Source organism: Patella vulgata, chromosome 2 (genome assembly GCF_932274485.2).
Source record: "Patella vulgata chromosome 2, xgPatVulg1.2, whole genome shotgun sequence".
In the NCBI taxonomy this organism is placed as follows: Eukaryota; Metazoa; Mollusca; class Gastropoda; family Patellidae; genus Patella; species Patella vulgata.
In genome coordinates, this window is record NC_065880.2 from 18,421,168 (window position 1) to 18,544,173 (window position 123,006).

General features: G+C 35.2%; 10 protein-coding genes across 13 annotated transcripts in view; 4 read left to right on the top strand and 6 right to left on the bottom strand.

The window, feature by feature from the left end:
* Positions 1–4,686, bottom strand: part of LOC126812513 (ATP-dependent RNA helicase DDX18) — a 9,195-nt gene extending 4,509 nt beyond the window's left edge. Inside the window, exons 1-7 of the mRNA XM_050538935.2 lie at positions 4,562–4,686; positions 3,691–3,768; positions 3,359–3,439; positions 2,760–2,925; positions 1,645–1,945; positions 1,154–1,268; positions 413–552 (exon numbers count right to left, since the gene is read on the bottom strand). Of these exons, the coding sequence (XP_050394892.1) occupies positions 413–552; positions 1,154–1,268; positions 1,645–1,945; positions 2,760–2,925; positions 3,359–3,439; positions 3,691–3,768; positions 4,562–4,580 (900 nt within the window). The 5' untranslated portion in view covers positions 4,581–4,686. The remainder of the gene's footprint in view (positions 1–412; positions 553–1,153; positions 1,269–1,644; positions 1,946–2,759; positions 2,926–3,358; positions 3,440–3,690; positions 3,769–4,561) is intronic.
* LOC126812511 (uncharacterized) lies at positions 3,265–13,899 on the top strand. 3 transcript variants are annotated; one of them, XM_056099021.1, is made up of 12 exons: positions 3,265–3,336; positions 6,075–6,381; positions 6,710–6,869; positions 7,027–7,197; positions 8,267–8,358; positions 8,686–8,909; positions 9,914–10,170; positions 10,310–10,541; positions 10,668–10,757; positions 11,423–11,637; positions 13,027–13,405; positions 13,770–13,899. In XM_056099021.1, the coding sequence occupies exons 2-12, from the start codon at positions 6,092–6,094 to the stop codon at positions 13,883–13,885; spliced, it is 2,226 nt and encodes a 741-aa protein (XP_055954996.1). In that variant the 5' UTR covers positions 3,265–3,336; positions 6,075–6,091; the 3' UTR covers positions 13,886–13,899. The 3 variants fall into 3 exon arrangements, with proteins under 3 accessions (XP_055954996.1, XP_055954997.1, XP_050394891.1); XM_056099022.1 differs by lacking the exon at positions 3,265–3,336 and adding an exon at positions 4,841–4,863; XM_050538934.1 differs by lacking the exon at positions 3,265–3,336 and adding an exon at positions 4,906–5,055.
* Positions 13,900–18,343: 4,444 nt separating this feature from the next.
* LOC126812514 (uncharacterized) lies at positions 18,344–21,633 on the top strand. Its single transcript, XM_056098925.1, has 7 exons — positions 18,344–18,454; positions 18,834–19,090; positions 19,285–19,513; positions 19,911–20,000; positions 20,538–20,752; positions 20,891–21,269; positions 21,489–21,633. The coding sequence occupies exons 2-7, from the start codon at positions 18,884–18,886 to the stop codon at positions 21,602–21,604; spliced, it is 1,236 nt and encodes a 411-aa protein (XP_055954900.1). The 5' UTR covers positions 18,344–18,454; positions 18,834–18,883; the 3' UTR covers positions 21,605–21,633.
* A 1,465-nt stretch (positions 21,634–23,098) lies between these two features.
* On the top strand, positions 23,099–30,007 carry LOC130010852 (uncharacterized). The gene is made up of 11 exons (XM_056098967.1): positions 23,099–23,103; positions 23,891–24,050; positions 24,730–24,900; positions 25,213–25,304; positions 25,642–25,868; positions 26,187–26,443; positions 26,611–26,839; positions 27,609–27,698; positions 28,812–29,026; positions 29,165–29,543; positions 29,852–30,007. The coding sequence occupies exons 1-11, from the start codon at positions 23,099–23,101 to the stop codon at positions 29,965–29,967; spliced, it is 1,941 nt and encodes a 646-aa protein (XP_055954942.1). The 3' UTR covers positions 29,968–30,007.
* An 876-nt stretch (positions 30,008–30,883) lies between these two features.
* Positions 30,884–42,813, bottom strand: LOC126812515 (procathepsin L). Of its 2 annotated transcripts, none has more exons than XM_050538937.2 (10): positions 42,676–42,813; positions 37,919–38,133; positions 37,512–37,651; positions 34,857–35,009; positions 34,546–34,578; positions 33,962–34,153; positions 33,489–33,657; positions 32,770–32,875; positions 31,916–32,021; positions 30,884–31,536 (listed from the first exon to the last, which is right to left on the bottom strand). In XM_050538937.2, the coding sequence occupies exons 2-9, from the start codon at positions 38,103–38,105 to the stop codon at positions 31,922–31,924; spliced, it is 1,080 nt and encodes a 359-aa protein (XP_050394894.1). In that variant the 5' UTR covers positions 38,106–38,133; positions 42,676–42,813; the 3' UTR covers positions 30,884–31,536; positions 31,916–31,921. The 2 variants fall into 2 exon arrangements, with proteins under 2 accessions (XP_050394894.1, XP_050394897.1); XM_050538940.2 differs by lacking the exon at positions 42,676–42,813 and adding an exon at positions 39,232–39,384.
* A 7,249-nt stretch (positions 42,814–50,062) lies between these two features.
* Positions 50,063–57,757, bottom strand: LOC126812209 (universal stress protein in QAH/OAS sulfhydrylase 3'region). The gene is made up of 4 exons (XM_050538463.2): positions 57,546–57,757; positions 54,962–55,048; positions 50,815–50,909; positions 50,063–50,547 (listed from the first exon to the last, which is right to left on the bottom strand). The coding sequence occupies exons 1-4, from the start codon at positions 57,610–57,612 to the stop codon at positions 50,344–50,346; spliced, it is 453 nt and encodes a 150-aa protein (XP_050394420.1). The 5' UTR covers positions 57,613–57,757; the 3' UTR covers positions 50,063–50,343.
* A 14,530-nt stretch (positions 57,758–72,287) lies between these two features.
* Positions 72,288–75,024, bottom strand: LOC126812208 (parkin coregulated gene protein). Its single transcript, XM_050538462.2, has 5 exons — positions 74,749–75,024; positions 74,202–74,336; positions 73,840–74,011; positions 73,357–73,506; positions 72,288–73,147 (listed from the first exon to the last, which is right to left on the bottom strand). The coding sequence occupies exons 1-5, from the start codon at positions 74,863–74,865 to the stop codon at positions 72,987–72,989; spliced, it is 735 nt and encodes a 244-aa protein (XP_050394419.1). The 5' UTR covers positions 74,866–75,024; the 3' UTR covers positions 72,288–72,986.
* Positions 75,025–75,074: 50 nt separating this feature from the next.
* Positions 75,075–84,739, top strand: LOC126812207 (28S ribosomal protein S15, mitochondrial). The gene is made up of 7 exons (XM_050538461.2): positions 75,075–75,295; positions 78,959–79,045; positions 79,619–79,694; positions 80,510–80,558; positions 81,249–81,333; positions 83,534–83,592; positions 84,224–84,739. Exons 1-7 carry the CDS (start codon positions 75,169–75,171, stop codon positions 84,644–84,646), a joined length of 906 nt encoding a protein of 301 aa, XP_050394418.1. The 5' UTR covers positions 75,075–75,168; the 3' UTR covers positions 84,647–84,739.
* A 4,339-nt stretch (positions 84,740–89,078) lies between these two features.
* On the bottom strand, positions 89,079–106,780 carry LOC126812202 (M-phase phosphoprotein 8). The gene is made up of 15 exons (XM_050538456.2): positions 106,617–106,780; positions 105,209–105,370; positions 102,556–103,185; positions 100,680–101,130; positions 100,481–100,542; positions 98,257–98,299; positions 97,738–97,869; positions 97,325–97,422; positions 96,789–96,875; positions 95,945–96,099; positions 95,427–95,578; positions 94,769–94,896; positions 94,562–94,648; positions 92,452–93,948; positions 89,079–92,412 (listed from the first exon to the last, which is right to left on the bottom strand). Exons 1-14 carry the CDS (start codon positions 106,764–106,766, stop codon positions 93,901–93,903), a joined length of 2,385 nt encoding a protein of 794 aa, XP_050394413.1. The 5' UTR covers positions 106,767–106,780; the 3' UTR covers positions 89,079–92,412; positions 92,452–93,900.
* Positions 106,781–115,833: 9,053 nt separating this feature from the next.
* LOC126809677 (beta,beta-carotene 15,15'-dioxygenase-like) lies at positions 115,834–117,673 on the bottom strand. The gene is made up of 2 exons (XM_056098969.1): positions 116,486–117,673; positions 115,834–115,845 (listed from the first exon to the last, which is right to left on the bottom strand). Exons 1-2 carry the CDS (start codon positions 117,671–117,673, stop codon positions 115,834–115,836), a joined length of 1,200 nt encoding a protein of 399 aa, XP_055954944.1.
* Positions 117,674–123,006: the final 5,333 nt, after the last annotated feature.

Below are 123,006 nucleotides of genomic sequence, written 5' to 3' on the forward strand. Positions count from 1 at the left end.
CAATGCTGATTGGTTAATCAAATGTCTGACGTCATAGGGTCATAAGTCGGTCTTTTGACCCCTGACGTGACCTATCGCTATAACTTGTCAGATCTTCATGTAGTGTAGGCCATTGAAAGTATAAAAAACGAAGTGAAATATAGATCTGTATTTAAATCAGATTGTCATAGACACAACCTATCATCAAAGCTTGTTCATTAATGAATATTCATACGAATACCGAATACTAATTAATGAAGTTATTGTCATGCTTTCCAGTGATCTGAGCTAGAGAGTAACATCCACTGTCGACCAGTTTGCAAATTATTATCAATACAATTGTGCTTTATTTTACTAAAAATATTTAAACTTTTGGTGTATATTGCTGTCCATATATATCATTATAAGTCAATATATATGTGTTATTATTTACCTGTTGTAATCCAGCTACTGTAGCTGATTTCTTCTCATCATCAACACCAACATATACCGGTTTCTCTTTCAATGATATCCGTGCTAAATCTTCAGTTTTAGTTGTTGGTGTAGCAGAAAATAATGCTGTCTGTCTTTTCTCTGTTGATAGAAAATTAATTCTATGGGCACTGTTTGATATGTGCATAAAGCAGATTTTACTTTGAAATGATGCACTATATACATACAACACTTATTGTTATTATTATAATTCTACAATAGTGAGAGATATGGGGTTTAACGTCCACTTGACACAAACTAGGTCATTTTGGGACTAACGCATGGTTCAATTTTATTTCAATAATTCGCTTGCGTGTAGGTCATTTTGGGACTAACGCATGGTTCAATTTTATTTCAATAATTCGCTTGCGTGTAGGGGTTTTTGGCAGTGGGAGGAAACTGGACGCCCCAGAGAAAACCTTCGAGGTTGGACAGACGACCCTACTCCTCGTCATGTACAACCGGGGAATTGAAACCATGCCAGTTGACTCAATGACAGACCTCATAATACAACATGTATGTGCTAACCATTCGGCCATCCAACCCCCCTCTACAATAGTCATCAAAGATCCTTATTCTCCAAAATTTCTTTTTTTAATCCAAATATTTATACAGTAATGAAATTAATTTACAAAATACTGTTCAAAATATATTGATCTTATATTTGATAGAACTCAGTTAATGGTGAAAATATTCAACTTACTAGGTAATATAGCAACAATTTGTTTTAATTGAACTTCGAAACCCATATCTAATAATCTATCAGCTTCATCTATTACTAACATCTTTAGATTAGTAAACACAAAGCCTTCTGTATTCTGAAATTTATAAATAAAATAAATATATAAACAGGATTTGACTACCATATACCTTGTTGGTCATGTGTAGGCATTTAATTTTCCCTTCCCTCATCATCCTGAGGATCAAAGATGTCCAGCCTTCACCATATGTCCCCTTTAAAAAGCCTAACAATTACTGACTGCACGTTTGAGCTGAAGGCTGAATGTCAGCTCATCATGTCTTTAATTCCGATCCCTTTTCTTACATTCCAGTCTAACCAACAGGTAAATAGTCCATGGCAAATTACATCCCAATATAACAGTAATTTAAGATGAACATAACCTAATTTGTCCTTTTCAGTGGTTATGTGTATGAGGAGAACTATGTGTATGAGGAGATGAGGAGACTGCTTACCCTTAAATGATCTAACAATCTGCCTGGTGTTGCTACGATGATATTTAATCCTGACCGAACACTTTTAGCATCTGCATCTTTTTTTGTCCCCCCTATAACAAGTCCATGTGTTAAACTGTGATATTTAAGTAATTTTGATAAAACTTCACCACTTTGTATAGCTAATTCTCTAGTAGGTGATAATACTATACACCCTGTACCATGTTCTGGTTTAAATTTATGGTGACATAACAGTTCTATAGCCGGTATTAAAAACGCTAATGTTTTCCCACTTCCAGTTTTAGCTGCTCCATTCACATCACTAAAAAAAATATTAATGAATTTTAAAAATTAGATATTTTGTGTGAGCTTTAAAAACACAGAGGCTCTGGCGAATCTGAAGTGTATGAGGGGTGGAGTTTAGAGATTCCTCCAAAGACCAATCATCTATGTTCGTATGCATTTCTTTCTTTGTTGGAGAACCAAATTGACATAAGAAATTTCCGTTCCACTGTAAAAAAATTGTAGAAAGGTGTATCCTTGGCCAAGAAAACAAAATGGCCAACAAATAATTACAGTAATGTATTGTCATTATACAGTAAAACCAGCGGAAATGAAATGAAGTTTAACGTCCTACTGTTCTGCTCCGACTGGGCTAAAGAAGGCGGGCATATGCCATAGAGTGTGTTATGAGGAAAATTTTGTCTCGGCAGCGGCACTACGGCCTACTCTTATATCGAATTCCACCTGCCAAGGGATCTTTTACGTGCATGCCAATGTATACACGGGACCTCAGTTTTTCATACTATCCGAACAACAAGACAGCTGTCCTTGTCAGGCCCTCCGTCTTGCACCACTTGACAAGGGGAAACCACGCCAGAAATAAAACCAGCAGATTCGTCAGTATAGTAAATAATCACTTGATGGTATGGCTGTATGTACAAATGAATTTCACATTCAGTTTGAACTAAAAGTGTAACAGAAATTACATTTGTTTCCCTAAGTCAAATCCACTATAACGTGAGAAAAATAAGAGTCATTAGAACAATAGACACAATCTCAGAAAGGACTGATTTATAATATTTGATATCAACATATAAAATTTGTCTGTATGATCTAGAAAGTAATAGTTTTACCTTCCTAATAAGAGATGGGGTATAGATTTAGCTTGTATATCTGTTAAATGTATAAAACCCAAGTCTTTAATTGCCATTAATGTTTCTGGTGCTATTTTATCTGATAACATATTAAATGTTATATCTGCTAATATACTACTCGCTTCACCACTGCATTCACCAGTTTCTGAAAACAGTACAGAATCATTACAATTAAAGCTATAACGTGATTAGAAAGGTGGAGAAAGGTCTAGAGTTATCGGCATTGGAATGATTGAATAAAATGTGGTTCAACATCCATCTTGTCTGCACCAACAAGGCTAACAATGACGGAAAAGTGTGGTGTATTTTGATTTGAGGGAAATTTGTCTTTGACAGCGATGCTACAGCCTACTCTTATTTGATTTGCAACTAAAAGGATATCTTAAACTGTTCATGACACCACTGGTTTTTTTTATACAATCTGACAATAATAGATGCTCTCCCTTGTCAGGCTCTCTGTACTGCACCACTGACAAAGAAAAAGAAAATCAACTCAGGACCTACTCCCTAGCCTAAAGTGGATGGACAAACAACTGAGTGTAGGTGTATAGATGTGGTATGATCAACTATACTAATACCTTGTACATTTTTACTTTTAAATTCATCACTATCAGAATCATCATCCATTGATACAAGTTTTGGTTGTTTAGCTTCCATCTCTAAAAATATAGGACAACACTATTTACATAAATCATGAAAGACATACATGACTACAACTAAACATATCCAAAAAGCTCTTTTACTAAATATAATAACCTAATTAGAAAAGAGGTAAGTAATCTTCAGAATATTGAGAAAAAAAAACTGTGACAAAAATCATTGATAATTACCATACCATATTTCTTATGTACTTGAGCAGTGGGCATGGGTACATCATTTGCAGAAGAGCTATATGTGTGGTCATGCTTACCCATTAATCCTTGTCTTTTTTCCTTATTTCTTCTTTTACGATTCTTATTTTTAATACTTTTTTGTTGTCTTTTAAAATCTGCAACAGAAAATGATAACTGTTTAAGATTATTGACTTTCGATAGACTTCCACCCAAGCTATTTGAAATTAAGATAAAATACGAGGGCCGGCTGAAAAGTTTGAAAGACCTGTACAAAGTCGATGTTTTCCATTTATTTTTGCCAACTATGTTCAAAGATCTGGATGCCAGTCAGTAATGAAATTTTTTTCAGCCACCTTAAAAAAGTCATTCACAGCCGACATGATGTCATCATTACCAGGCAAATGGCACGCTACTAGATGTTGACCAATCTGGAAAATATCTGTCCATGTTTATACCCACGATTCTAACCCTAACCCTTCAGAATAGTTTTATATATATAGCCACAATCCACCGTTGTTACAGCTTCAATTTGTACGTTTGACATGTAATTTATAAAGCTAACATGAACCCTAACCCTAACCCTAGAGAAAATTATTTTCCAGATCGTACAATGATCTAGTATTATTCAGGCAAATGACGACCAGCTGCCGAGAGCTGGTTCTTATTTTATTTTTGGAAACAGATCTCATCAATGGTTACAAATCTGACACGTTTTTAATCTGGAATCATGGCAAGAGCTTTGGCCCCCATCTTACAGAAACTTTTTTCATTCCTCAATAATTCGCTTGCGCGTAGGGGTCTTTAGCAGTGGGAGGACCCGGAGGTGACCCACAAGGTTCCAGGATAACAGACAGAGTCCGATAAGAATCTAAATCCGTTACTAAACTAACTATAATCAACCCATTTACTGGTTTGCGTCATATATCAATATAATTTACTACTTCTCACCACTGTTATCCGAAGACATGTTTAAGACTTTAATTATCACATGATAATGTTGAGTAAAAACATTCAGAAATTTTTGTTTACGCCAAGCTGCATGTTGAAAGTCAATAAATTAAAAGTATTACTTCCGATATTTAAAAAAATCCATTTGAATTATGCCCCCTTGTAGCTTCGTTCAACATGCCTCTGCATGTTCACAGGGGCTTGATACAGCTCAGAGCTAAATGTACTTTTTATCGGGCACACTCGAACAAATCTTTTATAGGTCTAAATTGGCACGACAAACAAACCCGCTTACGTACCAGGTAGACAGAGACACATGCAATGACATGGCCTATTAATACGGAGGCATCAGACCCCTATGTTTTTAGTGAACTCGACGGAGGACAACGTTTGATATTATTGAATATAGCCTATAGGCCATTGGTATAAATATGGTTTTGCTGTAGGCACAGTAGCCTACTACTTACACATATTCCATTCCAAAGAGACTTGAGGTTAAATGTTGCTTAATACACATGTTTATTTCATCTATGTCTTGACAAATAATAGGAAACTATATTTATTGTTAGGGGCGTATAGCCTATCCGATGACATGTTGATTGTTGAATTAAGATTGAGTAGCCTTTATATGATTGCGGCCCCATTGTATCCATGTATAATCTTCTTACAACATACAAAACTAAGTAAAAATTTCAGGTGAAATTAAAGTATATGCCCCCGTAATCAAACAAGGAGCCCATGTGAACATTTCGACACCGAGGCATTGGTTCGATCTGGCTTAGCTTGGAGGTTTTTGTTTTTCTAAATCTCACAATAATCTTTAATTTTATTTAACTCGCCATAACTTAATTAACCATTCATAAGGATATACCGTACATCACATAGTAAGAATTATGAATTGATATCCTGTAGGCTTTGGTGAATATTTTATTTGGAGCAACATTCTGTTTAACCTAGAACCACATATTTATAAAAGCCTACAAAACAGCCATATCGACCTAATTACAAAGGTCAACAAATTGCCAGTGTAGCACACGTAGTAAAGAATTGTTTTAGCAACTGCATCTAATTTATGAACTTTCTATTCTTGGAACACCTTTGCACAGGTGGCACTCACATGACCCAGCTTCCCCCTCCATCCTCTTTCCGGGCCACACATTTAAATTAGTAGGACTATTTTGGATTTCTGTTCAGGTTGCATATCTTCTCTATAAATATTTTTTCAATTGTTCCATGATTTTCCATCATTACTTTGGCCCGTGTCTTGGTTTACGTGTCTCCTACATTTACAAAATTAGCATTTGAAAGCCATTTAACATATCGTTAACGAATGAGATTTGTAACCTTCAGAGATTACACTATATCGATAAAAATTGGGTCGATTTTATTAATAAGATAAAATCATTTACCAACCACAAAACATGAAGAAATCTGATAAGATTGTGAAGGTTATTATCTCTTCCAAATTATATGAATATAACTTTATCTGTTATCTTATGTCTGCATTCTGTAGCCGGTGTTTGTGCTAGGATGAAGGTCTGTTTGGTTGTGTTTGTGGTGTCCCTAGCTTTAGGCTATGGGTTTCCGGACTTCCCCTTCTATAACGTATCTTTAACGTGGGAAGAAAGGGTTGATGATTTAGTTAGTAGATTGACGATACCTGAAATGATGGGCCAAATGTCAAAGGGAACAGGCGGGACTGATGCGATCCCTAGACTTGGTATTCAACCCTATGAATGGTGGACGGAATGCCTGAGAGGAGATGTACAAGGTGGCGGAACTGGTTATGCTGAAGCGCTTGGTCTGGCTGCAGCCTTCAGGTAAGAAAAACTGTCATGCTTCCTCCTTATGAAGTTTGATTTTTTTCCTTGCCGCTTTTGAACAGCGAATAAAAAGTAGGATAGATTCCAAACCTAATGGCTGCTCTGGATGTCATCAATGTCGCGTGGTTGGGATAAAAATCTTTATTCACTGTGCCCACACACCACTTCATCTTTGCAAAGATCCAAAAGAACCTTAGGATTTTCAAACACAGATACGCCATTAGGAAAATGACGTTGAAAACGTTTCCTTAATACACTTATCAGTGTTAAACATCTATCAAAATCATTTCCAATACATTTTTTTATGTTTCATCTATTACCTCAGTACCCAGTTAATATATGATGTAGCTAGAGCAACAGCTATAGAGGTTAGAGCTCAGAATACTATCTTCAGTCAGGAAGGAAAATATGGTCTCGGTACCGGACTTAGCTGTTTCTCTCCTGTGATCAACATAATGAGAGATTCGCGATGGGGTCGAAACGAAGTAAGTAATTATTTTGTCTCCGGCAGAAAAGATTCATTGATTTGATTTAATATTTTACCCGAACAACAAAGTTAAGCACCAAAAATAGTTGCGCCGGCTGCTTTAAAGATATCAATGTCGTTGTTGTTTTTTTCAAATAAACATTTTTAATGTACAGGAAACCTATGGAGAAGATCCTTATTTTAGTGGTGAATATGCTGCAGCTTTTGTACAAGGTCTACAAGGTGACCACCCACGATATCTTTTAACCAGTGCTGGATGTAAACATTTTGATGCGTATGCTGGTCCAGAGTCCATTCCTGTATCTAGATTCGGATTTGATGCCGAGGTAATTGATTCAAACAATGTCGCTCAGGAAATTTTAAGCAAATTAAATTAGAACACCCGCATTAGCCCTAATGTGTAAATAGACTGGAAAAGGTTACACCCTGAATATAGTTTAAATTTGCACCTACGGAATAAAACACCGTGGTTTGCGTCACTGTCTTTGTCGAAGACATGTTCTTTAATCATGCTTTATCTTTTGAATAGTTTTGATGATAAAAATATGATCTGTAGCAAGATGGATGATTATCAGAAGCTGATGTGTTTGTTGAGTATTTTGAATTAAAAGTTTCGATTGCAGGTAGATTGAGAGTAGGCGTACGAGCCAAGGGGGCAGGGGAAGGAAGCTCCTAACACGGTAAACTATGCCGTCTGTAAACGGGAATTTTTTCGGGCATTTAAATTCTGTCGTATGCGTATGTGATAGTCGACCTTACATCACGTTGTTATTAGATTATGGATCCTGTGCAAGAATTGGCACCCTTGAATGATATATGTATTGGCTGTGACATGTTAGCAGCTGTGTTTTATATGGACCATGTAATTAGCAGCTGATGTCTACCAGGGTATACGTGCACACGTACCACTATGACATATTGGTACATTGTAGTGTTTCTTAATAATTAAAGAGGATCTACACCGATTAACAAACCCCGTTCCATCACAGCAAGCTATTTTAAGTCAGTAGACGTATACGATTGATAACGACTTTTCACAAGAATCAATCAACAGATGCACATATGACGCACCAAGGATCAAAGTCGTAGAATTGTTAGAATTCGTGTACAAACGTTCTGATTCGTCAAACATTGGTTTTAGTATATACGATATATTCTCTTGGAGAACAGGATTTCCCTCGGATCATCTTTACATTAAAAAAAAATCGAGGGGATAATTAGCTCGGCGTGGAATGATGTTAATCTCAAATTCAGTTGCTTTCTATTCGTAAAACGGGTAAAACCTTACACACGTAAATACAAAAGTTCTGCTGCTTCCATATAAAAGAATACACACCGAGATTCCACTCAAAGCTATATCTATCCCATCGTTAAGGTCTTTTTCTCTACCTATAGGTTTCAATAAGAGATTGGAGAACAACGTTTTTACCAGCTTTTAGATCCTGTGTTAAAGCAGGAACTTATAATATTATGTGTAGTTACAACAGGTAATACTGCATTTATTAACATTCATCATATTTTATAATATCAGACCCCAAAATAATACCCGTGGTTATGTTTACTTGGCCCCCAAAATATGGTCATTGAGAAAAAAAAGTCTTTGGCTTAAAAATATAAGGTTGGTAGTGAAGCTATCTTTGTTGTTGCTGGTGCAATTTTCTTCTTGATGTTTCAAATTCTTCAAATTTTAGCCAATACATATCCAAATGGGATTTCTTCCATTACTAGAATTGCTATTAGACTACTATGTCGCGTTGTATATATGGAACTTGATTTTGAATAACCGTTATTACTATATGTTTTCATGTTGACAGAATTAATGGTATACCAGCCTGTGCTAACAAGGAATTGTTGATTGATATATTAAGAGAAGAATGGGGATTCAAGGGTTACGTTATAAGTGACGACGGAGCCATTGAAAACATCATAACCCATCACCACTATCTGAATAATAGTGTCGACACAGTAGCTGCCTGTATCAATGCTGGTTGTAATATTGAATTAGGACCACACGGCAACAATGTATACGATTCAATGGGTAGGTTCCTATCTAATTAAACATACATTATGCTAAGAGCTAAATCTGCCCAATGCAGGCGTTTCTTTAGGCCTGAAATGTTATCTAAATTATTTAATTAATTAGACATGAATTAACTTATCCAGACCATAATCTGCGATATTTACTGGATTAGAACCCGGTCTGCTGCTTCTGATTAAATCAAAAAATGGATAATAGAGACAATGTTTTTTTTTATCGTACCTACTTTAGTAATAATGATCGAGGCTAGGCCCAAAATTCAATCGCTAAACACTCGGTTCAGGCTGGATCAATTTGACTGACATTTTCAGCAAATTCCCATTACATTATCTAGTTTTTAACTATTATAGTTAGACCTGTAGTGTAAGCATAAAAAGAAACGAACGTATTGTTTAGATTTAAAAGACTCGACAAGCCCGTTATTGCTAAAAATACAGTAGCTGTGCTAGAACTTAATTTGATAGTGGCTACTGGGGCCATTATCACCTGGTAAGGAACAGTGGTCCGACATCTGGATTGGACGAAAATTGAGGTCCCGTGTATACATTGTCGTGAAATAAGAGAAGACATATGTAGATGTAAATTGAAGAATAATAAACGTTACGCCGATACTGAGAGTTATTCTGCAGTCTATATATCGGGTGGCCCAGAACAAAACCCAAATCGGGTGGAATAACCCAGAAGATAATGTACCTGTCCTATATCATTAACATTCCGTACAATATGGATGTACCACACCTTAAGTCCAAATTGCAGGTCCACGGGTCAAATAGTGTTAACGTAGTACGAGTTCTAGAGAATAATATCAAATCATGTTTTGCCAGACACAATCACTTTTTGAATAGTGCACTCGTTTTTTTTCTGGGCCACCTGATATAATCTGTTCAAGGTTAGCAAGCACACTTATCTTCAATAATACTGATTAAAGAACCTGCTAATGTAAGGCAATATTAAATAATAAATCACGAACCCTTAATATTTGGTTTAATGAAAATTATATTTAGGTGATGCTATATCCCAAGGAAAGATTCTGGAATCAAGAGTACGAGAATTAATGAAACCTGTTTGGTATACGAGAATGAGATTAGGTGAATTTGATCCACCAGAAATGAATCCTTACAAGCAGTTGAATGCATCATCAGTTGTACAGAGTCCAGAACACAGACAACTCGCTATACAAACAGCTATGAAAACCTTAGTTCTTCTGAAGAACGACAATAACTTTCTACCCGTAGGAACAGCATTCACTGATAAATTGGCAGTAAGTCGATGATAAACCACAAAACTACTTAAATGAAAATATTACTTTACTCATATGACCCGTGGCTAAATTCTGAAACTAATTGTGCGATTTTGTTTAATTGTGTGATTAATCTGAGTTTTCTCTCCGTTCGTTTTAGATTGTTGGTCCGGCAGCGAACAATACAGCTGTTCAGACGGGTAATTACTCCCCCAGAGTGGATCCTCGTTATACCACTACACCCTTGCAGAACCTCACTAGATTAGGTAAAAATGGCGATGTGCGGTTTAGTGATGGATGTAATGGTGATACCAGTTGTACTAATTATGACCAAGCTGGTATTATTAAAGCTGTGACTGGTGCCGATTTCGTCATTGTCTGCTTAGGTTTAGGTAAGAATAGAAACTTTTTATCCTCTAGATTAGGTACCAATATGTACCATTGCGGATTATTAATTAATTATTATTAAGCAGTGTCTGTTTTAAACCAATAACCTAATTTTTTTATCCTTGACTTAGGTAATGCAATAGAAAAAGAAGGTCATGATAGAGCTACAATAGATTTACCTGGAAAACAATTACAACTTTTACAAGATGCTGTTAATAATAGTAAGTTAATCATATTTTATACGCCCACATTTCAATGTCGTCACCCAGTCACCCTGTCCGTCTGTCCCGCGGTCCGCCCGCCAACAGTTGGCTTTTGAACGCGATAGATGCTACAGTTTTTATCATATTGTAGCCATGAGAGGACAAACCCTGTCGGTATCCAGCATTCCGTACCTTGTCAATCTGGAGTTAGCCCCCCCCCCCTCACCGCCGAATAAGTTGGGAACGCGATAGTTTTTAAACGGATCATTTTAAAAGTTATTATGAAGTATTGTGGCCATTACAGGACGAACCCTATCCATATTCAGTATTCTGCGGCTTTCAGTCCCAGAGTTATCCCCTTTTTGCCCAAATATATTAACATTGCTTCTATCTTTATAGATACTTACACTTGCGGAATCAAACATGTTCTAATGAAATCCCTTTTAAATTGTGTTATTGGATTGATTGGTGGAATAATTTGTTAATTTATAACTTTTTAAGGTCCAGCTAATTGTCCTGTTCTTCTTGTGCTTTCTACTAGCTGTGACCTTTCACCAGCAGGAACTGTCGTTTGCCAAACTGTAACCCTATTTTACATCACTGTCGTGATCAACTAGTGTTGATTTGGCAATTGTCTTAAAATATCTTTGGTGTGCATTTATATGTAAATGTTTTCTTTTAAGGTCCAGCTAATAGCCCTGTTCTTCTCATCTTATTTAATGCTGGACCTGTTGATATAACATGGGCTGATAGTAATCCTAGAGTTGTAGCTATTGTAGAAGCTTTTTATCCTTCACAAGCTACAGGATCAGCTTTATTCAATCTTCTTACAATGACTGGTCCCGATTCTGTTCCTGCTGCTAGACTACCGTTTACATGGCCCATGCATGAAAGTCAGGTAAGGATTCGCGAACTCAGGTAAGGCTTCATCGAAAGCCTATCATACATTAAAGATAAGTCAATTTGAACCCCCAAACCCATTAGTGCTTCTAACAGCAAGGGGAAAATGATGCACCTCGGATGCTTATTAAAGATACATATACCCATTGCGAGTCTTTCATTAGGCTTCAAACGTTATAGAAATTATCAATTAGACCTTTATTTACATAACAAACCCCAAATCAACTCTGTAGACCCTCGGATGGCTTGGATACAGCTTCGATTTAAACAATCGTCTATTTAATAATTAAATCATTAAATGGCTGACCTGGCTAACATTTATCGTTAATCACTGACATCACTACTGGAGACAAAAGATGAAAGGACTGACAATCGAGGGTACCGTAGGCATTGAGAATGTTAGTTTGTTACTTGATAATCGAAAATATGTGGGCGGAGTCGCGTCTGTCAATTAAACGACCGGCAATTCTCGGAGACAGTGCGGAGACAGTTGATGCCAATTTCTAGTTCAAACTTCTAAGAGTGATAATTTCGTTCAGAATAAAGTAATTTGACTGAAATTTTCAATATTTTCTTTTTTTGTCATCTATTTTTGAACTGTTATATCAAGAATGGCCAATTCTTTATTAAAATCTTCACTAATGTATCTTTAAGTCCGTAAAACATAGTATTTAATACTGTTGTATAGTTGATATCATAATCAATTTGTAACCTATTAACCTAATAATTCAATAGGTTATAGAGATATCAATTATACAACAGCATACATTACCAGGAGCAAAACGCGTGCCTCTACTTAAACATATTTGGGTGTGTGTGTGTGTGTGTGTGTGGTGGCGGGGGGGGGGGGCAAATGGTTACCGCGTCGCGTCGGATCAGAAGGTCTGCCATTGAGTCAAGTGGTGTGGTGTCAATTCCCCGCTTGTACATGACAAGGAGTAGGGTCGCCTTCCAACCTGGGTTTTCTCCGGGTCCTCCGACTTTCTCCCACTGCCAAATACCCCTTAGCATAAGCAAATTATTAAAATAGAATTAAACATATGTTAGTCTGGAAATGACCTAGTTTGTGTCGTGTGGACGTTAAACTCCATTTCTCCCTCTAACGCATATTTTTTGGACTATGGTTTCAGATTGAAGTTACCAGCCCATATGTTTAAAAATATCAAGTGCAGCACTGTTTTTCATATAATGAAAGTGATATCTGGGGTTTCCTAATAATTAAATATATGTTTCTTTCCGAATAGAGCAAGGTATTATTTTGACAAGATATTCATCACATTTCACTGAATGTTTGGATTCCAAATAAGCATATTGAATTGGGTATGCCTGTCTTCGTTGGCCCGGATGGTGCAGAAAAGTAGGACGTTAAATTTCATTTCACTTTCAGTTGCCACCAATGATGAACTATTCTATGGAAGGCCGAACATACCGCTACCTCAACTATGATCCACTTTATCCCTATGGTTACGGATTATCTTATACAAACTTTACTTATTCTAATCTACAATTTAGTCAGTCAGTGTTAGCAGGTAATGATGTAGAGGGAACAGTAGATATTTATAATAATGGTAAAATATCAGCTGATGAGGTTATTCAAGTTTATATCAACTGGCAAAATAGTCCAGAACCAACACCTAAACTACAATTAGTGGATTTTAAGAGACAACATATTATAGCTCAGAATAAAATAAGAGTAACATTTAGAGTTAAAGGTGAAAGTATGGCTGTGTGGATGGAAGATAACAGTGGATGGATGGTTTATCCAGGTATGTAAATCCATAGTATAAAGACTAGATTTTTAACCAAGGAATTAGTTGACTCAAAACCATTTATTATAACGTCTTCAGGAGTTTTGAATTGGTCCCGCCTATTTAAGTTAATGCGCCAATAATGTTCGGCACCATTATCCCCGAGGTATGTGCTTAGAGAGACAGCCAGAATTGTACGATGGAGGATGTATATCCTTGATTATTGAAAATAATTGCCAGTCTCCTTTAGACCAAATTTAAAATATACAATAGATACATAATATTTTTGTCCGACTTTAGAATATACGCTAGTTATAGAATGCACAAGATAGTGTTTTGTCTAGCTGACCCAAAGCTACGATATATCATATTTGTGTTTCAGGACAATATGGATTATTTGTTGGTGGTCAACAACCCAATCAGAAGAAATCTGTTGGTTCAAATGTTTTATCAGGAAACTTCAGTGTTACAGAAACTAAATTTTTAGGAAAATATTAAATAATTTTAAAATATTGTTAAATTTCTTGGCTTAACTATTTATAATAATCATCTCCCCATAAAACGGATTTCTCGAACCCACAGAGGTAAAATTTTGAATTTGTTTTAAAAAAAAACACAGTAAAAAGGATGTTAAGGAGGTGAATATATTAACTTAGATAGTTCACTGAAAGAACGTTTTGCCCTCGTGTTTAAGCTGGAAATGTATCAAGGTTTAAAACAGACCATTAAATCTATTACAGAGAAAATGTTGATGTCATTCAGTTGTGGTGATTGATTCGTTTTCTATTGATGAGCATTTGTCACATAATTACGTATGTAAAGGCCCGGGGTCCCTACTTTCAGGAATATGAATATCGTAATTGGTAATATGTTACCTGCAAATCGTAGAAAAGAACGGACAAGAGCGCCTTTTTTTGTTAATAGCACCCGGAATCCCGACTATGAAAGATATGCTATAGATCAAATCCAAAATTTAAATGATTTCATAGAAGAGCTTATGTTCCTGAAGCAACAATCGCGAGTTTTACAACATCTAGACGTTGCTAGACTGGTCTGCAATTCCCGCTCTTATTGGTACGTTATCTCCCTTTAACGCAGACACGTGAACGATAGCGTCCAATCAGAGTTTGTGACACAAACACCCTCAAATCAAACATAGCGACATTGAAGAACCTTGAACTTTGCGACTTGATTATCACAGGTAGACATTTTATCTGGAAAGTAAGAGACTTGGTATTCTGATAGGCCCCCAGGTGGGTCAGTGGCCAATCGAAATTCGTGCCGAAGTATGCAGGGTATTACGTGAAGAGCTTGATAAGATGTACGGAGTTAAAGCGATATCAAGCCTTCTTTTGCCTTTCTCCCTTTTTATTTCGTATATCAACATGATAACTGGACAAATTAAAAAGCTCTCTGTTGGGCTACATTTTTTTAAAACGAAATTAATATATTTTTTTTCAAATTATGTATAAAACCGGACGATTTGCAGACGTATCTGTCACCAACAGACATCGTAAATAAAATGCCATATAGAATTCAAGGCCCATATATTAGATGCCTTTTTCAATTCTTGTTTACAGAATCCATATTTCGCTAATTCTCTGCATTTTCGAACATATTTTACAATTCAAAAATTGAATAAATCTCTCACCCCAGAATAAAACGGATATTAAAGACCAGAACTCCCCCCCCCCCCGGCTGAGCAGACCCATTTGAATTCTTAGTAAGTCATAATGTAACGTCCCCAAAAGTTAGCCTCTCTGGCAAGATCGAGCTGAGTGGGTGGAGAGAGACAGAAAGACTTATTTTTGTGCTTATGTATCAGTTCTTGACATATTGAAGGTCATATTGAATCCGTGGACAAGTCCACCTTTAAACACAACGTGAAGCAATAGATTGGCGACCGTGACGAAGGATGTTGATAACTATCCTTTTTCGTGCCGTTTAGCCCGCGCGCGCTTTTTAGACACATGGTAATATTGCATGTATGTTTTGTTTTTTCGTGACCAATAGTGCTATACATATTCGTCCTGTACGGTGTTACACTATAAACGAATGTCAGTGCACGTGGCAATCCGTTTTACGGTCGTGTACAAGTGGTTATTTGAAATATTCATGGTTTCATTACAGAACCGAAACTCAGGATGTTCTACTATGTTCATAGGTTTTCTATAATTTTGTATGAACGTGCTAATAGTTCGATTATCATTAGAAAAAAATTGCTACGACAGTTGGTCACAGAGTTATTGTCTCTTACGCTGGCGCTCCTGAGCTGATTCGACCTGATGCCACCTTTCTAACAAAGAATGACATAAGCGTGATATTTACGAATTTCACTAATTGAACAAATCATCCCCGAACATTTTTTACACAAGCCCTTTTTGTAAAAGATAGTACAAGACTACCAATTTGAAAGTCATTTAACATTTCTCCAAATTACAATATATCAATAAAAATGTGCTCGGTTTTATAAATATATGTAAGTCAATTTAAAACAATAAGATCACAATCTTCCTCTAATCGCAAAACGTAAAGAAAATTGATAAGAAAATATTTAGTTCACTATCAGTTTGTGTTAGGATGAAGGTTTATTTGGTTGTGCTTGTGGTGTACTTAGCGTTATGCTATGGGTTTCCGGATTTCCCGTTTTATAACGTATCTTTAACATGGGAAGAACGAGTTGACGATTTAGTTAGTAGATTGACGATACCTGAAATGATGGGTCAACTGTCAAAAGGGGAAGGTGGAACTGATCCTATCCCTAGGCTTGGTATTAAACCATATGAGTTGTGGACAGAATGTCTGAGAGGACAGGCTCGTGGAACTGGCTATGCCGAAGCTCTCGGTCTGGCAGCAGCTTTCAGGTAACACAGGGTATCTAGTCTTTCTTTCCTTATTGATTTACTTAGTTATTCCAGCACTGTTTCGTCAAATGCAAATACGAGTGGATACTGTTTGTTAATGGACAGGCGAAGCCACGGTGGCTAGCTAGCCTGGAGGTCGCGGATTCGATCCCGGTGTGGACCGAGAAAGTTCATCGTTTTTTCCGTCGTGGTTTCCCCTTGTTAGTGGCGCAGGACGGGGGACCTGGCAAGGAGAGCTGTCTAGTCGTTCGGATTGATCGAAAAACCGAGGTCCCGTGTACACATTGGCGTACACGTAAACCCGTTAAATCTCCCCATCCCCAATTAACCGTGTCATTATTCATTACAGCTTGTTTATCTCTATATTTTTATTCAGCACCCAGTTAATCTATGATGTAGCTAGAGCAACAGCTATAGAGGTTAGAGCTCAGAATACAATCTACAGCCAGAAACAAGATTATGGTATCGGTACCGGACTTAGCTGTTTCTCTCCTGTGATCAACATAATGAGAGATTCAAGATGGGGTCGAAACGAAGTTAGTATAGTAAATACCATACCGTATTCTGTCTATTAAATTTCGCCTCTTAATAGTCCTAGAATTGAATTAGATCGAACCAAACAAGTATATAAAAACATCAGCTTTCCTTTATCCGGTGTTGCCGTGTTCATTCCTTTCCAATGGCACCATTTTACCCCTAGTCGGAATGCCCGGATAATTGTTATTGAATATAAAGTACTACTTCAATCTGAAGTTCTTTTTATAACTCTGTGAATAATTTTGTTATACTTCGCGAAATTTTATTCTAATGAAATATTTAGTCCAAGAGAAAGCAAATGATGCTTTTGTGAAATAATTAATTAGCTTAGCATATCATAGATTTATATTATATACACATTAACACGATTTCAATGCACAGGAAACCTATGGAGAAGATCCTTATTTTAGTGGTGAATATGCTGCAGCTTTTGTACAAGGTCTACAAGGTGACCACCCACGATATCTTTTAGCCAGCGCTGGATGTAAACATTTTGATGCGTATGCTGGTCCAGAGACCATTCCTGTATCCAGATTTGGATTTGATGCTGAGGTAATTTATTCATACACTCAGTAAACCTCATGTAAAGTATATTAGAACAGGGTTACACACCGAATATAGTTTAAATATTGCACCTACAGCACCCAATACCGTGGACACCAACCTGGTCCAGAATCAATTCATGTTTCCAGATTTAGATTTGATTCCGAGGTAAGGTATTTGCAAACTAATTAATAAAGGATTTCATTCCGGTTAATTTTCTCGTTTTTGTGGAGAAAATTGCCAACATCATTACAAAGCATGATAATTGTTTATTTGATTTAGACTGATATTTATACACTATAATCTGCCCTTGGGACAGTCCTGAAATAATGATTCCAGAAATCCAAAACCTTTAACCTTTAGCTTAACTTCATATCCCATCATGCAACCTAGAAGAGTGTATTTCTGTTACATCATGTCATTTTCTTTACCTTTAGGTTTCAATAAGGGACTGGAGAACAACGTTTTTACCAGCTTTTAGAAAGTGTGTTAAAGCAGGAACTTATACTCTCATGTGTAGTTACAACAGGTATCACCTTTCATTTCTTGTGTACTTTCTCCTAATATTTCCGCGTGCGCTGTGTATCATAAGGTTTGTCATTGAGTCAACTGTCGTGGTTTCGATTTCCCGGTTGTACGTGATAAGGAGTAGGGTCGCCTGTCAAGCCTCGTGAGTTTTCTCTCGGTCCTCCGGTTTCCACCCATTGCTAAACACCTCTACGCGCAAGCGAATTATTGAAATGAAATTGAACCATATGTTAGTCCCATATGTTGTGTCGAGTGGACGTTAAACCCCATTTCTTCCTCTCTCTCTAATACTTCCGACTCTTACTTTTCGGCCATATAATCAGTCTGTCTTAAATGTCATTCATTTGCAATCATTGTTATCCTTTCAGAATAAATGGTATACCAGCTTGTGCTAACAAGGAGTTGTTGACAGATATATTAAGAGAAGAATGGGGGTTCGAAGGTTATGTTATAAGTGATTATGGAGCTATTGAAAACATCATAACTCAACATCACTATCTGAATAATAGTGTCGACACAGTAGCTGCCTGTATCAATGCTGGTTGTAATGTTGAACTAGGATTTCCAACGGTGAAAAAAGTCTACGAATCATTAGGTAGGTTCGCCATATTGTTATCAAAAAGTGTATGTACCAAGGTTATAGCCCTGTTAAGGATCCGTCTGATATTCATCATGGGATATGGAAAGCCCAGATTTAGCATTCAAAATACAGACTTTTCCACGGCCATTGGTACCGTTTCCAATGAATATGGAGTACTTGGGTCTGTACTTTGTCATAAATCCAGGATTTGTCATAAATCCAGGATTTGTCATAAATCCAGGATTTGTCATAAATCCCCACTGAATACCATTAATGAAACATGACCTTTAACGCCAGGTTTATGGATGAAATATATATAGACAAACAAAGCACCCCGTGGTCACCTATTACGGCTTATAATTTAACTCGTTTTAGACTGTAAATATATATTTAGGTGCAGCTATATCCGAAGGAAAGATTCTGGAATCAAGAGTACGAGAATTGATGAAACCTGTTTGGTATACCAGAATGAGATTAGGTGAATTTGATCCACCAGAAATGAATCCTTACAAACAGTTAAATGCATCATCAGTTGTACAGAGTCCAGAACACAGACAACTCGCTATACAAACAGCTATGAAAACATTAGTCCTTCTGAAGAACGACAACAAATTTCTACCAGTAGGAACCTCCATATTTGATACAGTAGCAGTAAGTCTTTAGACAACTCTTCAAGCACCTTAATTGAAATTATACTCTGCGTATAATTATATTATTGCTAGGTACATTCCTTTGTGATCAGTCTGCACCATATAGAATATGAATTGTCTTGCTGATTTGAACAAACTTTATACATATTGCTTGTCCCTGATACTGGTTATAAAAAGCATCCTTATGTATTTTAGATTGTTGGTCCTGTAGCAAATAACACGGTCGTTCAGACTGGCAATTACTCCCCAAAGGTAAATCCTCGCTACACCACCACACCCTTACAGAACCTCTCTAGATTAGCAGTAGGAAAAGTACAGTTTAGTGATGGCTGTAATGGTGATACAAAGTGTACTAATTACGATCAAGCTGGTATTATTAAAGCTGTTACAGGTGCTGATTTCGTCATTGTCTGCTTAGGTTTAGGTAAGAATAAAAAACATTTTGTCCTCAGACCGACGATTACCGATAACATAAGTTCCAAGTATGCAGACTTCGCAAGCCGAATAACCATTAGCTTTACCTCCTTGTGTTGTGTTGTCGTGCCACCAGACTGTTCCATTTTTGTGGTGTTGCATTATACTTACGTCTAAATGTGTATTAGACTGACCTGAACCGACCTTTCAGTTTAGCCGATGCAGACTTGGTTATGTTAAAGTAGTCAAACCTGCAGATAGCCTGGACCAATTAAAAATGTCAATTTGAACCAACATTATGAATACAAATCTAATTTTTTTTATCCTTGAAATCATATAGCAATTGTCATACTTTGTATGTCATATACTCAGTACCTATACTTTTGTTTTTATAACATATTCATCAGGTAATGCAATAGAAAAAGAAGGTAACGATAGAGCTACAATAGATTTACCCGAAAATCAATTACAACTTCTACAAGACGCTGTTAATAATAGTAAGTTAATCCTAGTTTACAATTCTAGTTTACAAGATACAGTTAATAGTGGTAAGATAATCCTATTTTACAAGATGCTTTTAATAACAGCAAGTTAATTCTAGTTTACAAGACGCTGTTAATAACAGTAAGTTAATTCTATATTACAAGATGCTATTCACAATAGTAGGTTAATCCTACTTTACAAGATGCTATTCACAATAGTAGGTTGTACAATAGTAATTTGAGCCTGTAAAGTGATATCTATTTTACAAGATGTTTTGTGTACCCTGTATTGTATAAATAAAATAAAACCAAGTACGAACAATCCAAACCATTAGACAAAATTCGAAGTCCTAAAAAAACGTTATACAGTCTAACTCTTGCGCTTTCTACAGGCTGTGATCTTTTACTAAAAGGAACTGTCGTTTTCCAAACTTTAACCATATTTTACACCACCACCATGATCAACTAGTATCAATTTGATAATTTTATATTCAAAAAAAGTATATAATAACATATTTGGTATGCATTTATATGTAAATGTTTCCTTTTAAGGTCCAGCTAATAGTCCTGTTCTTCTCATCTTATTTAATGCTGGACCTGTTGATATAACATGGGCTGATAGTAATCCTAGAGTTGTAGCTATTGTAGAAGCTTTTTATCCTTCACAAGCTACAGGATCAGCTTTATTCAATCTTCTTACAATGACTGGTCCTGATTCTGTTCCTGCTGCTAGACTACCGTTTACATGGCCCATGCATGAAAGTCAGGTAATATACATCCTTTCAGAAAAGTACGGGGTTTTGCTTTGAAATTTGAGTTACGTTATGAAGAAAAGGTTCGGATCATCACAGCGAAACTTTGGTTTCAAATCAAACATCTAATACCATTCTTGTCATAACTTTCAGTTGCCACCAATGGTAAACTATTCTATGGAAGGCCGAACATATCGCTACCTCAACTACGATCCACTTTATCCCTATGGTTATGGTTTATCTTATACAAGTTTTACCTATTCTAATCTACAATTTAGTCAGTCAATATTAGCAGGCAATGATGTAGAGGGATCAGTAGATGTTTATAATAATGGTCAAATATCAGCTGATGAGGTTATTCAAGTTTATATCAACTGGCAAAATAGTCCAGAACCAACACCTAAACTACAATTAGTGGATTTTAAGAGACAATATATTATAGCTCAGAATAAAATAAGAGTAACATTTAGAGTTAAAGGTGAAAGTATGGCTGTGTGGATGGAAGATAACAGTGGATGGATGGTATACCCAGGTATGTATTGTTGCAGCTATGAAACTATAGCCTGCTCATTTGGCCTTCTCACTGACAAATTATTTTAGAATTATTAATTAACGCCAATTTTTGTGCAAAATGGGTTATCTTCTTGTTTCATCATCTTCTTTTGGTCGTCCAAAATCATCAATTTAGTTAATATTAAACATTTATCCGGTTGCTGATGCTTGGCTAAACTATGTTATATTTGTGTTTCAGGACAATATGGATTATTTGTTGGTGGTCAACAACCCAATCAGAAGAAATCTATTGGTTCCAATGTTTTATCAGGAAACTTCAGTGTTACAGAAACTAAATTTTTAGGAAAATATTAAATGATTTTAAAACATTCTTAAATTTCTACTTACTATTATCTCTCCTTGAAACAGATTTTTCGAACCCACAGAGGTTTGTTAAAAAAACACAGTAAAAAAGTGTGTTATGCAGGTGAATATATTAACTTAGTTCGTTTTGCCCATTCAGATATCAACCTCGTGTTTAAACTGGAAATGTATCGAGATTTAAAACAGGCCACTAAATCTATTACAGAGAAAATGTTAATGGTCTTGCAGCTGTTGTGATTGATACGATTTGCATTAGCTTAGTAAATTCGCACACATTTCTATTACAAATACAAACATGAACCGTTTCGTAGGAGTTACTGCACTTGATGAGCAGTTTTCACTTAGGGGATTCTAGAGTGAACTGTCCGGAATTGAATTCTATCAAACCCAAAATAGTGACAATCGAGTGAAAATGGGGATTTGGGGCTAGAACGAATGTGCCGACTGCATGATTAAGTATCTCAACCAACCATGACAGCTGAATTATATTTATTATGTTTGATTACGTCACGATTCTACTCAGACCACCTCCGTTGTCGGGACTGACAGAACTGTGACAGGACTGAATTCCACGCCACTCGATTACAATTCTGTCAATTCAAAACGTTCCGGACTGACAATCGAGCATCCCCATAATTACAGGCCTCTATTTACAGAAATATGAATTTCGTAATTGGGAATATGTTTACTGCAAATCGTAGAAAAGAATCGACATGAGCGTTTTTTGTTAATAGATCCAGAACTTCTGCAAAAACGATATGTTATAGATATTTATATTCTACACATCAAATCCATCTACCTTTTGCCCTTTCTATGTCTTATGATATAAATGATGACAATGGCCATATTATGAATCTGGATATTTTAAACACCGATTAACAGTCTTCTCTAGCTATATCCTAGAATTCCACACATGGATTCGTTGGTGAAATTTTGTCATTAAATAATTATAAATATTGTGAATACTTAGAATTCATTTATCCTGATGATTTGTTGGTTACGAATACCACTGATAGTGACAGTTGCTTATCTTATTTGGATGTTTGACTCAAATTTGACCTACTGGTCTATAAACGCGTGCAGTGCAATCCGATTAGGTACAAGTGATAATTTGAAATATTCATGGTTTCATTAGCCAACCTCTATTCGGGATGCCCTACTAAGTTTATATGTTCTATAATTGTTCGATTATTTATCATCAAGACAAATTGGGTACGACAGTTTATTAAAGATTTATTGTCACTTACTAGGACGTTCCTCATATTCTTGGAGTAATGGCCAGAGAAAACTCTCTCTAGTGAGATTATGTCTAATCAAACGAAACACAGTGAGGAGTATGACGCTCTTGGTAATCGTACAAATCATAAAGGGACCATTTTTACTCTTATGTAAAAGAGAGTAAGGGGCTACCTATTTGAAGGCCATTTAGCATTTCTTTAACATGTGGACATGTAGCCTTCCCCAGATTGTAATATATCAATAATAATGGGGTCAGTTTTATAAATATATGTAGATCAATTAAACAAAATAAGATAAAAAAAAATTTTCCTCTAATCTCTAAACTTAAAGAAAATTGATAAAGGAACGTTTAGTTCACTATCAGTTTGTGTTAGGATGAAGGTCTGTTTGGTTGTACTTGTGGTGTCCCTAGCGTTATGCTATGGGTTTCCGGATTTCCCCTTCTATAACGTGTCTTTAACATGGGAAGAAAGGGTTGATGATTTAGTTAGTAGATTGACGATACCTGAAATGATGGGTCAAATGTCAAAGGGAACAGGCGGGACTGATGCGATCCCTAGACTTGGTATTAAACCCTATGAATGGTGGACGGAATGTCTGAGAGGAGATGTACAAGGTGGTGGAACTGGTTATGCTGAAGCGCTTGGTCTGGCTGCAGCCTTCAGGTAAACACGTTGCCGTGCGTTATTTTGTTTACCTATTCATTCCAGCAACGTTTCATCAAGTGCCAATAGGAGTACGTAGTGTTCGATTAGACCAATTCTAGAATTGACGTCCCCTGCGTGTGCACTCGGTTAGGGTTCTGGAGACCTTTAAGGCGGGGGATCCATTTTTAATAATAAGGAACCTGAAAACGTAGAGGATTCCAAGAAAGTTTGATTTTGAAACGATGGTACATGGGAATGTGGCTATCCATGCCTATTGATGGCACCAACAAGAAAAATCAAACGTTATAAAAATAACCTCCAAAAACAGCCCACTGCAAATTAGCCGTGTCTTTATTTTTTATAATGTGTCTATCTCTATATTTTTAATCAGCACCCAGTTAATCTATGATGTAGCTAGAGCAACAGCTATAGAGGTTAGAGCTCAGAATACAATCTACAGCCAGAAGCAAGATTATGGTCTCGGTACCGGACTTAGCTGTTTCTCTCCTGTAATTAACATAATGAGAGATTCAAGATGGGGTCGAAACGAAGTTAGTAAATACCATTACTATATTCTGTTCGTTAAGTTTCGCTTCGAAATAGTCCTAACATTGAATTAGATCGAACCAAGCGGGTATATATAGCATACGCTTTCAGAGTTGTTTGTGTGTGATGCCTTTCCGATTGCACCATTTTACCCCTAGTCGGAATTGTTACTTATTATAAAGTGCTGCTTCAAACTGAATTTTTAATTATAAAGTACTATAATTGTCGCTGAAGTTCTTGTTATCCCTAGTCAGAATTTCCGAATAATTGTTATTGATTATAAAGTACTACTTCAATCTGAAGTTCTTCTTATAACTCTGTGAACAATTATGCTATACTTCGCGAAATTAGTCAACCCCTACCCGGGATGCCCTACTACGTTTATATGTGCTATAATTGTTCGATTATTTATCAAGAAAAATTGGGTACGGCAGTTTGTTACAGAGTTATTGTCACTTAATATGACGTTCCTCATATACTTGAAGCAGTGACCAGAGAAAACTCTCTCTAGTGAGATTATGTCTAATCAAACAAACACTGCGAGGAATGTGACGCTCTTAGAATAAAATATTTAGTACAAGTGACAATAATTGGTGCCTTTGTGTCGTCCACAGATCCTTTGGGTATGCGGAAATGATGAATTGGCTTAGAATATCATATTTTATACACAATTTCAATGCACAGGAAACCTATGGAGAAGATCCTTATTTTAGTGGTGAATATGCTGCAGCTTTTGTACAAGGTCTACAAGGTGACCACCCACGATATCTTTTAACCAGTGCTGGATGTAAACATTTTGATGCGTATGCTGGTCCAGAGTCCATTCCTGTATCTAGATTTGGTTTTGATGCCGAGGTAATTTATTTAAACAATTCCGCTCAATAAACCTTATGCAAATTATATTAGAACATCTGCACTCGTCCTAATATGTAAAAACCTATAGGTATATAAAACCTTAGGTATATAAAAGGTTACAGCCTGGGGTTGATTTTTGAGGGCAACATTGTCATCTTCATTACAAAGCATGATAATTGTTTATATATACATGTATAATATGCCGCTGTAAATACAATTCATTCCCTAAAAACGTCTTTAGGTTAGCTTCAAATCACATCATGAAGCCTAGAAGAGGTTTGATATATTTTAAGTAGATTTCTCTACCTTTAGGTTTCAATAAGAGATTGGAGAACAACGTTTTTACCAGCTTTTAGATCCTGTGTTAAAGCAGGAACTTATAATATTATGTGTAGTTACAACAGGTAATACTGTATTTATTAACATTAATCATGATTTATAATATTACATTTCTTTGCTGGTGTAGTTTTCTTCTTGAGAGCTATTCCATAATCAGTTATAGTGTCATGTTGTATTTTAAGTCTTTGGCTTAAAAATATAAGGTTGGTAGTGAAGCTATCTTTGTTGTTGCTGGTGCAATTTTCTTCTTGATGTTTCAAATTCTTCAAAGTTTAGTCAATACATATTATCCAAATGGGATTTCTTCCATTACTAGAATTGCTATTAGACTACTATGTCGCGTTGTATATATGGAACTTGATTTTGAATAACCATTATTACCGTATTTTGTCATGTTAACAGAATAAATGGTATACCAGCCTGTGCTAACAAGGAGTTGTTGATAGATATATTAAGAGAAGAATGGGGGTTCGAAGGTTATGTTATAAGTGATTATGGAGCTATTGAAAATATCATAACTCAACACCACTATCTGAATAATAGTGTCGACACAGTAGCTGCCTGTATCAATGCTGGCTGTAATATTGAACTTGGGTCGCCAAAGGTGAAAAGAGTCTACGAATCTTTGGGTAGGTTCACCTAGTCGTTATTTTAAAAAAAAATGTATTTAACAAGGTTATAGTTCCATTAAGCATCCATCTGATATCTGCTATTGTCGCCATCATCGGAAATGGAAAGCGTAATTTTAACAATGGCTACCTCTACCTGGAAGAGGGATGCATTCCAAGATTTAACATTAAAAATATAGACCTTTTCACGGCCATTAGTATCATTGCCACTGCCGTTTATGAAGGATTTGTCATAAATTTTCACCGTGAATCGTTGCTGAATTATTCAACGCCAAGGCCCATAAATGCTAGATATTGTTGAACTCGTTTTCAATTTAGGTGACGCTGTATCCGAAGGAAAGATTCTGGAATCAAGAGTACGAGAATTAATGAAACCTGTTTGGTATACCAGAATGAGATTAGGTGAATTTGATCCACCAGAAATGAATCCTTACAAGCAATTGAATGCATCGTCAGTTGTACAGAGTCCAGAACACAGACAACTCGCTATACAAACAGCTATGAAAACTTTAGTCCTTCTGAAGAACGACAACAAATTTCTACCAATAGGAACATCAAGATATGATACAGTAGCAGTAAGTCATTAGGCAACTATTCAAACAAAGTAAATTGAAATTGTGGAATTAATAATTAAATTATTGTCTGCTACCTTTTTTTGTTATCAGTCTGAGCTATATAAAATATGAATTTTCTTGCCGATTGTCTCTGAAACTATTTATAAAAGACGTCCTTGTCTCTTTAGATTGTTGGTCCTGCAGCAAATAACACGGTCGTTCAGACTGGTAATTACTCCCCTAAAGTGAATCCTCGTTATACCACTACACCCTTACAGAACCTCTCTAGATTAGCATTAGGAAAAGTACAGTTTAGTTCTGGGTGTAATGGTGATACAAAGTGTACTAATTACGATCAAGCTGGTATTATTAAAGCTGTAACAGGTGCTGATTTCGTCATCGTCTGCTTAGGTTTAGGTAAGAATAATAAACACTGTATCCTCTGACCGAAGATTACAGCTAACATAAGTTCCGAGTAGTCGGACGTCATAATTGGAATTATCATTTGCTTTACCTCCTTGTGCTATGTTCTCTTCCCATCGGACTGTTTCCTTTTTTGTGTAGTTGAATAATAGTTAGTCTAAATGCTTGTTAAACTGATCTGAACTGACCTCTCATTTTAGCCAATGCAAACTTGGTTTTGTTAGCCTGGATCGATACAAAATGTCAATTTGAACCAAATATACATCTAATTTTAATTACGTTAGCAGTCTGATTAAAACACAGATCCTATTTCGTTTCGTTTTTTTATAGTTCAAACTTTCCTTTATTCGTCTTTGCTACACTAGGATCTGGAAGAGTGGCTATATAAGCCGCGTTCTTGATGGTTTGAGGGATTAGCCAATAAAACAGTCTATTACGGCAAGTATTTGGCGTGAGGTGCACGGAACTGTGGGTAACCCACTAGAAACATCAACGCTGATTGGGTAATCAAATGTCTGACGCCATAGGGTCAACAGCCGCTCGTGTGACCCCTTACGCGACCTCCCACTACATCTGGTCAGATCTTCATGTAGTGTAGGCCATCGAAAGTATAAAAAACGAAACGAAATATAGATCTGTATTTTAATCAGATTGGTTAATATTTTGTATTTCCCACATATTGAAAACTTGTTTTATCCATGAAAACTTATTACTATTGTTATACTTTGTACCTATACTTTTGTTTTGATAATGTACAAATCAGGTAATGCAATAGAACAAGAAGGTAATGATAGAGCTACAATAGATCTACCTGGAAAACAATTACAGCTTTTACAAGATGCTGTTAATAATAGTAAGTTAATCATATAATTTTTACAAAATGTAGTTAATAACAGTAAGTTAATCCTATTTTACAAGATGCAGTAATATTAAATTAGTAGTGAGTTAATCCTATTGTACAAGATGCTTTTAATAATAGTATGTCGTACCAATAGTAGCTTGAGTCTGTTTCACAAGATCCTGTTATATTTACAAGATGGTTTTGATAATTGTTAAATAAAAGATCCATTCCTATTTACATAATCATATATCAAACTATTTTGTTACTATAAGTACCTAGCGGTAGGCGAAATAGATTATAGGGTGTATCCTGTATTGCATACACTAAAGGCGAGTAACATTGATTGGACGCTTACGAGATTAGCGGTGCGCCCAACCAATGTCACTTGCTTTTATGGGCGACTCGGAAATCATGTCGTTATATATGAGGCACCCCCCCCCCCAATGGTAAGGCGCCTCATAATGAATCACACGATTAACACCACAACTTGATTGATGGCGCGCCCTTAACGGCGTGATCTTTGGGGTGACTTATCCCGAAGGCACGCCGATAATGACATGATTGGTTGGGCGCCTACGACTTCACCAATGGGGCGCCCAAAACGGCATGATTGGTGGGGCGCCTCATCCCAAAGGGGCGCCCATAATGCCGAGATTGGTGGGCCGCCAACGACGAAATCGTGGGTGCCCATAATATAATTGGAGTGAGATTGGTTAGGTGCCCGCCAATGAATTGGACGCCCAGAACGGCGTGATAATCTTCAAAATTCAAACAAGTCGCACCCTAACCCGATTCCGAACTTGCTAAAGTCGTATTCCTTCCTTCAAATTTTTATAATGTTCATATCAAAATATTATATTACTCCAATGTCACAAATTCAGCTTCAAAATTGCAATTTTCCGTAATTCTCATAGTTCCTCTCTTCTGGTGCAAAGCTAGTTTACACGGCGAGTGTAATGAGACCTACGTTCAGAGCAGAACTAGTTCAAACCCTATTTTCCAAAATTTTATGGGAGGAGAGCCCCCTAGACCCTCTTCCGAAGGGAGGCGCGTCCACTGCCATGATTAACTAGTGTTGATTAGGTAAATCTCTGTTGTGTATATATGTAAATGTTTCCTTTTAAGGTCCAGCTAATAGTCCTGTTCTTCTCATCTTATTTAATGCTGGACCTGTTGATATAACATGGGCTGATAGTAATCCTAGAGTTGTAGCTATTGTAGAAGCTTTTTATCCTTCACAAGCTACAGGATCAGCTTTATTCAATCTTCTTACAATGACTGGTCCTGATTCTGTTCCTGCTGCTAGACTACCGTTTACATGGCCCATGCATGAAAGTCAGGTAATATACATCCTCTCAGAAAAGTACGGGGTTTTGCTTTGAAATCTGAGTTACGTTATAAAGAAAAGGTTCAGATCATCACAGCGAAACTTTGGTTTCAAATCAAACATCTAATACCATTCTTGTCATAACTTTCAGTTGCCACCAATGGTAAACTATTCTATGGAAGGCCGAACATATCGCTACCTCAACTACGATCCACTTTATCCTTATGGTTACGGATTATCTTATACAAACTTTACTTATTCTAATCTACAATTTAGTCAGTCAATATTAGCAGGCAATGATGTAGAGGGATCAGTAGATGTTTATAATAATGGTCAAATATCAGCTGATGAGGTTATTCAAGTATATATCAACTGGCAAAATAGTCCAGAACCAACACCTAAACTACAATTAGTGGATTTTAAGAGACAATATATTATAGCTCAGAATAAAATAAGAGTAACATTTAGAGTTAAAGGTGAAAGTATGGCTGTGTGGATGGAAGATAACAGTGGATGGATGGTATACCCAGGTATGTATTGTTGCAGCTATGAAACTATAGCCTGCTCATTTGGCCTTCTCACTGACAGATTATTTTAGAATTATTAATTAACGCCAATTTTTGTGCAAAATGGGTTATCTTCTTGTTTCATCATCTTCTTTTGGTCGTCCCAAATCTTCAGTTTAGTTAATGTTAGATTTTTCCAGCTTTACTTTGAATCGTTTTTATCAGAAATAGGCTATTTGAGATTTTGCATTTGTTAAAGAGAATATTTTTACTTTTTATTACTTTTTAAAGAGGTTAAACATGGACTAAACTATGTTATATTTGTGTTTCAGGACAATATGGATTATTTGTTGGTGGTCAACAACCCAATCAGAAGAAATCTGTTGGTTCCAATGTTTTATCAGGAAACTTTAGTGTTACAGAAACTAAATTTTTAGGAAAATTTTAAATATATAATTTTATATTTTATATGTACAATACAAAATTTTATAGGTATGTTTTGCCTTTGTTTTTGTTAAATACAGTTTGGTGTTCCACCTTATTCTTCAACCAATATCTGTGATGATTAACCCCCACGATATGTTCCGAATGTCTTTTTTGATTCAAATAAACTCATAAATGAGACTTGATTTATGCATATTTCTATTTGAAAATATTTTTAGAAGATGCCAACCTGAAACTACAATTAAGCATAATTCTACGGGAATTATACATCGAAGCGTTAAAAAATTTTGCTACGCCCGACATTTTAAGAGAGAGAAATGAGGTTTAACATCCACTCGACACAAACTAGGGCATTTCGGGATTAACATATGGTTTAATTTAATCTCAATAATTCGCTTACGCGTAGGGGTCTTTAGCAGTGCGAGGAAACCACAGAAAAAACACAAAATTGGACAGGCGACCCTACTCCTTGTCACATACAACCAGTTGACTAAATGACAGACCTTATGATGCAGTGTGCACACGCTAACCGCTAACCATTCGACCATCAAACATGCCCCCCCCCCAACATTTTGAAATGGGAGGTGTGAAAATGTGGGCATATAAAAATGAGTTTATTTTTAAGAGAGAGTGAAATGGGGTTTAACATCCACTTGACACAAACTAACACATGGTTCAATCTTATTTCAAAAATTCACATGTGCACAGGGGTCGTTAGGGGTTGAAATCTGAGAAAACCAACGAGGGTGGACTGGCAACCCTACTCCTTGTCACATACAAGCGGGGAATCAAAACCATGCTACTTGATTTAATGACAGACCTTGTGATTTCACGCACTAACCATTCGCCTCCCCCCCCCAATATTTTTAAGATGTTACATACATTAATAAAGAAATTAAGTTTGCCAGGTTAAATAAAGATTTTATGTAGTAAAAATATTTTATTATTCACAAATTCATCAAATAAAAACATATAAACAAGATTCATCATATGAGATTAACATTACATGCATTAAATTAAGGATTTTTTACATATCACTGCAATTCACTTAGTCCCCAGTTACAAAATTGTCCTTTAAAGTAATAAGAACATATAAACAAGATTCATGATATGCAAATGATATTACTTACATTAAGTTACATCTTTAATGAAAGAAAAATATGCATCACTGCAATTCAAAATTGTATTCCTTAGAAATAATAATATAATAAGAAAAGTGCATCATTTTGTAACTATTTTTCTATCATATCATTTTTATCATGTTTGGGTATCAACAAGATTTTGACAATTGTTTAGTCAAAACATTGATTTTCCCCTAAAGAACACTGGGCACAACAAATTTTAATTCAAAACCTTTAACATATGTACAAATTTGGGGCTGCCAAGCTTAGGAAGTCTTTCTAAAAGTAACATTGTTCTGAATCTAGTTTTACATATTAAAATAGAAATATATGCCTTGAAATCTATTTATAACATGGGAATTTATACAATTGATGAAAAAAAAAAACCTATAAAATTTTGAAATGATGTGACACACTAAAATGCAAAACTGAATGACAACAGTAGGCTTTATCTGGAAAATAAAAATAAAATGTTATCAGAAATGTTACGATGTATGGTGTTAGAGCCAATAATAGCTTGTATACAGATCACATTCAAAACCTTGTACAAAATAACATACTAGAAAAAGATAGGTTGCCAGGCAATGAAATATACCCCTCACAGCAGCTAAGTCGTCCAGACAGCCAAATGCATATTTTTTCTCTTGTAAGTAATGGAAACATTTACAACACACAAAAGTCTGATTACGAGTAATACCCCATTAAGTAATTATCAGAAATCATTAGAATTTTTTTGATTGATTGTCTCATAACCTTAAACAATCTATATTAATATGGATATATTTGAAAATGATTAAATGACTATTTCAATTTGAATATTTGTTTACTTACTAAGAATTATACTAGAGGGTAGCTAGCTTGTGTTGCTACACCACATTGATTATCTTTATTTCTGGACATCAAGACGTAACCATCTTTACCCCATGTCTCTCCCCAGCTGTATTAAAATAATAAGTCACAAATTATAGCGTGTTTATCTTCTAATCATTTGTCATATGAAGCACTGTAGTACTTTTTTGAAGAAATACAATGATCAGTTTCCCTGTGCGACTGACTATACATCCTAGAATTTTCTACTGGATATTCATGTCTATATGCTTGTTGTAAGTTGTAGTGATAAGTGATTATCTAGTCATTCATACAATTTAACAAACAAATTTTGTAATGACCTTTTTTTAAACCCTTTTAACTGCATAGGGCGTTATATAACGTCCTGGACAACTGCCACTCACCGTGTGTAGGACGTAATATAACGCCCTGGAGGTATTTTCCCCAACCTATTCTTCGAACATACGATCGCAGCATGTGTAGGACGTTATATTACGTCTGGTCGAGGAAATCTAATTGAAGGGAGACAACTCTATTTACCGTTAGTTTTAATATGGTTTCAGACTACTATAGTTTGTATTCAGGAATACAAAGGTCCAAAAATGACGTTTTTCGTCAAATTAATTACACAATAGGGGGTAGTTAACGTTTTACAAAGTACACAGTTAAAGGGTTAAGTATATCTAGCATTCACCTTTGAATTGTTGAATATTGAGATTTGAAATTTTTCACAGACAAAGTAAATAAGCTATTTCATCAAATTTGACATTTGATTTCCATACTTAAACTGACTTAATCTAAAAAAAAAGAAAAAATCTATAAAAAAAAGAAAAGGTTATTATTGTGCTTATAAATACCTGTTTTTAACAATCCAGTAATCACTTCCATCTAATGTACCATATCCAACGATTAATACACCATGATCCAACTGTGTACTACTACATTCAGGTTCATCATAAACACCTACAGTAATAAATATCAAATTTATTATTTCTAAAACAATAACTATAGTTGCACAAAGAAAAGAAAACAATCAAAATACATTTTTATTTGAAAAAAAATATTGCACTGGTAGGAAATAAAACACAGGTTTTACTTATAAACAAAATATTATTAAACAATTTTTTAAAAAAACAACGAAACACAAGTTTTACACCCTGCTTTAAATTCAAATGACATATTTAAATGAAGACTACACCATTACATTAATGTTTTTATATTTCTACTGAACATACAGTTTGCTTGGTCATGTTTATGAACAGAAAATCATTCATGCATAAAGCTTAGTTATGCAAATAAAGAACTTCTCTATAGTAACAATAAACCCTTCCTCAAAATGGGCTAATTTTTACCCCTGACAAAAGTAGAATCATTATCACTTTGTTCATCTAACAATGTTTTAAAAATCAATAGCAATCATTGTCTACTGAAAATGGACATATTTAATAATTTTTGGACCAAGTTAAGGAAATTATATATTTAACCTTTTTCCTTGATGTTGTATTAAATGTAACAGTGACTTATGCAATCAATTCAAAGCTTGATCACTATAGTGACAATGTACAAAAATACAAACCTCCTTTGTAAAGTTGGAATGACTGATGACTAGCATCAATAGCTATAGAAATGGGACCAACAGTGGCAACAGCTTCTTTTAAAGCACTTTCAGAACCACTAGTTACATCAACACAACCAGTACAATCAGCTACAACATCAGCTTTTTTAAAATTACATTTATATTCGACCTAAAAACATAAATTATCATAATGAATAAATTTGTAATTTTAAATGCACATGCTTGTAACCAGAAACAAATGTTAAAGCATTTGTCTTATCTAATATAATAGAGAGATATAACATGTGGTCAAATTCTATTTCAATAATTCTCTTGTGTGCAGGGGGTCTTTAGCAGTTGGAAGCTGGAGGATTCAGAGAAAACAAACATTAGGCAGGCGACCATACTCCAGGTCTTTTGAGATTGTGGGATCAAAACCAAGAAAATTAGCTCAATAAAAAGTCAATTTATTAAGAATATCTAATACAAATTACCTTGGCTTCATATGGATATTCAGATTCTGAATCAATTCCTCCAACAGATTTAACATATAAAAAGGCATTATCCATTAAACCACCATTACATCCTTCATTACCAAATTTAGCTGAACAATCAACCAACTGTTGTTCACTTAATGATACCAACTGTTTAGTTTTACGGAATGTCTGACCTTCTAGAGAACCAGTCTGTAAACATACAAATAAACCGTATAAACATATCCTTAAAAAGTTCATTTGACACACCCTACAGACACATTAATAGCCATGTCCTCAATGATATCTGTTCTTCCTGTTGTATGACTCAATTTGTTTCAATGGTGGTGGTGGGGGGGAAATCAGTTGCTCTCGATCAATGATTGCAAAGACAGCTTTTCCTAGGATTCCTGTATTGCATTCAGATATATTTGTAGATTTATGCATGTAGGTTTATGCATGTTAGCATACTACTGCAATATAACTTTATATCTGATATCAATTTGGAAAGATGCTAGTAAGTGCAAATAGGCTTCAAATAAAATTAATATTGTTTATAAAACACTCTGAAACTTTCATTAGTGAAATTAATATACTGTACTTACGGTACTGAATGACCAGCATGAACCACATTGACCCTGTAAAAAAGAAAAATATTTCAACTGCAATGTGCTATTCAATTGTAAATTTTTATAAGGAAACATGTCATAAATATAGTGCTGTTATCATTCATTGACGCATCCCTTATCATTCATTGACGCATCCATGAACAGCCGAAGATGCTATTATTAGCATTAATTATCAGCTTTCTTGCTTAAAATCAATCATTGTATTGAAATAATTGTATAGAACAAAATATTCAAAAGTTCACATAAAATTCAACACCATACAAAAACTATTTTAACTAAAAACCAACCTGATTTTTGACTGGAGTAACATAACCTTCCTTTCTCCAATCAACTTCACTTGGTGCAGAAACATGAGCAGATGTCAAAAATGTAGAACAACCAGATTCTGTTCCATTGATTCGTGCTTTAAACCCGTTTAATTTTTTATATTCTTCAAATTCCTGCAAGGTTCAAATATAAAACTCATATTCTTTATAAAGAATAATTCATAGCGTACTAACAAATCACAAAACAGACTAATTATAATTATATCAGTATCTTAAAGATACATTATGGGAGATTCGATAACGAGTTGGCAGTTCTCACTATAATAGTTAACAAGCCAACAGTGAGGCTGATGTCCCCCGCCGAAATAGGAAAATAATTAGAGGACACATATAAAAATCAAATTGCGTATCGCTCTGCTTACCCTGAGCAGAAAATGCTCATTATCAAACTTAGTCAAGGTATTACTGTAATGAAACTATACACCAAGTTTCATCAATCTCACTTAATTAGAACTAAAGTTATCGTGTCCCAAAGCATCAACCAATCAAATTGCTTATCTCTGCTAACCCTAAGCGGAAAATGCTCATCTTCGAACTCCATCAAGGCATTGACCTAATCAACACATACACCAAGTTTGAACATTCTAGCTCAATTAGGAAGAGAGTTATCGTGCCCCAAAGTATCAACCAATCAAATTGCTTATCTTTGCTTACCCTAAGCGGAAAATGCTCATCTTCGAACTCCATCAAGGCATTGACCTAATAAACACATACACCAAGTTTGAACATTCTAGCTCAATTAAAAGTTATCGTGTCCCAAAGCATCAACCAATCAAATTGCTTATCTCTGCTTACCCTAAGCGGAAAATGCTCATCTTCGATCTCCATCGAGGCATTGACCTAATCAACACATACACCAAGTTTGAACATTCTAGCCCAATTAGGAAGAGAGTTATTGTGTCCCAAAGCATCAACCAATCAAATTGCTTATCTCTGCTTACCCTAAGCGGAAAATGCTCATCTTCGAACTCCATCAAGGCATTGACCTAATAAACACATACACCAAGTTTGAACATTCTAGCTCAATTAGGAAGAGAGTTATTGTGTCCCAAAAAGTGTGACGGACAGACAGACGGACGGACAGACAGACAGACGGACGAACCCATTTTAATAGTCCCCTGCTTTCTTCGAAAGGCGGGGGACAACCAGCGGCTGCCAGGCAGGGTACGCCCACATTTTCGAGAGATGGATAGAGAACAAGCTAAAATTACAATTCGATATATGCAAATATCGAAAGGAACCGAGATCTTCAGGTTATAAACTTACATTTCAAGTTTCAACAAAATCGGATAAAAATTGTGACCTCTATATGGTCCACAACCTTGATATACCATATTTTTTACACTATTTGAGAACGAGGGGCGGCCATTTTGTCTGTCAGTTTTGGGCCGTTTTTCATGAAATTCTAAGTCAGCCGTTCTTAGGGTGTAATGGTGATATAATAATACGTTTTTTAAATCGGATAAAAATTATGACCTCTATAGGGTACACAAGCTAAAATCGCGATTTTTTGTACAATCAGGGGCCACAATTCAGGAAGTTACGTTCCGAAATACGCCAATATCGAAAGGAACCGAGATCTTTGGGTTATAAACTTACACTTCAAGTTTCAACAAAATCTGATAAAAATTGTGACCTCTATAGGGTCCACAACCTTGATATACCATATTTTTACGCAATTTGAGAACGAGGGACAGCCATTTTGTCTGTCAGTTTTGGGCCGATTTTCATGAAATTCGAACTCAGCCGTCCTCAGGGTGTAACGGTGATGTAATAATAATTTTTTTTAAATCGAATAAAAATTATGACCTTTATAGGATCCACAAGCTAAAAATGTGATTTTTTGTACAATCAGGGGCTATAATTCAGGAAGTTACGTTCCGATATGCGCGAATATCGAAAGGAACCGAGACCTTTGGGCTATAGGCATACATTTCAAGTTTAAACCAAAAAGAATAAAAATTATGACCTCTACAGTGTTCACAAGCTAAAAACATAATTTTTCGTACAATCAAGGGCCATAAACCATGAAGTTACCGTCCGATACATGCCAATATCGAAAAGAACCGAGATCTTAGGGTGATAAACCTATATTTCAAGATTCATTGAAATCGGATTAGAATTGTGACCTGTAGACTGTTCACAAACAATTGTGGACGGACGAAGTGACAACGACAATATACGTCCACATGAAAATGTAGGCGTATAAAAACTAGATAATGTAAAGACAATTTGCTGAAAATTTCATTCAAATTGATCCAATGTGAACCGAGAACTAAGCGATTGAAATTTCCACCTAGCCTCGATCATCATTACTAAAGTCTGTACAATAAACAGCATAGTCTCGATTATTCATTTAATCGTTAAATCGTAAAGGAAAATTATGCTGTAAATCGGCTCATAATCCACTTAAGATCGCAGGCTAGCAATGCCGTCCAGAGTTGATTATGGTCTGGATAGGTTAATCAATGTCTAATTAATAATTTAGATAACATTTCCGGCCTAAAGAAAGACCTGCAATGGACAGATTTAGCTCTTTCATAATGTATGTTTAAAGAAGTCAAATAAAAAATATATTTTATTTTACAGATGAACAGAATTGGCTTTAATACTTACAAGATCAGCATATTCATTGACGCCCAAGTAGTAAGACTTTTTGCCATCATGATACAGCTGATTGTGTAATTCAATCTTTTTTACATTTTCCATAAAAATATTGAATCTTTTAGGTTCTTCAGTAGCATCATATTGCTTTTCTACACAAAAAAAAATAAATAAATAAATCTACGCTATGGAAAGCATATTTAACTTTTTGATATCAATATTCCACTGGAAATAGGTAAGTAAATTGATTATTTTCCATGCACAGCTAGCTAACAAAATATTTACAAATAATATGAGCAGAAAAATTAACAAAACAAATAAATTAGATGAAGTGTTTTAAATTCACCTAGTTATTTATCTAGATGTCAAGATCTACAAGATCATATTACAATAGATATTTCTTAATGAAATTTACTTACTGTGAACCAGTTTGAAATCATTCCAACTACCATCATATGGATGGTAACTGGTAGGTGCTACTGCGTCTTTAACTTCTTTAACTTGACCATGAATTAAATTAACTGGTTCGATCTTCATCCATTCGACACTGGTTGGTACTGCTAGAACTGATGCTACACACAACACTAAAATACCACCGAACAACATTTTAACTTCTTAGGATATCTTCTTTCTACTAAAAACAAGAAAATTCAAATAATTAAAGAATATCAATGGGGCTGAATTTATAGATAATAATATTATGTGTCATTTTCAGGTCAACTTGGGAATATTTTAAGATTATATTTTTTACTAGTAAGGGCTATATTGCTAGCCTTATCAACAGGTGATAAAGCACAATTTTCTTTAGGAGTGACAAGGCATTTGACAGGCACCCCAAATGTTTTATTTATAACAATGATTTTATTTATTCATGTTGTAGATGTTTGTGCCAAATTTATCTATCTACCATACTGACACATACAAATTGCATTATGTGAGTTTACACTAGCCCTTAATACACAGAAAGATCGGTTGCCAGGCAACAAAACATACACCCACGGCACCTAAGCTGTCCAAGCAGTTAACAAGGGTTGTCGCATATTTTTTTCTTTTGTAAGTACAATGTAATGAAAACATTTACAACACATGAAAATCTGATTATGGTTCGCATCCGATTAAGTAATTATCTGAAATCATTAGAATTTGTTTCGATTGTTTGTCTCATGACCTTAAACACTGTGTATAAATTTAAATTAACTTTAGCCTCTAGAGCACCTACAAGATATTTCAAAGATATCAAGTGTCATAACTTTGGCAGTAATAATTGGAAATCGTTAAAAAGCAATAGGCTTGAACTTCATCTCAGTGTATAAATTTAAAAGTCAATCGTATTTTAACTTTAGCCTCTAGGACCATGACTCCGGCAGTAATTATCAGAAATTGTTAAAATGCAGTAGGATTCTTATCTCATGACCTTAAACACTGTATATAAATTTAAAGTCAATCGGATATTAACTTTAGCCTCTAGAGCTTCTACGAGATTTTTCAAAGAGGTCAAGGACCATAACTCTGGCAGTGATTGTCGGAAATTGTTTAAAGTCAATAGGCTTCTTCATCTCAGAACCTTAAACACTGTGTATAAATTTAAAGTCAATCGGACGACGGGAGTGACAATATATGACCACATTTCAAAATGGGCATATAAAAACCAACAAACATATCTCACATCATTAATATAATCATTAACTGTATACAGACTTATAAATTCAAACATAAAACTAAATAAACTTACTAAAATATTAACTTGAACAAGGAACACCTTTACACCGTTATACTTCATTAACTATTAAACTATATCTCTCACTACACACATTTTATATAACAGGATACTTGGAAATCACATGACACTATTAGTAATGTGACCTGAATATCCGTAACACAAACATCACATGACTGATCTACATTCAAACTAAGACGACATACACTCATACACATATCATAGATTTCCTCTTATAAAGTTTACAGATTGGTTTTTCCACTTGACAAGGAAGAATTAGATGATTAATATTTATAACAATGTTGGAATTGCAAACTGATATCAAATTTCCTCATTTCAAAAAGAGAATTTCCTCATTTCAAAAGGAAAATTTCACCTAACAAAAGAGATTCAAATTACAAATTCTTATTAAAACTTTTACCAATGTAATAAAAATTCTTATCAAAACTGTTATTAATCAGATTAAAATTAAAGACACAGGGACACAAACTAGGTGATTTGGAGACTAACATTATTATGGTACAATTTTATTTCAATAACTTGCTTGTGTGTAGGAGTCCTTAGCAGAGTGAGGAAACCACACATACAAGGATCAACCCACTCCACTTGATTCTATGACAGGCTGTATGATCTAATCTGCACATGTTCATTATGTCCATGTAGCAAAGTAAATTGAATTTGTACAAAACATTTCCCAATTGCAAAGATATGACTCATTCTGTAAAAATTACCTAAATGTAAAGCCTTGCAGCATGTATATACTATTAGATAACACTGACCCAAGACACATGTATATCACCAACCTGTCACGGTTCATTTCACAAATACACAGAACGTGCACACCATACATTAATTTGGGTTATCCAAGCTTTAGCAGCTAAGGATAATAGACTAAGACTGTTAAAGGTGCATTACATAAGAGCTAAATCTGCATATTGCAGATCTTTATTGTAGCTTCAAATGTTTTATAAACTATTATTTAGAAATTTATTCACATGACAAGCCTATATCCATCTTTCTAGATCATAAGATGGCCAAGATTCAAATGGATAAAAAAAACCCTAAGATTAAAACTAAGAATTTAATGAGACGTAGACTCAATTGTCAAACATTCAAACACCCATCACTTCGCTCAGAATAAAGAAATTTGAATGAAATTTCAATAGAATCATATCATTATCTATATTTGAATTATTATCTAAATCTAACATAAGGCATTTTTAACAAAATAACCTTTTCAACAGAAAGTTAATTTTTTCAATAATCGTACAAAATGTAATATCATGCAGATTTTTAGAAAAAATAAAGCGGGTTAAAAATTAACAAATTGAGCTTCATCCTTTTGACTTTTAGATCAATAATTTAGAATAACTGGTCTAGTCACATGATAAACTTACTTTCATATAAAAGGTCAGGTCAGGTGCCTTAATGACAAATCACATGATTTTACACTGAATAGAAACTGTGTTACATGTACACAGATGTCTACCCAAAGTAAAATGAGTTTACATGTAATTATGATGAGACAAATATCCAGCTTTATTTACTATTAGTGATTATGAAACTAAGATGGCATTTTGAGGGTTTGACCACAGATTAAAATAACACGGATGGATCTTTTTTGTCTTTCATCTGTCATAATAGTAGCCAAAGAAAAGACAGGTCAACCCACCTTAAGTTACTTTACATACCGGGCAATCCTGGCCCTAGTTCCTTTATGAACTGTCTCTGATCAGACAATGTCTGCTGACAATACCTATCCGTCCCTATATAGCTGCAATATGAAAATACCACTTTTCTCCACCTCTGTTCTATGGCTATTTTGGAATCCTTACCGACTATTTTTCACTGTGATTCTTCTTTGTTCACCTAAAGGAACCATTTCTTGCCACAGCTGACACACATTTATAAGAATTCAACACTATTTTCAAGTAGAATTTTGCGATTAAAAACACACAAAATACATTTGAACTGATCAGCCATTACGAGACTCGAACATGCGCAGACCGCATGTTTATTAAATCACTAAATTCTACTTGAAAATATTGTTGAATCATTATAAATTTGTGTCAGTTATGGTGAGAAATGGTTTCTTTTTGCGAAAAATAAAGAATCAGGGTGAAAAATAGAAGTAAATGGTTCCAAAATAGCCGGAGAATAGGTGGGGAGGAGTGGTATTTCATAGGTACATGTAGCCTACTGTCAGCGGACATCATCCGATCAAAGACAGTGCCTACTGGAACTAACCTGGCACACTTGTTATGCAAAGAAATTTTGAATAAAAATAACACAACCAATAAATTATGCAGAGTCACAGACTCAGTTTTTAATACAAGGAGAAAGACGAAGACTTACTCGGGGCCCTTTACATGTATGTGCAGTCTATAGGAGAGACCCAGGAGAGAGTCTGGGGATACCTCTGATGATTGAGTAATACCAGGCATTCATGTTTTGTCAGAGCTCATACAAGTAGGTTTTTGTCCAGTCTATATGATTGTGCTGGAGATCATTGACATTCTCAACAAACTTTTACAACCAAATACCTTCAATATTGTTCATGAATTTCTTTAGGTTTGTATTTGTTCAATCAAGGTGAATCAACTGTTTGTGTAACTCAAGAAAGCCATAGACAAACATTAATAGTTAATGTTAAAGGTCTATTGCAGTTCTTCTTAAAATAGAATAGCAATTTCCCATGTTAGGACTGTTCTGACTACAATATATAATGTAGCAAGTTTATACATTATTGTTACCGTATTGAACAAGACTGCATTCTGTTGTCCCTGCTACCCATTGTCCTCTCTCATTCCTTTTGTTCCAGGACAGGAGATTTTGGTGTAATTTTCTTACAGGAAAAATAAGTTATGAAATGAGTTTTAGCTTACTGGTTGCAATAAATAATATAACAAGACCTATCTTCTTATCCATTTGTTCAGTGTGACTCTTATTGTCAATAAAATCAGCCTAAATTACACATTATGGCAGTAAGTTTATAATTATATACATGTATGTGACGTTTACTGCATCTGGTGATTCTGGTATACATGGGGCTCATTTGTGTGATAGTGTGGATTCTGATTACAAAATTTCATCCATTTTTCCTGTTGATAATCTCGCCAAAATTTTGTAAACAAAAATTGAATGTGTTTACTTTCCTTTCAAGGTTGAGTTTGGTGATGTGTATTACTATGAACCTTATTATAGTAGTCCATGGTATTACACCCCTTCTTCTGAAATCAAGGTCATTTTAGAATGGTAGCAATATATATCAATACATGTACTAAGACTAAAATATTGGATATCACGTCTTCGTCTCTTCTTGTAGAAAGTTTTGATATTTGAAGTAGGGCCTATGGCTATTGGCCCCTGCTGAAGCAATACCTTGATTGATATGCTAAAATTGAATGTGAAAAAACCAACACAAAATTACATTTGAATGTCTCAATATTTTGAACTAACCTCAACGGCAATGTATTACCAAAACTTCTTCTTTTTCCAACGTCTTCCCTCTTTGAAATGGCTAAACAATGGCTTATTTATTCTAGTCATATGACTACAACCATCACATGACAAATGACGTCATCCTAAGTTATTTAACTAGAGTTATCTCCCGTTCATTGTAGTTTACTTAATATCCACTGCCGTAGAATTACCTTTTACTTTAGTCTTTTGGGCTTGGTCGATATTTTGATTTCGCTTTTCCTAGCCTATTTAATTAAATGTTCATACTTACTTGTGAAAACTAACACCCTTTAAAGATAGTCATTATTGTAACGACTGTTACTGTTAGCCAGAGCCTCGTCTAAGGATTTGGTCGTGCGGCGAGCACGCGAACACCGCGGGTGAGAGCCCGCGCGGGGGGTCTGGGGATAAAATTTTGAAAATTGACTCCCTTAGACTCGATTTCTGAGCACTTTAAAAAAAAGTTTCGTCGATTTGATACACTATTAGTTTTGGTATCTTGTTAAACCATTGATTGATTAATAATAGGCTTACCCTGTAAAATCGAGATCAAAACACTGCTGCGGCTGACCCGCAGACAGAAATACACCCATAAAACAATCAGAAAGACGATTTTGTAAACCTACACACCATGATATAGTATTGGCACATGGGAAAAACTTTGTCAGCGATTTTCAAAACGTATATATGTATGTTGCCGCCCAGTCTTCAACTTTTGGGCTCAGTAGGCGGCACAGTTTGGCCAGTGCGCGGCGGTGGCACCGCCTAGTCACCATGTTAAACGAGGCTCTGCTGTTAGCAAAACCGTGGGTAAGACGCTGTCTCCCTAGCCCGGAGGTCGGGTGTTCGATCCCTGCATTGGCCAAGAAAGTTCATCCAGATTTTCCGGCGTGGTTTCCCCTTGCCAGCTGTCTAGTCGTTCGGATGGCACGAAAAACCGAGGTCCCGTGTACATATTGGCGTGCACGTAAAGGATCCCTTGGCAGTTGGAATTCGATATAAGGGTGTATGCCCGTCTTCATTAGCCCAGTTTAGGAGCAGAACAGTAGGACGTTAAACCCCATTTCATTTCATTTCATTTGTTAGCCAAACGTCATCAGTCATTTGAAATGGATTTTACGTACGACCATAGAAATATACTATGACTATCTCTACCTTTTTTACAGAGATTTAAAAAAAAAAAACTTGACTGTCTTTTACATTAATTGATAATCGTAGAATCGTTTGATAGAGGGAACGGCCTGGTAGTGTAAAGATTAAAGAATACCGCGATCCTTTAGAATTTAGCTAAACCTTTGGATGCGATTTAAAAACTTCCCTGATGAGTCATAGCACAGTTGCACACTGCATGGTGTAATATACCAGTCTTCATAAGTCCGATTAATTGGAGCAGAAAAACAGGTTGTCAAGTTCAACTTTTATTGGAGCCAATATTTGGCTGTGTGGGGCACCTACCACTACACCAGAGGAAAGCAGGCCCGACTAGCCCCCTCCTCCCCAATAATTTGGCCACAAGTAATTTCAATTTAATTACTCAAATTTACTATACTGACAGGTCATGTTAACCTGACAATACGCATACCTAACTCATGACATTATATTGTTTATAAATCTGCCTATCAAAATATGACTATTTTATTCTCTATACAGTTGCATTTTAACATTTATTGTATTTTAATCTGATTTTAACTTAATTATTATCTGGTCTGTAAACAAATTAACAAATTCAATTTTCCAGACAAAATGTATTTACCCAAATATTCTGCGAATATTTCCACCCCCCCCCCCAAAAAAAATTCTTCCACCAGATTTCTTTTGTTCTTCCACCAATATTTTTCTCCACCAGATTACTTTTTTTCCACCAGATTTTTTCCTGTTTGTTCAGGTTTCCTACTTCCAAAGTTGCTGCTTACCCTAAAGGTCGAAACTGAGGTACGACACCAAATAGACAAATAGAATTTGTCTCTAGCTGTCATTGCTTCTGCTTCAGGTTGTGTATTTACTTCTTACTGTTTTCCTAAGACGTTTGTCTTCTCGGTAGTTATAACAATGCAACAGTTCATTTTTAAGTTTTATATATCATAGCTGCTTACATATGGATACAAGCATAGTATAGCTTACAATAATAAAGTCATTCTCAAACACTAGCCAGGCAGGCGGGGCTGGTCTTCGAGCTCGGAGGCCCCATAATGGACCATTATTGACACCTCTTCATCGCCGTAACCGACTTGTGTGGGCCACAAGACACATAAGATTTACTCAAAGACAGTGGAATTCGGTTGTCTTTAGTGACGAATCTCGATTCACTTTGAGATTTGCCGATGGCAGGGTCCGAGTGTACCGCAGACGAGGTGAACGTTACGCTCAATATGCGTCAGAGAAGTTGACCGATTTGGTGGCGGCAGAGTCATGGTTTGGGGTTCTCCTCTTGTTGTTGTCCAGTACAGGGATCAGATTTTGCAACCTGTTCTTCTTCCGTTTATGCAGAGACATGGGCCTGGACTAACGTTTCAACAAGACAATGCTCGACCCCATACAGCAATTATTACCCAGTATTTTTTAACAAATGCCGGTATCCAAGTCCTGGATTGGCCGTCGCTTAGCCCCGACCTTAATCCTATTGAACACATCTGGGACGAACTGGGTCGACGTGTTCGTCAGCAAGTGAATCCACCACTGACGTTGCAGGACCTTCAACATGCTCTTGCTGAGCAGTGGCGACGTCTTCCTCGGGTAGTGTTTACTAATGTTCTGAGATCCATGAGAAGACGTTGTGTGGCAGTACGAGACGCTAGAGGAGGCCACAACCGTTACTAAACACTTTATTTCGATCGTCTCCAAGTCTGTGAATTTCATTTTGGGGGGTACTGTGACATCACAAATGTTATCAATGTCAAGGACTTTCGGCGTGAGACGTATTCTTGCTTTCTGTTGATGTCAAGGTCGTCTGTGCACAACATAACACTAAAATAGTTGCCTTAAACCAAATATTAAAAATCTAGTCCCAAAAATCCTGAGTGTCAAGTTTTTAAATTGGCTGAGTATATTAATTAATGAAATATAATGCCACCATTAATTTCAAGAGCGAAAATTCTACAATATTAATACAATACTCGTTCAGGGTGGATCAATTTGACTGAAATATTCAGCAAATTTCCTTTACATTATCTAGTTTTTAACTATTATAGTGAGAACTACCAGCTCTTTAATCTCCCATTATCTGGGTGGTCCACAGATAATGGGGAATCGCCACCCCAGATGTGACCAAGTTTTTCTAGACCTGTTTGGGGGGTTGGGATGGCCTAGTGGTCTAGAGTGTCACGCTTCGAGTTTGACCTCTAGCTGGCCACCTCCCTTTACATTATCTAGTTTTTAACTATTATAGCGAGAACTACCAGCTCTTTAATCTCCCATTATCTGGGTGGTCCACAGATAATGGGTAATCGCCACCCGAGATGTGACCAAGTTTTTCTAGACCCGTTTGGGGGGTTGGGATGGCCTAGTGGTCTAGAGTGTCACGCTTCGATCTCTAGCTGGCCGGCTTGCGGTTGTGGTTTCGATCCCTGGTGTGTGTGTATCTGGCTTGGAGATATGGGCGCTTTCTCAACCTCGTTGGTTTGCTCCGGTTTCCTCCCACAGGAAAGACCACTGCGCGTGCACCAAGATAATGAAAACAAGCCAACAGTGAGGCTGATGTCCCCCCGAAATCTTCAAATAAATAGATGACACATGTTAATTAATCGCACATCTATTTTTTTCAAAAGTATCAAGCAATCAAACTGATAATCAACTATACACTAAAGGCGTTTTTATCGACCACTGATTGGCCAAAGTGATTTGCATTCAATCAAATTTTCATCTTTAACGTCAATCTAATTCAAATTGGTTACCCTAATCCAACAAATTTATCGACACCGATTTCCGAAACGATTACATCAAATTGCCAAAATATAGAGAAATGTTGTATTTACCTTGTCTCAAAATTTCAGCTCAAAATATTGAGTCGTTTGGACATGAAAGTCAAAAATGCTTATCCGGACACGTAACCCTTTTAAGATTTTGGGTCAATTTTTTCGTTGGGCGACCTGATAATCGATTCTCGTTTCTTTAGAGGTCTATACAGTGAATGACCCAAGTGCTGTACTTCATAACGAAGGGTAAATTTCACCTACACATTATTTTTATAAAATAAAAGTCTGGTTTTATCCAGACACCATATAATACAGTTTGGACACTGGTTTCCATTTCCAGATGAAGACTGGTGGGTTTAAGTTGTTTGAAAACGTATGAAAAATATGGAGTTAGTTGCTCGGCTCTTAGGTAGAGGATTTTAAGGGATTTTAACACAAAATGAAACATTTTTATTCTCCAAAATATTATCAGGTTTGGCCCTTTAAACATACTACCTCAATTAGAAGCAGAGTTGTTATGTTCCAAAGGCTTGACCAATCAAAATGCTTATTGCTCCGTAGCCTAAGCAGAAAATTCTCATCATCGAACTTAATCAAGGTATTGATGTAATGAAACTATACACCAAGTTTCATCACTCTTACTTAATTAGAACTAAAGTAATTGTGTCCCAAAGCATCAACCAATCAAATTACTTATCTCTGCTTACCCTAAGCAGACCAGCGGCTGCCAGGCAGGATGCGCCCACATTTTCGAGAGATGGATAGAAAACAAGCTAAAACGAAAGGGATTTTTCCTACAATCAAGGGCCATAATTCAGGAAATTACAATTCGATATGCGCAAATATCAAAAGGACCGAGATCTTTGGGTTATAAAATTACATTCAAGTTTCAACAAAATCGGATAAAAATTGTGACCTCTATTGGGTCCACAACCTTGATATACCATATTTTTACGCAATTTGAGAACGAGGGGCGGCAATTTTGTCTGTCAGTTTTGGGCCGATTTTCACGAAATTCGAACTCAGCTGTCCTTAGGGTGTAATGGTGATATAATAATACGTTTTTTTAAATCGGGTAAAAATCATGACCTCTATAGGGTCCACAAGCTAAAAATGCAATTTTTCGTACAATCAGGGGCCATAATTCAGGAATTTACGTTCCGATATGCGCGAATAACGAAAGGAACCGAGATCTTTGGGTTATAAACTTACATTTCAAGTTTCAACAAAATCGGATAAAAATTGTGACCTCTATAGGGTCCACAACCTTGATATACCATATTTTTACGCCATTTTGTCTGTCAGTTTTGGGCCGATTTTCACGAAATTCGAACTCAGTCGTCCTTAGGGTGTAACGGTGATATAATAATACTGTTTTTTTAAATCGGATAAAAATTATGACCTCTATAGAGTCCACAAGCTTAATACGCGATTTTTCGTACAATCAGGGGCCATAATTCGGGAAGTTACGTTCCGATATGCACGAATATCGAAAGGAACCGAGATCTTTGGGTTATAAGCATACATTTCAAGTTTAAACCAAATTGGATAAAAATTGTGACCTCTACAGTGTTCACAAGCTAAAAACGTGATTTTTCGTGCAATCAGGGGCCATAATCCATGAAGTTACGGTCTGATACATGCCAATATCGAAAGGAATCGAGATCTTAGGGTGACAAACCTATATTTCAAGTTTCATTGAAATCGGATAAAAATTGTGACCTGTAGACTGTTCACAAACAATTGTGGACGGACGGACGGAGGTCCGGAAGGACAGACAGGGGCGACGACAATATACGTTCACATGAAAATGTGGCCATATAAAAATGCTCATCTTCGCAATCCATCAAGGCATTGACCTCATAAGCACCTACACCAACTTTGTACATTGTAGCTCATTAGATGGAGAGTTATTGTGTTCCAAAGTCTCAGCCAATCAAATTGCTTATTGCTCTGCTTACCCTAAGTAGAAAATGCTCATCATCGAACTTAGTCAGGGTATTGATGTAATGAAACTATACACCAAGTTTCATCACTGTCACTTAATTGGAACTAAAGTTATCGTGTCCCAAAGCATCAACCAATCAAATTGGTTATCTCTACTTACTCTAAGCAGAAAATGCTCATCTTCACACTCCATCAAGGCATTGACCTAAAAAACACCTACCCCAAGTTTGAACATTCTAGCTCAATTAGAAATGAAATGGGGGTTTAACGTCCTACTGTTCTGCTCCTAAACTGGGCTAATGAAGACGGTAACTCAAATAGGAGAGTTATTGTGTTCCAAAGTCTCGGCCAATCAAATTGCATATCGCTCTGCTTACCCTAAGCAGAAAATGCTCATTATCATGAGGCAAATAAATGACCATTTCAATTCAAACAAATGCTTTTTCGTATGTACAAAACATAGCCATTCCAGGGCACGGGGGATACAAATGCTCATTATCGAACATGTCAAGGTATTGATGTAATGAAACTATACACCAAGTTTCATCACTCTCACTTAATTAGAACTAAAGTTATTGTGTCCCAATAAGCAGAAAATACTCATCTTCGAACTCCATCAAGGCATTGACCTAATAAACACCTACACCAAGTTTGAACATTCTAGGTCAATTAGAAGGAGAGTTATTGTGTCCCAAAAAGTGTGACGGACAGACAGACAGACAGACGGACGAACCCATTTTAAAAGTCCCCTGCTTTCTTCGAAAGGCGGGGGACAATAAAAAAATGACAACTTGTCTGCGATATCACTTTCGATGGAAGCGAACGTTAAACACTAAGAACATAGACCAGTTTTTTGCATAGATTCTGAATCTGTGTGGTGATCAGGCGTTTAAGGGGGCGTTTTCGAGATATGGGGGGTCCAAAGTCTACAATTGGGGGGAAATGTGATATGTTGACATAAAAGATGGTCATATTATATATAAATAAAACAAATTTCTAGGACTGTCCATCTCTAAATAGGTGTATATAATGCTCTGGTCAACTGTTATGATTCGTGGGGTGTGGGATTGCAGGCATAGGCGTACAAGCTGGGGGGGGGGGGGGGCAGGGGGCGGCCGCCCCCCCATTTTGGGCACCAAATGCTGGGAAAATTTGGGCACACAATTGTATTTTGTAAAAGTTGTATAAAAAAAAGATATTGTGTTCTTGAATGTGTCCAATTTACAGCGAATTTATTATTATTATGTAACATACTAAGAACCTAACTACATTTTTTGGGCACCAACCACCACCGCCCCCCCAGTCAAAAATTTCCCCGTACGCCTATGATTGCAGGTGTGCGTGTGTGCAAGAGCTGTTGATCAGCCATTAAGAAGATATTTATCCAACTCATATTATGAACTTTGATTTTGAATCTTCTGATGAAGACTAATAATAAACTAATATCTAAACATGTCTCTGATTTACTGTGTATTTGATTTACACATTTCCAGATCTCTTGAAAAGTACCATTATAAAAAAGTTGTTTCCTTACTAATTTTTATTAAAATTAAAACATTTATTAAAATTTAAACATATATTAAACACTTAAAGTTATGCTAATAAAAGGTTTAAAATAATATAAATATTTGGTGCACAATAATGAAGATAATTGGTCAATAAATGAACTATATTATGATAATTCAAAGTGTGATGTAACATGTGTAAATATGCAATATACTAAATCCATTATAGATCAATAAAAGTGTATATATACGAGTATATATGGTGGATCTGCCTTAACCTAAGAATAACATCACAACTCAATTTAGTGTTTAGGTTTATGAACAATCATAACAGGGATATGTGAATGATGAAGGACACTATCACTAACACTTCCTACCAAGGTACGTCGTATGGTTCCCATGCCCCTGGAACCCATAACAATCAAATCTGCTTTATTAGTTTTTGCAGCTTTTACAATAATATCCCATGGCTCATTACCCTCTTCAATAAGAAATTCCACAGAAGTCTGAAAAAAAAAAGATTTGACTTACAGAATTTTATAATTAATGGAAAGAAAAAAAATATGTGAATAAGGTGTTAATGAAAAAGTTTGGTTTTTTTCTGTTTTTTTTTTTAAGATGTCGGTTGTCATGCAGAACAAAATGGAAGAAATGAATTCTAACAATTTCCCTTTAATTTACTGAAGTTTCATAGTCTGTAAATGAAACTACATTTGTAAGTAAGTTTTGAAATATTAACAATAAGATGTTTGTGTTTCTACTGATATACTTACCAGACCAGAAGTAGTCGCAAGTTTTGTATATGTTTCTTGTAATTGTTTTGCTTTATATTGTGATTCTTTCCACAGTTCTTCTAATCTGTGAGGACCTAAAAGATACATAATGGGAGATTAGATAAAGAGCTGGCACTTCTCACTATAATAGTTACAAACTAGATAATGTAAAGGGAATTTGCTGAAAATTTCTGTCAAACTGATCCACCCTGAAGCGAGTATTTAGCAATTGAATTTTCGGCCTAGCCTCGATCATCATTACTAAAGTTGGTACGGTACAGTTTCGAGTATCCATTTCATGATTAAATCAAGAATGAAAGTGGAGCAGCAAACATCGCAGGCTAGCTTTGACACCGAGAGTTGATTATGGTCTGGATAAGTTAATTAATTTCTAATTAATAATTTAGATAACATTTCAGGCGTAAAGAAAGACCTGCAATAGGTAGATTTAGCTCTTGCATGATGTATGTTTAAAAGATAGGTTGCCAGGCAACGTAACATACGCCCACAGCAGCTATATCGTCCGGGCAGTCTCTTGTTGGGCAGTCAACAAGAGACGTCACATATTTTTACTTTTTTCGTCACATATTTTTACTTTTTTCGGTTAGCCCCATGCTAACTTTTAACGCAGTGTATATTTTGCCGGTTCTTTATTCGGCAGTGTATATTTTGCCGGTTCTTTATTCGGTTCTTTATTCTTTATTCGGTTAGCCCCATGCTAACTTTTAACGCAGTGTATATTTTGCCGGTTCTTTACTTTATTTACCCTTTACTTTATTTACCTGTCACTTACCCTTTACTTTATTTACCTGTCACGTTGAGTTCGTGGGCTATTTTACCATCTAACATTAACCTAAACCTAACCCTAACACTAAACCACCAGACAGTTCTATTCGTCCTTTGTCTAACATTGCTTCTTTCTCCGTTTCTTATAAGGAAGCAAATAGCCATACTTAATTTCTGATGGTAGAAACTGGAGAATTATTCTTAAAAGAAAATAAGATAATAAATGTAAATTGTAGAAAAGCATTTAGAATATTATTCTATTTCGGTCGAGGGCGCATTTCTGCGGATTTTGGTCTTAATTTAAGTACTTAGACTGTCAGTGGTTTATGTTTTTCCCGTAAAATCGTGCTTCTGCACCGAACTTGAAAGACGAGTTGTTTTTAATGTTCCAAAATGGTGGAATATATCAGGAATCGACAACTGCGCATGTCGAACGGAAGTACGGCTAAATAGTAAATAAAGTAATTAACCGTCGGACGGCAAAATATACACTTCGAACTTTTAATATATACGAAACTTTTAACATCATTGATTTAGCTGTTCAAGTCATAAAGATTCATTGAAAATCAATATACTTGTTCGTCTCAAGACCTTAAACACTGAGTATTCATTTAAAGTCAATCGGATATTATCTTTAACCTCTAGAGCATCCACAAGATTTTTCAAAGTGATCAAGGGCCATAACTTTGGCAGTAAATATCGGAAATCGCTGAAAATCAATAGGCTTCTTCCTCTCATGACCTTAAACACTGTGAATAAATTTAAAGTCAATTGGATATTGACTTTAGCCTATAGAGCGTCCACAAGCAATTGTGGACGACAGACCGCCGGACGGACGGGGGCGACAACAATATACGACCACATTTCAATGTGGGTGTAAAAAAAAGGAAACATCTGAATTACTAATCAAGTTTATTTATTAGCCTTAAATCTGTCAGTTTTTCACCTTGAATGGAAATGAAATGAAATGGGGTTTAACGTCCTACTGTTTTGCTCCTAAACTGGGCTAATGAAGACAGGCATACACCATACATTTGTGCTATGAGGGAAATTTTGCCCGGGCAGCGGCGCTACGGCCTACTCTTCTATCGAATTCCAACTGCCAAGGGATCTTTTACGTGCACGCCAATTTGTACACCCGACCTCGGTTTTTCGTCCCATCCGAATGACTAGACAGCTGTCCTTGTCAGGCCCTCCGTCCTGCATCACTGACAAGGGGAAACCACGGCAGAAAATCTGGATGAACTTACTCAGTCAATGCATGATTTTAATTGGAGGATGTGAATTTAAGTCAGTGATTTCGTCACAGGTTTTGAGGGTTTTTCATCAAATTTTCTGGAATTATTTAGTTTTACACAGATTTATTGCTCCTGTCTCCTAAATCTTGTAAATGCTTTACTAGTCAATGTTGGAGATTTTTAAGAGGGAAACTTGTGGGATTGCTTGGCTACTTCTAAAGAAGAACCCTAGTAAGATGGAAGTAAACATATCTGTTTTTACTGGGATGTAGAGCATTGCAAGGACAATTCAAAGGCATACACGGATTATTGGTTGGTCTAATTTGAATACCTGCATTGATCTGATGTCTTAGATAAAACCATGTACAGGTATTGGACGCAAACACAAATGTTGAAAAACAACAATAGTTCATGTCATATTCAGGGTTACACCATAGAGTGAAAGTGAGAATGGATGGACTCAGTCTTAAACAAAGAAATGAAATGGGGTTTAACGTCCTACTGTTCTGCTCCTATACTTGCTAATGAAGATGGGCATACGTCATACAGTGTGCTATTAAGGAAATTTTGCCCGGGCACCAGCACTTTGGCTTACCCTTATATCGAAAACCAACTGCCAAGGCTTCTTTTACGTGCACACCAATGTATACACAGGACCTCGTTTTTTTGTCACATCCGAACTACTAGACCGCTGTGCTTGTCAGGCCCGCACTACTGCACCACGGACAAGAGGAAACCACATCTGAAAATCCTGATGAACTTTCTCTGCCAATGCAGGGATCCAAACGCGACCTCCAGGCTAGCGAGCCAGAAGTTTTTAGCATTTGCCTGTACTTACATCTAGATGGAAGGTTGTAATTCAGAGAGAATAACAGTATACTATTTAGGTTACAATATTTTTGACTATAAATATGCTTTACTTACTTACACTACGAATTAAGGTACTTTTTTGTTTTAATGACTGCCTCATATTTATTCTATTGTAATATTTGAAATTGCAAAATACGTATTTTAGTACCATAGTTAAAAGCAGGTATTTTCCATAACATTTCAGTTAACGTAACTTTATCTGTAATGAGTATTTACCAGATCTCAAGAGGATGTTTACAATACACTTATTATTACTAGTTCAATACCCTCACAAACAGTTTCTTAGCTTAAATAAAAGATAACAAGTATAAGTAGGTTACTACACAATTTAGGACATGCTGTTGAATATTTGCCTGTTAGTTTCAGATATGTGAACCTTCTTAACTAACACACAATGTACATTACCACAAAAATGAATAAAATTTTATTTAAAGAGGATTTTATTTTTTATCTAAATTTGTATTTATTTATAATTATTAATGATATCTATGGTGAGATCTAGCTATATTTACAATAAACTACGGCCTCCTAGACTGCACGCACTAGCCGAATCAATCGGCAAAGAATTGCAGCAGAATGAGATTCGGCAAAATGAGTGGACTCACTGGGTGAATCCTTCGCCTGATTCACCACTCTACTGCATCACCTTTCATGTCACATATTAAACATGGCAGCGACCATGTCTTCAAACAATTATGTGACTTCTCGCTATGAGTCGTGATTGGCTAATGAATTCTACAATCGGGCGAATGCTTAGGCAAAGCGGACACACTAATGGGTACACTAGGCAAATTTTGGCGTTGATAGATTTTGCCAAATCATTCGGCTAGTGTGTCCACCACTTTAAAATACAAATTTGAAATGATAGGGAGTAGTGTATACAGAAGACTGTCAGTAGCTTTAAAATTTGTTTACATATATCTTTGGTATGTATACATACAATAAATATATTATCATCATAGACATAGTAAAATGATCTATTTAAATAATTCAGTATTAACCTTTTAACATTCACGTGAATTAACATCTTATATAATGTATTCAAATTGAAAAGTACGGTAACCGATTTACAACTGCACCTTCAACTTTTATTTTTGTGCCAGCTGACTGAGTAGCAGAGATAAGTAATTTTGATTATGGACTTGTCGCATGAATAAATTTATATAACATTTATAGCTACATGTATGAAAAATAGGCAGAGTTAGCTGTTGTATAATGCATCATAAAGACAAATATAACTGAGAAATACTTACTCATCATTCGAGCCATATCACCCCAGTATTCAGGAACATGGATAAATATAACTTTATTGCCTTGCTTGTGTATTCTTTCTAAATACCCTAAAAAAAATATTAAATAACACAACTAAAACTATATTTTTTTCCCTTTTATTGTTGTTATAAAAAGGAATGAGCTCGAATTGCAATTCATGGTGGGGTTGCAAATTTAACAAGAAAACTAAATTTGAAACTAAATAGACTAATATACATGTATATTAATGCAAGTAGAACTTAAATATGCTGTTGATATTTTTGAAGAGTTTTTCAGTGATATGTGAATCATCTTCATTTATATTCCAGAAATCTGTTAAATTTAGAGAACAATTTGAAATAAAGTGTCAAGCATTGTTTAAAGATACATTATGTTAGATAAAGAGCTAGCCATTCTTGCTATAATAGTTCAAATATAGATAATGTAAAATAAATAATTTGAAAATTACATTCAAATTACTCTATTGCAAGCAAAGATATTAGCCTTTGAAGGTTTTCAAGACGTGTGCAATAATTTCAACCACCGTACTGGTTGTTCGAAGCTAAGTCTCGCTCCTCCCTTTTAAGCTTAAATCAAAATATGGCTGAACTGTCCTAATCGATTTAATATTGGAGAAATCCGATGCCATCAAGAGTTGGTTATGGCCTGAATAAGTTAATTAATGTCTAATTAATAATTTAGAAAACATTTCAGAAAGACCTGCAATAGGCAGATTTAGCTCTTGCATAATGTATGTTAATAACACCACAGTGTATTGCAATACCGGTAAATGTACATTGATTCAACAATATATTGTGCCAGCACTATATTAAACTGTTGCCATTTTGAGACTAACATGTTAATTTCTATGCGTCCACATTTCTACTGTAGAAGCATTTTGTGTCCGTCCATCCATTCACATTTTGTTTGTGGACACTCTACAGGCCACAATTTTTATATGATTTTAACAAAACTTGAAACATAGGTTTATATCCCAAAGATCTTGATTCCTTTCGATATTGGCATGTATCGGATGTTAACGTCATGGATTATGGCTCCTGATTGCACGAAAAATCATGTTTTTAGCTTGTGGACATTCTAGGTCACAATTTTTATCAGATTTTGATGAAACTTAAAGTATATTTTTTATATGGATCCCAAAGATTTTGGTTCCTTTCTATATTCACGCATATCAAACTGTATCCTCCTGGATTATGGTCCCTGATTGAACAAAAAATTGTGTTTTAAGCTTGTGGATCCTCGAGCGGTCATAATTTTTTATCAGATTTGAAGAAAACATTTAAATATATCAGTGTTACACTATAAAGAAACTGAGTTCAAATTTTGAGAAAATCGGACCGAACTTCCCGACAAAATGGCCGCTCCCTTCAAGAAGTCACAATTTCTTTTATCTGATTTTGATGAAACTGGAAATATATGTCTTCAACACCCATGGTCCCCCCTTACCAGATTTCAGCAACTGGGATTTACACTTACCAAGTCACCTGGTACTAGGGGGTGTGATATCTGGAGACAAGTAATTTCAATTCAACTTTTACGCCGAGTTATAGTCAAGCCAAATTTAAAATCCCAAATTTTTTATGCAGATTTAGCCAATTCAAATTTGTTGAGACCCTCCATCTCACATGTTTGTTCCCAAAAAGCGGAATTACATTGCCCGAGAAAAGGATGACGCTTCACCGAATGAGGGGGAAGGGGAACCTACACCTGTGAAACCTGGTAAAACTTAATCCCATTAGTGTAGACCCGGTTTCAGAATAGTATGAAATTTTATTACAACCACGCAATGTGAGTAATCAGTCTGAAGAGTCAAATGAAAATGGGTATACGGTGGTCGAATGGTTTAATGCATTTCCTTTAGATCATAAGGTCTGCAATTGCATCAAGTGGCATGGTTTTGATTCCAAGCTTATATGTGACAAGTAGGGTCACCCGTCCAACCTTCTGGGTTTTCTGTGGGTATTCCGGTTTCTTCCCACAGCCGAAGACCCCTACGCAAGCGAATTATTGAAATAAAATTAAAGCATATGTTAGTCCCAAAATGACCTATATGTGTGAACTGATATAAACCCGATCTCTCTCTCACAAATGAAATTAGTTACTCATAAAACATGTTATCTATCAATGCTTGCATATCCATCATTTTATTTCCTTCGACTTTTAGAAATAAAAAAAAAAATAAAAAATTCACATCAGACTGGATATTTTATATTGCCGAGATTCCTGATAAAATATTTAATTCAATATCATGCAGTACCTACATTATAAATTATATTGCTCTGTATAAATAATACTTTACAATTTATTGACAATGTTCATTGTAATATTGTGTGCTTTACCATACTCCTGTATAACCATGAAGTTCCGTAATAAAGCATTATTATAAAATTATAAAGTAGTAATTGTTATGTACTAAGTAATTCCACAATGGAATTTGATTGATTATATTATGAATGAATTATGCGGGAACGGCATAAATGTACATGTGGATGGAATGTAATGGATGGACACACGTCACTAGAGCCAGTACACTAATAATAATATTAATGATCAACTTATACTTACAATGTACACAATAATCAGAATTTTCACTTGGATCTACTGCGATGAGAACTGTAGATGTTTGTGCCATAATGCGTGACTCGAAAACTTACAGAAAATATGCAATACCAAAACACCGCAAGGGCTAGTCGGAAAGAAACTCTTCAGGTTGTTGTCGGTAGTCTACAAATCGGCCCTGTAAAAGTGTTTACGCTTTGACGATGTGTGACCTTCACATTCATGTGGTGATTGGGGACCAATGAGGGGTAACTAGAAAACATTTGAAATGCTGTTGTGTTTTGTATGACCTTGAATATGATCCCGAAGGGCGAAGATAGGAAAATTTTATTCGGTAAAGATTGTATATTAGAAGTCAGGGCCTACGGAAAACGGACGGCAGTTTCTGATTTACAAATTAGGACCTTATCAATTACATATATTATAAGACCTACTTATAGACCAAGAGCCAGTGACGAAAAAACTGCCTCATAAGTAATAGAAGGTTTGACCATATTAATTGGCAGCTATTGATAGGGCAAATGCATCCAGTCTTACAAGGTTCCAGTGGGGCATTTGGCTGGGAAGGGCAGATAAAAAGGGCCAAAAAGGGCTAAAATTTGCCTCATAAGTAATAGGATCAGAATTAGTTCTAAAATGTTGCCATACAATGTATGAATATAAAAAATATAAATCTGACCGGAAAAAGTGGGGCCATGCCCTTTTCTGACTGGCTTAAAAAGTGCCGACGGGGGCCAAAATTTGCCTCATAAGTAATATAGTTGAAATTGGTGCCAAATGTTAGCTATGTATGAGCCGATTCTAAAAATATCAAATCTGACTGGTTTCAGTGGGGCACGTCCCTAATCTGACCACTTAAAATCTGCCCGATCTGCCACGCCCACAAAAAAGGTCCAAATTTGCATCATAAGTAATACGATCAGAAATAGTTTTGAAATGTTGTGGTGCTATATCTGAATATTAAAATGCAAAATCTGACCGGAAAAAATGGGGCTACGCCCCTTTCTGACTGCCCTAAAAAGTGTGGACGGGGGCCCAAAAATGCCTCATAAGTAATAAGATTGAAATTGGTGCCAAATGTTAGTTAATTGTGAGATTCTTCCAAAAATATCAAATCTGACTGGTTTCATTGGGGCAAACCCCTAATCTGACCACTTAAATGTGCCTAATCTGCCACGCCCACAAATAGGGTCAAAATTTGCCTCATAAGTAATATGACTGAAACTGGTGTCAAATGTTAGCTGTGTATTAGTCGGTTCTAAAAATATAAAATCTGACTAGTATCAGTGGGGCATATCCCTAATCTGACTACTTAAATATCACAACCCACCACACCAGCAAGGTGAATACACATTTTGTTATCACTTAAAAGTTAAATCTACGAACTGAAATATGATTCAAATTTGTGTCAAATGTCTGTGAGTAGGTTCTGTTTGACTAATAAACCTTTCAGAACTTTCTATATCTGGCCTAATGTACACTTGTTAAATGATATAATCCATATGTGCAACAAACAAACTTTTCTATTGTAGGAATATCTTCGTCATTCATATATTGGTGGCATCCAAAGTTGGAAAATTATTCTTGGGACTCTGAATTGCCCTAAGGACCTTTATTGGACAAAACTGCCCCATTCTGAAGAATGCAGCAGTGTAGTCACAGTCAGTGAACCAGTGAAAAGCTGGTACATCACTGCGTAATGATGGAACTAATTGTCTCAATATATCTCAAATTATTTTGCGACTGTATTCCAATCACTATCCGCACATTTCCAACACAAGGATTTCCAAGTAAATTGATCATAACATATGTTGCTATGGAACGGACAATATTATGTTTGGGCAGGTTTGTCGCAGCTATATGAAAAAGCATTCTTGAATCTGCGTCTTCGTGCATACATGTCAATGTAGAATCCTTGTTACACTAAAGAGACCCGTTTACATTTGTAAAAAATAACACTCCATCCAGAGTTACATACAATGGCAAATAGTCAGTACTCATTCAATTGTTACCTATGTACCGCACAAGAGATTTTTGAATCCTGATGTAATTTGATGATGGCAGTCTCATGTTTGGACCTGAAGTGGTGTATTCTTGGTCTAGATCTAAAGAACCAGCACGTCTATCTCTCTCTATGTCCTTTATCGATGTTTTTTAATTTCTGTCAAATACAGCATGGATCTCTTGACTCGACACACTTAAAATATTTTAACCAAAATATAATGAGAAATTGCACCAAATGTTGCTGTGAGGTCTCCAAGTAAATGAAGAAAAACCATTCCATCTATCACTGTACAGTCAATGCATTTAGGCTCACGAGACTATTCTGCTTTCAAGGGCCTCCAAAAGTAAAGATGTTTGAGTTGATATCATGATTTCATATGGCATTGTGTGAGCGGATAAGATATAGTAATCATCAGGTCTAATTTATTTTCGATAAAGCAATCTACTCTTTATATCATTCTCCATTTTCAACTGTAGCCTACATCTTGCCGTTCTTTTTCGTTTGTTTTAGGTACCGTTAGATGCAATTGGGTTTGGTTTTGACCGTTTTATGGGTTTATCAAATCAGGAGGGGTCTGCAATAACTTCTGAAATCAATTTGTCACGAGACATGTTACCATTTTCAAAAACGTTTAAAAGGAAATCTGTTGATTAATGTTAATTAATATATCCTGTTGCGCATTATTCTTGAATGGATAAGACATGTTTACAATTCTTTCAGTAATTTCGATGCGATGTGCTGTTTTCTTCTGAATATGAGCTTGTCTCAATTCAGAAGTTACATCTTTAGGTCTGGAAATGTCTAAATGTTCAAACTCCAACTATAGTTGCCCTCATATAATTTATTGAGATATGGACCATCTCTGTCTAGCTGCTATGGAATTTCTATGATGATACTAATACCTGAAAAACAATTAGCAGCATCTGCATTAACTGTCTGTTCTACGTATGGGAAGGACACCTCTTTGGAATTTGTCAGATCTTCCAGGATGTGTTGCAACCAGAGAATCCATCTGGCATAGTTTGGCTGATATAAACTGAAGAATAAACTTGACATTTCAAAGCGGCAGTATGTAAATAAGTTGTTACCAACATCAATACCTTGTGAAAAAAGGTAAAATATTCGAATTGGCTGTTTTCCCATGTTCACTGGCCAGTGTCTTTTGTGCATAATCAATTATTTCATTCATTTCTTTGGAAACATTGAAGCTGTTGAAGAATTTGGTTCACAAAACTGTCTGAAATGTAATACCTCCAAAGATAAAGCTAGCAAAGGGTGGATGCGTTTACATCGATTATAGTGGGTACCTGCTAAAAATCAAGTAAGAGAACCATCAGCTATTATCCCAGCTTCCCTCAATTACGAATGGTCCTTCAGATTCTCCAATATGCTTCCCAACAGTTTTGAAATATGTCTTTGATAATAATAATAATCTATTTATAAAGCACTGAATATCCAACAAACTGGTTGTTCAAAAGCACTATCTACCATTATGAAGAGGTTGTAAAATAAAGGACTTTCTGCAGTCTGAATTGTATATGCCATCTTTGCAATAGCCAAGTCATATATCACTATCATGTTTTCCTAACCAAACTCGTCACCATTCTGTTGGAATCTCTTCATTGTTTCCAAAACAAAATCGAGGGAGGTTGGAGTTTGATTGATTTAAGGACGATAACATATTTGTTGTTGAGGAAGGTTATTTTTTACCACAAGTGAATTCCATCCTACCCACATTTGTGTATTAGTAGTTTCTAATGCATGTGATATCATCCATGTGACATCCAAAATCTTGCCATCTGCACAACTACTAGGAATAATAGATCTTCTGTGATAAATCCACTGTTAGTCATACTAAGCTTCTTCCTATATGGTTCCAGATTTAAAAGGATTGGAGTAAATGACCATCTTGTCCGACAAACAGGAAGCTGGTTATAATTGTCAGTTGTTTCAGTACAGGTAACCAAATAACCAATGATATCTGTGGAACCATACCCTGTTCTTCCTGTGAACTGTATGTTAATTCGTCTCCAGTTCTTCAATGCCGTTGTAACTAATACAGTGTCCATAACGATTTAAAATTAAAATATCAATTACTTTTCTTCGGCTTCCTGTTATACTCTTCATCGCCATTACAAGAGTCAAATGTTTGGACGGTTTAATTTTGCCACACAAAACATTGTACATGGCATCTTTGGACCGAGCAACTAACTCTATATACATGATACGTTTTCATCTTAAACCCGTCGTTTATTATATAAAAACAGGAACAACATGTTTGGTTTGGCTGAACCCCACCCCCAACCCTTTTGAAAAATCATGTATCCAACCTTGTGAACAGCCTCGTTCTGGTCAAAATACCTCGTTCCAAAAACATAGCAATTAAAAAAAAAAATACGTTTTGGAACTCCAGACAAACGTGGCATTTTGTTTTTACCACGTTACAACGTGGCAAAATTGTGGCAAAAATTTTATTAGCACGTTTTTGCCACGTTTGGACGAAAATGCCGAACGAGGCATTTTGAGGTTTATAGTGCTATGTCACAAATCTTTGCATTTATCGATGATTTTCTGAGAACACCTCTTTAATGGCCTCCTCAACATTCATTCTATTGTTATAAATGACATTTCCTTTAGTATTTGATGATAATAATGTCAATTTCTCTGATTCAAAGTAATTCACTATCTTCCTTTCAAAATTGAAAATAGTAAAATCACCAAATATATTATTATCTTTGCTGCTATCCTCCGAAAACAGATTTGCAATGTACTGATTATACAGTTCTTTTGTTGAGTATACGTTTTCTTCTTCAATAATAGATTCTTGTAAAAAAAAGATAATGCCATGAAATAATGTAATATTATATTTAAAGGAGATAAATCGCTATTCTTTGGCACCTGGAAATGGACACAAATGGGTCACATCACTTATAATAATGTAATATGAATGTATATAAACTGATTTACATTCAATCGTTTTTGTTTTACTGTAATTTCTAATCACTTATGTTAGGCGAAATAAGCGACGAGTCCGAATTGAATGGCAGTCTTTGGCATCTGGTTATTCCAGTCTACGCTGGTAGTATTCTCCTACATGGGATATGGTTAGCCTCGTTCATCACGTCGCTTCATACAAATGTTGGATATCAGAAACCCAACTTTTCAAGGGTAAGATATCAACATCAATGTTGATTTAAATTGACCATTAATGTAGTGCAATGTAGAAAACTGGGGATGATATTGAGTTCAAGAATGATACCACTTGGAGGTCAGTCGTGCTGTATTGAATTTCCACTATGTTGTTGAAAACTGCAAATTAATAGTGGGGGCGTCAAACTATTCAGCATGAGTATTCAACCTTTGGGTGGGTAGTGACAATTAAGTGGTCAGATTAGGAGTTTGCCCCACAGAAACCCATCAGATTTTATATTTTTAGAACCGACTAATACATAGTTAACATTTGGCACCAGTTTCAGTCATATTACTTATGAGGCAAATTTTTACCCGATTTGTGGGTGTGGCAGATTAGGCACATTTAAGTGGTCAGATTAGGGGTTTGCCCCAATGAAACCAGTCAGATTTGATATTTTTAGAACAGTCTCATAATTAGCTAACATTTGGCACCAATTTCAATCTTATTACTTATGGGGCATTTTTGGGCCCCCGTCCACACTTTTTAGGGCAGTCAGAAAGGGGCGTGGCCCCATTTTTTCCGGTCAGATTTTGCATTTTAAGATTCAGATATAGCAATACAATATTTCAAAACTATTTCTGATCGTATTATGATGCAAATTTGGACCTTTTTTGTGGGCGTGGCAGATCGTGCAGATTTTAAGTGGTCAGATTAGGGACGTGCCCCACTGAAACCAGTCAGATTTGATATTTTTAGAATCGGCTCATACATAGCTAACATTTGGCACCAATTTCAACTATATTACTTATGAGGCAAATTTTGGCCCCCGTCGGCATTTTTTAAGCCAGTCAGAAAAGGGCATGGCCCCACTTTTTCCGGTCAGATTTATATTTTTTATATTCATACATTGTATGGCAACATTTTAGAACTAATTCTGAACCTATTACTTATGAGGCAAATTTTAGCCCTTTTTGGCCCTTTTTATCTGCCCCTCCCATCCAAATGCCCCACTGGAACCTCGTAAGACTGGGTGTTTTGAATTTGCCCTATCAATAGCTGCCAATCAATATGGTCAAACCTTCTATTACTTATGAGGCAGTTTTTTCGTCACTGGCTCTTGGACTATTAGTAGTGCTCAATTTACCGGGAACAAGCGAAAAACATATACCGTGGCTAAAATATGCTACAAATCGACCCTAGTTTACTTATGCAAAATCAGCGTTCGGCGTGCCCCGGTTAGAAATGATAACACTGTTATAGGTTGCCAGGTAAAGAAACATACACCCACATCAGCTAAATCATCCGCGCAGTCAACAAGAGCATATTTTGTCTTTTGTCGGTAATGAAACAGTTATAATAGCCTACACTAAAATTTGATTATGCAATTATCAGAAAATCATTAGAATTTGTTTGGCTTCTAGTTCTGCCCCATGCTAATAGGCCTATACAAAACATTTAATATCATGATCATGGATTTACTTGTTCAAGTTATCAAAAATCAATATATTTGTTCGTAAACTCTGTATCAATCTAAAATAAATCGAAAGATGACTTTGGCCTGTACAGCATCCGCAAGATTTTTCAAAGTAAACAAGGGCCATAACTCTGCCAGCAATTATTGGAAATCCTTGATAATATATAGGTGTCTTCATCTGACATCTCATGACCGTACACACGGTGTATAAATTCAAAATCAATAGGATGATAACTTTGGTCTCTTGAGTATCCACAAGATTTTTAAAAGGTGATCAAGGGCCATAACTCTGGCAGTCGGAAATCGTGGAAAATCAATAGGTTTCTTCAGGCTGATGACAGTTAACACTATCTTTAGGCTCTAGAGCATCCACAAGATATTTCAAAGTGATCAAGGGCCATAACTCCGGCAGTGATTATCGGAAAACGGTGAAAATCAATGGACTTCTTCGTCGCATGACCGTAAACACTGTATAAATTTAAAGTCAACCAGATATTAACTTTAGCCTACAGAGCGTCGACAAGATTTTTCAAAGTGATCAAAGTGCCATAACTCTGGCAGTAATTATCGGAAGGAAATCATTGAAATTAAATGGATTTCTTTGGCTCGTGACCTTAAACACCGTGAATAAATTTAAAATCAGTTGGAGATCAACTTACTTTAGTCTGTAGAGCGTCCACAAGCAATGTGTGGACCTCGGTTTTTTTTCCGTCCCATCCGAACGACTAGATAGCTGTCCTTGTCGGGCCCTCTGTCCTGCACCACTGACAAGGGGAAACCACGGCGGAAAACCGATGAACTTTCTCGGCCAATCCATAGGGATCACACTTAAAACAAACACATACGAAAAACGGTTTTTGCAAGATTTCGTTTTGATGTAGATAAGGGCCTGATTTTAGCCAAATATATTAGTTGCTCATAATAAAGACCCCGTCTTCATTAGCCCAGTCTGTACAGAAAAGTAGAATGTTAAATCCCATTCAGTTTATTTGCAGCCAAAACGGGTTTTATTTTATTATATTTATCCCATCACTGAATAGCGCCAATAAGCCGTGATACGCTTCAAGTATTTTGAACAAGTACTGTTGTTAGCTTCAACCTGCTTTGAACTTTTGACATGTGAAAATTAGTGTTCTTCATTGAAGTGGAAGTGATTTCAGTGCTTATATTAGTTATATTACCATCTGAAAATAAGTGGGCTGCTAAAATGACATATCTTAAAATATTAATGTCTATTTTTTTCACACATAAACATTATGAAAAATAAATAATGATAAATGAAATAATCTTATATAGCGCTGTGACCTCCAGTATGTAATACTGCTCTGTGGCTCTTCACATAATTGTTACAAATTTTTTTTTAGATTAATATAGGGATAAAATTATCAGAGTCTATATAAAAGTCTAAACTAAATCGATGGTTACAAGAAATTAGAAATTAATATAGGGATAAAATTATCATATAATACATATAAAACTATAAACTAATTCTAAGTTACAAACGATATGCAAGTTTGGAATGTTTTTTTTTTATCTAGATTTAAAAACAGATACCAAGGCTTTCTTTTACGTCATAAGGCAGTTCGTTCTATTCACAAGGACAGACGAACTTATAACGCTCGTTCACCTAAACCAATTCTGATCGTGGGGCAGATGAATTCAGATGATCTGAGCTTTCGGGAAGGGTTGTATGCATGTATGCATGTATATGTTCCGTGGGACAGGCTGGTGAATTGAGATTGTTGAGGCAGTTAAAAGTGAACATATTTATCTTGAAGGTCAAGATTTCTAACGACAGTTGTAGCCTGAACTGTAGTACCACCAACTAAAATTGAATTCGTTTCATTTTCGCGATTTCTTTCGATGAACATGCATTCTGTTTTGTCTTTATTTAACTTGAGAAAATTTTGTTTCATCCACTGACTTATGTCTCGGATACAGGATTGGGTGTAAGGTTATGATCACCGGAATCAATTTCAATATACAGTATACGTACAATTGGGTGTCATCAGCATACATTTGATGTTGAAGACCATAATTGCTAATGATATGTCCAATCGGTATTGTACAAGACATAAAAAGTATAGGGCCTAATACCCATCCTTATGGAACACCAAACTTTTAGGTTGGGATTTTTAGCAGTTGGTGATGGTTCCCCCTCCCGCCTTTTGAAATGAAATCCGACTGAAAGTCCTAACTTTCTGCTCCAACTGGGCTAATAGAAAAGGGCATTTATACGCCATGTAGTGTGCTAGAGGAGAAAATTCCGCCTCAGATTGATTTCCAACTGCCAAGTCTTAGTGTGGGCCTAGGTTTTTGGCTCACCCAAACGACTAGACACTTTTTCTAGCCATATCCTCCTACAAGCACCAGTGATATTATAAATAAGACTGAAAATTTTCTCAGCTGGATCTAATCTCGCAGTACGTGAGACGGTGCTATAATTTTGTGTAGTGAGCCACCCTGGTCCATCCATCTTTTTCTGAACGAGCCAGAAAATAAACAGGCATTTCATTACAATTGTTGTTCGAAGTAAACCGTATATTGAACCATAGTTATTTTAGTAACGGTGTCTGATAGAGGCTAGCTTCTATCAGACACTGTTGCTAAAGTACTAATTGAACCATAACTCTGTAATGGTTTGTCACCTTTATTGTTACGGTAATTTGACCCGTTAAAAATCTACCAAGTTTTTATTGTGTGAAAAACCAAAGGGTCGCTGAATTCTGCAGGAATATGGTGATCCATTCAATTTCAATAAACGCGTCCAGTATAATTTAGTAAACAGAATGTCGGGGTGGGGGTGGTATACCGCGGCTACAACACTTTGTGAGGCGAGTAGCTACCCCTCGGGCAATCAATTTTTTCTTTCAGGGGAAAAAATATGTATGTTGTCTTCTTTTCGGAAAAATAAAGTGCACGAAATCTGATGACTTGATAATAAAACACTTTAATATACAGGTCACATAATTATGACCTGTACATTGCAGTTCAATTACTAAATGCCGTTGAAACAGTTTAACAAAACACTAATTTTACTTGCTTGAGTACGGGAATTTGTACTGGACCACCCTGGAGCAATGGCCCGAAATAATCCCTCTCTAAGCCGAAACGCGGATTTTTGGCATACTGTATCTATTTATATACAACTGCTGGTAGTTTTTTTCTTTAAAATGCATACAAGATATATCTCATATCAACCTGTCATGACGTCATCATAGGATGATATATCAATCTCTTTATATCAACCCCTGATAACGTTGATGAAATATTACGAAGAACACAGAAATAACTTTTTTTTTATTTCTTTTGACAATTACAAATGTTTGATACAGTTGGTTGCATTCAGCACCGAAACAGGTGTACGTATTGATACATTTAGATTGGACTCTTAATTTCGTATTTTTTTGCATCAGCTGCATTGCTGGAACTCGACCCTCTTTCATGTAGCAAATCACCTTTGTTCTTGTGTATACACTGACACCTGAAAGATATGCACACAGTAATTATAGGTTACAAAAGTTTATCAAAAATAGAGGAAAAAATCCAATTTAACCTCGATAATTCGATATGTACAAAATAACTATAGGCTTATAAACATATCTGAAGGAAAATTTCAACTTATCCGCAACACTTCGAGTATCCATGTCCAAAATTATTTCTCCACACACTCCAAGACTTGAAAGTATTTATAGCCCAACAGCCCCCTTAACACAGCCCGTTAAATCCTTCTCTGAAGATACTGAAAATCGGAACATATTGAATTTTTCTTTTCAAAATTTTCTGAAATTTTTTGACTAGCAAGTAGTAGATCCTCGTCGGAATTTCGGAATTTGCATTCACATCTATTTCGCCTTCAATCTGTCGGCTAACAGGGATTAATTTTTCATCCGATTGCGTATTACTATCCATTTTATTTTTGCTTTCAATGCAAATGAACCTATGGAGACTCTAAAATGTCGAGAAAGTATTTTGAAAGAAACCTGCTCGTAAATTCACGTTATTAAGTTCGGTAATTTTCATTATTTGGCGGAAATTATCGGGACATTATCCAATCATTGTTGACTTCAAATGGAAAGGTCTATTTAGTTTAAGGACGATTAAAACTGTGATGTTGTATATGTCGGATATAAACCTTCTCACCCTCGGATTGATATAGGAACACGCGAAGCCCGCGTGTTCTTTATCATATCGGATAGGTTAATATCCTGTACTTACACGCCTTTAGGATGTTATTTCCTTTGATCTCAATGTATGTTATGAAAGTATCAACCTGTTGTGACGTCATAAGAGGGTGATATCTGATCAATTACTGATCAGATATCACCCTCTGATGACGTCACAATAAGTTTATATCACTCTTCAATGAAAAATGAAATGAAATGGGATTTAACGTCCTACTGTTATTATTATTATTATTATTATTATTATTACAGCATATTTATAGTGCACCCTTTCATATAACATGTTCAGGGGCACTTTACAAAGTGACAATGTAAATCACACATAAACAACAAGATTATGGGCATGTTAACGATTTTATACAGAGTCAGTTAAAAGCCTGATTAAATAAATGTGTTTTAAGTTGTTTTTTAAAAGAATATAGAGATGTACAACATCTTAAACTAAATGGTAGATTATTCCATAAAACAGGTGCTTGATAACTAAAAGAGCGCTGACCATAAGAGACTAGTTGAACAGTTTTTGGCTTTAAAAGTAGTTTATCTGATGTACGCCAATGTGTACACGGGACCTCGGTCTTTCGTCCATCCCAACGACTAGGCAACTGTCCTTGTCAGCTAGGCCCTCCATCCTGCATCACTGACAAGGGAAAACCACGCCGGAAAATCTGAATGATCTTTCTCGGCCAATGCAGGGATCGAACACCCGACCTCCAGGCTAGCGAGCCAGCGTGTTACCCGCTTAGGCACGTGATCCCGTTTTATTCACATGTACAATGTTGTCACGCGATTCGGACGACGAACTTTACCAGGCCCACGATATATGTTACTTAGTTTCTTTATCTGACCATCAAGTACTTATCTAAAACTCTCAAATTTAGGATTTTGTAGTATTATCCACGTCAGTTTTATTCGCAATCCCTAAACGTGAAACTATTCCCATAACTAAATACGGTGGGAAATATTAATTATATTTTGCTTACTTGCTAGACGAATCTAGACATCAAAAAAATAAGATCTTAAATATACATGTATGTGCCAACGCACACAGGATTTTTTGCTCAGTATCGTGTTTATTATTATGCCGCGACACTGATCAACTATATATTAAACGAGTTCACTCACAGTCCACTGATCTCTGCGTAAGGTATTTATGGGCACGGCATTGTTGGCACATTTACTGACGTCTTTTTGTCACTCGAAATTGAAAAGCGTTTTATAATATTTATCTTCCTCACAATCCGAAATATCTAAGTACGATGCACTCGTTAAATATTTTCTGCATAAATTCTGCACTTTGACTAGTTTTTTAAATAATTCTTTGTCCGAATCATTTAGCAACATTGTACAAAATGAATGCCAGTTTCTGAACACGTGGGTAATGCACGTGTAACTTACGACTTAATTGTTTTCTTAATTTTGTCATATCAGTCGCAGGACCGATATAGGCTAAACCATTGTCTTATAGGGGTGGGGTGGGTGGTCGAATGGTTAGGGATCTTTAGCGGTGGGGGGGGGGAGAACCGGAGGACCCGGAGAAAACCCACGGGGTTATGGACAGGTGACCCTACTCCTTGTCACGTACAACCGGGGATTCGAAACCACGCCAGTTGACTCAATGACAGACCTTATGATACAGCGCGCACGTGCTACCCCCGCCCCCCGGCCCCCTAAAATGGATTACACTTTAAAACATTTAAAATCATTGTAATAAACAGTGTCAAGCGCCGGTGTTTGCAACTGTCAAATTTTCCCAAATTTCCCCTGGTTGGCCTCTCAAAAGATAATTTCGATATTTAGACCTATATTCCCCTACCTTCAAAATCAGGAATCCAGGTGGGCATAATATACTGAAATTTTGGTTATAAAAACACATAAATAAGAATATATTGGACTAGCTACGAGAATGTAACTAAAAACGCTGAGATATACTGATGTGCTTGTTCGAAACACAGAGGGTTGAGAGATAAAGGCTTGTTATCAAATATTGGACCATTTTCAAGCATTTGCCGCCGTCTATAATTTTCAAAATGTATGGCCAATATATATATATACGGGAATTTGTTCGGGCGTTTTTTGGTTTTTTTCTCCTAAACTGCACAGGACCCGTACGGCTATGGTGGGGGAATCATTATCCAAAATAGGGAAGAAGTTTGGTCCTCTTACCCCGAGTAAAAATTATCTGCTATATGTTGTACATTGTCAAATTCATCTGCTATATTTGTATTTTTAGGGTTGAATATTGCAAAAACAATAACTGTTGACCCAAAACCCAAGGGTCACCGTCAAGTTTACAACTATCGCAGATGTTTGGGTGTTGCTACTCATCTAATAATTAATTGCAGATATTGTTATATTAAGATTGCGACCACGGTCTAGTACTATAAAAACCAGTTAAAAATAAATGGACACAGCTCACCAAATATTTCTACGCCGTCGAATGTAGGGCAAAAGTTATTTTTAGTCTTTCTCTCCCTTTCCCTTTTTCCCCCTTTTGCATGGCGATTTTTGTTGACTTTTTGGTGTAGAATCGATACAAGGTTGGTTAGGTTGAAATGTAGGGTCCAAAATTGCATGTTTTTTTGTCTCTACTTCCAGCTTGTGTATCTCAAGTTTTCCATGGTGAACCTCATACGTGCTTTTGGGCAAGAGGTTGCCACATGTTGCTCCATCTGTGGTAGAAAGCGTTCTACCCAACGAAAATTTGGGAAAAAGTTAGAGCCGGTCTAAGAGACGAGAATTAACATTAAAGTCAATGGGCAAATGTTTAGTGATCTGTGGCCAAATGGCACATTTTGTTGTCAGTTTAAATAGAGTTGTCTCTCTTTCTACAAAACGGCAATGACTCTTTGCATAATTTTGTTATCATTTGATCAGCCTTTTTGTCACACTATATATGTTGAATATAATGGATATTAATTTAGAAATTCTAACAGTTTAAATCCCTGTATTTGCAATATTATTGAATAAGGCCCTTTGTTTATCTCTACAAACCAAACGTTAGTTCGGTAGCCAAGGGATTAAAATATAGGCTAAGAGTTTTCAAACTTTGTATTTGAATATGTGGAGGTTTGTAAGAAGATTCATTTAATTTGTAGATGACCGATTATGTATGTTTTAACGGGCCTCCCTAATTTGCTCAATTAAAAGACTAGAAGTTGTTTGGTTTTACACACATTGGGATGATCTCTACACAGTGTTTACAGTCATCAGACGAAGAATCCTATTGATTTTCAACAATTTCCAGTAAGTACTGCCCGAGTTATGGCCCTTGATCACTTTGAAAAAATCTTGTGAACACTCTAGAGGCTAAAGTTGATATCCGATTGACTTCAAATTTATACACGGTGTTTAAGAATTGATTTTCAACGATTTCCAAAAATCAATGCCAGAGTTATGTCCCTTGATCACTGAAAATTCTTGTGGACTCTTTAGAGGCTGAGGTTTATATCTGATCTACTTTAAAGTTATAGTGTTTCAACAGTTTTTGATGATTACTGCCAGAGTTCTGGCTCTTAATTGATCCCTTAATATCTTGTAGTGCTAGATATAGGTCATGAGACAATCGAATCAAATTCTTATTGGGTTGTTACCCAAATGTAAGTGTTGTAAATGTTTTCATTACCGTACTGACAAAAGAAAAAAAAAATATGCGCCAACCCTTTTTGACTGCCCAGAAAACATAGCTGCTGTGGGCATGTTTTGTTGCCTGGCAACCTATCTTTTAACTCTTATCAATTAAATAATCATCCTTTGATGTTGGTGTGCCATTATTTGAATACACATCTTATTTGAAGTTGTTCAATGGTCTTGAGCAAGACATTGTGTAATCTATTGATACAACACTCGGACAAAACTTTCTCGTGCAGTAAAATATTTTATTTAATGTCACACTCTCGACCACTAAACCACACTTAATAACACTATTGCTGCTAAATGACTACAAATTCAAAAATCATTTCAAATATTTTATTTGAATAAATATTTCTGTGACATACACATATGTACAAAACATTATACAATGTACTGGGACTGTTTCTAATATCTTAAAGAAGAAAATGATTGATAGATCTAAGTTCAAACCATAAAGTAGAAGTTCTGCAAAGAAAATTACTCTAAAAGATGGCAATTCTATGATATATAGACAAATGACGAGAATTTGAAAAAAAAAATGACAGACCGTGCAACTTGGAGAAAGAACATTATAACCAAAATTTAGCTTAAGAAATGCATATTTAATCGATACTATAATAATTGGAAACTACCCCCTAAACTGACAGAAATACAGTTTCCTGGAAATATTTTGACTGAATTTACTTACTTTATATTCAAATAATATAATAAATATCACAGATAAAAATTGACAAAAATATACAAATAAAATAGGTTAAATATATCCAAACAAAATTTTTTATCTTAAAAACAATTGATAAAATATGAACTGATACAATTCTGGAATTGAGCGGAACAGTTAATGCTGTTAATACAAAGTGTAATGCTGTTGTTTTTTTTTAACACAATTGTCTTTCTTTTTCACTTTTTATTTAAATTTTATAAATGCACAATTCACTTGTACACTATTGCCTTTTTTCTATAAATATAAGAATGCTGGGTGGCATTAATTCTGGGTGAAAGTGTTTATATTTTAAATAATTTAATTGAGCATGCAGGATTCATATGTTGGAACCATGTATTTGATATTTATGAAGGCATCCTCTCCCCCATGTCTTTCAAAAGCTTCTAATGTTTCTTGAATCAAATCTCCAACATTTTCACGTTTTTGCTGACTATAATCGATTCCATCTCCAGAATTTACTGAAAGAACACAATAAAATAGTTTAAACTCTTTCCCCTCATTCAATATAGCCTGTTACACAATAAAATAGTTTAGTCTAAAATATTTCCCCTCATTCTATCTAGCCAAAAGATATAAATTCAATTAAGGTAATACATTCTACCGACTGACGACCTTAATGTACAAAATACAATATCAAAAGGTAATTAAACAAGAAGTAAATACTTACAATTTTTATTTTTGAATATGTTCATTACAGGTAGAATTTGTCTATAATATGGAACTAGAGCTTCACCAACCATATCTGCTGACACTACCAAATGTTGAAGAACTTTCAATGTAGTGCATAACACTTTATGATTCCTCGTATTCAGTGCGTCTAAGAAATAAATGAACATGATTATATAAGTATATGTGAACTTTCAGGTGTTTGAAAACAGTTGTGATACGGTTTAGCATGATTGAATTGATTGTTCAGTAAAATCTGAACTTACAGGTGTTTGAAAACAGTTGTGATACAGTTTAGCATGATTGAATTGATTGTTCAGTAAAATCTAAAGTGTTCACTAACAAACGTCTAACAATAATATTGTAGAGAATTTGACCAATGTGTAGCGTTGGCGTGAAACTCTTCAACAAAAGAGCATTATTTTCTATTTAATATCCATGATCAAATGATGGAAAAACTAAAATACATAACAATATAACTTACTTTTGATTGGGATAATGAGCTGTGGGATGACTGGTAGAATCTTGGAACCCCCATGTTCTAACATATCATGTACACCTTGCCGAGCAAAAAATTCATAGGGATGGACTGTTTCACATAAACCATCAAAGAAAAGAGGAAGATAATGATGATAGTCAAGCTTTTCAATTTCAACCTGAAAAATAAAATTTCCCATTTAATAATATGACAAATTTTGAAAACAACTGATATTCTTTATGAGTTGATTAAATGCCACATCCTCATTTTGATGGAAGTTAAGTATTCGCTAATGACTGTCAGTAACTTTTAAAAATTGCTTAGCACATTGAAATTGACATGATGCCCACTTATCTATTCATTCTCACCTTCCATGCAATTTTATTTCCTTTTGTGTCGTGTTCTAATGCAATTGGGAAATCACCACGTTCATAAAACTTTCGGAAATTTGTTGGTTTGGTTGGCCTTTCTCTGAATGCACCAGCTGCTTTTGGACCAGGGACCTGTAATAAAAGAAGTAATGTTACTGTTAGATTTATTTGTCTTGTTTTAACAATGGAATGGCTGTTCTCCGTCAGATCCATAGGAATAGGACCATGTCCATGGGTGTTATCCAATGCCCTAAAATATTGGCTGACACCCAAATAACACTATAAGGTAGATCTGCTTGATCAATTATGATTGCATCAGGGCTTATGACTATCGACTATATTATAAAAATAGCCATGTTAGGCCTACTTAGCGGACAATAATTGTGTTATTAATTTATTGACAATTTCAGAACATCCAAAGATCAAATTAATTCCATTTACATTAATAACGTCGACGTAGAATCAATCTGAAGACGTTGGGAAATGAGGTTTGGTAGGATCAGCCTATATAATTTTAGTATAAATAAAGACAAACAATTCTTACCAATTCTTGGCGTTTTTCATACGTGTTGCACAACAGCGAAAATGGAATTTGCTCTGTGTTTGATTTCTGTTTTGGTTTACAAATCCCAGTGGTAACGGGTTGGAGTCCTTTCATCATTTTTTTAAAGTTTACTGTTCTTTTCTCCGATGGTTTACAATGCACTGTGTCAAGCTAGATGCCTTACTGTGGCTCTAATTGAACGGAGGGAGTTTTTCTATGATTTTCCACAGCAAACATGGAGTACTCATAAACAAGTATCCAAGCAACGATAAACAAAAATGCCCGGATGAACACATTTTCGCGTCATCGTATCCATAACTACATTTCCGCTTCCGCTAGTAAATCTCCCCACAATGCAATTTACCATCATGGAGGACTTTGCCGGAAGTTAAATGTGAAAACTTTTCTAGTATCTGAAAAATGTCTTTGAGACATTTAAAGCAGCTCTCGAAGTCACTCATTCTTACACATATTGGCCCAAAACCGTTAGCAACACCAAAAAGGAGTAACATTGTCCTAAACATCGGACAAAATCTTTCTTATCCCAGTATGTATTTTAGTGTTAATTATGTAACAGCCTAAACAGGCATTGCGAAGCTGATGACACTGACGAGATAGGCGGGGGGGGGGTTGGATGGCTGAATGGTTAGCGTGCGCGCGCTGTATCATAAAGTCTGTAATTGAGTCGACTGGCGTGGTTTCGAATCCCCGGTTGTACGTGGCAAGGAGTTGGGTCGCCTGTCCAACCTCGTGGGTTTTCTCCGGGTCCCCGGTTTCCTCCCACTACTAAAGACCCCTACGCGCAAGCAAATTATGTAAATAAAATTAAACCAAATGTTAGTCCCGAAATGACCTAGTTTGTGTCGACTGGACGTTAAACCCCATTTCTCTCTCTCTCTCTGACGATAGGCTAATTACTTTAGGCCTATAGTTCCTTTGCCTTTAGGAACTGTCTCTGATCGGACGATGTCCGCTGACAGTTCCTATCGCTTTCTAGAAATGGTTTCACTACTGATGTCTTACGTCTTACTCCAGCCACAGTAGTGGACCGTCCTAAGGCCTTCCTTTGCGCAAGTTTTATAGTCATTTGACTCAAAATAGTTACTCACTTACTGGCCTATGGCTATATAACTCCCTTAATTTCCAATTACACCCACCCCAAACTGTACTGTACATAGCTTAACATATAATAAACCAATTCTCATTGAAATAAAGGTGAAACCTTACCGCATAATTATATGATCTGATTTAACCCAACTGCTATGCGAAATTTTGTTCAGTTAAAATAACTGCCGTACCAGAATCAAGTGAAATTATATCACTCGAAAATACCGAAAAACTGTTCGGTATGATAAAATTAAGATTTCTGTGTTCCACTCTTCACTTTTTGTAACATAATCACTTATTTCCATGCAAACTATGATGATATGTGTTGAAAAATTTGCAACTGAACCTAATTTTACTTGCGTAAATAGTCGAATAGTGTATCAATTGCAGCCGTAGATAAGAATTATCTCGGCTAAAAATTGCATCTATCTATATAGCTGCAATATGAAAATATGGTAAAATACCGCTCTTCAAGTAGAATTTAGCGATTAAATAAATATGCGGTGTTCCCATGTTCGAGTCTCCTAATGGCTGATCAGGTCATACATATTTTCTGTATGTTTTTAATCGTAAAATTCTGCTTGGCAAACAAAAAAGAATCAGGGCGAAAAATAGTCGGTAATGATTCCAAAATAGCCTTAATTAAACCAAAGGTGGGGATGAGTGGTATTTTCATATTGCAGCTATGTAGAAAGCAATAGGAACTGTCAGCGGACATCTTCCGATCAGAGACAGTTCCTAAAGGATTGTTAAATATTAAACCTTCATAATTAAGTTGCTCAAGTGATACAAATAATGTTAAATGATTTCGTTTTTCCGAATTGATTTAAATTTAGATCTAAACTGTATGATTAATTTCATTGACGTCAAATATATGTGACATCATTGATTAGACGTGTCATGCGCCTGGACAGTTTATCACAGTGTATCTGGTTCTCGTCTGAATTTTTTTTTTTTAATCAACAGTCTGTGGGTGACAGTTTTACTTATTCTCCTGTATTACGGTACTGTAAAAGAGCTTTGCTCAAGCACTGCTAAAGACACCTAAGCGCAAGCAAATTATTGAAATGAAATTAAACCATACATGTTAGTCCCGAAATGACCTACATGTAGTTTGTGTCGAGTGGAAGTTAAACCCCATTTTTCTCTCACATCAGTAGCTAATATGTAAAAGGCATTGCCTTAGCAGAGTGAAGCTGATGTGATTGTTATCAAATGTTAAATAACTTTGTTTTTGTCCCCCGCCTTTCGAAGAAAGCAGGGGACTATTAAAATGGGTTCGTCTGTCTGTCCGTCCGTCCGTCCGTCCGTCCGTCCGTCCGTCCGTCTGTCTGTCTGTCTGTCTGTCTGTCTGTCTGTCTGTCCGTCTGTCTGTCCGTCACACTTTTTGGGACACAATAACTCTCTTCCTAATTGAGCTAGAATGTTCAAACTTGGTGTATGTGTTTATTAGGTCAATGCCTTGATGGAGTTCGAAGATGAGCATTTTCCGCTTAGGGTAAGCAGAGATAAGCAATTTGATTGGTTGATGCTTTGGGACACGATAACTCTCTTCCTAATTGGGCTAGAATGTTCAAACTTGGTGTATGTGTTGATTAGGTCAATGCCTTGATGGAGTTCGAAGATGAGCATTTTCCGCTTAGGGTAAGCAGAGATAAGCAATTTGATTGGTTGATGCTTTGGGACACGATAACTTTTAATTGAGCTAGAATGTTCAAACTTGGTGTATGTGTTTATTAGGTCAATGCCTTGATGGAGTTCGAAGATGAGCATTTTCCGCTTAGGGTAAGCAGAGATAAGCAATTTGATTGGTTGATACTTTGGGGCACGATAACTCTCTTCCTAATTGAGCTAGAATGTTCAAACTTGGTGTATGTGTTGATTAGGTCAATGCCTTGATGGAGTTCGAAGATGAGCATTTTCCGCTTAGGGTAAGCAGAGATAAGCAATTTGATTGGTTGATGCTTTGGGACACGATAACTTTAGTTCTAATTAAGTGAGATTGATGAAACTTGGTGTATAGTTTCATTACAGTAATACCTTGACTAAGTTTGATAATGAGCATTTTCTGCTCAGGGTAAGCAGAGCGATACGCAATTTGATTTTTATATGTGTCCTCTAATTATTTTCCTATGTCGGCGGGGACATCAGCCTCACTGTTGGCTTGTTCCAAATTGATTTTAATCTATATCTAAATTGTATGATTAATTTTGTTTTCAAAAAAAAAAAAAGAACAAAAACGTGTGAGAATTTTTTCATTGACATCAAAAATATGTGACGTCTTTGATTTAGACGCATCATAGAAATATTTCTATGAGACACATAATCTCGTTTGAGCGAGATTAGGTAAGCTGACATGCGCATTGCCAGTTTCGCCAGTGTATCCGGTTCCGTTCTGAATTTTTTTCAAGCCAACAGTCTGTGAGTGACAGTTTTAGTTTGCTCAAGCAAATACCACATGTCAGGGTGGAGCACGAACATACCCGTATACGTACACACAGACATCTTTTGATTTTATTTATTTTGATTAAAGATCTCAACAAGTGTGACATCTCCCACCAGCCATTTTGTTTTTGTGAGTACAAAAGTATGTAGAATTGATAACTTTGGCCATGGGAGCTTTTCAAAGAAAGGAGAAGTGGTATAATGTGTTCTAGAAAAAAATAAGCCATCAATAAAAAGATACTATTTCTTAGAAGTCGAAAACTGTCAATACACAGTCATGTTTGATTATTTATAAGTAAATATGACATAAATTGTTAATCTTATTATTTAGTTGCAGTGTTAATACCTTCATTACCTTAGGTCCTTATTATAAGTTTAGAGGTTTCTACATACTAGTAATTACATTAGTAAAAACATGTTAAGCTTACATGAAAAACATCATGGCATTATTATCCCCAGATTAATCCCTATAAAAAAAACTGGGCCACAATTTATATTAAATATAGATTAACCCTTTCCGATGAGGTCAATGCTAAGATCCATTTATGAAAAAATAGGTCAAAGATATTTATGTACATGTACATGACAAAGGAAGAAATAAAATATCTTTTCATTTTTAACACAAAATTCCAATTTACAAAATGATTTTCTTTTTTAGATACACCATGTCTCATACCAAACAGAACTAAATCAACAACAGGTGGATCATCTGTTAAAAGAAAGCCACTAAGTTTTGATTATTCAGGTATATTTTAGAAACTTTTTTAAAGAGTTTATTTACATGTATGTCCAAAAATGACCTACTGATAGATGAGAAGATCTTGAAGAGGAGCCACATTTAAAGAGACATAAAGAACTTACTATAAAAAAATAAAGGGAATTAATTAAATTTCATATATCATATTCAAAATAACCTTTGACCTGGCTAATTACTGAACCAGAAACTAATCATTACATGTGAAGAGGAAAACAGTTAACATCAGAAACTTGTACATATAAACAGTAACCAGGCTAGACATTGTATGTAAACAGCTAATATCAGAAGCTAGACATTACATTATGCTATTGTAAACATCTAACATCAAAATATACATTATGTTATCGTAAATATCTAAGATAAATTACATGCCAAAAACTAACCTTGAATGCTAGACATTGCATGTAAACAGCTAACATCAGAAGCTAGACATTACATGCAGACAACTATTACTCTACATTACATTATGTTATTGTAAACAGATAACATCAGAAAGTAGACATTATAAATTAAAGTGAATTGAAGATGAAATACTTGAATGTTTTGATGTATATTTTGTAGGTGATTTAGTTACAAGATCTTCTCTACAAGAATCTGATACATTAAATATATTCAAAGATGTCACTGAATTAGAAAAGTATGTAGACATTTAATGAATTCAGTATTATGAAATGCAATTGAATGGGGTTTAATGTCCTACTTTTCTGCACCTACATGTACTGGGTTAATAAGGACGTGCATATGCCATACAGTGTGCTATGAGTGAAATTTTGCCTGGACAGCGGCACTGCGGCCTACTCTTATATCGAATTCCAACTGTCAAGGGTTATTTTACTTGCACTCCAGTTGCCAATGTGTACACAGGACCTCAGTATTTCATCCTATCCAAATGACTAGACACTGTCCATACCAGGCCCTTTGTCCTGCACCACAGACAAGGGTAAACTATGCCGCAATATCCTGAGGAACTTTCTCGGCCAACAACGGAAACAAACAAGAGACCTCCTGGATAGCGAGCCAGTGTCTTACTCACTGAACCACTACTTCAGTATTAGGATTCTGAAAGTGGAATTGTATTTTAATAGTCAAAGTAAAATATTGCAAGGTTTGTCATCAATGCAAGTCCCATGCCTGTAGGGTTGCCAGATATCTCTCGGTTTCTTTTGAAAAAAATATACCATATCTAAACCTTGAAATAAACCCCATTTCCAATGATTGTATCGATTGTAAACGAAAAACAAAGAAAGTTGAGGTTGGTTTTATGAAAAGCATGCATAAAAATGAAATAAAGTATGGAAGACTTTCTCATTGAAATTCTTTGTAGAACAAATATTCTTTTAATCTAGGAGGTTATTAGCAATAATGTGAAATGTCAAATGATAGATCTGAGAGTTGGATACTTTAAACAAAAAATTAAAATAATATTGTGTTTTGTATTATTTTTTTTTCCAGTGCTCCTGAAAATGTGAAGAGAATATGTAGTATAGAAATGGCATCAGGGGTAAATATACTAGAATACTTAGTGTTTGGTTTAGAATACTAATTAGTAACACTATCTGTACAATGTAACTATTAAAGACTTGCAAATCTGCATCCATATATCAGAAATTATTGAAACTTTTAGTTGTGAATGAGAAGACAGCAGTTAGCAGATTATGCATAGGGGTCAAAGCAGGGATCTCGTTTCAATCATGTTTGACAGTCAGGACTGAGTGGTATTGAAATTGACCAGGTGGAGAACCGACCTGTTAGTCAATTTACATGCTATAAATTTTGAATTTCAAAGAATTTAGTCTTAAAACAGAATAAATACAGTTAAATTCATAGTTTTAATGAGTAGAAACAATTAAAAATTCACATTAAAACATTGGGATATGACTATAAATTTGTCACATTCTGTGGAAAAAATATCCTGCTAATCTGAGGGATACACCAAAAATGGATTGGTTTGTAAAAATTTTAATTGCTCATATTGAAATATGAAAGGCTTGTTTGTCTAAAGCATTACAAGATTCTGCAGTGATAAAGGGCAAAAGATTCTGGAATACTATTCTACAATTACTGTTTATTACTGGGAATCTGATTTCCTTGATAAAGACTACAGGATCCTAGTTAAATAAACATTGATTGTGTTCTGGGTATATCTTCTGTAGTTATACTGTTGAAACTTATACATGTACTTTTCTTGTAGGCAGAAATTAAAAAACATCGCATAGAAGAAATGTCTAACAGATTAGAACAGTTATTTGGTAAAGATTGTCATAGGGAACAAATGAGTATGTTTTTTTATTTATTAAATTTACATTTAAATTCATTAAATACACATCATATTCATAAATATGAACAATAGTTTATTTTTTTTTATAAACATTATTTTATTTAATTTCAGGATTGGGAAACGGGCAAAGCCTATATAATCCCTCTCCCCAAAATTTTAAGATGTAAAGAAATAAGACAAAAGAAATATGTACAATATTTACAATATAACACATAAATATAACTACATTCAATCAATCAATTGCAGTTGCATTCAAAGTGGGCTAATAATAATAGAGCCTTCGCAAGGTTCTTTAAAGCAAAACAAGGGCCATAACTCTAGCAGTAATTAACAGAAATGGTTGAAATGAAATCAGATTCTCTATCTTACCAATGTAACCAACATATACTGAGCGCCATGGAAAACGCATCACTTTTTTTCCCAAATATTTTATTACTAGGTGGTTTTGTTTGTATAATATTATGCAATACTATGAACTATTGTTTCACACAATGCTCCCAAACGCAAAAAATATCAGCCCGTGTGCACACAAAAAAATTGCACAAGATTCACATGAAAAACCCAATATTCATGTGCGCATTGTGTGTGAGCCCTTTAAAAGCATATTTCAACTTAATGTGCAGTATATGAACTGTAAAACATCAATCTGTCGTAATTTGTTGTTGGACGTGTGAAGGAATCGAGCTAGAGATGCCGAGACTTACTGAAAATCAACGGAATGAAGCCATGGGAATGTCCAGGGCTGGCATGTCTACACGTGCTATTGCCAGACACTTCAATTGTCATCAGTCCACTATTGTAAGGTTGTTGGAACGTGTTTGAGTTACTGGATCAACACGTGACCGTCAACGTCCTGGTCCACAGGGCGTTACAACCCAGACTCAAGACCGCTACATCCGGGTCACTCATCTGCGTGACAGATTCCGCCCAGCGACTCGAACAGATGCAGCAGTCGTCGGAAGACAAGGACCAGTAAGTGCCAACACCGTAAGACGTCGTCTAAGAGAAGTAGGACTATGTGCACGACGACCTTATGTTGGAGCTATCCTCAGGGATCATAACCGTCAGCGGTGTTTGATATGGGCTCAAGGACACCAGACATGGAGAAGAGTAGACTGGCAAAGTTCTCACTGTGCTCTTCAGTGATGAGAGTCGCTTTCATCTTTATCACGCTGATGGCCGTCAACGTGTGTGGAGACGTCTTAGGGAACGTCTTGCCGACTGCTGCGTCTTCGAAACTAATCAATGGGGTGGGGAAAGTGTAATGGGTTGGGAATGCTTCACATTTCATCACCGGACCACCCTACACTTTTGCAAGGGTCGTGTTAATGCTGTAGCCTACCGTGATGATGTCTTGCAACCAGTTGTTGTTCCGATGTTTCGAGCGCACCACAACTTCAGCACTTCCAACAGGATAATGCATGTCCGCATACCGCCCGTTTTAGTATGAACTACCTGGCTGCTAACAACATCAGAACATGTCTGTGATGAGATTGGACGCCGTCTGTATCGTGACCACAGATGCACACCATTGGTGCTTTAGAAGCTGCTCTTGTCCAAGAATGGAACAATTTGCCCCAGGCCTTCTATCAAACATTGGTAAATTCCATGCGACGTCGCTGCACAGAGTGCGTAAGAGCCTGTGGAGGACACACACGCTACTGACATCTGTGTCATACTTTTGGTTTTGACCCCTCTGACTTTGTACCGTTGATTACAGATTAAACACCCATAAGTGTACAAATGTGTTGTTATTGATGTGTTCCCATTTGAATATTGTTCACAATAAGAAGCAAAATAAATAAGATATGTTTACAGGATCATTTTGTTATACGAAAAACTAAGTGATGCGTTTTCCATGGTGCTCAGTATATATATACTGTGAATATATAGAGAATCTCGGACTCATCTTTTTTGATATCAAAAAATATCAACACTCGTCAAGTTTTTTTTTACTTTATCGACTTGTGTTGATATTTTTTGATATAAAAAAAGACGAGTAGGAGATTTTATTTATCACCCAATCCTTTCTTACATGCACAAATAAATGAATATAATTCTTTGCTCTAGATTCACTTTTACTGAATCTGATTACATTACCGCGTAGTGATACATCATTTTTTGACAGCAATTCCACCATTGCAAAGATCTTTGAATTGACCAGTGTTTCCATATATTCAACTTTAATTTTTTTTTAGTTGGTAAATTAACTGTTGAAATAAGAAGTTTAATATCACATTGTCTTCAGTTCAGATCGGTCAGTATATTTCATTACTTGTCATATGTTTTAATAAATGCTATACCGGGTATTTCTTTATAAATACGAAAGAGTAAAAGCAGACTTACACTATCTGTTCAGAGTTTGCAAGAAAGACATAATTTGTATTTGTCTTAAATCTCCAGTAATATGTAAATGAAACATTGTTGCGTTACTCTTATTTGATATGATCTTTAAATATGTATGATCAGTGTTCCAACGATAAATGTTCATATGAACTACATGTAATTAACACAATGAGAGCACATATTGATACTGAAGAAATATTGCATTCTACACCATAGCAAAACTATTGAGTTTGAATGTTCCCTTCCAATGTGAATGAGAAAGATGCTCATCTGGCCCCATCTATCATAGCTAAAGAGTCTAGAATTGTTGAACAGTCAACCAGTATATTGAATTAAATTGCTCAATGGAACCAAAATGATTATATATTGTTTGGCCAAGCATAAGATCTAACAAAGTTTGTTCGATTGACCTGCTTTTACCCCTTATTTAGCCAATGAAAACATTTTTTTGAGGTGGGGGGGCAATAATTTCTTATTTTATTGTGTTGAACTACCTTAGTGAGTTGATGCAAGATGCACTCATTAATTAAACTATTTTTTAGGACAAGCGAAGCAAGTCCATTTTGGTTGAAAAAATACAAAAGAGAAAGAAGTATATGAAATTTTTACGTCGAGAAGATTATGAGAGATTTGAATGGTTGTTAGATGAATTGAAAATTAAATATATACCCCCTCCAGCTTATTATAAATTTGTAAGCAAGAGACAGAAGCGAAAAATTGAAGTTAAGGATGCAGCATATACTGTTCGACAAAGTAAGATTGATGCTTTGAAGAAAAAACTAGAAGCAGAAAAGGAAGCATTTATGCAAGAAAAAGAGGAAATTTTAGCAGAAATTCAAAAGGAAGCAGAAAAATATAAACTTGATCCAGAAATTTTCAAACAATCTTTAATTAGAGAACGTGAAAAAAGTAAACGGTATGTTCTGGCCAAAGATCTCTGGACTGCAGACGAAGAATATAACTAGTTTAAAGACTTTATATTGAATAGTGCTAGACAGTGTAGACTTTGATAGTTGCTTGATTTTTGTGAAGTACATTAAAAGCTTTTTATAACATAATTATTTTGATTGATGTTTTGAATAGATGCTTCAACATTTTGTTGGTAAATATATTAACAGAAGACGTGTCTGCTTTCTGCTGCCCTACATTCCGAGTGAATTTTTATACGCCCACATTTTCAAGTCGGGATGTTTTGGTTATTGGTAGTTCCATCAAAATTGCATAAAAATTGCGACCTCTAGAGTGTCCACAACCTTGGTATCATTATGCACATATTTTTCAAGTTCAGTGTCACAGGAAACCACCAACGACTGTGTTTGCATGGTAAAGGAGTTAGAAAGGAAATAAAATTTCACTTCATGGCTGAGTAATTTTATTAGCCAGAAATCGCTCAGACTATCTGGACCCTCGGCGGCCCCAGGACGCTTGGCTAAAGTTCTAGGATGGTAGCCCCCCCCCCCCCCCCATTTAAGAATTGTTTCCGACGGCCCTGCAATTAACTGTTGACTTTGTCTTTACTGTCTTCAATGGTGTTTTGAAGCAAAGTCCATTGACTTATGAGGGATTTCCAAAGGAACTGAATTGATAATTTTAATTACAGTTTTATAGGACACACGTGAATTGTATCAGGGTATATCCTTTAAGAAGATAGGTTGCCCGACAACAAAACATATGCCCACAGCAGCTAAATCGTCCGAGCAGTCGACAAGGGTTGTCACATATTTATTCTTTTGTAGGTAATTAGGGGAATTTAATAGACAATTTCATACAGATGACATTATAATTTTTGTTGTTTGAAGGTTCACAAGGTTCTAAAAACTAAAACAAAGGCCGTAACTCTGGAAGCAATCTACAGAAATTGTTCAAATTAGACAGGCTTTTTTCATTTTACTAATTCAAATAATGCATATAAATTTCATACAGATCGGATGATAACTTTTGTTGTTTGAAAGTTCACAAAGTTCAACAAAGTAAATCAAGGGCCATAACTCTAGACGTAATTGACAGAAATTGCTGACATTCAATGGGCTTGTTCGTCTTCATTTCACTAATTTAGGTGAAAACTGAAACTCAATAGGATTGTTTGTTTTACTAAATTAAATGATACATATAAATTTCATACAGATCGGATAATAACTTTTGTCGTTAGAGCATTTACAAGGTACAACAAAGTGAAACAAGGGCCATAACTCACGGCATAATTAACGGAAATTGCTGATATTCAATAGTCAATAGGCTTCTTCATTTCACTTATTTAAATGATGCATATCAATTTCTAACAGATCTGCAGGACGGAGGGGCTGACGAGGACAGCTGTCTAGTCGTTCGGTTGTACGAAAAACCGAGGTCCCGTGTACACATTGGCGTGCACGTTAAAGATCCCTTGACAGTTAGAATTCGATATAAGAGTAGGCCGTAGTGCCGCTGTCCGGGCAAAATTTCCCTCATAACACACTGTATGGCGTATGCCCGTCTTCATTAGCCCAGTTCGGAGCAAAACAGTAGGACATTAAACCCCATTTCATTTCATTTCATTTCATTTCATTTCTAACAGATCGGATGATAACTGTTGTCATTAGAGCGTTCACAACATTCAACAAAGTGAAACAAGGGCCATAACTCTAGATGTAATTAACGGAAATTGCTGAAATTCAATAGGCTTCTTTGTTTTACTAATTTAAATGATGCATATAAATTTCATACAGACCGGTTGATAACTTTTGTCGTTAGGGTGTTCACAAGGTGCAACAAAGTGAAACAAGGGCCATAACTCCAGAAGAAATTAACGGAAATTGCTGAAATTCAATAGGATTCTTCATTTCACTAATTTAATTGATGCATATCAATTTCAAACAGATCGTATGATAACTGTTGTCATTAGAGCGTTCACAAGATTCAACAAAGTGAAACAAGGGCCATAACTCTAGATGTAATTAACGGAAATTGCTGAAATTCAATAGGCTTCTTTGCTTTACTAATTTAAATGATGCATATAAATTTCATACAGATCGGTTGATAACTTTTGTCGTTAGGGTGTTCACAAGGTGCAAAAAAGTGAAACAAGAGCCATAACTCCAGAAGAAATTAACGGAAATTGCTGAAATTCAATAGGCTTCTTCATTTCACTAATTTAAATGATGCATATCAATTTCATACAGATCGGTTGATAACTTTTGTCATTAGAGCGTTCACAAGATTCAACAAAGTGAAACGAGGGCCATAACTCTAGATGTAATTAAAGGAAATTGCTGAAATTTAAAAGGCTTCTTTGTTTTACTAATTTAAATGATGCATATAAATTTCATACAGATCGGTTGATAACTTTTGTCGTTAGAGCGTTCACAAGGTGCAACACAGTGAAACAAGGGCCATAACTCCAGAAGAAATTAACGAAAGTTATTGAAATTAAATAGGCTTCTTCATCTCACTAATGCAAACAACATATATCAATTTCAAAACAATCGGTTGATAAATGTAGTCTGTAGAGTGTTCACAAGAAATTGTGGACCACGGACAGGGCGACGGCAATATACATGTAGCCGTATAAAAAGTGATGAGCTTCAGGCATCTTACAATTCCACTTAAAGTGTTCATTTCCAATACTGTCAATTCTTACACTTAAAACCTGTTTAAAGTTCATATTAATGTTTAAAGCTCATATAAAGTGAAACAAGAGCAAATTGTAGAAGAAATTAACAGAAATAGTTGAAATTTGATAGGCTTCTTCCTCTTAACTAATTGAAAGAATGCATACAAATGAAATACAGATTGGATGATAACTTTTGTCGTTTGAGGTTCTACAAAGTGAAAGAAGGGCCATAACTGAAAACTAAATTAACTGAAATTGTTGAAATTTGATATGTTTCTCCTCTTAACTAAGGTTAATAAGGCACATAAATTTCAGGCAGATCAGATAAAAACTTTTGTTGTTGCTTTTCACAAGTCTCTGCAAGAGCCATAACTCTAGAAGAAATCAACAAAAATTGTCGAAAATCATTATGCTTCCTTGTTTTACTAATTTAAATTATGCATATATATATATATATATGTTGTACTGATTTGAATTATGTGTATATTTAATACAGATCGGATGATAACTTTAAGAGTGGGTTTTTTTTTCTATAAACATTATTTTATTTAATTTCAGGATTGGGAGAAACGGGCAAAGCCTATATAATCCCTCTCCCCAAAATTTTAACATGTAAAGAAATAAGACAAAAGAAATATGTACACTATTTACAATATAACACATAAATATAACTACATTCAATCAATCAATTGCAGTTGCATACAAAGTGGGCTAATAATAATAGAGCCTTCGCAAGGTTCTTTAAAGCAAAACAAGGGCCATAACTCTAGCAGTAATTAACAGAAATGGTTGAAATGAAATCAGATTCTTTATCTTACCAATGTAACCAACATATATAAATATCCAAATGCTCGGATGGTAAATGTAGTCTGTTGAGTGTGCACAAGACAACATAACAACAATAGTATATGACATTTCTCGGTGTTGCAAGCAGTTCACTCATTCAACCCAGCTGCCGTTTGATGTTGATTGTTGTCTTCATGCTTATTAAACAGTTAACCTCAGATTTAAGGGAACTGAACAGATTGTTTCCCCATAGATGTATCACTATAGGCCTAGGACTGTACAGCTATGATATGCAATGTCTGAGATTTTAGGTGTCTTGTCCTGTGGGTATGTGGTGTGGTCCTCCTACACTTACTATTAAAGATACATTATGGGAGATAAGATAAAGAGATGGCAGTTCTCGCAATAATAGTTAAAAACTAGATAGTGTAAAGGTAATTTGCTGAAAATTTCAGTCAAATTGATCCACTATGAGCCGAGAAAGAAGCGGGTGAAATTTTTGCAGTCTAGGTCATCATTACTAAAATCATTAATATAAACAGCATAGTCTCGATTATCCACTTTTTCTGATTTAATTATCAACGGCTGTTGGCGGCATATAGGAATCTAATCCAGCCAACATCGAAGGCTAGCCTTGACATCGAGAGTTTATTATGGTCTGGATAAGTTAATTAATGTCTAATTGATAATTTAGATAACATTTCAGGCCTAAAGAAAGACTTGTAATAAGCAGATTTTGCTCTTGCATAATGCATGTTTAAAGCCTGCTATTTGAAAATCTTGGTGCAGTTTCTTAATGAAATGGGGTTTAACATCCTACTTTTCTGCACAGACTGAACTAATGAAGATGGGCATTCGCCATCCAATATGCTATTGGGGAAAATTTGGCCCATACAGCGGCTCTACCGCCTACTCTTCTTATACCTCTAGGCCAATGTATACACAGCTCCCTGTTCATTTAACACATTAGTGATTAATGGCAAGACAAAGTCCAATATGTACAAATTAGAACATCTTAAATATTATGTTAATAATGATTTATTTCCATTAGAAAAGATCACCACCAGACAATATAGCCACTCATCCCTGGTGAAGCAAACAATCACTACATTCATAGTCCAAGCTTTTCAAATTATAAATGTCAAAAACATATCAAAATTTTGGCACAAAAAAGCTTATACCATCGATAATAATAATAATAAACAAATTATGAATATAATAATAAACTGTTATGTACAAATCTAACCCAAATATACAGAAAAGCCCTCAAACCTCATCATTTATTATCATACTACATAATACCAGCTGTATTATACTAACTTATATGAAATATACAAGTACATGTATACAAAATAATACATAATATCTCCTCTATACATTCTTATAAACTGACTAACAATCATGGCTTACTATTACATAACATTGCTACACAATATTTAGCTTCACAGATACAATGAATAAAGAAGAAAATAACCTTTTATTTCATTAAATGCTGATATGTTTTCTTTTGTTGGCTGTTTTTGTACGAAAAATGATATAAATGTCTCAAGGTAATTTTTCCTCCAAAAAAATGTTTTTTTATTTTTTTTCATCATTTTTTATTTTTTTCAAAACAAAACAATTTAAACTTATAATTTAGTTTAATGAATTCACTATCCACAAATTTCTGTTAATTTACATGTCTTTGACACCAATAATTTATATACAAAAACTAAACAAAAACAATATTCAAACAAAGAAAACATTAAAAACTCAAAATGGAAACAAATAATTCATATATATAATTGATAACTATGTTGTATTTACAAACATTGAGAATAATAACAAAAATGCCTATGACCCATCAAACAGAGGAATATGTGACAAAGAATGAGGACCTGTGTTACCAATAATGTTTCATATTAACAGAATTAGCCGCCACAGCTCATTCTAACCGAATCATTTTCATGTGCATAGGTCACATCTTTGAATGTGTGCTGTACACAGATAAAACAATTTACTTGCTGTCAATCTTTTCACAAATTGTTTACTGATGATTTATCAAATTTGTTTTACATACACATTTATTCCTAATCAAATTATGAAATTAGTAAAATTTCTTGAAGTTTAAAGATTAGATGGGTCATATAATAGATTCTACAGACATACATATGTAAAGCACCCTGTTACAACATCTATTTATACAAATTGTCATTTAATATATCAAATTCTGCATTGATCAGTGAGTTTTCATACAGCTAGTTATTATATTATGATTACTATACTGTCCATATTAAAATCTTTCAAATCAGAGATATTATTTTTCTTTTTTAAGCTTATATTAGTTATCATGAGATCTTTGTTTTGGCACAATATATGAAATGTACAGAGAAGATTAAGAGGAGAGTTTTATGCTTTCTAACAAATAGCTTGATGAATTATTAAATTAAAAATAAAGTTGTTTTAATTCTTTTTATCAATGAAAAAAAAAATATTATGTACTAACAAAATGGTTAACCCGTAGTTTAAATCAGTGAGGATTGCACCTGGTTATAAAAATTAAGAGGTAAAAAGGAATTAATATATATTTTTTCTAGTGTTACATTAGGTTTTCAAAATAATTACCGGGTCTATGTTTGTTAAAACTAAACTAAAAATGAAAGATCAATTACATGTATACATCAAATCCGCCCATGAGGTATTCCTTCATTGTTAAAGAATGTAAAAGTTCCCAATTGTATATTTACAATCTCAGAACTTTCAATCATGAAAATTGTACAATGGGTGAGGTCAAATGTAGTGTTAGAGTTAATAGTTATGACGTAATGTAACACTAGAGTAACGATGTTCCTAACTTTCGACCTCAAATAAAGTGTTAAGCCAAAAAGGGAGATAACTACAGTTTTAATATCATTCAACTGTGGATAAAATTACAAGATAGAGTCTCCAGACAACACTAGTGTTACCTGAAACAAATTCAAACATGGCTTCCGTTTATCTTGCTCCGAAAAGTTCTTGGCTCATTTCTAAAGAATTGACCACAACAAATATCAGATTTTGTGTGTTTCGTATAAATATTGAAGGACTTTTAATATTGAATAATGATAGTTGACGAAAAAATAACATTTTATGAAAATTAGGTAACATTATACATCTATTTTTGACCTCGATAACCTAGAGGATAGAGGTAGTGTGCTATTGATGCCCATGTTAAATAAATAGGAAAACTTCCATGAGCTGAGATTAGGGAAACACTAGAGTGACTCTAGTGTTGGATCCACTACAGTTGAGTAATTAAAAGCCAAGATAATGTTACAAATTTGGTTGAGGTCAAAAAAGTGAGTCAGTGTTAAGTTTAAAAGTAAAAATTAAAGGTGCATTATGGAAGATTAGATAAAGAGCTGTCAGTTCTCACTTTAATAGTTACAAACTAGATAATTTAAAAGGAATATGCTGAAAATTTCAGTCAAATTGCTCCACTCTGAACCGAGATATTAGCGATTGAATTTTAGGCCTAGCCTCGATCATCATTGCTAAAGTCAGTAGGATAAAAAACATAGTCTTGATTATCCATTGTTGGATTTAATCATCGATGAGTGTTGAGCAGCAGATCAGATTCAAGACCTGCAAAAGGCAGATTTATCTCTTGCATAATGTATGTTTAAATAAAAAAAATAAAGTTTTAACTGCTCGTCTCAGAATCAGATTCATTTTATAATTCTCCAGTAATAATGTACTTAGAGGTAGATAGAACAAACCAATTATAGGAAATGACCACGAGTCTCAAATTTAAAATTTAATATATTTTCCAAAGTGTAAACTTTTTTCTAACCTTAACATCAATTTAAGGGGCTCAGCTTAACTCTTTTACTGACACAAACTCTAGCACTAACTTTTTGTTCTGACCTCACCCAATATATGAAAATACAATTAACTATTGTTTATACATGTAGTTTGAATGTACACCGCTGTTTACAACAAGTCTTTTTTTATACCAAACAGATCAACTCAAGTCAATAAGGTGAAAACAATGGAGAATTTTTACTTGATCCGAATGTCAATATATTTGATATATCTAAAAGATATGTATGAGATTTTATCTATCACCTTAAATCATTTTAAAATGAATAGAAACAGAAATCAAAAAGATGAAGTCTAGGAGATATGGTTGTATATATTATTAAATGCAAAACAGTCAATATCACCTATGAAATTTATTATTAGGAGATACTTCATTATATGATTAATAATAAATTCTACTAATAGCTACACATATAAATGCTACACAAATAACAATTACCCAATTCTAAACAACTACTAGCATGACTAAAGGCAAGTGTTGATAAAAGAAAAAAAAAGAATCTATAACCATTAAACCTTCCAAAAGTTAATTTGTTTTCTAGGTGGACATTAAACCTTCCAAAAGTTAATTTGTTTTCTAGGTGGAAGTAATAATCTAGTGTGTGTATAATGTCTATAGACAGAAATTTATTTCTATCTTTCGGAGTAGATTAACTCTATTATATCAGCTGCCTTTTGTTTATTATGAACTAATTTTGACTCGTTTCACGATAAAATAGTTTCATCAAAAACAGAAATTATTAATGAAATATTACTTTAACTATTAATCTAATAAAATTATCTGTCTATATTATTTTTAATTTAGTATAATTATTTCTAACAGATAAAAATTTAAAAAGATTATACATCTCATAAAAATTTTGAAATTAGACAATTTTAAATTTATTTTGCAAAGTTCTATTATAATTATTATATGCTATTATGATTATACCTCTTCTACATTATAATCTAATATATTAATCTATTCTAATTTCATTCCTATTGTATTCTATTAATAAATAATATCATCTTTATCTACTATATAATATATGTTCTTAATTATAACAATAAAATATCAAAATAGGTAACAAAATGCTGATAAGTAGATAGGTACATGTACTATGTATGTATAATATGGTATAATTACTGTAATGCACCTTCTTCTACAAGTCAAATATTATATATTTATAAATATTCCAAGCCACTGATCGTCATTTGAGGGTTTTTGAATACTTGACAAACTACAATATTGTGGAAATATCAGTCCAATAAATGATTCAATTCCATATTATTATAACGACATGACGAATATCAAAATTTGCAACATTCAGCATTCTCTGCTGACCCTTATAAGCAAGCCCAGCATTAAATATATGTGATGGGTAAACTCTTTTGATGGGCCTCTTTTTAATATGATTGAATGCCAACAGAAAGATTATCTACCAATTATATTTAGGTTTAAGTTTCTTGATTAAATGTAAAAGTATATTTTAGCATGGATTAGATTATATATTTTACAAATGACGATCATCAGCTTTAATGGTATCAATATATCTTAGGAACTTGTGGAAATCATGATCTTTCGATGTCTTAGTAGTCATGATGATGATACATGGTTTGTCTTATAAATGCAATGTTAATATACAAATAATGCCCTATTTTCTATTTTAGAACAATGAGGTTGAAATGGTAATGTGCCTTATAACTTCTTTTTTTTTGGCGAAAAAATAGGGCATTTAGAAAGATAGATATTTAACAATGTTACATACCAGTCAACACAAGTACACAATGTAGATGTCACAAACTTCATCTTTTTTTTTTTCAGAGGAATATTTTTATAATAACAATAAATGTTAAATGTATAATTAACTTGGCTAAATATTTACAAAATAAATTAAAATAAATCAAGTTGTAATAAAGTTGATGTTAATAAATTATCTTACACTTTATTTCAATATATTAATAATTTTATAGTTCTCCTACTACCATTAGTAATAATCTCTTCATATTTTACTACGGATATTCTCACGTCACCATCAACTGAGCCTTATATGCACACACTACTAGTTTAGCCTAAAATACAAAATTACATATTTATAGTTTAGATTGTCACACAATGAAACATAATACATGTATGCCCACAGCAGCTAAAACATTCAAGTTGTCCACAAATTTTATCGCATTGTAAATTTTTAGACAAATAAAAAGTTGCTTTTTATACTGCATAATAATATAATTGCCATTGCATTGTCAAGATTCTATGACATAATCAAGGGCAATAACAATTACCGGTATCAGAAATTGTTGGAATTTGAAAGGATAGGCTTCTGTATCTCACTAATCTGAATAAAGCGTGCAAATTTCAATCAGACTGAATGATATTTATTGTTAGATCGATCACTAGGTTTTATAAAGTGAGGAAAGGCAATAACTTTGAAATTCAATGTAAAAAACATACAATATCTAAATGTTCTAAAAATCCGATGATAAATGTAGTCTGTGAAGCATTTACAAGAAATTGTTGAAATGATTGTTTAAAAAATTGTCTGTAGGAAAGACGATACTACTGCTACAAACAAATGGAAGAATCTGATATTGTGTAATTATGCCTGAGATCAAGGAGTTTGTTTTAAATAATTCAATATTCTCTTCTAAATATTCAACAACTTTTAAATGTAATATTTACCTTTGATGCCGGTGCCGATTCTGTATGAATACACAATTCATTCTTTCCTGGTAATAATGGATGACAGGACAAGACAAAGTTGGAATTCTAAAAAATTAATATCAACAAAATCAGTCAATAAACAATATCAATGTATTCTTCTCATTAAACAGTTATGATAACACGGTTCAAGGGAACTTTTAAAAAAGATAAGATATTATTATTTACCTCTGTTAAAGTTGGTTGTCGAACACCGTTTAATACAACACCGGTTACAGCACATGGTCCATATAATCGACAGCGTATATCATTATGTTTAATTCTTGCATGTGATATAAACAATAGAAATCCAACACCTACAAATTAAACAATATTATATTATGGTTTTTAACCATTACAAAACTACTGTTCAACTGTTGAAATTTTCAGGTTTATATCTGTATACATGTACATATTGAGCAGGTTGTCAGGAATGTTTCTGATCTCATAGTTATCTCAATCAAACATGCATTCAATGTTAAATCAATCAATGAGGTAAACGAAATCTCTTTAGATTTTGCTGAAATTCGGTTAATGTACTTATATAAACTGTAAAGCTGACAATCCATTCAATTTTTAGATGATTTGACACAGAATGACTCATATATGGGCCAATAATCTCTTGATTTCCATTTGACTGAGTTTGCGTATTAAAAGCATGATCAGTGGTAATGTATAATATAAATATTTAAGCTAAAGATAAAACATGTTTGAGACCACCGTGTCTGGACCTTTCAACAAAATTAGTCATCAGTTCTTCAAGAGTTTAGTGGGCCTCCAGTATCAGAACCTTTACCCTTAATAAAAAATCTGGTTTGAGAAAATTCAAATGATGAAAGAAACTAACCTGGATGTAATGGTTCCATAACATGTTTAAAATCTATCACAAACTTGTTTCCTTCATTAAGAGGAAAACATTGCAATGGAAATAAAGCCGTTATAATTCTGGCTGTATTATTTAATGTCAGAGCTACTTGTCTATCAAACTCGGTTGTTAACCTTTAAAAAAACAAATTAAAGAGTTTAGACAAGAATAACCAGAGACAGTTTTAAAGATAGGTTGAAAGGCAATGAAACTTATGCCTACAGCAGTTAAGTCTCCAATCACACATTTATTCTTTTTAAGGTAATGGGAGAAATTAAAAGACGCTAAAAACTAATCGAGAGTAACAATTCATCAAATAAATATTACAAATAGTTAATATGTAATTAGCTTCTAGTTCTTCCTAGTACTCGGCAGAGCCTCGTTTTTTGTTACTTTATCAACTTGTATTATTTTTTGATATCAAAAAAGATGGGTAGGAGATTCTCTATTTATATAAAACATGTACTTGGTATTAATATTCAAATATATTATATATTTACCTTGATATATGATCTATCATAATATCTTCTACATCAAAATGTCTCATTGTCTTAGCATAGGTTAAAGCACTATAACCATTATTAGTTGTTAGAGCAAAGTTAGCTCCATTCTCTAATAAACACTGACAAATCTGCTTGTGACCACGTTTAACAGCCTGAAATAAAAGTGATTAATCGGAAATTATTATGACTTAACAGTTTATTTTCTTTTGAGAATAACAAGATTTTAGGTGAGAACCTCTTACATGTAGAAATCAGAAGCTTGGAGAAGGCAGGGATTCAAGTAGGCTGTTTTACAGAGTGGTGACCTCGCCACACTACAATTTTTCAGAAGTAACATCTCAGAACATTGTTAACTTATGAACCGCCAGCTAGGATTCTGATTAAATTGTCATTAGATTAATCATTAAATCAATGTCTCTTGAAACAGCGTTCAGCTTTATCTTAATCAACTAGACAATTGTTTAAAATGAAGTGTTACACCTCGGCTTATAATTTTAAAAGCTTGCAGTCAATGGCATTGTTCATGTCATGTGACCTGTGCATGATGTCATATAGACCTTAGCCTGTAGTATTGTTATTATAAACAAAATGGAGGTCGAGTAATCTAAACTATGTTCTGGTTTTTGTCCTTTAATAATGTTCAAACGGCAGGAAAAGGCAGTACTTTGTGGCAAATTTTTAAAAATTTCAATGGGGGAGGGGGGGGCAAGCCCTTAGCAGCATTCCCTCGCTTATCTCTGCCAGAATAATTCTGGGGGTAAACCCTGAAAATACTTATTCTAGCCCAATCTTTTAATTAATATTAAATCACATTATTATAGGAGCAAGGGGAATAACTTACCTTAATTAAACCAGTTTCTCCTGTAGGTTGTTGTATATTCATGTTTGCACCAATTTCTATCAACAATGCCAAGGTACAAATATCACACTACAAAATATATCAATATAATATCACAGTCACATCGATTTAAAACCTAATCATATACAATAAAATGAAAAGAGCAGAGTTTAACATTTCTTTAAACTTAATATCTTGGTCACTACGACCTACTCTTATATCGAATTCCAACTGTCAAGGGATCTTTGACGTGCACACCAATGTGTACACAGGACCTCGGTTTTTCATCCTATCTGGACGACTAGCCAGCTTTCCTTGTTAGGCCCTCCATCCTGCATCAGACAAGGGGGAACCACGCCGGAAAATCTGGATGAACTCTCTCGGCAAATTCAGGGATCGAACACCCAATCTCCAGACTAGTTAGCCAGCGTCTTACCCACTTAGCCACCGTGATCCATTGAGTCACTAATGACTAAACTAATCATTACATACAACAGCTTAACAAATGTTTATAGATATTTCTCTCAACAAAAACTTACTTTTTCACAGGCTAGCATCAAAGCAGTACATCCACTTTTATTTTGAGCATTTAGTTTAGCTCCATGGTAGACTAATAATTCACAAATATCATCATATGCTGTGGAAAAAAACAAAATCACATAATATTAAACATTTCAACCTTTTTCTCTTTATGGGGGGGCCACTGTGCCACAGAAAGTATGTCACAGGCACTAGGTCCCAGACTCCATCCTAGTGTTGACCCCAAAAAGTTCCTCTGGGTTTTCCAGCTTAAGTTTCCCCTTGTGCAGGACAGAAGGTCTGGCTAATAAAAGCCTGATTAATATGTTTCAAATAATTCAATCCCCTGGCATTCCTTTTTTTTCAGAAACTATGCATAGCACTGAGTGTATAATAAAATACTGGATATAAATAGATTTATAAGTCAACTTACAGTTAAGTACAGCCTGCATGAGCAAGGTATTACCAGATTCATCAGGTTGTTCAAGATCATAACTTGTCATGGAAGAAAATGCTCTCTTTACTAAATCATAATCACCATCTAACACAGCCTGTTTTAGTTCATCTAAAATCAAATCATTCAAGTATGTCAAATTAATTTTAATACTTTATACTATAAATTCTGTAAATGACATTTCGCCGACACAATAACACAAGACAAATCTGGAAATGTAATACCAAATCTGAGACAGCAAGAATAAAAATAGACTATTTCGCCTCACTAATGTAAACAACATATATAAATTTCAAAATGATCAGTCTGTAGACTGTTCACAGGAAATTGTGGACAACGAACTGAGGCGATGGCAATATATCACCACATTTCCATGTGGGCGCATAAAAATTGGATCTTTTCAAATGACACTGTGTTGAATATTTTCTTATTACTAAAAATAAACATAAACTAGGTTTTAATGTATAAATAATGTTAGATCATAATGTATACACATACCATCGGTTAATTCAGCGGGATTAGAGCTGGGTGAAAAAGACATCTAAAAAGAAAAATATATATCATATTACACAAACTCATATCTTGTTAAAGACTCATATTTATCAAAAAATACCTACACATAATATTAATTTTTATGTGTGGGGATGAATCATGTAATTTGTGAAAATACAAAACAAAACAAAGAGAAAAAGATAGGTTGCCAGGCAACAAAACATACGCCCACAGCAGCTAAATCGTCCGAGCGGTCGTCAAGGGTTGTCGCATATTTATTCCTTTGTAGGTAATTGGGAGCCTTTACAAGACAGTTCCATACAGATCAGATTATAAATTTTGTCGTTTGAGGGTTTACAAGGTTCTACAAACTGAAGCAAGGGTCTTAACTCAGGAAGTAATCTACAGAAATTATTGAAATTTGACAGGCTTTTTCGTTTTATTAATTTAAATAATACATATAAATTTCATACAGATCACATTTGTCATTCAAACGTTCACAATCGCCATAACTCTAGAAATTATTGACGGAAATTGCTGAAATTCAATAGACCTGTTTCACAATATTAAATGATGCATATAAATTTCATACATATCGGATGATAACTATTATCAATCGAGCATAAACAAGGTTTAACAAAGTGAAACAAGAGCAATAACTCTAGAAGTAATTATTGTAAATTGCTGAAATTCAATAGGCTTTTTCGTTTCACTAATTTAAATCATGCATATAAATTTCACAAAGATCGGGTGATAACTTTTTGCGTTAGGGCGTTCACAAGGATCAATAAAGTGAAACAAGGGCCATAACTCTAGACGTAACAAACGGAAATTTCTGAAATTCAATAGGTTTCTCCGTTTCAGTAACCTAAATAATGTATATAAATTTCAGAAAGATCGAATGATAACTTTTGACGTGAGAGCGTTCACAAGGATCAATAAAGTGAAACAAGGGCCAAAACTCGACGTTATAAACGAAAATTGCTGAAATTTAATAAGCTTCTTCGTTTCAGTAACCTAAATAATGCATATAAATTTCAGAAAGATCAGATGATAACTTTTGATGTGAGAGCGTTCACAAGGATCAATAAAGTGAAACAAGGGCCATAACTCTAGACGTAATAAACGGGAATTGCTGAAATTCAATAGGCTTCTTGGTTTCAGCAATCTAAATAATGCATATAAATTTCAGAAAGATCGGATGATAACTTTTGACGCGAGAGCATTCACAAGGATCAATAAAGTGAAACAAGGGCCATAACTCTAGACGTTATAAACAGGAATTGCTGAAATTCAAAAGGCTTCTTCATTTCAGCAATCTAAATAATGCATAAAAATTTCAGAAAGATTGGATGATAACTTTTGACGTGAGAGCGTTAACAAGGATCAATAAAGTGAAACAAGGGCAATAACTCTAGACGTAATAAACAGAAATTGCCGAAATTCAATAGGCTTCTTCGTTTCAGTAACCTAAATAATGCATATAAATTTCAGAAAGATTGGATGATAACTTTTGACGTTAGAGCGTTCACAAGGATCAATAAAGTGAAACAAGGGCCATAACTCTAGACGTAATAAACGGGAATTGCTGAAATTCAATAGGCTTCTTCGTTTCAGCAATCTAAATAATGCATATAAATTTAACAAAGATCGAATGATAACTTTTGGCGTTAGAGCATTCACAAGGTTCAATAAAGTGAAACAAGGGCCATAACTCTAGACGTAATAAATGGAAATTGCTGAAATTCAATAGGCTTCTTCGTTTCACTAATTTCACCAGAGCAATAACTCTAGAAGTAATTATTGTAAATTGCTGAAATTCAATAGGCTTTTTCGTTTCACTAATTTAAATCATGCATATAAATTTAACAAAGATCGAATGATAACTTTTGGCGTTAGAGCGTTCACAAGGTTCAATAAAGTGAAACAAGGGCCATAACTCTAGACGTAATAAATGGAAATTGCTGAAATTCAATAGGCTTATTCGGTTCACTAATTTAAATAATGCATGTAAATTTCAGAAAGATGGGATGATAACTTTTGGCATTAGAGCGTTCACAATTAATTGTGGACGACCGACGGACGGACGGGGGCGACAGCAATTCAATGTGGGCGTATAAAAAGGGAGGTGACTCTTCTGCTTTCCTATTAAAGTCATATTATCTCCCCTTAGACCACATAGTGGTTTATGCACTAAAACTATTATGATTATTATGAACTAAATTCTCACCTGTCTATCCATATCATCGAGATCAACTTCATCTAAATCTATTTCAAATCCAATATCACAGCCTGTAGGGAAAACAATATGGATATAAGAAGGTTATGATGAACTAACTTTAAAATCAAACAAAAACTGTATGAAAGTGTGTCATTTTCAGAAAATTCACTATTTAGCATATTTTTTACAATTTTAAATTCAAACTTACCCTCATCTTGACCTTTGGTATCTGGCAATAAATTCAACAACGAACCACTTAAAAGTTTTTCCAACGGCTGTGTAAACTCATTTTTCAATCGAATATTACTAAAATGTGCATTTTTATCTAAAGTTTGTGAGCTATCTACTTTGTGGACTTTCGATCTGGAACTATTAAAGTCTGATAAATGTGATACAATATTTTGTCGTGTTTCAGCTAAATTTTCTTTTCCACTAATAAAATTAGTAACCACATTACAACTCTGTTCTAATGGTGATGATTGTTTAGTAAGTTTTAGAGAATCTAATTTCGTTCTCTTATGAGCCACTTGATCCTGCTCACAATCCCTTCGTTGTCGAGTAGCACTTTTAGTAGAAATAATTTCTGTATACGAACGTGGAGAGCTTCTTTGAGGTGTTCGTCTCTTACTCCTCTCACTAGAATCAGGTAAGAGACTCAGCTGAAATTATAAATAAAAATAATGGTAATTTTAAATAAATTCACAGCTTCTTAATTAAAGCATTTATCTATACATGGTAAAATTGTCTCGACAATATGAATATTCTAGAATGAAATGACTGAAATTATTAGTCGCTTTTTTTCTGACGCAAGGTTTGGCAGAATTATTGACAAAAGATACAAATGAAGATCACCCTGAAAACCTAGGTGAATCTATGTCAAAATACACCTTTCTTACATTCATATTGTATTTCATATCTACAGTGTGAATTATTATAAAATATAACGAATACCTCTACTGTATTATCATCCATAGTTGGACAGTGCAATAAAATTTAACTGATAGCAGCTTGTTAATTACGCATTAGTTACATGTACCAAGAATGCAACCAATCACAGCTCTATATACAAACTAAATACATCTAAAGCTATTATTGATCCAAATACATGTACATGTATTATATATATATTGTCTTCTCTATTAAAATCTTAAAAAATATTTTTCAGTCTCAGTTTTCATCAATAATGCCTTCTAATGCAGTCAAATTTTACATGTATTGTTAGTACATATAATTTGCTTCATTGTAAAACTATGTTTAATAGTTCAAGATCTAACTTAAAACTGTAGGATTATTAGTATATATATTAAGACTATATACACATACCATGTCTACATGTATGTGACACCTTTATTTTATATCCTAAGTACATTTCGTGCAACATATGCAGACAATAATAACAAGAATCAATGAAAAATCAATATCAACATACGTGGTGTATACTGTGGACTACTACTACTATATGTGCTACATTCATATTCACATTGAATTCAATGAAATAATCAATAACATAAAGAGATCTATTTATTTTTATTATACATGTATAACCTTTTTACCAATACTTGATAATATGATTATTAAAATTAGTGAAAGTGAATAAATTATTGATAGTGAACAAATTATGAAATAGTGATTTTAGTGAATTAATTAATCATTTAATTCACATCTCTTGATTGTATCTTTAAAATATTATTACATGTAGATTTATTTTCTTCACATCTCAATGTCAAGCAAAACAATATGGCAGTCTTGTAACTTTCTTTAGAGTCAACATCTACATGTAAATATACATGTTTACATGATCATGTGGGGAAAAAAAACCCTACATTGTATACAATATATATGTAACCTTTCATTATAATAAATATATTTCTTCTTTTAAAGATACAATCAACAATCATCGTACATTTATCCTCAAATAGCCAATTGATTCAAAATGTAAACTTTTTCACTGTGCTGGACTTTAATTTCCCGATTCTTTGTCAATTGTCAACTTTCTCATTAGACGCTGCTGCTATAACTGTTTGACAGTTGGTCTTTTAATCCTCTAGTTTACAGATAATTATTATGTATTGATGGTTACTTACTTTGTTTTCTGAAATGGTCTGTTTCCGATCTTCAGGCGAGTCACAAGTTTTATTGAGAGACGAGTCAAATACACCAGAGTCAAATTCACTACTTGGGTTCTCACTACTAACACTCTGAGGTGTTGCTACTGAAATATCACTACTCATAGAACTTCTAGTGATTGCACTGTCATTACTGTCATTACTAATATGATCACTTTCAGCTACTTCTTTATACGAGAGAGATTTCACAGCCTTACGTGTCTTTCTACCATTTACTGTCTTTGGACTGACTTTTTTAGACAAAGGACTTTTCTTGCCCTTACTTCTCTTTTTACTAGCACTACTGTCACTCTTTCTCCTCCCCGATGATGAGCTCTGTGTCTCGGGTGTGGGAGAAGTACATTTGGAGTTGTTAAATATCTGTTTAAAGGATGTAGGTCTGGATGCTCGACCTTGACCTTTTACCTTACTGTACATGTCCGTAGCAAACAGATTTACCTTTCCTTCTTCTAGATCTTTCCAAAAGGTGTCTTTAAGCGTCGTTTCTGGATTTTCATCAATCATAAACGGAGAACTGCTTTCAGGAGTGGTCTGACTAGAGATTGGTGAGTAACTGACATCTTCTTGCAATCGGCCTTCCATAATTGCCTGAAAAACAAAAAGAAGTACATGTATTTTTGCTTTTAACCCAATTAATTCATGATACTAGTCAAGTACATGTATATGTAGCTCTCAGACTTGAGGTCAACAACCCATAACAAATGCCAATCCATGTTTGACATCACAGACATTAATATCTAAAATTTGTCTAAGTAATGTAAAAGATTTCTTACTTGAAAATCAGCACCAGTATTATTTCCGGTTAAACCTCTTCAGGTTAATTAAGTGTACAAGTAATTAAAAATGTTCCAAGATTCATATAATGTATTTTTGCTTTTAATCCAATTAATTCATGATACTAGTCAAGTACATGTATATGTAGCTCTCAGACTTGAGGTCAACAACCCATAACAAATGCCAATCCATGTTTGACATCACAGACATTAATATCTAAAATTTGTCTAAGTAATGTAAAAGATTTCTTACTTGAAAATCAGCACCAGTATTATTTCCGGTTAAACCTCTTTAGGTTAATTAAGTGTACAAGTAATTAAAAATGTTCCAAGATTCATATAATGTTCTACTTCACTTATTTGATAGCATCTCTACTTGAGAAATGTATGAATGTTACAGAACTATGATATAACAAGTGGTCATCTATATGAGATGCCTATGGTGTAACCATGGCGATCTTAAATATGGTGTATATATAGTAACTAGGTACCTAATAAGGATAAAGATGGTTGACTAGCAGATGTTTACTGAACTATTTAATAGTAATTTGTTAATGAGTGTTAATTTTAAGTAGGCAGGTTTAACCATTGTTTCTTCTATTGTTAATTAATCTGTGCACCAACTGTCAGTCTACTACTTATCATTTCACTTATTATTTCTGTAAACAATGTGTTTACAATAGGGAATAAAATTTAAAATATTATGTAATCTTTACCTTTTCTGATATGAAAAATATTTGGATTAGAAAATATATGTTTACAGCATTAGGGAATAAAAGATATTATGTAAACTTCACCATATCTGACTGATAGGAAAAATATAGGGAATAAAATTTAATAGAATATGTAAACTTTACAATATCTTTTATTCTGATAGGAAACATATTTGGAATTAGAAAATTGTATGAGGATGTCCATGTAATATACTTGTGTAATCTCAACAATAAGAAGACAGAAATATTATATGAGTTCAAGATTGGTAATAGATAAAGAACAATATAATGACCAACACAAGCATGTGGTATATGTAATACAGATTTTGTAACAGTTTTATATACATGTAAGTCACATTGATGATGGCAATCGTAATTAGAAAATCTTCATTCAAAACATTGGGCTTAATTTATTACTAAACTTAGATTGACCTCACTGAGGTCGTAGCATAAAATACTGATCAATTATTAACAATACAAGGTTGCCATGCATTATACGCCCACATTTTGCAAGACATGGGCAGAGAAGGGACTTAAAAAAAAAAATAAGTGTTTTTTTTAGTAAAATCTGGGGCCATAATCCAGGAGGGTACGGTTCGATATGCATGAATATCGAAAGGAACTAAGAGCTTTTAGATATAAACATATATTTTAAGTTTCATCAAAATTGGATAACAAAATTTGTGACTTCCAGAATGTCCACAACCTTGGTATTACATACTTTACCTTATTTGCGTACAAGGATCAGCTATTTTGTTGGGCTGTTTCGGTCCGATGCTTGATTTTTTTGTACAATCGGAAGCCATAACCCAGGAAGTTACGGTTCAATTTGCGTGAATATCAAAAGGATCCAAGATCTTTGGGATGAAAATGTGGATGTATAAAAATATTATTGTCTGTAACTTGACGTTATGAGCCCAAGGATTCCAAAGATCAAAAACTGTTTGTGGTCAAGCTCTTGAATTTTAAAAAATGTTTTGAGTTAGAATATTAATAGAAACATTTCCTAAGATACCTTTTTCTATTTGACAGTACACATTTTCTTTTACCAGTTGACAGTAAAAAAACCCCACTATAGTCACATATTGACCTGTGGCAGTGTTACTTCTTTATTATCATTTGTACCTGTTTTTTCTTTCTTTCTTCTGCTCGTTTTCGTCTGGATTCTTCTCTCATAGCATCAAAATCTTCTATCATATCTAAACAACTGGCAAGATTTTCTACTGGTTCCCATGTATCGTGTGACGGTGGATATCCTCGCCATCTTACTTTATACAGTGATTTACCCTGAAGGAAAACAAGTTATCTCTAAATAATCACCGTTTCATATTATTGTCATATCACACCCAACACAATCAAACGTATCTAACACAAAAAAATCTGATTTCAAGATAAATAACATTGAAAATGTGAATGTTTCAGAATCAGATGAAAAAAAAAAAAGGACTGTGCCATGTAATTGTATCCATTCACACTAAAATCCTGTATCCACAATAAAGAAGAGATTTTAGTTGGCTCTAAAATTGGAAAGAAATTTTAGGATGTTAGGTTAAAGTAAAGATAAATGTGTAGGCCTACATATAACTACAATACTTAGTACATAAAGGTGTTTGATCTGTTGTGTGTAGAGCAACAGCATATTGCTCTGTGGTTGAACATATAAATAGACTTCATCATTAGGCAATGAATTTGATACCTATACAAATTTCATGCATTCGAAATTATAAAATATTACTGTGAATACATTAAATGTAGGCTAATGTGCAAATATTTGTGACAAATGGCAGACTGCATTATTTTTACTTGACCTGGTTTACATCATCAACCTAGACTTTTCATCATATGCCATTATAACCAGGGGGTATTTTCAGTATAGGCTTTCTTTTAAAGGATGGTCAATAAACTTTATGAGGTCAGTGAGTTTACTTCAAAGTTTAAGTGTTCTATGAGTATAGTAGGCTAGCAACTTTCTTAAATTCTACCTCTATCTAGTAGTAAAAGTATTATTACTCTACCAGCCGACATAAATAAAGCAAGCATCATCAGCCATTTATTATTACGAATTAAAAACTAGGTTAAATAGCATATTTATATACTATATCTATTTCTACAGTCAGTTGCTGTATATTTATACTGTATTTGGTTGGCTACATATCTAGGTTGAAAATAATGATGTAATTGTAAACTTAGAAGCCTTCTCTATGGTTGTATCCGTCGGTCATTATTCGATAGCTTTCCCAACAAGCCCGTGTGATCGTCTTCCATTCTCAATCCACTTACTCTCGTCTCGGCATAAAAATGAGTTTCATGTGGCTTCTCATGTAGTATTTTACTTGTTTGTACATCGTAAAGTAGTGAAAAAAATCAACAATGACACATTTTACAATATTTTTTCACACAAGGGGTAATAGTTTGGAGACAGGTTTTAACAAAAGAATTCCAATACTTCATGTCAACATTGCATACATGCCAAAAAGCTCGTGTCGAAGCAAATGGCACGAGCCGAAATAAAACACGCCCCCTTTTCACTTACCCCATTTTTACTCATTCCAACTATTTTTTCTACATCAAAAAGCTCTTCTTCTACTTCTTCGTCTTCATTTTTACTTTCAAACGAAGATATTGAGCCCTCTTCGTCCATTATCTTCCCTTCAGCGGGCACTCCTTCCACGTCCTCCGCCATCTTGGCTGTCTCAAATTGTGCCACGGATTGTGAATGGTCCATTATAAATTAGGGGTTACAGGTTGTAACAATAAATTAATATTGTTACTGATTGGGGCATGTTCTTTATTATTCTTTATGGAATTGGTGGCAAGGTGAATCAATTCACTGTAATTAAATTACTTATTTTAATCCAATTATCTAGCTTAATTATAATGGGACGAAACGAAATGGGTCATTATGTGACCAACAAACTGTTGCCCCCTTTTTAACAATACTGTCGTTCAAACACACTTCATTTACATATGAATAGCATTGAGCGCATGTCAAGTATATTTATAGATACCCACATGTGTATTATGTGTTGATATTATAAGAAGATCCATTGGCCAAAATTCGACCGTAGATTGATCCATTTCTTATACAGAATTGGCTGCACAGATTAGGGTCAAATCGGTGATAATCAAAGCGGTGTTGACCCAATTCCATTCCTTTGACCCACTTCCGTATTATTGTTGATGATGACCTTGTTCCAGAAACCGTAATATTATTGGTAGGCTTATCGACTAGCATAAACCACGGTCTTATCACAAACTACAGGTTTTTATATGTTAGCCTAACGTCTGTCTGCACTGAATTTTAATGGACCAGCCTGTTATAAATAGAATATCAGTATTTTTATTGCGAAGTTTAGTCTAAATGCCAGGGGTTTGTGTGAAATTCGCCCCTGGCTACCAATTTAAAACCCAGATTCCATATGTTTGTAAACATAGGGGTGTCAAACTGTCTAGTTTTCAACTATTGGCTAAACCGGTAGGGCGAAACTATTCCTGGCTAAGCATGTCTGTAACACTAACAGATAATTTATAAGGAGTTGGTTTAAAAATTCACTGCCCCCAGACAGTGTACTAAGAAATTCAAGGGTTTGGGTTAGACTTTGAAGGCATTTACAGCAACCGACAGACAGGTTAACCAAAATGAGGGGCACCATTTTATAATACTTTTCTTTCTTTGTATTTTACGTGTGTGTGTGTGCGTGTGGGGAGGGGGGCAGTATATGTTTTTATTTCCACGACACTCAAAAGCAACATATATATTACGGATTGTGTCATACATACATCCATTGGCAGTATATTCCTAACTTCCGTCATGGCACACTGTATGGCGTATGCCCGTCTTCAGTAGCCCAATCGGAGCAGCTACAGGACGTTAAACCCTATTTCATTTCATTTCTTATTCAAATGTCTATAACCTTTAATTTTTTTATTTGCATATTACGTGTATTAAGGTCAGCATACAAAACATACATAAATATACATGTACATGGATACAAAAATAGATTTATATATATAGTTGACATGGAATAATACATTGGGATAATATGAATACAACATGTAAAACGTGAGATGATAAAATTAAAATATGAGATAAATAACACTGAAATGTAAGTGTAAATGTACATGATGGTTGATTTACACAAAATGATCAGATATGGCGTAGGAACATGTACATACTACAGCATTAAAATAAACTAGACATTAAGGGAATTAAACTCGACAGAATGGTATGTATACATTGCTACAGCTTTTGCAAGGAAATCTGGGGGATTAAACAGAAATTCAAAAGTTAATTGACAAGATGGTATTAAAGTAGGGTAGATAAATTGCAAGCGCAGGTTTTCGTATCTGGGGCACTGGAATAGAAAATGGAATTAGTCTTCTACAGCAGAACGACAAAAACAATTGATATAATAAGCATTAATTAGGTATAGGCGCGGATACAGAGAACGGGGAGGGGGGGGGGCACGATAATGACCTCATCAATTCATTTGTCAACTCTATAAACTTGCAATATCATTTATTTCCCCTTCTTTCGGGTTCTCGTAATGCACTTGAACAACTTTTCTGAATTGTCGGAACAGTGTGTTTTTTTATTCGGTCACACCCATTCTTCTGTTAATAATTAGTCTGAAAATTTGGCAAAACAAACCCAACGCCTAGCCTTCTTTGCCTCTTGTCATCTTGCAGTCGATGCAACAATTTCATATTTCATTCTCTTCATTTTAAAAAGTACCATATCCATCAAAGCAGGAATGTGGACGTATATTGCAGCGGTAGCGATGCTCTTTATATTGTCTTTATTAGTAAGTGAAGGAGAACCACACCACACATAGTCCAAAGGCATAACACATAACACGTAATCTATAGGATTATGCCTGTTCTCCAATATTGTTTTAAAAAAGAAAATAACCCTTGAAAACAAATGACACCCAATGCTATCAAAAGCGTACAGTCCCTGGCCTGTAGTCACACATTTTCAAAAACCCAACTGTCTATTATGACATCTATGATTTGGTTTTGTGTTTTTTATTTTTATCTACTTACACTTTTTGACATTTTTTTTTATTATTTGACATATAGTTAAGTCTATTGAACACTGTCCTGAATTTGATAGAAATGAAATGAAATGAGTTTTATTACACGGCAACATCAACTGTGTATGTAGCGTAGCCATGAAGTGGTGTTGAGTGGCCCTATGGTTTAACGCGCACACTTTAGATGAAGAAGAATAAGAAGTGTTTATTAAAGTGTCACACGGTTACATATCATAATTCAGTTAAAACTTAATTAAAAAGAACACCACCCGAACATAATGGCCCATGGGACACTGGATATAGGCCTATCTATATATTTCTAAAATACAGATTAGTATTAGATAAAACATCATATCATAAAATAATATCACATATCTTTTAAAAACCGGGATCTCCTTTGAAACATGTCAAATATAAAATTGCATATAATACTGGAGTTGACCATCACTAGAAAAACTTACTAATAGGCCTAACTTTCTCTTTTGTAGACATAGAATTTTACATCTGTCTTATGCATTTCACTAAAAGGTCTACAACGCAGGTCGAAATACATTTGGCATTCTATTAAAAATATGGGATTCGTCTCAATTTTTTGAGCATAAGGGACATAATCGACAAATAACTGGGGTTGGGGTAGTCCAGCTCTGAACATGAGACCTACGTTCAGAGCTGGACTAGGGTTGGGGGATCATAAAGTATGTAATTAAGAAAAGTGCCGTGGTTTCGATTACCAGCTTGTACCGAAATGACCTACATGTTGGGGAACCACGCGGGAAATCACGGTGAACTTTCTCGTCTAACACCGGGTTCGAACACGAGATTTCCAGGTTCGCGAAATATAGTTGGCGACGAAACAATATCAAATATACCATATCTAGTGTATGTTCCCGAAGCAATCGTAACGATGTCCCCAAACTAGATAGCAGTTTATGGAATATATATAGTGTGGATACATAATGGCGGTAGGCCTATATATTAGATTCAAAATTCTAAATTTGTTAATATTTGCAATCGTCTAATTTCTAACTTCTATTCATGTAATTTCTAAATTAAAGGAGCCAAATCTCTATTCTTTCAATCTGTTTCACAGAGAATTACGAGTCTAGTGATAAACCTCTGTCAAAGATGACTGCCTTAGCACGTGCTGTCACAGCACGCGGCGTCAATCATTGGCTGAATGGCGCGTGCATTGTTTACATAAGACGTTACTGCTTCGGAGAAAATGCTGCATTTTAGTCATTTTAATACCCATTTACACTAAATAGGAAATAATTTTTACCTACAAGTACGTCAAACGCCTTTATTTATTTTTCCAATACATAAAAAAAATGTTTTAGAATTTAATTTGTCGCAGGAAAAAAGTTAATATTTCTGGCTCATTAAGCCGCATCGATGTCATCCTTATCAGTGATTGAAGCGGCTTAGCAAATATTCACTGCGGATCAGTGTGCTATTCTTTGGCACCTAGAAATGGACACAAATGTACAATCCAGGGCCTGTAATGTTGCAGGCGTCACTCAAAATGAAAGCAAACTTACAACAAGGGAGACAATCCACAAATCCAAAGCACGAAAAGAAAAGAGCAGTTCCCAAACATAGCATTAGTCTAATGTGTATACAATATCTCAGTATGACGGTTAACAAAACGGTCTAGAACAAGTCGGTTTCAAATGTTAGTGTAGGAATTAATTAGAAAGATCGCTTTACCATACTATATGTAGCAATGGATAATGAACTGATAATGACTTTTTATTTTGACTTTGTCGTCGACAATGTGGCAGGATCTAGATGTATGTAAATCAGGGCCTATTTTAAAGGAGCTAAATCGCTAACATTTGGGACCTAGAAATTGACAAAAGTAGGTCGCAACGCATATAATACTGTAATATGAATGTATATAAACTGATTTACATTCAATGGTTTCCGTTTTTACTCCAATTTCAAATCAGTTATGTTCGGCGAAATAAGCCAGCAGTCTCAAGCGAGTGCAAATTTCTAGCGTCTGGTTATTCCAGTCTACATACACCGTTTGATTTGGTGCAATGTGTCTAGCCTCGTCCCTCGAGTCTCTTGATACAACTGGGGCTGAAGCGCATTATGGTACACGATTCGTGTACCAATGGTAAAATGTTTATTTTGTCTTAAATATTGGATATCAAAAGCCCATCTTTTTCCGGTAAGATCACAACATGAATGTTGAATTAATTTGACAAATAAATCGTGTTTTCAATGTTGAAGATTTTGGATGATATTGAGTTAGAGACTTAGCTACTTTAACGTGCATACAGGCACGGACATGCCTAGAAATGAAAAATCCGTGCTTCGAGAATCTAAGATCCGTACTTTGAAAAGAAGGTATGTAACCTTGTGAATCTGAAAAAATTTGCGTAAGGGAATTTAGCAAGTGCAAGTGTGCCATTAGCAATCATTGTGATCATCAGTCACTGCGTTAGATTTCATTTCAATTTCGTGTTTTGTTGCAGGTTACAGTAAAGGGTCGTCTGCTTTTGGACTGATACGCAGCTGTAAATACAAGAAATGAAATGGGGTTTAACTTCCTACTGCTCTGATCCGAAATGGGCTAATGAAGACGGTTAATTTTACCCTGGAAAGGGCACAACGGTCTACTCTTATAATATCGAACTCTAACTGTCAAAGGATCTTTAACGAGCACGCCAATGTGTACACCGGACCTCGGTTTTTCGTCCCATCCGAACGACTAGACAGCTGTCCCTGACAGGCCCTCCGTCCTGCATCACTGACAAGGGGGGGGGGGACCACGCCGAAAAATCTGGATGAACTTTCTCGGCCAATGGAGGGAACGAACACCCGACCTCCAGGCTAGCGAGCCAACGTCTTACCTACTTAGGCACCGTGACAAATCTGTCAATTATGTAAATTTTTATACTGCCACAGTGTCACATTAATTTAGGCCTCAATTTTTGCCCGTTTTAGATATTGAGGATCAAAAGATCTTGGTTGAATTCGATTTTAGTGCAACTGCTTGGGTTATGGCCTCACACACAAATCGTAACAAAGTTTGTGAACTCTCTAGTGTGATAAACTGGGAACACTGGACCACGAATCCTATCGATAATAAAACTATTATAGGTGCCATCTATGCATTAACTATTATTAAAACTTCAGATATTATCATGACCAAATTGAAGGGAGGGGGAGAAACGGGGGCTAACGTCCATTCGTCATTAACCAGGTTATTTCGGGACTAACCTACTTTTATTTTAGGAGTCTTTACAAGTGGGGGAATCCCTACAAAACCCATCATGTTAGACAAGAGACTCTACTGCTTGTCATGAACAATCTGGACTAGAAAAATATGCATTGGTAAACGGCCCCTCACTATTTATGACGTAACGTAACTGTTTTTGTCCTTTCTTGTTTTACAGTGAACAAAATACACACAAAGCCGATACAGATTTACACAAAAAAAAGTGATTATAGTCAGGAAGAGTGTATTATCACAATGAAATTGTCTTTCATTGGCAATGTCGATTACCTACATTATGTTCATGTTAACAGTTCTTGGTAGACCGAGTTGTTGTCTTTAATTAAAACAATATTCTTTGTTCACCTGGCTGAATGTTCGAGCATACAGAAGTAATAAAGTATTGAACAAAAAAAAAGGAGACCAGGCTTGATTAAATCATACTATTACCTTTAGAGATGTCTACAGTCTAGACTGTTTTGCTGGGGGATATTTAATGAAACATATTTTATCATAATCATTCATATCTCATAAACAAGGTTTTATAAAAATTTAAATCACCTCAGGGATTTATTATAGCCTAAATTCTAATTAAACAATTGCCTTTTTCTTAAGTTAAGAAAAAAAAGAGAGTTAAAAACTTCAATTCAATTTTGTAGATCATCTATTTGTAAAACAATGGAATACATAATGCAAACTTGTTTTGAGTAATTTCTTTATTGATGATTATTATGGAATACATTAGACTTTACGGCACTATAATGTCGCTCTATGTTCCTTAGCGATTACTATCTATGACGTCACAATTGAACTTTCTCATTATGAAGCTACCTATAGGTGATAGAAAGAAGGTTATTGATATTCTAAATTAAAAATCTTATAATCACTGTCACTAAATGGATGATGCCACTTTTGATTTTTATGAAGATGCTACGTTTAAAAGAAAAGATTATGACAACATTTCTACCGTAAGCACCGAGAGGGCCAATTCTGGTTGTGATTACGATTTTGATTATGAAAGTGTTGTTGCCGATTCAACTCGATCTAATTCGATATTTTCAAACCAAGAATCTGTTCTATCGCTGCTGTGTGATCAAAGTCAAAGTGTAAGCCCACAGAAAAATATGCAAAATAAGCGTAAACCTAGAAAAGACACACCACAAATTGGAATGAATTCTCAAAACGCATCGATTTCTAACATCCCAGATGACGAGGTCGTGTATTGTGATTATGAAATTGAAAGCGGGTGCGCAGAAGAGACGTCAGGCGAAAGGTTAACACCATTTCCAGGTGGTTTGATTGAGGCTGACATTTTAAGTTCAAGAGACATTAAAATCTTGAAAGAAGCGAGTGTGATACTAAGAAACGTAAAGACGAATTTAAATATCCGTTTCCAGGATATAAGTTCTCGTTTATCAGATTACAACCAAGCTTGCCAACAGAACAGTGGGCGGACAGTAACAGAAAATAGCCACCACACGGCGGATGATATTGATCATATGCAAAATATTACTTCCTCTTTAACAACTGGCGATCCATTAGATTATACGGTGGAAAAAGAATACCTAACCCAATCTACAAATAGGTCAGGTGTTAACGAAAGGCTCTCAGAATGTGGTCGGCAGCCAATCGATAACTGGTTGGCTGGCAGTAAACTTGAACAAATTACTAAGCCCAAAAACGTTCAAACAAAAACCAGACCCATCACCGCTAATAAAAAATTCAATGCTCAAAAAACTGGAGAACCCCAAATCGGTAAAAACCAAAGAAACAGAACTTCGGTGCCGGTTCAAGTGAAATCTGAAGCTTATTATCAGAATGGCGAATTAGCGGTCACCGTGACCTCAAGGGATAGGAGAAATCCAATTGGTGAAAACGTCGATGTGAAAATTACTGTTATTCACAAGTACAGCACAAATCTTAGTGAGAGAAAAAGTACCGTCTGCAACAAGAAGAAGCAGGGCAACAAATCTTTCAAACCACCTGCCGATAGAAATGTTGTCGAGAATCGCGCAAATTGGCCTGAATTCAACACAACCATTAACGAAGAGGCACATAAAAGATATTTAAGTCGCCATGGAATTTAATATGTAGAAATTAATAGACAAAATTAAAGCGGATAGATGTAGATCGTCAGTATGATTAATATAATTAATTTGATTAATATAATTTAAAGTAATCGATACCTCTGTTTAATAAATTGTAAATATATAAAGAATTTGATATATACAAAGAAGTAATTGATTTCATCCTTCATGTAAAAATTTAAATAAATTATGAAATATTATAATTATTTCTTGTACATTCTTCTGCGTGGGATATATGAAATATAAAAATCGACGAGGATATCATGTCAAGAAAACTATTGACAGGTCATAGGCGTTCTACTTTGTAATCTTAATGGATTCCATCTTTATTAATGAAAGGATATTACATTGAAATTATGGCAATACCTTGAGTATGGGACAACTGAGTGTGACAAGGTGAATAGAGCTGCATTTTTTAAACCGTTATGTATTTTTGTTGAAGGGAAGTGGATGTATTTATCTTGAAATGAAATGGTGTTTAACGTCCTGCAGCGACTGTGCTAAGACGGCATACGCCATGCAGTGAGTGTGCTTATAGGAGGGAAATTTTGCCCAGCAGAGGCGCTACGGCGTACCCTTAATTCGAATTTCAGCTAGTAAAGGGTTTTATTATGTGCACGACAATGTGTACACCGGACCTTGGTCTTTCTTCCCATCCGAATGACTATACACTATTCATTGCCAGGCCCGCTGACAAAGAGGAAACCACACCGAAAAGAATCTTCTCGACCAACACCGTGAACAAATTCGAGACCGACTTAGCGAGCACAACTGCTAATATGTAAATAAGAACTATAACCAATTCATTTGTTTTATACAATTTTTCCACATTTCCAAGACACTGAAACATTTGTACCATATAGACTCCAATCAAAGCTAACTATAAAGATTAAATGTATATGTAAATGAAATGGGGTTCAACGTCCTACTGTTCTGCTCCGGACTGGGCTAATGAAGACGTGCATACGCCAGACACTGTGCTATGCGGTAAATTTTGCCCGGACAGCACCACGGCCTACTCTTATAACGAATTCCAACTGTCAAGGGATATTTTACGTGCACGCCAATGTGTTACACTGGAACTCGGGTTTTCGTCCCATCCGAACGACTAGACAGCTGTCCTTGTTAGGCCCCCCGTCGTGCATCACTGACAAGGGGGGGCCACGCGGAAAAATGTGGATGAACTTTCTCGGCCAATGCAGGGGCCGAACACCCGACCTCCAGGCTAGCGAGCCAGCGTCCTACCCACTTAGCCACCGTAACCCCCAAATGTATATGTAAATCATTATAAGAAACACTAGTAATGTAAATAATTTATATCCTGTCGATCTTTTTCTCACACATACAAAGCATAGTTAAAATGGTTTAGCGACGTGAAGTTAGTTTGTTGTTCGGTATTCCCTACAAACATTCCTATATAATATTAGTAATTCCATATCTGGTAAATAAGGAACAACAAACCAGCTCGTTGTTCGTTATTCGCGAATACTGAACAACAAACTGGCTCGTTTGTTGTTATTCGCGAATACCGAGCAACGAACAACGAACCACAAGCTAACTTCATGTCGCAAAATGGTTTACAGTTTTCCTTTAAAATATTCAGCTAAAACTAGAGTAAATAAAATCTATAAAGAAGAAATGTCCAACTTGAATAATTTTGTAATTTAAATTGTGGGACTTATTATAATTGGTTGTCACTAACAAATATTCCATGGAGATCTCTAGGAAGCCACACCGGAAATGTCACTCTACAGATTTCTGTCATGGTTTTGGCATTAAGAAAAATCAAACAACACTGTTTGTCATCACAAGTGGTATTTACGGTAGCTATAAGAACACCATCGTCTTCTGATTCAGCGTGAGGTGATGGTAGAAAACTTGGCTGCGACGGAAAACAATGGTCTTCCTTCCAATGGATACACGCTTTTGTCTGAATATCCAATTTTACCAACGAACTGGAGAATTTGGGAGTAGATTCATACGTTACACCGTAAACATATTGATATGGTTTACCTCTAAATTTTTCATTAATGAGAGGTAATTCAAAAGGCACGTATGACAATGCTTCCGACGTTAGCGAAATTTTCGTATCTGATGTTCGTACAGCCAGTGATTTGGAAAAAGCCGCAGATAGTAAGTTCGTTCCTATGGGTGTCGTTTTACCAAGGTTTAGGGGCAAAACAAATCGTTGGTAGGTTGATGGCGGGAAATTGCCTTCTGGTGACCCATCTGGTATCTCGAAAGCTAAATTACACATGAAATAGCTGTTTAGAACTTCACCATCTTTAAAGGCACAAAGATCCAAAACAATGTTACCACCATCTTCGAACGCATTTCCTTGGTTTATCATCATAAATGGTACACCTTCATACACGTAGTTTGAATTTAGTTCGATCCCAGTTTTTCTGTCTACAATATGAAACCTTGTCTTTAAATCTTTCCGCCATTCTAGACAATCAGACATGGGAAGTTGTCGAATTTCTGCTGATGCAACTTTCAAGGCATTGATCACTAATGGTTGTTCTATATAAATATAAAAATTTTCAGTCATAAAAAAACTGTGAATATAGGATGGTTTCAGTTTATTGTCAATACCAAGAGCTGCTATAAGTTTACCACTATATTTACTGGTGCCAGAAGTGGTTGGTGTTATTGTATAAAGACAATATTTGGGGGTTTTAACACCGTAGGAGTAACCTATGTTATGAATCGTCCCAGTTTGATCATAATGCACATGCGCCGAAGCTTGGTTTACATCAACAAGGTCGCTTAAATTCAAACGTTCAAGTGTTTCCAAAGTGTTAGGATCAAATCGATGTAAGTAATTAGTCTCCGATACGGCAAATAGTTCTTTTCCTATTCGGATTATATTTACCGGACAGTTATCCGTTCTCTTCGCGATAAACTTAGACAGAAGGTTGACTATGATGTTTTTATTTGGATCTGGATAAGCCCGGGTTCCGAATTCGGCAAAAACAATCCGATTAGCCGTTATATTAGCTTTGTAGGCCTCACTCTCTAAGAACTTCCTCTGGTAGTTAACTTTTCCGTTTTTGATATCAAATCGTTGGATGATCGCCATGCCATCAAACCAGTGGAAAAATTTTGTGTCTCCTACTTCAAACAGCCCAGGTCCATTTCTATACACACTACCAATTATCCATTCTGGTAGATCACCGATCACATCACCTTCTATAGGCGTCGTTATCTCTTCTTTCACAGAACGAAATAGTTTAAACATATTTTTATTTACCATGCCCTGTTATAGAACTGAAGTACTTCAAATGTATCACGACTCAGAGTGATTGACAGAAAGTAGCCAAATGTGTCCATATAAGTGTTTATATAGGGCATGTTCAATGGTTACATAACCACTGATATCTCATCATCAGCAGTAGATAAGAAACAGTTCAAAGAGCGAGTGTGGACAATAATAAAATAATGATTACTCAGATAACTGATTAAATCACAGGCACATGTAACGTGAAAAATATTTAAAAAATAACATCAAACTATGACTAAGTATATGTCTAAAGTCTGTTGCGTTCATTTTCGTAAGCGAGGTTATAAAATAACTGGTCTGATCCCAATTTCTAACTCAAGGGCAAATAACTCATCTGAAACCGATTCTCTTTCAGAAGATTTAATATACCAAGGTGAGAAACTGGTTGGAATTAAATAATTGGGATCAAAGTTCACTACTCTCGATTTCGTCAACCAGTGGCAATACTCACTAATTTTCTCTAGCTAGACAATCGTATCTACGATGACGTTTAAAAATTGTGACTTAAAGCAGGTCATCGTGGACTCGATTGTCTACCTCGCGAAAATATTTTCAAAAACTGAATATAATATAAATCACTTTACGTTCATTCGTATTAAATTTATATGTGCTTTTAGAACCATTTTCGTCTATTTCATGGTTCGAAAATATAGAGCCATACACCCTTTAATATATGTAATAATATATGTCTTTTCATCAAGTAAACTCAAACAGATATCAATTGTGGCGTTGCTGCCTACTTAAAGAAACACTGAATGAAAATATCTACCAGGATACGCTTTGACAATAGTTATATCGTAGAATATATTTTTTTATCAAGACACTCTAACACATTTGTTAAAACAAAGATGATAAAGTATGAACTTTCTAAATAAATCACTATCTCAAACGCACCATTGAGATACCCCCCCCCCCCCAAAAAAAATGAAATGAATTGTTCTGCTCCGACTGGGCTACTGAAGACGGACATACGCCTTATCGTGTGGTATGGGGGGGGGGGGGTGAATTCTGTCCGGACAACGGCGCTATACCGCCTACTATTACATCGAATTCCATTTCCTAAGGTATATTTTGTGTACACGCCCAATGTATATGCAGGGCCTCAGCTTTTCGTCCTATCCGAACGACTGTACGATGTCCCTTGCCAAGGAACCACGCCGGAAAATACCGATGAACTTTCTTGATCAACACCAGGATCCAACACGGACCACCGCGGCTCCCTACACTGGAGTTGGAATTCGATATAAGAGTAGGCCGTAGCGCCACTGCCCGGGCAAAATTTCCCTCATAGATGGCATATGCCCGTCTTCATTAGCCCTGGTTAGGAGCAGAACAGTAGGACGTTAAACCCCATTTCATTTCATTTAGAGCGCATTTTTAACGTGATACCCTTCCATATAGTGGATCTATGGCGTGTAATATTGATAACATAATTTATAAAATATTAACATCGTATTTAAAACAATACTTTTGACAAGCAAAGTTGTCTATGAAATAACTATGTTTCCCTGGGGGAATCGCCCCACTTTCACATAAACTAATACAAATATTACCAAAATTAAGAATGCAGTCTGGTTGATAAAAACCAAATGGAATTTAACAAAAAATGAAACCTGTTATTTACAATTATGGAAGATCGTTTACATATCAATTTTCCACCGAGACATGTCGGACTTATAACATTAACCCGATCAATTGGCTAACAATGCGCTGTGCTCAAATTGATGCTAAATTAACGGTTTCGTTTGTTTCCGTGTTAAGCTCCCCGCTGCCCCCACTATTTATGTAATATTGAGACAGTTGCAACATAGCAATTAACATCAAACCCCTAGGGTCAATCTACCAATAACTATGGTGTTAACGGTCATTAGACCCTGGCGCACTATCACCCAATTTGTCACGAGCGGCGCGTGCCCGTTCACTTTTGGCAGACAGTAATTTTCTGGAGAGTGAAAGATCAGAATGGCACAGCGGGTTTTAACTGTTGTAAATAAAAATAACGTATATTAACAAATTAACTACGTATTATTTCCACCACGTCATGACACAATAATAACCCCTAGAATATGCTATATATAAGGCATTTCTCTAAACTGACCATCATAAAACAAGAAATTGTATACAAGTTTACATCAATGCCGCCCTATTCCGTCATGGTTACCAACAAAACCGGAAGGCAGCCAGGAAAAGTGAAGAAGCAGAGACAACATATTCCACACAAAGACAGAACACCAGAATACGTTATAAAGAGGAACAAGAGAGAACGAGATCGTGTTGATCATGTTAACCAGGCATTTATAAAACTCCGAGATCACATTCCTGACGTTAAAGACGACAGCCGAATGTCAAAAATCGGAATTTTAAGGTCGGCTAGTGAATATATTAAGAGTTTAACCAGTTTATTGAACATGAGTGAATTATGTACACCGATACAAAATCAACAGCACGACAATCTTTCCATCGAGAGCATGTCTCCATGCCAAAGTTTACAGACGCTGCCCAACAACGATATCCAGTCTTTGTGCATTGAAGTGAGTAAACGGAAATTTTTGTCATTTTCATCAATTTCATAGAAAAAAATCGACAATTTCCTTTAAGCCAACCAATAATCCCGTTTTCTGATTGTGCCACCCAAAATAGACGAGGGTATTAATATATGATAGTGTAAAAGCATATTTTTAAAGAAATTATTTAGTTCATTATCTCGATAGCCTATCCCATAAAAAATGTATTTATGGAAAATATATTTTTTTTCTTCAGAATTCAAGTTGCGTGTATAGTAAAAGTATTCAAGATGTGCCATCAAGTGTGCCAAACGATGACATTTTAATTCTTATGTGGCTTCAACGACAATCGGAACAATTTAGTTCAAATAGCGGTAATTGTTTTCGTAGAAGACAAGCCAGCTGACAGATCTGTAAGTGATATTTCCCAAAATAATGCCACAATTGTCATTGAGACATTGATATATAAGATAAGATAAGACGAAAGAATTAATAACAAGAACTAGTGCCGCATTAGATTTTAAGTGGCTGAAACTATAAAATGTCAACAGCGCAGTGCGGTTTATTACTGAGCGTTCGAATATCGGGAAAATACCGATATTGATCAAAGAGGCGACCAGGGCCCGATTCCTAGAAAATTCTTAAGCACGTTCTTGTGCTTAGATTTAAGAAGACTTTGCATTTAAGTAAACTTACCTTATTTTGTGTTCCCAGAAAATTCCTAAGAACGTTCTTGTGCTTAGATTTTAAGTAGACTTCATTGTAAGCACAAGAACGTTATTATGCGTTCCAAGAAAAAACTTAAGCACAACTTCGTTCTTAAACATAGTCAATCTAAGCACAAGTCCCAAGCAAGGTAGCCTATACGGTTTGCTTACCAACCTTAAGTCTGTTTCCACTTCAAAAAGATGGCTGACCGTAGAGTTATTCGACGGCATTTCCGACACCTTTTTATACCAAAGAGACAATTACAAGACAGAGAAAGTCTTTCTCCAGAAGAAATTATGAATACTATAGAAAATTTCTCTTCTACCCTGAAACCATTTTATTTATTTGCCAATTAGTAAACAATAGGCTACAAACACACGGGCTATTTAAGATCAGGCGCTCTCACAATTATTCAGTTAGTTTGTATGTGTTTGCGTTTTTTTTATCTTGTGGCACATTTTATATGTGTATAGGGGACATGTCAAATGCATCTAAATCAACCATATATATATATGAGGTCAATGAAGCAGACGACAAATTTATGACGTAATTCGCATACCAAAGTTGTTTTTGTAACGTTAAAGAGCATCGTAGTCTCAGTTTATGGTAAACTTTACCAGTCACAATGTGCTTAGACTTATACTTGACTTGTGCTTACGTAAGAATGGTCTTGAGAATTTTCTAGGGACGGTATTTTTACAAGTTTCTTACGTAAGAAAAAGTGAAGCATGACTTTGTGCTTACTTTAAAAATTTTCTAGGAACCGGGCCCATGATTCTGCATCTGAATCACATCCAAAGCTTGTCCGTTTACTTAAAAAATTAAAAAGAAAAAAAAATACTTAAAAGTATTGATCGTGGGGTTGTTTTTTATTCGTCAAACTGTGGTATGATCTACTTTTGTTTTTCCTATAGTGCTCATAATCATTGTATATATTATATTGATAATGTTTGTACATAATATTAATAAATGCTTCATCTTATATTGAAATCGATGAGTGAATTATTTGAAATTGTGTTTCAGCCGTCAAGGGTTTTGCCACGTGCACGTCAACGTGTACACGGGACTTCAAAAGACTTCTAATTTATGTACCTCCCCCCCCCCCCGACACACAGCATCACTGACAAGGGGAAACCAAGTTTGAAAAAAATGGGGAAATTTCTCAGACCCCCTTTTACGTGAGCCAGCGCCTAAGTCATCATGGCTCCATACTCTCAATATGTCAACTAATCAAAAGAGTTATCTCGGATACACTGTACTTTGTATAAATGCAAATCAATTAATATTCTGAAAGTCATGGTTAGGGCAAGATTGAAAATAGTCTTCATTTGTACGTATTCGTGCACTTATTGTCAGTTTAGTTATTGCACTCTAGTTTATTGACCAATCAGTATCTCGTCCTAACTATAAATTATGCGCAAATGTATTGATGTTCAAACTGAGATTGGAAACTGGGTTGATGTTTGTTCACTAACAGTAAAGTTGTGGTATTTCACAGAATGAACCAATCAGATTGGGGTGACTTATTGTTAGGCATTGATGTTCGAACCTATGTGAAGACTGTTAGGGAGTGGTTTTGTCAATATCAGTCAACTTGAAGTTGCTGTTGGGTTTCGGCGTGGTTCCCCCTTGTCAGTGATGCAGGACGGAGGGCCTTACAAGGACAGCTGTCTAGTCCTTCGGATGAGACGAAAAACCGAGGTCCCGTGTATATATTGGAATGCACGTAAAAGATCCCTTGGCAGTTGGAATTCGATATAAGAGTAGGCGATAGTGCCGCTGCCCGGGCAAAATTTCCCTCATAGCACACTGTATGGCGTATGCCCGTCTTCATTAGCCCAGTATAGGAGCAGAACAGTAGGACGTTAAACCCCATTTCATTTCATTTCATGCTGTTGGGTTTAAAACGACGAATGGACACATCTATATTGCCCATATACATGTATACGATATTAATTCTTGCATTTAGACAACGGCACACTTTTAGTGGACTAGAATTGCTATCGTTTATTATCGCAGATTATTCATATATATTGGTCGACCCATTTTGTGTTAAACAGTACATATTGTTATCAGTAA

Coding starts and splice junctions, on each gene's coding strand:
- LOC126812511 (XM_056099021.1), top strand. CDS start 6,092: ATGAAGGTCTGTTTGGTTGTGTTTGTGGTGTCCCTAGCTTTAGGCTAT. Junction 8,359..8,685: donor ATTATGTGTAGTTACAACAG/GTAATACTGCAT, acceptor TCATGTTGACAG/AATTAATGGTATACCAGCCT. Junction 10,758..11,422: donor ACAAGATGCTGTTAATAATA/GTAAGTTAATCA, acceptor TTTTCTTTTAAG/GTCCAGCTAATAGCCCTGTT.
- LOC126812514 (XM_056098925.1), top strand. CDS start 18,884: ATGAAACCTGTTTGGTATACCAGAATGAGATTAGGTGAATTTGATCCA. Junction 19,514..19,910: donor CATTGTCTGCTTAGGTTTAG/GTAAGAATAAAA, acceptor CATATTCATCAG/GTAATGCAATAGAAAAAGAA. Junction 21,270..21,488: donor TGGATGGATGGTATACCCAG/GTATGTATTGTT, acceptor TTTGTGTTTCAG/GACAATATGGATTATTTGTT.
- LOC130010852 (XM_056098967.1), top strand. Junction 24,901..25,212: donor GATTTGGTTTTGATGCCGAG/GTAATTTATTTA, acceptor CTCTACCTTTAG/GTTTCAATAAGAGATTGGAG. Junction 29,544..29,851: donor TGGATGGATGGTATACCCAG/GTATGTATTGTT, acceptor TTTGTGTTTCAG/GACAATATGGATTATTTGTT.
- LOC126812515 (XM_050538937.2), bottom strand. CDS start 38,105: ATGTTGTTCGGTGGTATTTTAGTGTTGTGTGTAGCATCAGTTCTAGCA. Junction 32,876..33,488: donor ATTCCAACTTTACAAAGGAG/GTTTGTATTTTT, acceptor TTATTACTGTAG/GTGTTTATGATGAACCTGAA. Junction 32,022..32,769: donor TACTGGATTGTTAAAAACAG/GTATTTATAAGC, acceptor ATTTTAATACAG/CTGGGGAGAGACATGGGGTA.
- LOC126812209 (XM_050538463.2), bottom strand. CDS start 57,612: ATGGCACAAACATCTACAGTTCTCATCGCAGTAGATCCAAGTGAAAAT. Junction 55,049..57,545: donor TTCTGATTATTGTGTACATT/GTAAGTATAAGT, acceptor TATTTTTTTTAG/GGTATTTAGAAAGAATACAC. Junction 50,548..50,814: donor TTGCGACTACTTCTGGTCTG/GTAAGTATATCA, acceptor TTTTTTTTTCAG/ACTTCTGTGGAATTTCTTAT.
- LOC126812208 (XM_050538462.2), bottom strand. CDS start 74,865: ATGATGAAAGGACTCCAACCCGTTACCACTGGGATTTGTAAACCAAAA. Junction 73,507..73,839: donor GCTCATTATCCCAATCAAAA/GTAAGTTATATT, acceptor TTTATTTCTTAG/ACGCACTGAATACGAGGAAT. Junction 73,148..73,356: donor CATATTCAAAAATAAAAATT/GTAAGTATTTAC, acceptor GTGTTCTTTCAG/TAAATTCTGGAGATGGAATC.
- LOC126812207 (XM_050538461.2), top strand. CDS start 75,169: ATGTCTTTGAGACATTTAAAGCAGCTCTCGAAGTCACTCATTCTTACA. Junction 79,046..79,618: donor ACTAAGTTTTGATTATTCAG/GTATATTTTAGA, acceptor TATATTTTGTAG/GTGATTTAGTTACAAGATCT. Junction 80,559..81,248: donor GTATAGAAATGGCATCAGGG/GTAAATATACTA, acceptor CTTTTCTTGTAG/GCAGAAATTAAAAAACATCG.
- LOC126812202 (XM_050538456.2), bottom strand. CDS start 106,766: ATGGCGGAGGACGTGGAAGGAGTGCCCGCTGAAGGGAAGATAATGGAC. Junction 96,100..96,788: donor GAGAAACTGGTTTAATTAAG/GTAAGTTATTCC, acceptor CTTTTATTTCAG/GCTGTTAAACGTGGTCACAA. Junction 94,649..94,768: donor GACAACCAACTTTAACAGAG/GTAAATAATAAT, acceptor TTAATTTTTTAG/AATTCCAACTTTGTCTTGTC.
- LOC126809677 (XM_056098969.1), bottom strand. CDS start 117,673: ATGTTTAAACTATTTCGTTCTGTGAAAGAAGAGATAACGACGCCTATA.